Here is a 144179-nt window from a genome sequence, read left to right as displayed (position 1 = left end):
ATTTATGGACCTTGAGGCTCTCCGTGGGGCATACCAGGAGAGGCGGTCCCGTAGGTACGAGGGTCCTAGGCCGTGAAGGGCTTTAAAGGTCAAAAGCAGCATCTTAAACCTGACCCTGTACTCCACCAGGAGCCAGTGCAGCTTCAAATGCACTGGGTGAATATGCTCCCATGGCAGAGACCCCGTGAGGAGCCTCGCTGCAGCATTCTGCACCCGCTGGAGTTTCTGGGACAGCTTCAAGGGCAGCCCCGCGTAGAGCGAATTACAGTAGTCAAGCCTGGAGGTGACCGTCGCATGAATCACTGTGGCCAGGTCGGGGCAGGAAAGGTAAGGGACCAACTTCTCTGTAGTCTCCAGAGAAGGGGTGTGGCCTGGGGAGAGTTTGAGGGCCGCATTCTGCCCCAGTACCTGCGTTTCTCCACTCCTGGGGTGGAAGACAATGTTGAGTGGGGTGACCTGTGATTCTCCCAAATACTATTCCTGCTCAGGGTGGCACTGGGACTCAGATGCAGAGGACATGATGATTTGTTTATTTATTGCATTTCTACCCCACCTTTTTCCTCCAAGGAGCTCAAAGAGCCATACATGGTTCAGCGCCCTCCTCAATTAATCCGCGCAACAACCCTGTGAGGTAGGCTAGGCTGAGGGGCAGCAGTTGCCCCAAAGTCACCCAGTGAGCTTCATGGCTGAGCAGGAATTTGAACCCTGGTCTCTTAGGTTCTAGCCAGACTCTCTTAACAACTACACCCCACTGGAAGTGTTTTTCTTGGTAGTTGTGCAAGCACACAATACAACCAAGCTTTCGGATAAGGTTAAAGGTAAAGGTAAAGGGACCCCTGACCATTAGGTCCAGTCGTGGCCAACTCTGGGGTTGCGGCGCTCATCTCGCTTTATTGGCCGAGGGAGCTGGCGTACAGCTTCCAGGTCATGTGGCCAGCATGACTAAGCCGCTTCTGGTGAACCAGAACAGTGCACGGAAATGCTGTTTACCTTCCCACTGGAGCGGTACCTATTTATCTACTTGCACTTGATGTGCTTTTGAACTGCTAGGTTGGTAGGAGCTGGGACCGAGCAACGGGAGCTCATCCCGTTGTGGGGATTCGAACCGCCGACCTTCTGATCAGCAAGTCCTAGGCTCTGTGGTTTAACCCACAGCGCCACCCGCGTCCCTTCGGATAAGGTTAGTGTTGCTAAATAAACTGGATACGATTACATATATACTGATATGTGCTGTGTTGACGTGGGAGATTTTGCCACTGAACAAAGAGCAACATCCATGAATTTCGCTTGTAGTTTGACGCGTTGGTTGTTTTTTTTTTAATGCTTACAAAGAAGGGAAGTGTCTCGGACTACGTGTAAAAGATGCGGAACCTTTTCTTGGTATTTTAACCGAACACAGAAAGTCCCGTTTAAGGTTAAGACTCCTGAAATCGGATTAAACCTGTTTGATATTTGGACAGGTTTTTGGTGCCCTCTCTCTTCAGGAAAAGGGCAGGTGATGGGTTCAAAGTGAAAGATGACCTCGAAGTTGAGATGCTGATAATTCTGGAGACTCTGGGACCATTAATACTAGGGGGGCGAGGGGGGAGCGAGGCGGGGCTTACCTTTAGGCTACCACCATGCTGGCGTGAGCCCCATCATGATCTAAGCAAGGAGATTGATCCAGGTCGGGTATTAAAGGCTGGAGTGGATTAAACAGAAGAAATTCCCCTTGTAACAAGTGGAGGGGGGGGGGACTTCAAAAGGCGGATTTTGTTCTCACTGAAACAAAGAGAAGTAGATTGCCAGCCCAGCCCGGGGGCAAGCCTCTTGGTGGCTTTCAATTTGCTCAAGTTGGATGAAGAAGCAGGACGCTCGTTTGGGCTTTTGAGCTCCAAAGATCTCCCAGGGGAAAGAACTTTAGGTTTAAAGGCTCAGGCTCTGGGACGACACGGTTTGTCCTCATTAGCTTTTTCGTTTTGTTTTAATGGGAAATGTGTTCAGCAGTCCTCCCAGGCCCACCTCCCTAGAGTTGGCGTTAGCCACAAACTTGATGACAACAAGGAAAAGCGGACCTTGTCAGCTCTGAATTTTGTTGCTGTGCATCAGCTTCTCTGCAGCTGATGTTGTCGGATTGCTGACAACGCCCCCCCAGCCTTGCAGCACTTTGAGGCCACGAGTCCTGTGATGCGAAAGGACCAGGAGCCACATGGACATGGCACCCCCGGCCTCCCAGGAAGAACATTGAGGCCACGGAGAGCCCAATCCATCAGCCAAAGAAAATACAGATATGAGGAGTTCATTTCCTCGCTCCTTGCCTGGCAGAAGACTCTGCTCCAGCCAGGGCCAAATCTGTCCATTTCAATTCCCCTCGGTTTCTCATTTTTAATTTTTAATTCAGTTCCCCACTGGTTTGTGAATATTCTTTTTCCTCAGGGAAATTCATCAGCACTGGAATGCAATTTCCCCCTAATATACATGGTTTTGTATGCATTGGATTCTAGCATCTGATGTTTTGTGCAACGTAATTTTATTGTCTTTTTTTTGTAAGGCGGATATACCGTATTTTTCGCCCCATAGGACGCACCGCCCCATAGGATGCACCTAGTTTTTAAGGGGGGAAATAAAGAAAAAAAATTATCCCCCCCCCCAGCCTGAGCTTCCCCCGACCCCAGCCCCAAGAACAGCCTGCTATCCTCAAGCCTAGGGAGCCCAGCGGAAAGTCGCGCCTGTCTCCCCAGGCTTGCAGAGAGCTGCGCAAAGCCCGGGCGCACTCTTCAGCGCACCCCAGGCTTCAGAATGCAGGCAGCTCTGCGCAACCCTTGGGAGACCGGCGCGACTTCCTTTGCACAGAGCTTCCTGAAGCCTGGAGAGCGAGAGGGGTTGGTGCGCACCGACCCCTCTCGCTCTCCAGGCTTCAGAGAAAGCCTGCCATCGCCCCATAGGATGCACACACATTTCCCCTTCATTTTTGGAGGGGAAAAAGTGCGTCCTATAGGGTGAAAAATACGGTAATACTAAGACTACAGTGGTACCTCAGTTTACGAATTGAAGCCGTTCCTGAAGTCCTTTCTTAAACTGAAACTGTTCTTAAACCGAGATGCGCTTTCCCTAATGAGACCTCTCGCCGCTGGTGCCTTTCCGCCGTTTGGATTCCATTCTTAGACTGAGGTAAAGTTCTCAAACCAGGACACTACTTCTAGTTTTGCGGAGTTCGTAAACCAAATCGTTCATAAACAGGACTGATCTTAAACTGAGGTACCACTGTAATACTAATACTAATACTACCCTATCCATCTGGCTGGGTTGCCCCAGCCGCTCTTACCATACAGTGAGGAAAGAACAGACCCTACTTAGCTTACTTCTCAGTAATACTGCTCCATTTTGATGGCCTTTTTATCTTTAATAACCTCCCTAATTTGTTAAATCAAAATAAAAAAATCCTTCCAGTAGCACCTTTAAGACCAACTAAGTTAGTTCTTGGTATGAGCTTTCGTGTGCAAGCACACTTCTTCAGATACACTGAAACAGAAGTTGCCAGATCCTTCTATATAGTGAGAAGGTGGGGAGGGGTATTACTCAGAAGGGTGGTGGGAATGGGAGATTGGCAGATAGCTGAGATGAGCCTGCTGACGACTCTTAACGACTGTAATAGGTCTTACAGGAAAAGGCAAGGGGTGAGAAGGTGAGAAATGGCTTAGTCATGTATAATGGGATAAGAATCCAATGTCTTTGTTCAAACCAGGTCTCTCCATGGTTTTAAGTTTGGTAATGAGTTGCAATTCAGCAGCTTCTCTTTCCAGTCTATTTCTGAAATTCCTTTGTAGTAAAACAGCTACTTTGAGATCTTGTATAGAATGTCCTGGGAGATTGAAGTGTTCTCCTACTGGTTTCTCTTTTTTGTGATTCTTGATGTCAGATTTATGTCCATTTATTCTTTGGCGTAAGGTTTGGCCTGTTTGTCCAAAATAGAGAGCTGAAGGACACTGTTGGCATTTGATGCCATACACAATGTTAGATGAAGAGCAATTGAATAGTCCCGAGATGGTATGTGTGATGTTGTTGGGGCCAGTAATGGTGTTGTCCGGGTGTATGTGGCAGCAAAGTTGGCATCTGGGTTTATTGCAGGCTCTGGTGCCAGTGTCCGTGTTAAGTCTGGTTGTAGTATTATTGTGGGTTAGGAGTTGTTTAAGATTGGGTGGCTGTCTGTAGGCAATGAAAGGTCTTCCTCCCAGAGCTTGAGAAAGAGAACTGTCATTGTCCAGGAGAGGTTGTAGATCTCTGATGATGCGTTGTACTGTTTTAACTTGGGAGCTGTATGTGATGACTAGAGGTGTTCTGTTATTTTCTTTTTTGGGTCTGTCTTGCAGCAAGTTCTCTCTGGGTATAAGTCTGGCTCTGTTGATCTGTTGTCTAACTTCATCTGCTGGGTATTTTAGTTCTGAGAAGGTTAACTTTGTTAAATCAAAGTTATTCATGCCCCGCCTATTATTTGATCCATGTGCTGGGCCCAGGGGTTAATCTGAGCAATGCGGTCCAGGTCTGGTCCTGAATCCAAGGATTCCACGAGGAGTCAGTCCAACAGGGCCAAGGCAGGAAACCAGGCAAGGTCAGGCACAGGGTAACAGGCAGGTTCCAGCAAGCAGCAATGTTGCTCCCTCAACCTGGGACGGGGTCTGGCAGCCTTTTATCTCTGATGGGGTAACAGCTGGTCCTGACCCCCTGGCGACTCACCTTCCTGTTTCGCCCAAAGGCGAGCACTCCTCCTGCGAGTACTCAGGTCTCTCCTTCTCTCAGACCTCAGTCTCTGCAGCTCAGGAGATGTCGGTGGGTTACTACACCCAGAGGCCGCCTCAGCCTCTCCTCACCCAAGTGGTAGTGGAGCAGCTGTAAGTGATGGCCCAGCAGAGGGCAACGAGGTCATCCTCGCATCTGCAGCCAGGGCAGGCTCAGGCCCCTGACTTGGCTCAACTGGTGCTTGTTGCAGGGGCACCTGCAACTCTTCAGAATTAGGCCCCAGACTCGGTTCAGATGCCGCCTGAGGCAGAGGATCCAGTGCAGACTGAGACTCCTCTGGTTCCGAGTCCGAGCCCGAGTCCCAGGCCATCACACCCCATTAAACAGCCTCAAACATCTTATTTGACTCACTTGTGTGTTTTTGCCGCTTCACATTGACTGATGATGCATCCCCACCCTCACCTATCATGGCCCCCACCCCGTGGGTGAGGGTGGGGATGCATCTGGCTTGTCCCATGTTCCACACCCTCACTTATCTTGGCAAGAAAATTGCAGTAGCCCATACAATTGGTAAAGGTAAAGGACCCCTGGATGGTTAAGTCCAATCAAAGGCGATTCTGGGGTTGCGGCACTCATCTCGCTTCAGGCCAAGGGATCTGGTGTTTGTCCACAGACAGCTTTCCAGGTCATGTGGCCAGCATGACTAAACTGCTTTTGGTGCACAGGACACCATGACGAGTGCCAGAGCGCACGGAAACACCATTTACCTTCCCGCCGCAGCAGTACCTATTTATCTACTTGCACTGGTGTGCTTTCAAACTGCTAGGTTGGCAGGAGCTAGGACAGAGCAATAGGCGCTCACTCCATTGCAGGGATTCGAACTGCTGACCTTCTGATCAGCAAGCCCTAGGCTCAGTGGTTTAGACCACAGTGGCACCCGCATCCCTTGCAAGTGGTAATAGGAAGTGGTAGCGGTAAAAGCCATAGCACAGTGATGGAGCATGTGCTTTGAATGAAGAAGGTCCCAGGTTCAAATTCTGGCATCTCCAGGAATGGCAGGAAATGTCCCTTGCCCGAAACACTGGAGAGCCTCTGCCAGTCAGTGCAGACAATACTGAGATAGGTGGACCAATGGTCTCATGTGGTATAAGGCAAAATGCTCATTATTCCCTAGGTCTCTAGGAAGCTGGCAGCACAGTAAAATCTGAGCTTTATCACCCTTGTTCCAAAGAGGTTTGGCAGGCTTGCCAACAGGTGACTAGTGTTTTACTGAAGGAGTGTCCACCCCCACCGTTCAGCTCTGACGGCCTTCTGGCAGTTGCCTCCTCACAAGAAGTGAGGTTACAGGGAACCAGGCAGAGGCCTTCTCGGTAGTGGCACCCTCCCTATGGAACGCTCTCCCATCAGATGTTAAGGAAATAAACATCTATCTGACTTTCAGAAGACATCTGAAGACAGCCCTGTATTGGGGAGTTTTTTAACGTCTGATGTTTTATTATGCTTTTATATTAGTTGGAAGCCGCCCAGAGTGGCTGGGGCAACCCAGTCAGATAGGAAGGGTACAAATAATAAAAAATATTATTATTACTGCCCTGGACCAGATAACAGTTTTGTAAGGAATCTAGTGTTGCCATCTGTAAAGGTAAAGGGACCCCTGACCATTAGGTCCAGTCGTGGCCGACTCTGGGGTTGCGGCGCTCATCTCGCTTTATTGGCCGAGGGAGCCGGCATACAGCTTCCAGGTCATGTGGCCAGCATGACGAAGCCGCTTCTGGCGAACCAGAGCAGCGCATGAAAACGCCGTTTACCTTCCCGCCGGAGCGGTACCTATTTATCTACTTGCACTTAGACGTGCTTTTGAACTGCTAGGTTGGCAGGAGCAGGGACCGAGCAACGGGAGCTCACCCCATCGTGGGAATTCGAACCACCGACCTTCTGATCGGCAAGTCAGTGGTTTAGACCACAGCGCCACCCGCGTCCCTGTTGCCATCTGAAGAGCCAGCAAATACCAGATTCTGCTCCAGCTCTGTGTGGGCTCCCCACTTCCCAGCTCTGCCCGCAAAGTGCTTGCTAGAGCTTGCTAATGTCACCACAAGAAGTGAGCAGGCAGCCATTATTCTTGAAGCCAGCAGCTCTAGCTTTTGAGCCTTCTGCCTTCTGTTTCTCCCTCTTTTGCTCGAAGGAAATGGCTCTTACTTGGGCTGGTTAATGGAGCCCCCTTGCTGAGAAGCAGTGTTTCTGTGAATATCACTTGCTAACAGCAAGGAAGGCCTTTCCCTTCATGCTCTGGGGGTTAACTTTATGGCAGCACACAGACGTGTGATGTTTGAAACAGAATTACGGGTTAGGAGGAATCTTATTTTATTTATTTATTTTATTTAAAATAGTAACAAGACATATTATCCAAAAACATATCATCCTTGTCCCCACCCCCATTTTTCCTCCCTCCCCCCTCCCACACAAAACCCATCCACCCCCACCCCAACTTCCCTCAGTTCCATTCTTTGGTTTCTCTAAGAATGCTGTTTTCTGCATGTTACATAGTTATATAGATCCTCAAACTATTTAGCTGATTATTATCAATAAAAGGTTTGTGAATGTTTATTCAAAACCTGCCAAGGAGTCCAGTTTGCTTCGATGCGTCTTCAGACACTTTGTAAAGGGTTCCCATTCATTCTTAAAGTCACAGTTATCCTTGTCCCGTAGCTTATATGTCAATTTTGCCAGTTCTGCATAGTCCGTCAATTTTTGTTGCCATGATTCTTTAGTTGGGGTTTCTTCAGTCTTCCATCCTTGTGCTACCAGAACTCTCGCGGCAGTTGTCGCATACATGAAGATGTTTTTTCAACTTTTTTGGCAGGTCTTTCTCTACAATCCCCAACAAAAATGCCTTGGGTTTTTTAACAAATGTTAAATGGAACATTTTCTTCAATTCGTTGTAAATCATTTCCCAATTTTTTTTAAATTACCTTACAATCCCACCACATATGATAAAATGTCCAGGAGGAATCTTGTCCTGTTGATTCTTGCTCCTCCATGAATTTGTCCAATTCTTTTTAAAAGCCATCCATGTTGGTGGCCATTACTGCCTGCTGCAGGAAGGAGCTCCACAATTTAACTTTGCATGGAGTATTTTCTCTTGTCCACCCTGAATCTTCCAACATTCAGCTGCCCTGACTCGTAGCGTTACGAGAGAGGGAGAAAAGCTTTTCTCTAGCCACTTCCCTCACGCCATGCATGGGCACCACAGTTTAAGAAGGATCTTGACAAGCTGGAACATGTGCAGAGGAGGGCGACCAAGACAATCAAGGGTCTAGAAACCAAGCCTGATGAGGAGCGTTTGAAGGAGCTGGGTATGTTTAGCCTGGAAAAAGAGGAGATGTGATAGCCATCTTCACATATCTCAAAGGGCTGTCACATGGAACATGGAACAAGCTGGTTTTCTCCTGCTCTGGAGGGTAGGACTCGAACCCATGGCTTCAAGTTACAAGAAAGGAGATTCCAGCAAAACTTCAGGAAGAACTTTCTGACAGTAAGAGCTGATTGGCAGTGGAACGGTCTCTCTCTCTCTTTTTTGATATACTTTTTATTAGGTTTTCATTTCATATAAACAAAATACACTGATATTTCACATCCTTTTACAACTATCTTTCTTCCCGCTCTACTGAGCACTGACTTCCCTCCCTCCCTCCAGCAGGTTTTCTTACTCCAATCTCCAGCCCACAGTTCGTTGATAATATCTAGTCCACGTCATAAGATTTATTTCAACCCTGCTAACGTCTTCAGAGTTCTACAGTACACACTTATATAGTCCATAAATTTACTCCATTCTCTTTGGAACTTTGTTTCCTCTAGGTTGTGGATCCTCTGGGTCAGTTTTGCTAATTCCGCATAGTCAACCATCTTCGTCTGCCACTCCTCTACAGTTGGTAATTCCTGTACTTTCCATTTTTGGGCTATCAAGATTCTAGCAGCAATCGTGGCATACATGAACAATCTTTGGTCATCCTTCTTAATATCCTCCCCCATCAAACCTAGCAAAAAAACTGTTTTGGGACAGTTTATTTAAGCATCTTTTTTAGTTCGTTGTAGATCAATTCCCTCCCCCCCCCCATTTTTTCACATGTCCACCACACGTGAAAAAAATCTCCATCCTTCTCTTTACATTTCCAACAAATTTTGCTACTCATCCTATACATTTTTGATAGTTTGACAGGTGTTAGGTACCAGCGGTATATCATTTTCATTACATTATCTTTTCAAGTAGTGCATGATGTGAATTTTAAATTCTCGTGCCATAGTTTCACCCACGCATCATACTCGATATTATGCCCCAAATCTATTGCCCATTTTATCATTGCCTCTTTTATCAGTTCATCTTTTGTGTTCCATTCTAGCAAAAAATTGTACATTTTTGATAGTAATTTGGACTGGCTTTCTAATATTTCAATTTGAAATTTCGATATTTTTTGTCGTCAAATCCCACCTTTTTGTCACCCTTAAACACATCGGTGGAACGGTCTCCCTCGAGAGGCGGAGGACTCTCCTTCCTTGGAGGTTTCTAAGCAGAGGTTGGAGGGCCATCTGTCAGGGATGCTTGAATTGAGATAATTTGCACTGCAGGGGGTTGGACTAGATGACCCCCGTGGTCCCTTCCAATTCTAAAATGCTACGATTTTATAATTTTACACAGTTCTATCCTGCCACCTCTTTCTTCCCTCTTCACAGAAATAAAAATACCCCAACCTTGCAAGCTTTCCTTCTGATGCACACATTTAAAAACCATGTCCCAGGCAGGAAATATACATTTATTAAGAAACCAGAAGCGTTTCTGCTGGGCATTGTAGGAGAGGATATAAATAGAAAAGATTGTAAGCTGTTTTTGTGTGCAATGGCGGCAGCAAGAATATTGTTGGCACAAAAATGGAAGCAAGAAGAATTACCGACGAAAGAAGATCGGAGGATGAAATTGATGGACTATGCAGAATTAGACAAACTGACAGGAAGAATTCGAAACCGGCAGGACCAGAGATTCACAGAAGACTGGTGTAAATTTACGGACTATTTGAAAAGTAATTGTGATGATCAGATTACATTTGTAGGTTTGCAAGAAGTTTTGTGAGGTGAATAATTTGAATTATTGCATAATTGGATAAAAAGGAAGATGTTAGTTAAGATAATTAAAGGCAATATGAATTTAAGAAATGCAGAAGAAATTATAAAAACGGGGGATCATCAGAGGTGCTGATGGAAGTCCAAAAAGACTGTATAAGATGTGAAATTTTGTGGTATGTACGATTATTAATATGCTTAAAAATGAATAAAAATTATTTAAAAAATAAAATAAAAACCATGTTCCAGGAAACGTAAGTCTTGGTTGACCCTGCGAGGTGCTTCTTAGATACTGTTTTTAAAAAAACATTCTTAGCAATGTTACTACATGGAGTCTCTGCTGTGGGGGGCGTTGGGGTGTGTTTCTGTATCTCCCTTGCTGCAAAAACGGAGAAGCAAGACTAGTTGTCTCTTGCTAAATTCCTGAAACTTGCAAATGATCCTCTGGGCCAGAAGAGGAGAGCCCAATCTGAGGCAGCCTCTTCAGAGCTGTCATTTCCCAGGATCCCACAGAGTCGAGAGCGACGTTTGCCGGAGAGTCATTTAAATATTACCGGTCACGTTACATTGTGGTTGTTTGGAAATAATTATATCCATATCACAGACAGTAAATAATAGATGTTCTTTCAGTAACATTTGATTCATGTTCTGTTTTAATATGGCAAACTTAGAAGTAATTTAATCTCCCAGTAAATTGAACTGGTAGGGGGTTCTTCACACAGAAGATTGCAAGTTATTAATTCCAGACAGTCTTCGTCTTGTACAATTAGTCACTGTTTGCAGCTGGAAATGTTTTATTAATTTTCCATAGCAGTTGATTTTCCACAGTTTTCTCAGTTTAAATTAAGCAGTAAGAGCTGCTGTTCCTTCTTAAATAAATTTCCTTTCCACAGAAAAGACACATGCCTCTGGCTATGTCAATTTCCCCATTTGATTAAAGTACCAGCAGGCAATTAATAACTTAATGCATTTTAAAGTACTTTTGGAAAAAGTAATTTGAATAGCCAAACTTGTATAGCTTGAATTGATTGTTGCACAAGGTTTAAGACATGCTTTCTTATTTATTTATTTTATTTAAAAGAAGTATGATATCTCGCAAAGGACGAATGAGAAGGGGGGGGGGGGAAGACAATGTCACAGCCTGGGGAGCAGAGTAGGGCCACTTTGACGTGCTCTGTGGTTTATTAAGATCTTACGCTATCTGTAAAGAGTAAATAACAATAGAAGCACAGGGGTGGAATTATAAAGAAAAGCAGAAAGAGGAGGTTGGTCCGATGCGTAGTGCAAAAATACCAGCAAGAAAAAGAGGCTTCTAATTATGAATTGATGTCCCTGTTGTTATTCTCTGGGACCTCTCAGGAATTATCGAAGATTCAACCATCAACATTCGCAACAATTATTGATACTGATGTGTGCATACAGCTAGATAGAGAAAACAGGGAGGATGCGAGTATCATTATAAAAGGGTGACACTTAACACCCATTCCACGTTTTTAAGAAACCAATCTTTTAGTGTGGCAGCTCCCGCACTTTGGAACTCCCTGTCTATTGACATCAGGCTGGCACCTTTACTGTGCATTTTTTTGGTGCCTGATTAAGGCATTTTTGTGTCGACGAACCTATCCTGATGTTGTAGAATGTTGTCACGCGTTTTAATCTGTTTTTAGCTTACAGATGATTTAATGTTTTCTTGGAATGTTTTAAACTATTATCATTTTTATGCCTTATGCAGAGTCTTATTACAGTGGTACCTAGGGTTACAGACACTTCAGGTTACATACGCTTCAGGTTACAGACTCCGCTAACCCAGAAATAGTACCTCGGGTTAAGAACTTTGCTTCAGGATGAGAACAGAAATCGCACGGTGGCGGCGGGAGGCCCCATTAGCTAAAGTGGTACTTCAGATTAAGAATAGTTTCAGGTTAAGAACGGACCTCCAGAATGAATTAAGTTCTTAACCTGAGGTACCACTGTATTATTATTATTATTATTATTATTATTATTATTATTATTCGCTGCCTTTTCCCCTGATGGGACTCAAGGCAGCTTATAAACAAAAATAAGAACCACTAAAAACATAGGGAAAAACCAATCATTACAAATCAATTGAACTATTTAAATATATAAAATCTATTTAAAACATACAAAGTGTAATTACAGTGAAAACAGCACGGCACCAGCCCTTTCATTAAAAGCAGTCAGTTCCCAAAAGCCTGTTGGAACAAGAAGGTATTCACCAGCTGGCAGAAGGACAGCAAGGAGAGAGCGAGTCTGGCTTCTCCAGGGATGGTGTTCCAGTGTCTGGGAACAGCCACCAAGAAGGCCCCGGCGCTCAGTTGCACACAGAAGCTGTGTATTAATCTTCCTATATACATAGAAATGTAAGGCTGTCGTCAGGGAGCCCCCAGTGGAGGATCTGTAGTGCCTCATCACAATCCTGTATTTGCATGAAATCAGAGCGCAGTACTCATTGGATATATTGAACCTGGGTCCTTCTGCTTGCTGAGTGCACTTCCACGGAGCTACGGCTCTTCCCAACATATCCTCCTAGGTGGGGCAGGCTGTTCCGTGAACCCCCAGAGGATTCAGAAAGTCCATGTTAAATAGAGGAGCATGAGATATCCCCCACTCAACTTGGCTTTCCCCATTGAATTTTGGAATGTGCATTAGGAACAACAGAGACTCCATTCCTCAGAGTCTTGCAAAATAATAATAATAATAATAATAATAATAATAATAATAATAATTTATTATTTATACCCCGCCCATCTGGCTGGGCCTCCCCAGCCACTCTGGGCGGCTTCCATAGAAACCAAAAATACACTAAAATATCACACGTTAAAAACTTCCCTGAACAGGGCTGCCTTAAGATGTCTTCTGAATGTCAGGTAGTTGTTTATCGCTTTGACATCTGATGGGAGGGAGTTCCACAGGGCAGGTGCCACTATCGAGAAGGCCCTCTGCCTGGTTCCCTGTAGCTTTGCTTCTCGCAATGAGGGAAATGCCAGAAGGCCCTCGGCGCTGGACCTCAGCGTCCGGGCAGAACGATGGGGGTGGAGACGCTTCTTCAGGTATACTGGACCGAGGCTGTTTAGGGCTTTCAAGGTCAGTACCAACACTTTGAATTGTGCTCGGAAACGTACTGGGAGCCAATGTAGGTCTTTCAAGACCGGTGTTATATGGTCTCGGCGGCCACTCCCAGTCACCAGTCTAGCTGCCGCATTCTGACTTAGTTGTAGTTTCTGAGTCACCTTCAAAGGTAGCCCCACATAGAGTGCATTGCAGTAGTCCAAGCTCTTCCGGAGGCGGCGCCATCGGCAATGGCGGATTCCCTCTAGTATTGAGGGAATAGCTCCTCAGAAATCGGGTCTTGCCGCTACGGCGAAGCGGGGACCCCCTCGAAAACCACAGGCGGGTGAAGCCTGTGACCGTGGGACTCGGCGGGCACCTTCAGCGCTCCCCCAATTTGCAAGGGAACCCTGCGAGGGGCTCCGGAGCAAAATGGGGGTTTGACGCGGTGCTGAGAGTCGATCGCTACTTCCGTGGAGTGAAGCCGCGCAGCTGTTGCCGGAGAGCGCTGACCTCTTTTCCTGTGACAATTCGGCTATTAAACAACAACCCGTGAGTAGGTCAAGCTTTAAGATTGGATGCTAAAGCAAAAAGAAGGTTTAATTTGGTACCGAAGCGGCAAGGTGCAAACAGGAAGTCCACCTTCCGTTTTGTATACAGATCAAAGCAAAGGCTGTTTAAGCTAAGACCGGGAGAGGTGCGTTAAAAGATTCAAACCCAAACATCAAATAAAAAGAACTCCCTCCCTGAATTGAGAGGGGAGGGAAGAAGGGAAAGTATTTTCTGCCTGTTAAAAAATAAAAAGGAGAAGGAAAAGAAGGACAAAAAAGGGATATAAGACCACCACTCAATCCTTGGGAACTGATTGCCAAGACTAATAGAACTGTCGTTTTGAGAGCCGCACTATTTATGGACAATGTAATTCTGTGATTTTCTAACACAGGAATTTGCAGACTTTTGGAAACTGGATGATAAGCAAGACTTTAAGATAGTAAATGCTTTCAGACTTGGAAGAGGAGGGAGAAAGAACAGGGTGAGAGACTGTTTGATCACCCTTCGATCAAAAGAGGAGAGAGATAAAATGTTGAGTCTGCACTACCAGAATACTTTAAAAATACATGAATCAAGAGTGGAGATATTTAAGGATATTCCGAAACATCTTTTGGACCTTAGGTCTAACTACGGAGATTTGGTGGCCCTGTTGAAAGGTAATAGAACCATCTTCAGGTGGGAATTCCCCCAAGGCCTTTCTTTTACCTTTAAAGGTAAAAAGTTTAAAATAAGATCAGTGGAGGATAAAGAAAAATTTATGAGAGATCACTAAGAAGACCTGCAAAAAGGAGTGGAAGAAGAGCCAAGAGCCCTAAGACCAGGAACATTAGACAAAGTATCACCACCTTCGGGATTGGACAAGTTAGAGAAAGTGATACCACCGTCAGAACAAGAGGATTTATTGGGAGCAGTTGGAGGAAAAATAAATTAAATACACCATGTCTCTGCAACTATTAAGCTGGAACATTCACAGACTCAATTCCCCGGAGAAAAGGAAGAAAGTCTTTTATTTATTGAAAAAGGAACAATTGGACTTGATTTGCTTACAGGAAACACATGTGATAAGGCTACACAGGAAAATATTGATTAATAAGAGACTGGGCCAAGAGTTTATTTCATCGGACAAGGTTAAAAAGCGAGGAGTAGTTATTTATGCAAAAGAGAGCCTATCACCGAAATTTGTTTTTAAAGATGACCAAGGAAGATTTGTAGCAATTGAAATTCAAACACAAGGAGAAAAATTTCTGATAGTAGGAGTATATGCACCGAATGAGGGGAAATCTGAATTTTATAAGAAGTTGCATGAGATTTTGCTGGACTATATGGACTACAACATTATTTTGATGGGAGATATGAATGGAGTGGTATCCACAAACATGGATAAGTCGCAGAGACAGGTAGTTACTAAAGATGGTAGACTACCAAAAACTTTTTTTGAATTGACTGACAATATGGATTTGATTGACATTTGGAGAACTAGGAATCCCTTGGGTAGAGAGGGAAACTTCTTTTCTGAAGCCAAAAAGACGTGGACAAGAATTGACCAAATCTGGATAACTAGAGGACTGGCACCTAAGACTTGAAAAGTAGAGATCTGCCCTAAGACGTGCTCCGACCATAATGCCGTGAAAATGGAGATGAAATTAACACCAACCGGTTCCTTCAGATGGAGGATGAATGACACCTTGTTTAGAGATCAAGAGGTTATTAGGAAGGCCCAAAAAACTCTGAGAGACTACTTTGAGATAAATTTGAATACTACCGTGGAAAAAAGAGTAATCTGGGACGCAAGTAAAGCAGTTATGAGGGGGTTTCTGATTCAACAGAATTCATTAAAGAAGAGAGCTCAAAATGAGAAAAAAGAAAATTTTTTGGAAAAAATAAAAGAGGGCGAGAAGAAACTGAGAGTGAAGCCAAATTCACAAGAGATTCTGAGAGAAATAAAGTTACATCAAGTGCAATATATGAAGATGATGAATCAGGAAATCGAATGGAAAATTAAACAAATGAGACAAAGGACTTTTGAATCGGCTAATAAATGTGGGAAACTGCTAGCTTGGCAGATGAAAAAAAGACAAAAGCTTAATACCATTGCTAATTTGGAAGTGGATGGAAAGAACATCCAGAATCCAGTGGAAATTAGAAAATGTTTCCAGAGGTATTTTAAACAGTTATATACACAAGGGCCTCAGAAAGAGTTTGATATAGACCAATTTTTGAAAACAAATGGATTACAAAAAATCTCTCAAGAAAATAAGATAATGCTGAACTATAAAATTACGGAACAGGAGGTAGAAGGTGCCATTCAGAACATGCAGTTGGGAAAATCTCCAGGGCCAGACGGTTTAACCTCAAAATACTATAGAACTTTGAAGCATTGGATAATTCAACCACTAAAGGAGGTTTGCAATGAAATTTTGGAGGGGAAAAAAGCACCAGAGTTGTGGAAAGAAGCATATATCACACTTATACCGAAAACTGAGTCTGAAAAGACACAACTTAAGAACTACCGACCCATATCCCTGTTAAATGTGGATTACAAAATATTTGCTGACATTTTGGCCAAAAGGCTAAAAAAAGTATTAGTGGAAGAGATACACAAGGACCAAGCTGGCTTTCTCCCAGGCAGACATTTGTCTGATAACACGAGGAATATAATTAACATTTTGGAAAAGTTGCAAGTGGACATTAACACCAAAGCAGTTTTAATTTTTGTAGATGCCGAGAAAGCCTTTGATAATATTTCTTGGAGCTTTATGAAGAAAAATCTACAGGGGATGGGGGTCGGTCAAGGGTTTGAAAATGGTATAAGTGCAATTTATTCAGAACAAAAGGCTAAACTAATAGTTAACAATGTGGTGACAGAGGAATTCAAGATAGAGAAAGGGACACGACAAGGCTGCCCAATTTCCCCATTGCTTTTTATTTCGGTCCTGGAGGTCTTGTTAAATATGATTAGAAGGGATCATCTGATCAAGGGTATAAAGGTCGGAGCTAAACAATACAAATTGAAAGCTTTTGCAGATGATTTAGTACTGACTTTACAGGAGCCAGAATCTAGTACTAAAAGAGTATTAGAACTGATCCAAGAATTTGGTTATGTGGCAGGATTTAAGTTGAACAAGTTAAAAACTAAAGTCCTTGAGAAGAACTTAACACCGATTGAGAAAGAGAGGTTTCAGAATGAGACAGGTTTAACAGTGGTTAAGAAGGTGAAATACTTGGGGATTAATATGACAGCTAAAAATGGGAACTTATTTAAAGACAATTATGAAAAATGTTGGTCGGAAGTGAAAAAGGATTTAGAAATATGGTCAAATTTGAAGCTTTCCTTGTTGGGTCGAGTTGCTGCTATAAAGATGAATGTATTGCCAAGAATGCTGTTTTTGTTTCAATCACTACAAATTCTGGACAAAATGGATTGTTTCAAGAGGTGGCAGAGAGATATTTCTAGATTTGTCTGGCAGGGCAAGAAGCCCAGAATAAAACTTAAAATATTAACTGATGCAAAGGAACGAGGAATTTGCCCTGCCAGACTTTAAACTTTATTATGAATCAGCAGCATTCTGCTGGTTGAAAGATTGGCTGCTTCTTGAGAACACAGACATTTTGGATCTAGAAGGTTTCAATAATGTTTTTGGGTGGCATGCATACTTATGGTACGACAAGGTTAAAGCACATAAAGCATTTAAAAACCATATTGTCAGAAAAGCATTGTTTAACGTCTGGACAAGATATAAAGACTTACTTGAAAACAAAACCCCAAGGTGGTTGTCACCGATGGAGGCAAAGGCCCTGAAAAAGCTCAATATGGAGGCCAAGTGACCGAAATATTGGGAAATCTTGGAGCAAGAAGGAGACAAATTGAAATTGCAGAGTTTTGAGAAACTAAAAGATAAAGTGCGAGACTGGCTTCATTATTATCAAATAAGAGAGGCTTATAATTTAGATAAAAAAATTGGCTTCCAGGTGGAAAAATCAAAGTTGGAAACAGAACTGTTAGATCCTAAAACAAAGATACTTTCAAGAATGTATAACTTGCTGTTAAAATGGAACACTCAGGACGGGACGGTTAAATCTGCTATGATTAAATGGGCACAGGACGTTGGACATAACATTATGTTTGCTGACTGGGAACAGTTGTGGACCACAGGTATAAAATTTACGGCATGTAATGCTTTAAGAGAGAATATTATGAAAATGATATACAGGTGGTACATGACCCCAGTCAAGCTTGCAAAAATCTATCACTTGCCCGACAATAAATGTTGGAAATGTAAAGAAACTGAAGGTACATTCTTTCACCTTTGGTGGACGTGCCCAAGGATTAAGGCTTTCTGGGAGATGATTTATAATGAATTAAAAAAGGTATTTAAATACACTTTCTTGAAGAAACCAGAGGCCTTTCTCCTGGGCATAGTCGGCCAATTGGTGGCAAAGAAGGATAGAACTTTCTTTATGTATGCAACAACAGCAGCAAGAATACTTATTGCAAAGTATTGGAAGACACAAGATTTACCCACCCTGGAAGCGTGGCAGATGAAGGTGATGGACTATATGGAATTGGCGGAAATGACTGGCAGAATCCGAGACCAGGGAGAAGAGTCAGTGGAAGAAGATTGGAAGAAATTTAAAGACTATTTGCAGAAATACTGTAAAATTAATGAATGTTAAAATGATGTTGGAATGGAAATAAGTGGTTTTGGTAATAAGGTTAATAAGAATATGCAAATATAGATTGTTATATGGATGAAAATATATAGTTATAATAGGTAAAGATAAATGAAAGAGGGTAAGGATTTGCTGAAAGGATTTTGTAAACGGGAATACAAAAAGGGGAGGTGTGAGGAGATCAAGGAAATAAGTAAATGAGCCTAAAGATATTGAAAAATGGATTTTTTCTCTTTTAAATTTTTTCCCCTCTCTTTTTCTTTTTTAGCCATCTGTTTTTTGTATTTTGTATTTTCCTTTGTATCTTTTAGGTTCTTGTTTTTTTGGTATTATTCTTGTTATCTTTTTTCTTTTTCTGTTTATGTGTAATCTTCGGTTTAATTTTCTTAATTTTTTAAACCTATGTTTATTGTAAAATCCTAATAAATATTTTATAAAAAAAAACAAAAACAAAGGTAGCCCCACGTAGAGCGCATTGCAGTAGTCCAAGCGGGAGATAACCAGAGCATGCACCACTCTGGCGAGACAGTCTGCAGGCATATAGGGTCTCAGCCTACGTACCAGATGGAGCTGGTAAACAGCTGCCCTGGACACAGATTTGACCTGTGCCTCCATGGACAGCTGTGAGTCCAAAATGACTCCCAGGCTGCGCACCTGGTCCTTCAGGGGCACAGTTACCCCATTCAGGACCAGGGAGTCCCCCACACCTGCCCGCATCCTGTCCCCCCAAAACAGTACTTCTGTCTTGTCAGGATTCAACCTCAATCTGTTAGCCGCCATCCATCCTCCAACCGCCTCCAGACACTCACACAGGACCTTCACCGCCTTCACTGCTTCTGATTTGAAAGAGAGGTAGAGCTGGGTATCATCCGCATACTGATGAACACCCAGCCCAAACCTCCTGATGATCTCTCCCAGTGGCTGCATGTAAATGTTGAAAAGCATGGGGGAGAGGACAGAACCCTGAGGCACCCCACAAGTGAGAGCCCAGGGGTCTGAACACTCATCCCCCCCCCCCCACTTTCTGAACACGGCCCAGGAGGAAGGAGCGGAACCACTGTATGACAGTGCCCCCAGCTCTTAGCCCCTCAAGACGGTCCAGAAGGATGTTATGATCAATGATATCAAATGCCGCTGATAGATCCAGCAGAACTAGGAAACAGCTCTCACCTTTGTCCCTAGCCCCCCGGAGATCATCAGCCAGTGCGACCAAGGCAGCTTCAGTCCCATGATGAGGCCTGAATCCCGACTGGAACTGATCCAAATGGTCCGCTTCTTCCAGGCCTGCCTGGAGTTGTTCAACAACCACTCGCTCAGTCACCTTGCCCAAGAATGGAAGATTTGAGACTGGGCGATAGTTGGCCATCGTGGCCGCATCTAAAGATGGTTTTTTAAGAAGCGGTTTAATAACCGCCTCTTTCAGCGGGTCTGGGAAGGCTCCCTCACGGAGGGAAGCATTCACCACCCCACGAAGCCCATCGCCCAGTCCTTCCCGGCTAGCTTTTATAAGCCAGGATGGGCAAGGATCCAGGAGACAGGTGGTTGGTTTCACTCGTCCAAGCAGCCTGTCCACATCCTCGGAGGTAACAGATTGGAATTGATCCCACTCAACTTGACTAGACAAAACTCTAGCACTCTCCCGCCCCGGCCCTGCTCCCATGGTGGAGTCTACTTCTTCCCGAATCTGAGCGATTTTATCTGCAAAAAACTTTGCAAAATCATTGCAGGAGAACATGTGGCCTGTACTGGTCCCCGATGTTGCAGGTGGTTCCACTAAATTGTGAACCACCTGAAAAAGTCTCCTGCTACTGTTTTCTGCAGATGCAATAGAGGTGGTGAAGAAATTCTTCTTCGCTGTCGCTATCGCCACTTGGTAGGCTCGACGTTGAGCTCTAACCTGTGTCCGGTCAGATTCGGAATGAGTTATCTGCCACCGGCGCTCTAGCCATCTCAACAATTGTTTCATTGCCCTCAGATCCGTGGAAAACCACAGGGCTGTCCGGGCTCCATACAATCGGAGAGGACGCTTCGGAGCCAAACAGTCAATAGCCCTGGTTAACTCCACATTCCAGCGGGCCACCAGGGAATCAGCTGAAAGGCCATCAACATGGGATAAAGCATCCCCTACCACTCTCTGGAAACCATTTGGATCCATTAAGTGGTGGGGGCGGACCATCCGAATCGGTCCCACCTCCCTGCAGAGGGGATGGGTCACAGAGAAGTCCAGTTGCACCAGGAAGTGATCTGACCATGGCACTTCTTTTGTTTCGCTTTTACTTAGTGTCAGATCACCAACATCCATAGAGGTAAACACCAGGTCCAAGGCATGTCCGCGGCTATGGGTTGGGCCAGACTTATTCAGGGACAGCCCCATGGAGGCCATGCTTTCCACGAAGTCCTGAGCGGCCCCTTGTAAGTTCATGTCGGCATGGATGTTAAAATCCCCTAGGTAGGACAACCAAATTAGGTGTCTCCAGGAGTACATCCGCCACGACCTGAAGCAGCTCAGGCAGGGAATCCTTGGTGCAGCAGGGAGGTTGGTACACCAAAAGGAATCCTGTACTGCCCCTATTGCCCAACTTCCAGAACATGCACTCGGAAAACCGGGTCTTCCCAATAGGACGCCTGGTGCAAACTAATGACTTCCTAAAAATCACTGCAAGCCCCCTTCCCCGCCCACAAGGCCTGGGTTGCTGTGCGTAAGAGAAACCTGGTGGACAAGCAGCGGCAAGAACAGGCCAATCTGCTTCATCCAACCAAGTCTCTGTTACACATGCCATCAAGTCATGGATGGCAGTGGTCTTATGAATCATTGACCTGGCATTGCACAGCAGCACCTTCAGGTCATGTGGGTATCCCTTGCTGATTCTACTATCCATCCGGTCAGGACCAGACCAGGAGGCAGGGATAGTCCTCAGACAACAACTAAACCTGCCTCCTCTGTAATGACATGGTCTGGTCTTAGTGTAACTCCTCCTCCTACCCGTGATCACTGAGATCGGTTGTCCCAGTGCATCCCCCCCTGTGGAACATGCCCCAGCCATTTTGTTGGCTGGGACCCACTCCCCAGCAGCCCTGACCCCTCCCCTTAAGAACAAAATAACACCTTAAACAAACAAACAAAACCAATAAAACAATACAAACAAAAAACTGTAAAAATTACAAAAACATCAAAATCAAAAAAATTCCCCAAGCCCAACCAAACATCCATCCCACCCCCACCCCCACATACAAAAAATTCCAAAGGAATTTTTAAAAACATTTTAAAAACACTCTGTGCCCCTCCAGCAGTAACAGCAGCTGTCCTAGTGAGGCCTGTCAGGCCCCGCCCCGGGCCAGGTGGTAAGTGGCAAGAGCAGGGCCCTCAGGCACTCACTCAGGGGAGTCCTCCTGGGCAGCAGGCAGCAAGCAGCAAGCAGTCCTTGTGAGGCTTCAGGTCCTGCCCCAGGCCAGATGGTAAGTGGCAGGAAGGAGCAGGGCCCTCAGGCACTCACTCAGGGGAGTAATGTGGTGTAGTGGTTAAGTGCGATAGACTCGTAATCTGGTGAACTGGGTTCGCTTCCCCGCTCCTCCACCTGCAGCTGCTGGGTGACCTTGGGCCAGTCACACTTCTCTGAAGTCTCTCAGCCTCACTCACCTCACAGAGTGTTTGTTGTGGGGAAGGAAGGGAAAGGAGAATGTTACCTGCTTTGGGACTCTTTAGGGTAGTGATAAAGCGGGATATCACATCCAAACTCCTCCTCCTCCTCTTCCTCCTCCTCCTCCTCCTCCTTTTCTTCTTCTTCAACAACTGATGAACTCCTTTTACCATTCCACAACAGAAAGTGTCCTTTCATATTGCATCACAGTGTGGTGTGCTGGCCTGACAGCCACAGACAGAAAGTCTCTACAGAGGGTGGTGAATACAGCACATGATATCATGGGCTGTTGCTTGAGTCCGCTAGATGACATCACAAGGGATCGTTGCCTTAGGAGAGAGAGAAAAATTCTCAGGGATGCCTCACACCCCGGCCACCACCTCTTTAATCTTCTACCCTCGGGCAGGAGATATAGAAGTATAATCAGCCATACCAACAGGCTAAAAAATAGCTTCTGTCCGTGGGCTGTTAGGCTGTTGAACAAAAAATAACATAGCGAAATTGACTTGCGAGGTGGTGTGTTGTTTGATAAGAGATTGAGTGTTTTGGGGGGGAGGCTCGTATAATTTCATTGTACACAGGTTCTACAATGACAATAAAGGTATTCTTATTATTAGGAAAGTGGGAACCTAGGAAACTGCCTTATACTGTAAAGGTAAAGGTAAAGGTAAAGGGACCCCTGACCATTAGGTCCAGTCGTGGCCGACTCTGGGGTTGTGGCGCTCATCTCGCTTTATTGGCCGAGGGAGCCGGCGTACAGCTTCTGGGTCATGTGGCCAGCATGACTAAGCCGCTTCTGGCGAACCAGAGCAGCGCACGGAAACGCCGTTTACCTTCCCGCCGGAGCGGTACCTATTTATCTACTTGCACTTTGACGTGCTTTCGAACTGCTAGGTTGGCAGGAGCAGGGACCGAGCAACAGGAACTCACCCCGTCATGGGGATTCAAACCGCCAACCTTCTGATCGGCAAGTCCTAGGCTCTGTGGTTTAACCCACATTGCCACCCGCGTCCCTATGCCTTATACTGCAGCCATCTTCAAATATCTCAAGGGCTGTCCCGTGGAAGATGGAGCATGCTTGTTTTCTCCTGTTCTGGAGGGTAGGACTCGAACCCATGGCTTCAGGTTGCAAGAAAGGAGATTCCAGCAAAACTTCAGGAAGAACTTTCTGGTGGTGAGAGCTGTTTGACAGTGGAACTGCCTGCATTATAATGTTTCATTGCTGGCCTCGAGGCAGAAGTGATTGGCATCTGACAACCCCTGGAGGGCAGAAAGGCTGCCCATTTCTGTTCTAGAGCCTCCGTCTCTCCTCGCACCTGGACCCCATTAACCCCAAATACAGCCCTCAGCAAAAAAACAAAAACAAAAAGGTATTTTGCTGGAGCATCTCGGGAAAAGCTCCCTCTTCCAAGTGACGAATATAGGATTTATAAAAGGGATGGCAAAGGCGACAAGCTCACATCTCAGAAAAACGGTGCAGGAGATAGTGGTGCCCTGGTCTGACCAGCAGAGGGCGCTGCCGTGCAGCAGGAGGTCCCTGCTGCTCCACCTACCAAATATAGCCCGCAAAGCTCTTAATCAGACTCTCGAGGGAGGCATTCCATTAGGATTACCGGGCTGGAAGTTAAGCACACGTTCTGGGGCTTTGCTGAATCAAGGCCTAAGTGCGCTCAGTCTTCGCCGCACGCCGGCAATCCGGGAATAGGGCAGCATCTGGAAAACAGACCCTATTTTTAACCACAAGCCTTTCTGGTATCAATATTCCAGATTATATATCGCAGAAATATATACCTTTCTTTCGCTTTCAGTAGGCAGCCAACCTGCGTCAGAAGCGCCGGAAGCGGCCGAGGCGACTGGACGCCCCATGGACTGTCCCCCTTGGCCAGGGCACAGATGATGAGAACAGAGGAATTTACCTTCTGCAGAGTGTTGCTCTACCTAGCTCAGTATGTCCTACAGTGTTGCATGAGCCTCTGTGGTGTAGTGGTTAGAGTGTTGGACTAGGACCGGGGAGACCAGGGGTTCGAATCCCCACTTAGCCATGAAGCTCAGCCGGGTGACCCTGGGCCTGTCCTTGCCTCTCCGGCTAACCTGTCTCACCTTTATCTTTGTGAGGATAAAACAGTGGTGTAGCATGGGTCAGTGGCGTAGCGTGGGGGGTGCAGGGGGAGCCGGCCGCACCGGGCGCAACATCTGGGGGGGGGGGCGCTCGCACTCGCAGCTCTCTGCCCCTACCTGGCTCTCTCACTCTCTCTCACTGCAGTGCTGGCTGTGCGAATCCGATCCGAGCCGCTGGGTCGCCGCCCACTGTGGAGGGGGTGGGTGCCAGGCGTGCGGTGCGGAGAGAGAGCGAGGGACTATCTGGGGGAGGGACAGTGCAGCGGCCGCCCAGCGCAGCGCTGAGCGCGGGAGAGAACCACACCAGACCAGACCAGGCAGCAGCAAGAAGAAGCTGGCAGCGGCGGCAGGTTAGGGGTTAGGGGGCGCAAATTACTTGCCTTGCCCCAGGTTAGGGGGCGCAAATTACTTGCCTTGCCCCGGGTTAGGGGGCGCAAATTACTTGCCTTGCCCCGGGTTAGGGGGCGCAAATTACTTGCCTTGCCCCGGGTTAGGGGGCGCAAATTACTTGCCTTGCCCCGGGTTAGGGGGCGCAAATTACTTGCCTTGCCCCGGGTGCTGACAACCCACGCTACGCCGCTGGCATGGGTTGCCAGTTCCCGGGGCCACTCAGAGCAGGGTGGGGAGGGAACGGATGGCGTACGCATGCACATTCAATTGCCTAAATGCATCGGCTTCACCCAGGAGATTGCAGCCGCAGAGATAAGGAAATTTCGTTGTCTGGAGAGGTCACTTCCTGGTTCACATGGAGAAGCCGTTTTCAAGGGAGCCCAGCGACAGAAATGTGCTGCTATTTTGAGGTAGCACTAGGTGTTTTGCACCCAGGTCAGCCCCCACCCCATGCTATGTCACTGGGATAAAATGAGGAGTTGGAGAACCATGTGCACCACCTTGAAGTCCCTTGGAGGAAGAAGTGGTATATACCGTATTTTTCGCTCTATAAGACGCACCAGACCACAAGACGCACCTAGTTTTTGGAGGAGGAAAACAAGAAAAAAAATATTCTGAATCTCAGAAGCCAGAACAGCAAGAGGGAACACTGCGCAGCGAAAGCAGCACTGCATTCACACCATAAGACGCACACACATTTCCCCTTACTTTTTAGGAGGGAAAAAGTGAGTCATATAGAGCAAAAAATACGGTAAATGTAATAAATAAATACACTGACTGGCAGGAGCATTCCAGGGTTTCAGGCAAGGGAGTCTTTTCCTAGCCCTACTGGGAGATTATGCTATAGGGTAACCTGGGACCGTGTGCAGGCAAATCAGGTGTCCACTGCTGAGCTGTAGCCCCTTCCCCATGATTGCAGCCCCCTGCCCACTCTCAAAGCTCAGTACAATGGAATCAGTGTTGGCAGTGCTGGGATGCAACTCGGCTTGTATTAGGGCTGGTGGGTTTGCATGGGGAGAAAGCTGATCGAGAGAGGAACCGCCAAGCTTCCTGAACGGTCTCACTGCCCCTTGATCTCTGTGCAGACCTCTCAGCAATTGCTAGACGGGTATTCTTAATAATAATAATAATAATAATAATAATAATAATAATTTATTATTTATACTCCGCCCATCTGGCTGAGTTTCCCCAGCCACTCTGGGCGGCTTCCAATCAAGTGTTAAAAACAATATAGCATTAAATATTAAAAACTTCCCTAACAGGGCTGCCTTCAGATGTCTTTTAAAAAGAAGATAGCTTATTTCCTTCACATCCGAAGGGAGGGCCTTCCACAGGGCGGGCGCCACTACCGAGAAGGCCCTCTGTCTGGTTCCCTGTAACCCTGTAACCGCATCTTAGAGATGCGGACCTCACTTCCTGTTCCTTTCTCCTTCTAAAGACAGAGGAGACATCCTCCCCTTGTCTCCTTCTCCTGCAGAAATCAAACAGCAAGCAGGGCCCCCAACTTAGTTTAGTTAGAATAGGAATTCTTTACTACCCAACATGTATTTCCTGGGGTAAACAGCAGCGTTCTCATTTTCTTACCTGAAGTCTCAACGTGATCATTTTCAGGTAGAAAGCAGACTGCAAGCAAGGATTCATAACTCGACTCAAGTTCTGATGTTGCATACAGACTCCATATGCCAGCAATTAAAACCACGCCAAGCCCCTTGTAGGAACTCGAAATCACCACTATCTTTAATTTTCAGGGTGGAAATCTAGGAAGCTACCTGATACCAAGGGAGAAAATGAGCGTGAACATTCCCACAGGAACATAGGGAACTACTTTATATAGAGTTAGACCATGGGTAGGCAAACTAAGGTTCGGGGGCCGGATCCGGCCCAATCACCTTCTCAATCCAGCCCACGGACAGTCCGGGAATCAGCATGTTTTTACGTGAGTAGAATGTGTGCTTTTATTTAAAGTGCATCTCTGGGTTATTTGTGGGGCATAGGAATTCGTTTATTTTTTGTTTCAAAATATAGTCTGGCCCCTTGCAAGATCTGAGGGACAGTGGACCGGCCCCCTGCAGAAAAAGTTTGCTGACCCCTGAGTTAGACCATTGGTCCATCTAGTTCACTATGCACCACACTGACTGGCAGCAGCTCTCCTAGGGCCATTCCCAGCGCTTCCTGGAGATAAACCTGAGACTGAACCTCGGTTCTTCTGCATACAATGCACACGCTCTGCTCCTGAGCTGCACTCCTTTTCCTGCTTTTCCAGTTGACCCAAAGGGGTTTGGCAGAGGACTTTCTATCATCTTTTTCCAGTAGGGAGGGATCAGGCTACAAGTTATTTAGGGATGCTTTGGTCCACACTTCATGCAATGCCTAACCTTCTCCACTAGATGGAACCAGATGGTGACATTTGGCTCAGCAGCAAGCGCAGAGTCACAGCGCCAAAAGGAAAAAGAGATTTCTGGGGCAAACGGTTTGTCTGTCTGTCTGTTTGTTCAACTTGTATACAGCTTTGCATTTCAACATAAATCTCTAAGCCGTTTACATATATCAACAAAAATTGTTGTTGTTTAGTTGTTTAGTTGTGTCTGACTCTTCGTGACCCCCTGGATGGACCAGAGCACGCCAGGCACTCCTGTCTTCCACTGCCTCCCGCAGTTTGGGCAAACTCATGCTGGTAGCTTCGAGAACACTGTCCCACCATCTCGTCCTCTGTCGTCCCCTTCTCCTTGTGCCCTCCATCTTTCCCAACATCAGGGTCTTTTCCAGGGAGTCTTCTCTTCTCATGAGGTGGCCAAAGTCTTGGAGCCTCAGCTTCAGGATCTGTCCTTCCAGTGAGCACTCAGGGCTGATTTCCTTCAGAATGGATAGGTTTGATCTTCTGGCAGTCCATGGGACTCTCAAGAGTCTCCTCCAGCACCATAATTCAAAAGCATCCATTCTTTGGCGATCAGCCTTCTTTATGGTCCAGCTCTCACTTCCATACATCACTACTGGGAAAATCAACAAAAATAAAACAATACAAATTCCGCATTCAGTGCTACTACTAACAATGATGATTCTAAAATCATGGAAGGGATCCCAACGATTATCTAGTCCAAACCTTTGCAATGCAGGAATCTCAACAAACGGTTCCCCATCTCATTTGAAACCATACCAGACACTACTTAGTTTTGCAACCGTGCTGTCAATTTTATTGCTGTACCATTGGGGAGGTGGATAATTATTCCCACATTTTAAGTAACATAATTGCACAACAATAAATCTCGAAACAATGTACGGAAGGACATAAATAAATAAAAAGCACAGAGGCAAATAATACACCAAACATCAAAACACAGCAGCAGCGTCAAAATGCAAGGTAATTACAGCATAATCTCATAAATGGTGCCCCCCCCCCCAAAATAGGATAGCATGTAATACAGCCAGGAATTCAGAAACTGTGCTGACACCCACAACTGCTCAACAACCGCATTCTCATTGCAGCCACCATATCACTCCCCGCAATTCTCAGTTCTGCAAAACACAAAACCAATAATCATGTACAGAAAGATTGGCATCTACAGAAACAGTAACTCCAATAACTGTTAGAGGATTCAGGACAGATAATATAACTTCTTTAACCACGGCATGGGCAAACTTTATAACTTGCTCTGTGTGTGTCATGATTGTCACACCCAAAACCAGAGCTTTTCCAAACTTTTCACTATGGTGACACACTTTTTAGTGGTGCATCATTTCGCGACACAGTAATTCAGTTTTACTAGCAAAACAGAGGTTAAACTCTTTTTTTGAAGATAATCTTTATTGATTTTATGATTACATACTATACATATAGACATTACATTTACTCCTAAGAGTTGACTTCCCTCCTTCCTTCTTCCGGCTTTTTTATGTCGTCTCTAAGTTTTTCGCATTGTCTTTATCAATTTTGTATATTGTTGTTCTTCTTTCAACTTTATCCGCACCTTAACCTATGTATAACATAGTTTCCCCATTCTTTTTGAAATGTTTCATCGCCCTGTTGTCAAATTTTCCCCATTAATTTGGCTATTTCCGCATATTCCATGACCTTGTACTGCCACTCTTCTGCTGTTCGCAATTGTTGTTGTTTCCACACCTGAGCCAGCAGCAATCTTGCCGCTGTTGTTGTGTATAGGAACAATTTCTGATCCTTCTTATCAATATCCTCTCCCACCATTCCCAACAAGAATGCCTCTGTTTTTTTCAGAAATGTGTACCTAAAGATCTTATTTAATTCATTGTATATACTTTCCCAAAAAGTTTTTAGCTTATAGCATGACCACCACTTGTGGAAAAAACCACCTTCTTTCACCCCACACTTCCAGCAATTCTTGCTTCCTGCAAAACAGAGGTTAAACTAGCCCCTTTCCAGGAAGAGAGTGGGGAGCGTTTGCACGACACACTGCTGAAGAGATTTCCCCACCCCGGTCCAAAGTTGGAATCTGGCATGCGCATTAGGAATGTGCAAGAGACATAGGAAGCTGGCATATACTGGACTAGGGCTGGGTGATATCTGGTTTTCAATATACAGTGGTGCCTCGCAAGACGAAATTAATTCGTTCCGCGAGTTTTGTCGTCTTGCGATTTTTTTCGTCTTGCGAAGCACGGTGTCGGGAAAGTTTTGGAAAAGCTTCAAAAATCACCAAAGTCTTAAAAAACCTCAAAAAAGGCTACCACACCGCGTTCTATGAGTTGCTCCTCGAAGTCAAGTCGCAACTGTATTAACGGTGTTAAGAAAAAGGAAACAAACTTGCAAGACGTTTCCGTCTTGCGAAGCAAGCCCATAGGGAAAATCGTCTTGCGAAGCAGCTCAAAAAACAAAAAACCCTTTCGTCTAGCGAGTTTTTTTGTCTTGCGAGGCATTTGTCTTGCGAGGTACCACTGTATATCACCAGCTAAAGGAAGGAACTACACAGAGGTGAACAGGACAATGTCCTGGCAACTGCTACTACTTAAAGATCTAAAACTGAAAAATGATATTATCAATCACCTCATGGTTACTTTCAGCAGCAGGCAAGCCAAAATACATCCCAACAGGACTGTGGGTTAAACCACAGAGTCTAGGGCTTGCCAATCAGAAGGTCGGCGGTTCGAATCCCCGCGACGGGGTGAGCTCCCGTTGCTCGGTCCCTGCTCCTGCCAACCTAGCTGTTTGAAAGTACATCAAAGTGCAAGTAGATAAATAGGTACTGCTCCGGCGGGAAGGGAAACGGCGTTTCCGTGCGCTGTTCTGGTTCGCCAGAAGTGGCTTAGTCATGCTGGCCACATGACCCGGAAGCTGTACGCCGGCTCCCTCGGCCAATAAAGCAAGATGAGCGCCTCAACCCCAGAGTTGGTCACGACTGGACCTAATGGTCAGGGGTCCCTTTACCTTTACCTTACGTGTATCTCTTTAAAGGCCAGAGCAAATAACATGACCTAGTTTTACAGCTGTGAAGCAGTAGAGCAGTTGTGTTAATTAAGCTGTGTCAGCAAATGGTATATAAAGAGCAGCGTGTACCTCTCTCAGTACCCTGGTGAATGGATGGGTCATACTTATAGATTTACAGTGGTACCGCGGGTTAAGTACTTAATTCGTTCCGGAGGTCCATACTTAACCTGAAACTGTTCTTAACCTGAAGCACCACTTTAGCTAATAGGGCCTGCTGCTGCTGCTGCGCCGCCGGACCCCGATTTCTGTTCTCATCCTGAAGCAAAGTTCTTAACCTGAAGCACTATTTCTGGGTTAGTGGAGTCTGTAACCTGAAGCGTATGTAACCACTGTACCAAGGTACACTGTACCAAGTGGAACCAAGGTACCACTGTAATGTAAGAGGAGTTTTTGGTTTTGTAATTAGAGCCAAGCAAAAGATACTTTTGCGTTTCTTCATTGTTTCCTGAACGTGTGGTCTCCCCGGCACGCTCTCTGCACCGCAATTAATCTGCTAAATACGCAACAATATCGCCCAGCCCTAGAATATACTGAGTCAGACATCTTACTCAGTATTGTCTACACTGACTGGCAGCAGCCCTCCCAGGAAATACCGGGGATTGAACCCCAAGACCTTCTGAATGCAAGGCAGACGCTCTCTACCACTGTGCCACAGCCCTCCCCAGCTTCCTGCCCCCACCGGCGCAGCTTGAAAAGGCTGCTGTTTCCAGATCAATCTCACAAGTCCAGCCTCAGAGAGAATCCATCTAAATGTAACTGACCAAATCCTCAAATCTCCAAATAACGAAAACAAGGCGATGCAAGTAATGCAATCTGCCGGAAGTTGGCTGCAAAGTGACTTGGATCTCCGCTGGCTTAGGAGAAAGTGTCCATTAACGAGGGATTAACATGAGTGCAAGGGAAGCACATGGGCAGGCCGCTCCAAGTAGGGAAAGAGCTGTTCCGTTTGCCTTTGGGGAGGGTGCAGGGAGGCAACGCTTTAGACGTGCCCCCCCTCAGTGGAAGAGAACCATTTTCTGAATTTTGATGGTAGGAGCAGGGAGGTCCAAACTGATCTCTGCCTCCCCCACTGCCATGAAACCATTCCGAAAAGTTGCCAAAGTTCTGCAGTCAAACAGCAGGCCTCTCTAGATGCCCTTCGCATTGTGCATCCATGGTGATTTGTGCTCCTGAAGCTTTCAGGGTGGTTCTATCTGATCCAGCTTTAAATATTGTTTGCACCCACAAAATGCTCAGAGGAGACAAACATCCTTGTTTCCAAACTGTGCATGTCCCGTAGTTTTTTTCCAAATTGTGAACGTCCTTGAATCCTGCGACTTTCCTTTAAAAAAAAAATTTAAAAAATTATTAGCAGTTTCAAAATAACAGCCAGTCAAAAATACATTCCCCCCATTTTCCCCTCCCCCTCCCCAAAAAGAAGAAAGCCCCCCCCCCCAGACTTCCCTCAGCTCCTCTCTCTGGTTTCTCAGCACATGTTAATCTCTGCATGTTACAAAATTGTAAAGATCCTTAAATTATCTATCTATATATATGTTATCAATAAAAAGTTTGTGTATGTTTATTCAAAACCTGACAAGGAGTCCAGTTCATTTTGTTGTTTCTTAACAAGTACTTTGTGAAAGGTTCCAATTCTTCTTTGAAGTCACAGTCATCCTTGTCATGTAGTTTGTGCATCAATTTCGCCAGTTCTGCGTTACCCATCAATTTCTCTTGCCACAGTTCTTTAGTCGGGATTTCCTCGTTCTTCCATCCTTGTGTTATTAAGACTCTTGCCGCCGTTGTTGCATACAGAAAAATGTTTTTCAATTTCTTTGGCAGGTCTTTCCCTACAATCCCTAACAAAAATGCTTCCTGTTTTTTTTACAAATGTTAATTGGAACATTTTCTTCAATTCATTGTATATCTGTCAGGGAACTGCCATCAGTGCCAGAGGGAGAGAGCAAAATCCAGAGGGATTCCGGAGAGTGTCCCGGGATTGGGAGAGGCAGCCCATCTTCTGGGGAAGAGAATCAGCGTAGCACCAGTGGAGAAGGGGGGCAGATGGGGGAAGCGGCGAGGCAGTCCCATGACTCCTTGCCGGGGACCAGCGGGGAGAGTAGAGCTCCTCCGCTGCCTACGCCCTCCTTGCGCAGAAGGCTTTCGCGCAGAGAAAGTAGGAGGAGACTAGGCGTCAAAGAGCTTCTTTGCTGGAAGAAGTTTAAGAAACGCCCACTGACGGATTCTGCCAGCGATTGAGACAGCCACAGGTGAGTGGCTGTCCGGACAGAAAAGGTTCACTCAGGCAATCCAGCCAGGTGTTTGCACCGGCTTACGCACGAGCAACCCCTAGAACCATTACAATATCATTACCGAATTTTTTTTTATCTTACTACAATCCCACCACATGTGGTAAAAAGTCCCTTCTTTTTCCTTACATTTCCAGCATATATTTGAAGCAGTTTTATACATTCTTCCTATTTGCACTTGGGTTATGTACCATCTAGAATCCTGCCACATTCCAAACCAAAAATGTTCCTAGGTATTTGTGTCGATGTGTGTCGTAGTCCCACTTTTGTTCGTCACCGTGCCTTCCACATGCGCTGCGCCGGGAAGATTTTGGGGTGGTGTCTCAAACACAGGAGTGCTCTCCTGGCTTGGTCACATCCACAGAATGGAAAAGGGCAGGATCCACAAGGATGTGATCTATGGGAACTAGAGTATTATTGGCACAGAAATGGAAGCAGGAAGAATTACCGATGAAAGAGGAATGGCAGATAAAATCGATGGACTATGCAGAATTGGGTAAAATGACATGGAGAATTCAAAACCAGCGGGACCAGAAATTCTTGAAGGATTGGAGTAAATAAGCAAGTTATTTGAAAGACAATTGTAATCAACTGACTACGCTTGTAGGACTACAAGAAGTTTTGTAAGGAGAACTATATGAAGTACTGCAGAAAAGAATTAGGAGAATAGATTTTAAGTTATTGATTATTAAAAGTAATAGTTATGATAACAAATGCAAAATTGAGAGAGGAGGTTGGAAAATCATGGGGCGTGGTCGATGGAAGTCTTAGGCTAAATTAGCCAAAATGATGTATAAGATGAGATGAGATGATTTGTTTTGTTTAGAAAATTTATGTAAAAACATTGTGTGTGTGTGTGATCTATGGGTGGCTGGCTTCAGGCACCAGGCCCCTTGGCAGATCAACTGTGCGTTATAAAGATGTATGCCAATGTGACAGGAAGCCTGGCAACATCAGCCTGGTAGGAATCTCTTGCAGTGATTGGAGACAGCCAGTCAAGTCGTGTATCCCCAGCAGTGATCAGAGGAGGAATGACTGCTGGGAGGAGCGCAGAGAGAAGAAACGCCAGCAGAGCAGCAAAACTGGAGGCCTCCATCTGTCCTGGCTGCAACAAAACATGTCTCTCCCGTGTTGGTCTCTACAGCTACCGCTGGTGCTGTAACTCTGCAACTGTTTGACTTCACCCCTGAAGGCACGCTCTTCCATCTCAAGACAGACGGATGCCAGCCTAGGGCAAGAATGCCCCAGCAGGGAGCACTAATATGGTAACATTGCAGAAGCATCTCAGAACAGCTAATCACAGCAGAATAATATGCCCACCTGAGCAACAGAACTTCCTCCCCCACTCTCCTCCCCCTGCGTGTCCCCTAAATTTGTTCTGATTTCCCCCCAGCCCTCCAGAGCAGATTTGGGGGTGGCATGGAGCACCCAGGGGGTGAGAGGGGGAGAAAGGCCCTACTCTGCAAGCAGAAGTCATGTCTGAGCTTGCAAGCTTCCCCCAGTGGTCCGCCACTGTGAGAAAAAAACTAGATAGGATACTGGCCTGATCCAGAAGAGCGCTTCTTGTGTTCTCTTGCTCTTACAGACACCAGCTGCTCTGCTGTGATTTTTGACCCTGGATGTCAAAGAGGAGCAGCTGTACTGAATGTGGAATTTAAGCAATATCTGTTCATTTTTGTTGAGGTATGCAGCAAAAGGTATAAAGCAGTATACAAGATAGATGATGATAGAGATAGATGAGATAGATGATAGATAGATAGATGATAGATAGATAGATAGATAGATAGATAGATGATAGATAGATAGATAGACAGATGATAGATAGAGATGATTCAGCGGTTCTCAACCTGTAGGTCCCCAGATGTTGTTGGACTACAACTCCCATCATCCCTGAGCTCTGGCCTTGCTAGCTAGGGGTGATGGGAGTTGTAGTCCAACAACATCTGGGGACCCACAGGTTGAGAAATTGATGACAGATAGATAATAGATAGATAGATAGATAGATAGATAGATAGATAGATGATAGAGAAGATGATAGATAATCCATCTGTATGACAAATAAGGAACATGGTGCCATGGACACAGGGTGGGAGGAACCAGCTGGGGAACCCCCAAGGTAAGAAGGCTCAGAGCCTGGGGAATGGTGGTGGGACAACGATGAGTGGTCAGAGGGAGAAGACTGGGAAGAGGAGGTGTTGGCAGCTGACGATGTAACAGGGTTTAGTGAGCAGGAAGAGTCTGTGGCAGAGAGCAGCCCAGAATCCAAAGCTGAAGCAGGCAAGGAGGGAGGCCAAGAGGAAGAGGTGAGTCAGGCTGGTGAAGAGTCTCAGATGTCTCTCCCCCTGCCCCACTTCCCGGTAGCAAGCTCTCCCTCCCCCAGTCTCCCAGGACCAGGAGAGGCATGAAGTGGGATGAGCAAAGGCAGGCATACTGGCATAGTCTCCGATAGCTTGGGAAAGTCCCAGGAGAGGAGGAACCTTCAGCAGCTGTGGGAAGTCAAGGACCTTCAGACTCTGCAGCTGCCTCAGAGGGGCAAGACTAATTGCAGAAGAGTTGCTGTGCTCATTAGGCCTGGCACTAATGAAGAGTTTTCACTTTGTGTGCTTTACTGCTGGCTTGCTTCTGACACATAGGCAGCTGCCTTGTATGGAGCCAGACCATTGATCCAGCAGACTCTGTACGGTATACACTGCCTGGCAGTGACTCTCCAGAGCCCAGGACGTCTCTCCCAGCTCTGCCTGGAGATGGGCATGGAATCTAGGACATTCTGTACGCAGAGCAGATGCTCTCCTACTGAGCTGCGGCCCTTCCACAAATCACAGAAAACTAGTAGAAAGCACCTCCCTGAGATGGAAGGATATTTTGAAAAGGAGAATCCTTTAATTCTGTGTGCTTCCAGGTGCAGTTCAAAGTGCTGCATCCCAGGCACAGGTTTCCCCACCTCAGTGTGAGTGAGGCCCTACAGAGCGTTGCTGACATCATATCTCTCTCTCTCTCTCTCTCTCTCTCTCTCTCTCTCTCTCTCTCCCCCCGCCCCGCCATTGCCCCTGGCTTTGCGGTGCCAAAGACGACTTTTGAAAGAGCCTTGAGTTACAGAGAGAGAAAGAAAATATCTGTGGAAGAAAACTGCCTTGAGCTGTTCTTTAAGTTAATTATCACTTCTTTGGGTACCCTGAATGGCTGTTCAATGACAGTGTCAGCGAGTGGAAAGAAGCAAATTACTTTAATTATGGAGTAATTGCACAGAGTGATGGTAATTAAATCTTGATCAGTTTAAGTGAGCGAATTAATTGCTCCAACTTGGAATGCAAATCACAGCGAGAGGAGTTGTTTTGTAGTTTAATTAACACCAGCCACTAAATTCTTATCATATCTAAAATGCAGCCCATTAATGAGTTTGAATCTGGGCTCACCTTAATAGGAACTAGGACAGAATCCCTGCTGCGGAAGGTAAGGCAGGCTGGGTGAAAAGGGATGGGGAACTTAATATTCTTGTCAGTTGTGCAGATATTAGTTGCCCACTCCACTCTGCCTTCCAGTGTAATGTGCAAATAGAAATATTTCCATATAATTAGCTTTTGGACCCCTTTCTTTTCAAAATTCCCTGATCTGCTAAAGAGTATCCGCTTTCAAATATGACGGGGGGCCCTCCCACCAAGTTGCTTATTTGCAACAAGATCCCTTCTGTCTTCTATCACTCTCCTGTAACCAAACCCACCCACCCATTTCCTGATACCTGTCTCTTCATTCTGGAACTTCATGCCGTTGCAATAAACCTAACAAATTTGATGTTGGCACTGGAAATTCCTGAGATTGAGGGTCTGGTAAGATTGGAGACTCTTGAGAGTCCCAGGGACTGCAAGAAGATCAAACCTCTCCATTCTGAAGGAAATCAGCCCTGAGTGCTCACTGGAAGGACGGATCCTGAAGCTGAGGCTCCAAGACTTTGGCCACCTCATGAGAAGAGAAGACTCCCTGGAAAAGACCCTGATGTTGGGAAAGATGGAGGGTGCAAGGAGAAGGGGACGACAGAGGATGAGATGGTTGGACGGTGTTCTCGAAGCTACCAGCATGAGTTTGACCAAACTGTGGGAGGCAGTGGAAGACAGGAGTGCCTGGTGTGCTCTGGTTCATGGGGTCACGAAGAGTCGGACACGACTAAACGACTAAACAACAACAAAGATTGAGGGTCAAGAGACATAGTGTTGTGGGAAGCTGCCCTATAGTGAGACAGGCCTGGGGAAGTTGGCAGGAAGGAGATTGGCAGAAGCTGGCAGAGGTGGTTGGGTGATGCTGCCAAGTGGTCCTTGTCTCTGGCTCCCCGTACTCTGGATTTCTGAAGTCGGTGAGGCTTTCTGGAGACCATCCCTGAACACAATGAAAAGAACTGCTGTGCTTAAGCAAACCAGCTGATATTTCTAAATAAATGGCTTTCTAAACACATTTAGCAGTAGTGACCATTCTAACTTTTTCTTCAAAGGCAGACAACAGAAGATCAGATACCTGAGTGTTACACTAACACTACTTCTTCTTTTGCGATCCCTTGTAGCCGAGTAAGATTGTCTTCCATGAACAGTCTTAACAGTGAGTCTGTAAGTGACCATAGAGGCCAATTCTGGACCCACACGTCCTTCCACAGTGGGGACATTGGTTTCCAGGCGGGAGTTGATCACGGTGTGGATTTGCCAAATGTGCTTTCCTTTTAACACCTTTCTCCCTTTCGTCCTGAGTTTGTGCTTCTTCAAAGTCCATGACGCCTTTGGTAGAGACTATTTTCCCATTGGAGCTGTTGCATGCCAGTGTTTCCCAATTGCCAGTGTTTATACTACATTCCTTTAAGATTTGCCTGGAGAGAGTCTTTAAACCTCTTTTGTTGACCACCAGCATTATGGTTTCCATTCTTAAGTCTGGAATAGAGTAGTTGCTTTGGAAGACGATAATCAGCTTTGGGTATACATCTGTTCCAGCCCCCAACAAAAAAACAATTATTTAATTTTAAAAAGGTAAGGGAACTTAGTTCCCCCGAGTTCCTGCTCAAAACCCCTCATGGGTATATAGATTTATTATGATTATTATATTTAGTCACTCCTCCATTGACTCCTGAGACAGACGGATGCCGCCGACAACAATTTATATTCCACCTTTTCCCCAGACCGGGACTCAAAGCTGCTTGCAAAAATTAAAGCAACACCGCTAAAATGCAAAAAGCTAAACACTTATAAAAGAGACTCATCAAAAAGTAATTAAACTCTAATAGAATCAAAACAATATAAAAACAAATGTATTGAAATACAGATCAAAAGAAAAGCATGGCACTATTGAAGCATGGCACTTAAGAAAACAGTCAGTTCCCAAAGGCCTGGCAGAATAAAACAGTCTTCACTTGCTGGCGGAAGGACGGAAGTCTAGCTGTAGATTATGCCAGCGGTTCTCCAAGGTTGTTTTTTTCCCCACTGGGCCACACTTTCAGAATAAAAATTTGCTCATGCCACACTGAATTTTTAATTGATAAGAAATACATTTTAAAAAGTAGAGACAGCACCTTGCCAACAAAGGTCCGTATAGTAAAAGCTATGGTTTTCCCTGTAGTGATGTATGGAAGTGAAAGCTGGACCATAAAGAAGGCTGAATGCCAAAGAATTGATGCTTTTGAATTCTGGTGCTGGAGGAGACTCTTGAGAGTCCCATGGACTGCAAGAAGATCAAACCTCTCCATTCTGAAGGAAATCAGCCCTGAGTGCTCACTGGAAGGACAGATCCTGAAGCTGAGGCTCCAGTACTTTGGCCACCTCATGAGAAGAGAAGACTCCCTGGAAAAGACCCTGATGTTGGGAAAGATGGAGGGCACAAGGAGAAGGGGACGACAGAGGACGAGATGGTTGGATAGTGTTCTCGAAGCTACCAGCATGAGTTTGACCAAACTGCGGGAGGCAGTGGAAGACAGGAGTGCCTGGCCTGCTCTGGTCCATGGGGGCACGAAGAATCGGATACGACTAAACAACTAAACAACAACAACAACATACTACAGTGAGTATAGAGTATAGAGCCAGCATGGTGTAGTGGTTAAGAGCGGTAGACTCGTAATCTGGTGAACTGGGTTCGCTTCCCCGCTCCTCCACGTGCAGCTGCTGGGTGACCTTGGGCTAGTCACACTTCTCTGGAGTCTTTCAGCCTTACTCACCTCACAGAGTGTTTGTTGGGGGGGAAGAAGGGAAAGGAGATTGTTAGCCACTTTGAGACTCCTTTGGGTAACGATAAAGCGGGATATCAAATCCAAACTCCTCCTCCTCCTCCTCCTCCTCCTCTTCTTCTTCTAGACTACACTGAAATAATAGAATCATGGAATTGTAGAGTTGGAAGGAACCACGAGAGTTTTCAATGCAGGAATCTTTTGCCCAACTTGGGGCTTGAACCCGGAGATTAAGAGTCTCATGCCTTGTTCAAACGTTTCCTTGATTGTCCACGAATCTTGCCGCCATACCCTTTCAGAACCAGTGGACAAGGCTTTTCCCTACGGACCCAGCTCTGGACAGGTGCCCAGCTGGCCTGGGTCTCCTGGCCCTGCCTCTCACCCCCTAGCTCCTGCTGGTCCAGCCTCCCACTCCATCTGGGCTGTGGCTTCTGGTCATTCTCCCCTCAGGCCTGGCAGAAGAAAACTACAGAGAAGGGTGGAAGCTCAGTGCTCTCCCTTCTGCTTTTTGTGCAGAAGGTCCCAGGTTCAGTCCCCAATGGCAATGTCTCCTGCATGAAACCCCAGAGAGCTGCTGGCAGTCCGTGTAGGCAACACTGAGCTAGATGGAGCAATGGTGCGATTCACTATAAAGCAGTGTCTGATTTTCAGGGACAATGAATGGTTCAGGGACGATGCGCCTGCTCCTGTTCAGAAGTGCTCCAAACTCTCAGGACAAAGGGACCAAGACGTCATCTTGCTCTGGAACCGATCTCATCCTTGGGAAAGTGCCCATGTTTTGGGGGGAGGTGAGTGGGGGGCAAAACATCTGGATCCCCCTCTTCCTTTTATCTGCCCATCTTTGAGAGATTTGGTAGCTTACTTTTTATTTTAGTCTCTTCCAACACATTTCTGCAAAGCTGCTTTGGGCTGAGTGCTTCTTAGTCTCCTTTTCTGTTTCTATTTAAACATATAAAAATGTTTTTAAAAGCACATTTGGGGGGGTGGAGGAGGGGGGTGGGCTGCCTAAGAGCGAACTGGAGACGTGCCCCATTTGAGTCTTGTTTACAACGCAGCTCAGCGGCACAATAAATTGCAATAGATTAAGATTTCCACTAAACTGCATATGTGTGCGTATATGTGTTGGGGTTATGTTTTTGTTTTTTGTTTTAACTCTTCTCAAAGTGCAGAATCTATTAGTTCACAACCTTATGTTTCAGTCGGAAGAAAGTAGCTTTGCACTCCATGAAATGTGTTAATGCACGGATAGAACCCCTCTTATCCTGTCGCTTTCGCCAGTTCCAATCAGCAGAATGGATTATGTTTTTAATAATCTGACATTAGTATTAAAAGTGATATTTAAGGCATTAGTCCCTGTAACTGGCACAGAGCGTGAGAGGGCCGCAGCGTCCCCCCTTCTCTCTTTGGCGACAAAACATATGTTTACGAAACAATGCATTAGCGAAAGGGGACCAGCCAAATACATGGAGATCAACGGAGGAGACTAGATTACGCTCCGAACATCACTTCCCTTCTGCTCCCTCCCCCCCCCTCCAATTAGTGGAAAAAGAAAGATTTGAGAGACATTATGAAACTGATTGTGGAGAAACGGATTACAGAGCCAGTTCATGACTGGTGGGCAGGGAGGCCGTGGCTACGACTGGAGGACCAAAATTTGGCTCGGGGTGGGGAAACCCAACCGCGGCTCTTTGGGGATCTCCGTTTGGCCCTTGACCAAACCACATCTCCCTTACAGCCAGTTTCTCCCCACTTACCTGTCCTGCTCCTCACCCTCCTTAAGTACCAGGCTAGAATGTATCCTTGAACTCTGATCATACCTCTTGCCTTCCTGGGTAGAGGATAGAGAGGTAGAAGGAGAGTTTGGATTTGATATCCCGCTTTATCACTACCTGAAGGAGTCTCAAAGCGGCTAACATTCTCCTTTCCCTTCCTCCCCCACAACAAACACTCTGTGAGGTGAGTGAGGCTGAGAGACTTCAAAGAAGTGTGACTAGCCCAAGGTCACCCAGCAGCTGCATGTGGAGGAGCGGGGAAGCGAACCCGGTTCACCAGATTACGAGTCTACTGCTCTTAACCACTACACTACATTGGCTACATACACACTGGTGCATATGTAGAAACGAACCTGCTTTAGAAAGGTAAAATTAGCACACGTTGCTTTGTCCACCTTTGCCTCTAGCCATTTCCATCACTGGCACGTGGTCCCCAAAATGTTGCCCAAAAAGGAATGGTCAGGGGCAGGTGCCAGGAGAGGATCAGTAATAACTCACATGGCGTCCGTGAAGTTAACTTGTTATTCAAAGAAACAAGACAGCTCAGGAGGTCAGGCCTAGTGAGCACAGCAACTCTTCCCAGATCTTGCCCCAGTGAGGCAGTTGTGGAGGCTGAAGGTCCCCACTTTCCCACAGCTTCCTATGTCTCCTCCTCTCCCAGGTGCTTTCGAAACAAACTGAGATTCTGCCTCTGCCTCTGCTCTGCCCTCTTCATACCTCTTCTGGTCCTGGGAGACCAGGGGGCAAGGGAGCTGGTCGCAGCAGGAAGGGGAGAGAACCTGGCTTCCTCACTAGCCTGCTTCATCTCTGCTTCTTGGCCCCCCTCTTCTCCAGCCTCTGCTTCTTCCTCTGAGTCTGGACTGCTCTCTGTCACAGACTCTCCATGCTCACTACAACCTGTTGCCACTTCAGCTTCTGACAACTCCTCCTTCCAGTCTTCTCTCACTGAGCCCAGCTAGTGCCTGCCTCCATTCCTCTTCATCCAGCCAGTGCATGATAGGAATGTGGACCTTTGGGAATCTTTCCAGCTGCAAACTTCAGCATTGCCCAGTTACTTCTGGCATTTTAGCAGAGATAGCCTTACGAGATGTTGTTGTCAGATGGGAAGAAGATGGGCCTAGGAGCTGACAATGTCACAACCACTCAGGCCATCTTCTCAATTGGAGAGCAAGGTACGTGTGCACCTTCAACTGAGACCAGTGGTTAGTTGGCAGCTAGTGCAAATTTTTTCAGCAGCAGCATAACATGACAACGATATTCTGCCCTGCTGAGCGATTGATTTTATATCCCTTTTTCTGTCCTGGCGTCCTCTAAAGAATCCTGGGAATTGTCATTTGACAAAGTACTAAACATTCTCCTAGAACTTGAGACGCTGGGGATTTCAAGCTGAGACCTCGTGAAGGGGGAAAAGAGACTCCACCAGTGAACCCTACATTCAATAGCTGTGTAAATAGAGGCACTGCTCAGTCCCTGTAATGTCAGAGGACAACTTGTGTCACTGAGCAAGCTATCAGAGATTAGAAACCCACAATCTCTCCTGATCAAGCTTGTAATTGACAGTATGGTTCATGGAGAAGGGCGTTATGGGAAGATGGCGGCATAGAGCACGTCGGAAGATGAGGGAGAGCTCTGTCAGTAGAGCATGAAACTCTTAATCTCAGGGTTGCAGGTTTGAGCCCCACGTTGGGCAAAAAGATTCTTGCAATGCAAGATTTCTGCATTGTAGAGGGTTGCATTAGAGGACCAGATGGGCCTTGGCCTGATCCAGTGGGTCTCTTCATATGTACTTATCTCTCCAAATAGAGGACTGCCCTCTGCAGAGTGCGGAACATGGCCACCCTAACTCTTAAACCAGTTTAAGTGTGTGAATACTGTTTTGTCTTATGATCAGCCTGTTAGTTCTTTTTAATGACTCCCCTGTCTCCTGCCCCCACCCCCACCCCAAAAAGTGCCTCTGAGTGTTTTCCTATTAACCTTATCACCTGATGGGCGAAAGAAAAGGTTTAACGGAAGCTTAGGCCTAATTGGATGGCATTTCTGTATTTTCTTATGTAAAACTGGTTCTGGTCCATTGTTTTTATTTATTTGCAATAACTGTGCTCATTGGAGTTTGTAATGACAATGCCATGGGTGAAGAGAATTTGCTCTAAGTATTATTCTCTCTCCCTTCCGTTATCTCCTGCCTCTCCTCTAAACTAGGCCTCTCAGGAGAAAAGCTGCAACAGACCCCGGCAGGAGAGGCACCTCGCTGAGTACACACAGCTTCGTTTAGTTTTGGAGATGCCTGCTCCAGCTGCGTTTGAGATTGCTTTACAAATATCTTGTTTATTTTCTCCCCCTGCTCTCTTTCCACCTTGTGTACTTGCTAATACAGAACAGGAAGGGGAAAAGAGGCAAAAGAGCAAGAAAGAGTTGGGCATCGTACAGAGAGAGAGGCGGTGCCATAAAGTAGGAAGTCCCGGATTCAAATTTTGCCCGTGTGCAAACTTTCTAAGGGTTAAGCTAGTCTTCATATCCAGAACCGACATTCCCATACTGTAGATAAACTCATCCCCGGTGCCCCCTACCAGTGCCGGATTTATGTATAAGCTAAACAAGCTATAGCTTAGGGCCCCACTCTCTTGGGGCCCCCCAAGAAATGTAAAGGAAAAACAAAAACTGGATGTACATTTCCAAAATATAAGATAAACAAACAAATAAAATAAAACCTACATACAGCAGCAGTGTTTTGTGTTGTGTAGGCTCCTCTGATGTAAGTCATGGGCCCCGCCTGCTAGCCTCCTCCCTCAAATATCACTGGTTTGCTCATTTTTATATAAAGGGTGCCTACATTCTGCATGGACTGGTCACATGGCAACATGTGCAAATGGCTTGAGATACCTATTAGGTCCATCAATTACCATACAGCATATATTCAGCACACAAAAAACAGCGACAATTTGTTGTTGACAAAGGACAGCTGGACATATCAAGGGCCCCATTACCTTCAGTAGCTGAGGACCTCATCAAACCTAAATCCGGCCCTGCCTCCTACACCCTTCAAGTGTCCTTATTTTCCAGGGACAGTCCTGGATTTGCAGAAAGCATCCCTGTTTCTGATTTGATCCCGAATGTCCTACTTTTCCTTAGGACGTCCCTATTTTCATAGGAGAGATGTTGGAGTTATGCAACCCGTGATCCAAGGAGATAAGCAACTATACAGCCTTAAGAAGACATCTGAAGGAAGCCCTGTATAGGGAAGTTTGCTGAAAGTTTAATGTTTCATTATGTTTTTATATATGTTGGAAGCTGCCCAGAGTGGCTGGGGCAACCCAATCAGATGGGCGGCTGTAAGAAGAAGAAGGAGGAGGAGGAGGAGGAGGAGGAGGAGGAGGAGGATGTCCCTATTTTCATCAGAGAAATGTTGGAGGGTATGCTACTCTATGAAAGCGTTATTCAAAACAGCGGTTTGCATGGCCTGTTAAGGAGCAAAATAACACCATAAAGTTCAAAACAGTAACAATGAATTGCACGTTTAACCAAAAACCAGTTAAAACTATTTGGTTTAATTAACCCAGCAAAGCTGATGAACCTGATTCAGTGATGACAGCTTTTCAAAGACTTTTTTTTACACCTCCAGGTCCCCCCTTTGCTGCCCCCTTGCCTCTAACATCCTCCCCAGGTAATCCCCCCCCCTCAAGGGGCTGTACCACCCTCTTTGGGAACCAATGTTGCAGATTAATGGTAACAGCAGATGTTGCTTTAGAACCAGACCTCCTGGAAGCAGAACTCTGCTAATGGGATGCTTCAGATGAAGGAAGTGGGGGGAGAGAGACGCAGCCCTACCACTCGTCCTACACCTAGTGAAAGTTCCCATTTCCCCCAGTTTCTCATTTCCCTTTGTTCTCCACATTTAAAGCTGCAGGCCACGGTCAAGCCAAAGGTAATTGTGACTAAGGCTGCATGCACGCTAACCCGTTTGCAGCACAGGAATGTATTTTTTTCTCAATCCAGGGTCATTCCAGTCCATCTTCAACCTGCTGGTTTCAATCTAGATCGATTCTAGACCCTGCCGTCCGTAAGGTTGGGTGAAATTATTTGATACATGCTGGAAAAAACCCCACCCCCTTGAGAAGGCTATCCACACCTTTTCCTCCTTGCAGGCCCCCCCCCCAGCTGAACGAAGAAGGATGCAGGGATGGAATTCTTGGTACTGAGGTGGAATAAGTGTTAGAATCGTTATTATTAACGACGCCCCGTGTCACATGCACAAATAACGCAACCTGATCACACGCAAGACTGGTGAGAAGCAGTTAAGGAGGAACCTAATGGCTGACTGTTAAGTGAAAACCAACTCCACATAAGGTGCAAGGAGGGTTCTGCAGTGGCAGAATGTGTTTGAATAAATCAGGGGCGCCCAAACTTTTTTCAGAGAGGGCCAGATTTGTAATATATATATATACATCTTTATTGTTTTAAAATAGATACATTTATGCCAGGAAAGCAAACAAACCAACATACAATCAAATAAGCAAACTATAAATTCACAGACAATAGCAATATGTGAAACAACACAATTCTTACATAGAATCATAGACTCATAGAATCATAGAGTTGGAAGAGACCACAAGGGCCATCGAGTCCAACCCCCTGCCAAGCAGGAAACACCATCAGAGCACTCCTGACATATGGTTGTCAAGCCTCTGCTTAAAGACCTCCAAAGAAGGAGACTCCACCACACTCCTTGGCAGCCAATTCCACTGTCGAACAGCTCTTACTGTCAGGAAGTTCTTCCTAATGTTTAGGTGGAATCTTCTTTCTTGTAGTTTGGATCCATTGCTCCGTGTCCGCTTCTCTGGAGCAGCAGAAAACAACCTTTCTCCCTCCTCTATGTGACATCCTTTTATATATTTGAACATGGCTATCATATCACCCCTTAACCTCCTCTTCTCCAGGCTAAACATGCCCAGCTCCCTTAGCCGTTCCTCATAAGGCCTCGTTTCCAGGCCTTTGACCATTTTGGTTGCCCTTCTCTGGACACGTTCCAGTTTGTCAGTGTCCTTCTTGAACTGTGGTGCCCAGAACTGGACACAGTACTCCAGGTGAGGTCTGACCAGAGCAGAATACAGTGGCACTATTACTTCCCTTGATCTAGATGCTATACTCCTATTGATGCAGCCCAGAATTGCATTGGCTTTTTTAGCTGCCGCGTCACACTGTTGGCTCATGTCAAGTTTGTGGTCAACCAAGACTCCTAGATCCTTTTCACATGTACTGCTCTCAAGCCAGGTGTCACCCATCTTGTATTTGTGCCTCTCCTTTTTTTTGCCCAAGTGCAATACTTTACATTTCTTCCTGTTAAAATTCATCTGGTTTGTTTTGGCCCAGTTCTCTAATCTGTCAAGGTCGTTTTGAAGTGTGATCCTGTCCTCTGGGGTGTTAGCCACCCCTCCCAGTTTGGTGTCATCTGCAAATTTGATCAGGATGCCCTTGAGTCCATCATCCAAGTCGTTGATAAAGATGTTGAATAAGACCGGGCCCAAGACAGAACCCTGTGGCACCCCACTAGTCGCTCTTCTCCAGGATGAAGAGGAACCATTGATGAGCACCCTTTGGGTTCGGTCAGTCAGCCAGTTACAAATCCACTGAGTGGTAGCATAGTCAAGACCGCATTTTACCAGCTTCTTTACAAGAATATCATGGGGCACCTTGTCAAATGCCTTGCTGAAATCAAGGTAGGCTACATCCACTGCGTTCCCTTCATCTACCAGGCTTGTAATTCTGTCAAAAAACGAGATCAGGTTAGTCTGACATGACTTATTTTTCAGAAATCCATGCTGACTATTGGTGATCACAGCATTCCTTTCTAGGTGCTCACAGACTGTTTGCTTAATGATCTGCTCCAGAATCTTCCCTGGTATTGATGTCAGACTGACTGGGCGGTAATTATTTGGGTCCTCTCTTTCCCCCTTTTTGAAAATAGGGACAACATTTGCCCTCCTCCAGTCTGCCGGGACTTCACCTGTTCTCCAGGAATTCTCAAAGATGACTGCCAGTGGTTCTGAGATCACATCTGCCAGTTCTTTTAATACTCTTGGATGCAGTTCATCTGGCCCTGGAGACTTGAATACATCTAAACTAGCCAAGTATTCTTGTACTATCTCCTTAGTTATTCTGGGCTGTGTTTCCTTTGCTGAATCATTTGCTCCAAATTCTTCAGGTCGGGCATTGTTTTCTTTATCGGAGAAGACTGAGGCAAAGAAGGCATTGAGGAGTTCAGCCCTTTCTGTGTCCCCTGTTTGCATTTCACCATCTTCTCCTCTGAGTGACCCCACTGTTTCTTTGTTCTTCCTTTTGCTACGAACATATCCATAAAAGCCTTTTTTGTTGCTTTTAACCTCTCTAGCAAGCCTGAGTTCATTCTGTGCTTTAGCTTTTCTGACTTTGTGTCTACACGTGCTGGCTATTTGTTTGAATTCCTCTTTGGTGGTTTCCCCCCTTTTCCATTTTTTGTGCACATCCTTTTTTAATCTTAACTCAGTTAAAAGTTCTTTAGATAGCCACCCTGGCTTCTTTAGGCACCTTCCATGTGGTATTGCCTGACGTTGTGCTTTTACTATCTCCCTCTTAACAAACTCCCAGCCATCATGAACTCCCTTTCCTTTTAGTATTACTGTCCATGGGATCTCACCCAGCACTTCCCTAAGTTTTATGAAGTCGGCTTTCTTAAAGTCAAGAAATTCAGTCCTAGTATGCTTGGCTGCTCCTTTCCGCTGTATAGTAAACTTCAGAAGAGCATGATCACTCGCGCCTAATGATCCTTCCACTTCTACCCCACTAACCAGGTCATCAACATTGGTTAGGACCAGATCTAAAATGGCTGTTCCTCTTGTTGCTTCTCCCACTTTCTGGACAATGAAGTTGTCAACTAACATCATTTGTACTCCCAATGATGTGAACGATTGTAAAACTTATAGAACAAGAAATTAAAAATGACTTCCAATTAGTCTCGCTGTACTTTATCTGTTGATTATCTTATACTGCACAGTTACACATTTCTTGTATAGTTTTTGTTAACTTTCCTACAAACTTATATTTATACAATGCAAGGTTCAGTCTAATTCTGCCAAAAAGAGGGACAGATTTAATGAAGTGAACATGCATGAAGGCCAACCACAGTTTTTTTGAAGTGGTTGAGCTTTTTTTTTTTTTACAATTTCCCCCTAAAGTTGTTGAACTTTATCGCAGATTCTTTGGACTCTGGCCTGTAATGCATTGTTGTTGTTGTTTAGTCGTTTAGTCGTGTCTGACTCTTCGTGACCCCATGGATCAGAGCACGCCAGGCACTCCTGTCCTCCACTGCCTCCCGCAGTTTAGTCAAACTCATGCTGGTAGCTTCGAGAACACTGTCCAACCATCTCGTCCTCTGTCGTCCCCTTCTCCTTGTGCCCTCCATCTTTCCCAACATCAGGGTCTTTTCCAGGGAGTCTTCTCTTCTCATGAGGTGGCCAAAGTATTGGAGCCTCAGCTTCAGGATCTGTCCTTCCAGTGAGCACTCAGGGCTGATTTCCTTCAGAATGGTTTGATCTTCTTGCAGTCCATGGGACTCTCCAGAGTCTCCTCCAGCACCATAATTCAAAAGCATCCATTCTTCGGCGATCAGCCTTCTTGATGTTCCAGCTCTCACTTCCATACATCACTACTGGGAAAACCATAGCTTTAACTATACGGACCTTTGTGAGCCTCTGTACTTGGGCCCCCAATGGCAACTTCCTCCCCAGTATAAACCAACCCACAAGGTCATTGGGCAAATGTGGATGCAACCCCTGCCCCCGCAAAAAAGTAGGACCACCTACATCTGTTTTCAGTGCTTTTCAAATGGGCACACTGAACGCTAATGCGGAATCCATCTGCGATGGGCTTTCCTTTTTGGAACGAAACCAGTTTCTCTGGAAGTGCTTTTCAGGGGCAAGATAATACTCAACAGGTCTAGATTGTGTGCGGACTACATGGAACAGAGTCATAGAATGACAGAATTGTAGAGTTGGAAGATTCATTGAGTCCAGCTCCCTGCGATGCAGGAATATGCAGCCATCCCCTACGGGCATTGAACCTTCAACCTTGCTGTTATCAGCACCAAACTCTAACCAAGTGAACTATCCAGTCTTGTGCCATCTTATGGCCTATGCACGTGGTCTCAAAGACCACCTTTCGTTTGCCTGTGCCAGGATTTTGGGGGGTATGAATGAACCACATGGCTTTTTCACTGTCCGGCTGATATCTCAGTTTCCCCAGAGCTAGAAAACGCTTTCCGGCATGGAACTGGCGAAATTGACGCACAAACTCCGTGATAAGAACAACTGTGACTTTAAAGAAGTATGGGAACCTTTTACAAAGTACTTAAAGAAACAACAAAACGAACTGGACTCCTTGGCAGGTTTTGAATAAACAAACACAAATTTATTATTGGTAACATATAGACAGATAATTTAAGAATCTTTACAATTTTGTAATATGCAGAGAATAAGCATGTGCTGAAAAACCAGAGAGAGGAGCTGAGGGAAGTCCGGGCGGGGGTGGGAGGGTGGGTTTCTTTTGGGGAGGGGTGAGGGGAAATTAGGGGGAGAAGATGATATGTTTTTGATAAATTGTTATGTTGAAATTCTTAATAAAAATTATTCCAAAAAAAACAACACAAAACGCTTTCTGGCTAACTGATAGCGGCGAGGAAAGGTTTCCTAAATCTATTACACTCCGCTGTGCAATGCAACGTACATTTGGCATATCACGATTTTGAGGCTATACTGGGCTTCCTTGCTTTCAGACCCACCTCTTCACCCCTCGCCACCTCATTTTCTTCCTGCGGTTGCCTTCCTCCATTTCCGATGCTCTCAAGTCCCTCCTTGCATCTCTGGCTGATTTTATTAAAGATACTTGACTTTTTCTTGACTCGTTCAGGGTCGTAGCTTTGGCCGTTCCTTAAACTGATCCTTTCCCCCCAGATTCCTTCAGTTCTGTTTCGCTGACTCTCCACTAGAGTATGCTCAAGTGCCACAAGTTTTAGAGTTACAGCGCAAGGTGAAGTGTTAGAAACTTAAAGCTTAATCTCAGGACTAGCTCTATACCTGGAAGGGGAAAGTATTTTCCTGTTTTTTCTTCAGCTTTTTTTTTTTAAACCAAAAACACCTTAATTATAGAAAACTACAGAAAACAGCAATCCACACCTACAGCAAAATATATTAATTGAATCAAATAAGGTTAACAAAAAAAAAAGCACACCGCTAAAAATGTCATGTCCATCTCATTTTCCAAAAACCCGCTAAATGCAGATTTAGGCTTCACTGACTTGGTGTCCTTCAGATCCTTTGGACTACAAGTCCCATCATCCAGTGCAACACTGTGATGTTGGGGCTGATGGGAATTGTAGTCCAAAATCTCCTGGAGGGCACCAGTTTCACAGGCGCTGATTTGTGAGACAATAAATTTGGTATAATAAATCATAGAATAGAGCAGCATGCTAGTGGATGTAGCCAGATCGCTTCTGTTTCACTCCTCCCCAGTGGTGTCTGTGCACATGAGCGTCTTAAATTTCCCAGAATGAAAGATTTCCCTGAAAAACTTGTAGTGCTTATTTTTCCACATAAAAATGTCCCTTTCGTAAGACTGTTAGTAACAATGAATGGATGCAGGTTGCAAATACAACACCAGGCAAGCTTGACATTTTCAAAGTTTCTAACTTTGTTTATCCTTTCATAACGTTTTCTGATGATAACCCTGAAGATTGTCACAAAAGACTCTTGCAAAATTTATTAATCTGATCTGCTAAATGGCTGGCTGGGTGGGGGAGAAGGAATTACTGTAAACGTATCTGTTTCCATGTTAGATACTGAAAGTCAATAAACATTTGTTACCCCCCCCCCCAAAAAGTTTCTACCATCGTTTCCTAAATGCAAGGAAAACACGGTAAATTAGATCACTCTCTACGGCATCAGAATTCCTTTTGCAAACTGTCGATTACCCCATGCAAATGACCTGACTTGCACTGAAAATTGTTCAAGTCCAACATTTCCTGGAAAACACAAATCACTGACCATCCAGCCAGTGGCATAGCGTGGGTTGTCAGCACCCGGGGCAAGGCAAGTAATTTGCGCCCCCTAACCCTAACCCCCAGATGTTGCGCCTGGTGCGGCCGGCCCCCCCTGCACCCCCCACGCTACGCCACTGCATTCAGCTTGAATCTGATCCCCCCCCTGCCAGCACTTCCATTCATTTCAATGGAGGGAGCTACATTATGTGCATTGAAAAGGTGTGGGGGGACGACACACACGCCGCACATGAGCACCTGAGCACACCCAGACCTCTGAATCGGGGTGGCTACCTTAGATGGTTCACGATCGCTCACCTGCTCAGAATTTGATACGCAACATTTCAATCAAGCCATCCCTTAATCTCCTCTCTTTTTCCACTCCCCCCTTTCCTTAAAAAAAAAATAATTAAATGAAATGCAAACCTAATTTCCCAAACGTCTCTGCTTAGATTTAATCCACATGACTGTTTTATCATCCCGGTTATGTGCTCCGCTATATCTCTCAAGCCCCCCCTCTCCATTTGTATTCAAAACCCTTTCTTTAATCTCCTCCAGTACTCCAGGTACAGCTTCTCTAGTCTTTTGTTACAATCCCATAATGATTTCTGTGAATGTGTGTTTTATTCTTCTATCAATACTTCCCTGTACTCTATTTGCTTTCTAAACTACTGCCACGCGTTGAACTACTGGTTTTTTTTAATAAAAAAATATCCTTTACTACAATCCTCAGCCAGATTTGCGTCTCTCTCTCTCTGTGTGTGTGTTTTCTTGGGATATCCTTCTGTTTCACATACAAACATCCTCCATACGATGCACTAAGTCCAGTGTCTGAAAATGGGAATTTAGGTGAGAGAAACACACACACACACACACACACCCAACAGTTTTTACATATTAATCACATGCATATGTTGTCCTTGCTGCAAGGGGGGAGCAGGGGCTGCAGGACAATTCTGCAATAATTTTACAGAAAATGAAGCAGTGTCTTCATTTTACAGAAAATGAAGCAGTGTCTCACTATAGTCCAAAGAACCTAAGGACTATTGGCAAAACCTATTGGTGTTTCGCAACTTTCTGACTAGTTGCAGGACCTTAGCCAGACCTAGCAGAGAAAACGCAGAGTTCACGGCAGCAATTGGCAACTTGGCTGCAGACCGGATGGATGAAGCAGGAACCAGGAACTTGTAGTTAGGTGTTTATTATATTGTTGTTGTTTAGTCGTTTAGTTGTGTCCGACTCTTCGTGACCCCATGGATCAGAGCATGCCAGGCACTCCTGTCTTCCACTGCCTCCCGCAGTTTGGTCAAACTCATGCTGGTAGCTTTGAGAACACTGTCCCACCATCTCGTCCTCTGTCGTCCCCTTCTCCTTGTGCCCTCCATCTTTCCCAGCATTAGGGTCTTTTCCAGGGAGTCTTCTCTTCTCATGAGGTGGCCAACGTATTGGAGCCTCAGCTTCACGATCTGTCCTTCCAGTGAGCTTATTATATTCCAGTGAGTTTATTATATACAGTGGACTATTTACAGGAACAGAACAGAACACGGATCTTTGACTCTCTCTCACACACAACTCACAACTCCTACACTGAACTGATACTCAAATTTGTACATTCCAGTTAGTAGGCCATTAATCATTATTCCTGTGAGAGAGCTTGACCAATCATGGAGCTGTCTCCATGTCTCTGTATCACCAGGCAGACTTACTCCTTCACATTGCCTTGGCTGTCGGCCAAACCCTAATTGACTCTGTGTGGGTAGCTGCACGTATTCAGATTCCCAACAGCCTGTTGGATGAGGCCAATGGCTCATCTAAGTCTAGCATCCTGTTCTCACTGGGGCCAACCAGATGTTCCATGGGGAAGCTTGAAGAGAAGACCCAAACACAAGAGCCAACGCTCTTCCTGTGGTTTCCGCTGACTGGTTTTCAGAAACATCCGTGGAGGCAGAGCACAGCCACCATGGCTAGCATGTCAGGAGTTCAGCCTACACTCGAGTAGGACCCTGGCAGAGATACACACGCCCAACTGGCATGTTCCCTCCCTCCTGGTCGATCGTTCGGGAGCTTCAAAAGCTTTCTTCTGCCCGAACATCACAGCGACCGATGCCAACAGACACCGGCACACTTAGGGGTCCGCAGAGTTTGCACAGTTCATGTAACAGACCTCAGTAACTCAGCATTTTGGCTAATCTACTTTATTTACCTATAAACACACATGGAGCACTGCAACATGGCTCCCTCTCTCTCTAGCATCAGACAGCAAACAGAAAAAGAACAAAGGACAATAGTCCCACTTCACGGAACACAGTAACACAAACATCCTGTCTCCGTCACTTCCCGCTCTGTGGAGTTGAAACATACCACGTCATGTGAAAGACAACAATCCCATGACTGCAATCATTGAGCAGGAATTCTAACAGCCATTGACAGCCCTCTCTCTCCTCCATGAATTTGTCTAATCATCTTCTAAGCCATCTCTGTTAATGGCCATCACTGCCTCCAACGGGAGTGAATTTGGATATTGGACATTTCACTCTAGCCCTTTACTTCCTGCTCTTTCTCTCTGTCTCCCCAGCCTCCCACCCCACAATTTGTCTGAATTTACTTCCTGCTGAATTTATGTTTTTAGCATTATTCTGTATCGTGACAGCTATTTCAGCTATGTAACAAAACTGGTTGACAAAGGGAAGGGGTGGGTGGGGGACTGTGCACTTTCAAGGATTGTTAATTCTCCCGGAAGAAGTCATAACTGTATTATTATTATTTTTTTAATGTTCCCTTCCAAGCAATCCTTCACAAATTCCAGCTTGTTTGCACTGAGAAGTCACATTAGATCTGTTCTTGGGTGCTTAGCGCAAGTCTTGTGTTTCGAATCTCATCTGTGCTATGAGCTCAAAAGGGGGCCTTAGGCAAGTCAGTCTCTCAGCCTCAGTCCTCCCATCTGCCAAATGGGTATAATACCATATTGTCTTTTACAGTGATGAGGGAAGTTGTAGTTCAGCAAACCCTGGAGATCATCACATTGAATTAGACAACACACGTGAACTGTTTTGAGATACCTGAAATGCTCATTAATAGTACTTGGGGAGTATTACCTGGGATTCCCCCCCCCTCCATCCCTGATGCAACTCAGGTAAATACAGAAAGCTGATTTTCAGTAGATTGGGCACAAGAAGAGAAAATTGTGCATGTGGAATAAGTGGCTGGAGAGACGTTTTTTCTCCCTCTCTCATAAATAGGAGAACTCGGGCCTATTCAATGAAGATGAATGTCTGAACACAAAAAGAGGTGCGCTGGATCAGGCCAGTGGCCTGTCTAGTCCAGCATCCTGTTCTCACTGTGGCCACTCAGAGATCTATGGGAAGCTGGCAAAGGGCCTGAGCACAAGCACAATCTCCCCTACCATAAAAGAGAATTGGTGCAGATGCGTGTACACACATGCATTCTCTTCCCACGTTACGTGCGCGCTGCATGAATTCACGGCGATAATACAGGCCGGTTGCGGACCTGAAATCAGGGTGTGGTGGTATAAACCATTGCTAGAAATGCGCAACATCAAAAAACTAAGATCATGGCCACTGGTCCCATCACCTCCTGGCAAATAGAAGGGGAAGAAATGGAGGCAGTGAGAGATTTTACTTTCTTGGGCTCCATGATCACTGCAGATGGTGACAGCAGTCACAAAATTAAAAGACGCCTGCTTCTTGGGAGAAAAGCAATGACAAACCGAGACAGCATCATAAAAAGCAGAGACATCACCTTGCCAACAAAGGTCCGTATAGTTAAAGCCATGGTTTTCCCAGTAGTGATGTATGGAAGTGAGAGCTGGACCATAAAGAAGGCTGATCGCCGAAGAATTGATGCTTTTGAATTATGGTGCTGGAGGAGACTCTTGAGAGTCCCATGGACTGCAAGAAGATCCAACCTATCCATTCTGAAGGAAATCAGCCCTGAGTGCTCACTGGAAGGACAGATCGTGAAGCTGAGGCTCCAATACTTTGGCCACCTCATGAGAAGAGAAGACTCCCTGGAAAAGACCCTGATGTTGGGAAAGATGGAGGGCACAAGGAGAAGGGGACGACAGAGGACGAGATGGTTGGACAGTGTTCTCGAAGCTACCAGCATGAGTTTGATCAAACTGCAGGAGGCAGTGGAAGCAGGAGTGCCTGGCGTGCTCTTGTCCAGGGGGTCACGAAGAGTCGGACACGACTAAACGACTAAACAACAACAGAATGTGACTTGACTGTCCTGCCATTAGTGTATTGCTTGCATCCCTCTGGAGGCAGGAATGGCCACCAATTTTGATGGCTCCAAATAATGGAGGATAAGGCTGCCAATGTCTACTTAACCATGATGTCTGTGCTGTGCCTCCACATTTGCTTCTGAATACTAGTGGCTGGAAATTTTAGGAAGGGAAAGGGCTCTTGTGCTCATGTCTGAGCTTGCAAGCTTCCCCCAGTGGTCAGCCACTGTGAGAAAAGAACTAGATAGGATACTGGCCTGATCCAGAAGAGTGCTTCTTGTGTTCTCTTGCTCTTACAGACACCGGCTGCTCTGCTGTGGTTTTTGACCCTGGATGTCAAAGAGGAGCAGCTGTACTGAATGTGGAATTTAAGCAATATCTGTTGATTTTTGTTGAGGCATGCAGCAAAAGGTATAAAGCAGGATACAAGATGGAGAGATGATGATATAGATAGATAGATGATAGATAGATAGATAGATAGATACTGTAGATAGATAGATAGATAGATAATAGATCAGTGTTTCCCAAACTTGGGTCTCCAACTGTTTTCGGACTACAATTCCCATCATCCCTGAGCACTGGTCTTGCTAGCTAGGGATGATGGGAGTTGTAGTCCAAAAACAGCTGGAGACCCACGTTTGGGAAACACGGTGATAGATGATTCAGCAGTTCTCAACCTGTGGGTCCCCAGATGTTGTTGGACTACAACTCCCATCATCCCTGAGCTCTGGCCTTGCTAGCTAGGGGTGATGGGAGTTGTAATCCAACAACATCTGGGGACCCACAGGTTGAGAAATAGATGATAGATAGATAGATGATAGAAAAGATGATAGATAATCCATCTGTATGACAAATAAGGAACATGGTGCCATGGACGCAGAGGGATGGTGGGAGGAACCAGCTGGGGAAGCCCCAAGGTAAGAAGGTTCAGATCCTGGGCAGTGGTGGTGGGACAACGATGAGTGGTCAGAGGCAGAAGAAAGGAACTACAACAACAGCACCAGAACTGCGCACCAGGCGCAATTGGGAGCTTCATTTGCGCGTTCTCAGTAGCAAAGTGAGGCTTCCCCCAGCGTGGTACGCGGGAAGGAGGTGCAAAGAAGGAGGTCTGCCCTCGATGCGGCGATCTGGGGCCTCAAGGAACCCCTCCAGGAACTACACGCCTCCGCAAAGTCTCCCCATCTTAGCGACCCCGTTTCCCCGCAATCTGCCGGGTCCTCTCGTGCCTGCAGTACCGCTGCCCGCCGTCGGGGGAGCGCGTCGCCGCAACCAGGCCAGGCAAGCGGAGAGCGCTCCGGCGTGGGCGCAACCACCGCGCAGGGGGTGCAGGAAGCTTCCCTCCTCCGCGCCCTCGGGGAATGGAACAGGCCGGCGTTGGCCGCGCCCACAACCCGGAAGCTAGCGGGCGAGCGGGCGGCGAGACGGGCTGGGCCTGCGCATGCGCGGCTCCGATCCATGGGGCCGCTGAGTGGGGCCGGCGCGGTGGGCGCGGGGGTGGCGGCCTTGTACGTGGCGGCCCTGCCCCTCTCCGTGCCCGGGGGAGACTCTGGTAACGTACCCGTCCCCCTCCTCCTACCCCCATGATGCACCGCGGGGCGAGGGGCGGGACCCTCTCGGCAAAATCTGCATATATTTGCATATTCTTATTTATGTTAATATGGAGCCTCCTTGGTTTGTGCGGGTTGTTTTCCCCCCCTTTCTCCTTCTCCCTCTATTTATTATGTATTACATATTTTATCATATATTTATTGGTTTCATAAAATTTATGCATCTCAACTTTGGAACTCCCTGCCTATTGAAGGCGCCAGCTAAAAATATTCCTCTTCAGACAAGCCTTGCTTACCCAGGTTCTTAGGAAGCGGAGGTGACCTTAATCTGTTTCAGTACTTTAGGTTTAAAAATAGGTTTAAAAGTAGGGTTGTGATTTTCCCCACCCCACACTCAGTTATTGCTGCTTTACCTTTTAGTAACCCCCCCATTTTTAAATAAAAAAAAGCAGCGTATAAATTGTTTGCAATAAAAATGTGAAAATTGTAGATGGGGGGAAATACGCACCTCAGAGTGGTTTTACAAAAATATAAAGCAATAAAAGTATCACAAAAAACCCAACAAATTAAATTCAATTAAAACATAGAAAGTTAAAACTGCAATAGAATAGACTAAAAACTCATATACCTGGCATCGCTTAAGTGGAGCTTTGCTTTTGCTGGGCAATGGTGGATGCTCTCTCTTTCTATATATAATTGCATGGTTATTATTATTGTTTTTAAAAGAAGAAACTTTTGGGTTATTTCTTGCAACGGTCCCTTCCCATTCTACAATTCTATGATTCCGAGGTTCAAAAGAGCAACGATGGCACTGTTGCTCAAGCATTGGATATGGACTGGAGTTGACCCTGCCAGTTCAAAAACCCACCAAAAACATTTTTTTGAAAAATATTTTTACCTCGCCCTCCCCAGCCAAGACTGGGCTCAGGGGAACTAACACCAGATATAAAACAATTGATTTAAATACAACTTAAAAAACAAGATTAAAATACAACATTAAAATGCACCCTCATTTCAGCAGAAACTCAAAAGCTTTTTGGGGGGTGAAAACTATCCAGACTGGTCCTACATGGGCCAGAAAAATCCAGGGAAGTCCCCAAGTAGGAGTTCTCAGAGATGCATTTTAAATAAAAGGACACATTCTACTCATGTAAAAACACACTGATTCCCGGACTGTCCGCGGGCAGGATTGAGAAGGCGATTGGGCCAGATTTGGCCCCCGGGCCTTAGTTTGCCTACCCATGGCATGGATCATAGAATCATAGAATCCTAGAGTTGGAAGAGACCACAAGGGCCATCGAGTCCAACCCCCTGCCAAGCAGGAAACACCATCAGAGCACTCCTGACATATGGTTGTCAAGCCTCTGCTTAAAGACCTCCAAAGAAGGAGACTCCACCACACTCCTTGGCAACCAATTCCACTGTCGAACAGCTCTTACTGTCAGGAAGTTCTTCCTAATGTTTAGGTGGAATCTTCTTTCTTGTAGTTTGGATCCATTGCTCTGTGTCCGCTTCTCTGGAGCAGCAGAAAACAACCTTTCTCCCTCCTCTATGTGACATCCTTTTATATAATTGAACATGGCTATCATATCACCCCTTAACCTCCTCTTCTCCAGGCTAAACATGCCCAGCTCCCTTAACCATTCCTCATAAGGCATCGTTTCCAGGCCTTGGACCATTTTGGTTGCCCTCCTCTGGACACGTTCCAGTTTGTCAGTGTCCTTCTTGAACTGTGGTGCCCAGAACTGGACACAGTACTCCAGGTGAGGTCTGACCAGAGCAGAATACAGTGGCACTATTACTTCCCTTGATCTAGATGCTATACTCCTATTGATGCAGCCCAGAATTGCATTGGCTTTTTTAGCTGCCGCGTCACACTGTTGGCTCATGTCAAGTTTGTGGTCAACCAAGACTCCTAGATCCTTTTCACATGTACTGCTCTCAAGCCAGGTGTCCCCCATCTTGTATTTGTGCCTCTCATTTTTTTTGCCCAAGTGCAATACTTTACATTTCTCCCTGTTAAAATTCATCTGGTTTGTTTTGGCCCAGTTCTCTAATCTGTCAAGGTCGTTTTGAAGTGTGATCCTGTCCTCTGGGGTGTTAGCCACCCCTCCCAGTTTGGTGTCATCTGCAAATTTGATCAGGATGCCCTTGAGTCCATCATCCAAGTCGTTGATAAAGATGTTGAATAAGACCAGGCCCAAGACAGAACCCTGTGGCACCCCACTAGTCACTCTTCTCCAGGATGAAGAGGAACCATTGATGAGCACCCTTTGGGTTCGGTCAGTCAGCCAGTTACAAATCCACTGAGTGGTAGCATAGTCAAGACCACATTTTACCAGCTTCTTTACAAGAATATCATGGGGCACCTTGTCAAATGCCTTGCTGAAATCAAGGTAGGCTACATCCACTGCGTTCCCTTCATCTACCAGGCTTGTAATTCTGTAAAAAAACGAGATCAGGTTAGTCTGACATGACTTATTTTAAGGTCTAAGGATGATTAGACCTTTAGGGAGGAAAGAGCTTTCCACGATTCCTAGCCATGATGACTATGCTCTGCCTTCACTGCTGGAGACAGCAATGCTTCTTGAATACCAGTCGCTGGAAACCACAGGAGGGGAGAGGGCTCCTGTGTTCAAATCCTGCTTTCGGTGGTCGGCCACTGTAAGCCTGCTGGAGTAGATGGGCCACTGGCCTGATTCAGCAGGTTCTTTCTTACGCCTTTATGGCTGCTTCTCATTGGGCTGTTGGGGGAGTTCCTCGCGAAGGTATTTTGTGCTTCTGTACAAACGCGGGTGGCGCTGTGGTCTAAACCACAGAGCCTAGGACTTGCCGATCAGAAGGTCGGCGGTTCGAATCCCCGCGACGGGGTGAGCTCCCGTTGTTTGGTCCCAGCTCCTGCCAGCCTAGCAGTTCAAAAGCACGTCAAAGCTTGCCATTTGGCCTTCGTTGGTCAGGGCCCATGGTGCTCACACTTAGGGACTCCCTGTGGGTGTTATGAAGCTAGGCTAAGCTAGCTTGGCAGCTGAAGGAAATCTGTTCTGAAAGACAGTTCAGTGTGCACCATCCCTGGGAGCCAAAGATGCCCATCCGGCCTCAGGCTAAGGAGTAAAAACCACATGGAGAAACACAGGGAGCTGCCTCATAGCAAGCTAGACTCTTAGTAGGTCTAGCTCAATATAGTCTACATTGACAGACTGCCATTGACACCGGCAGTGGGTTTCCAGGACAGGGGTCTTCCCCATCCCTTCCTGGGCATGTTGGGGATTGAACCCGTGACCTTCTGCATGCAGAGCAGGTGCTCTGTCACTAAGCTCTATCACCAGATCCCTAGGGATCTTCTGCTACCACTCTCAGGACTCATCTTCACTTCTGCTTGTCCATTCTTTGTAGGCACAGATGAGAGCGGTTTTCTGTTTGCCCCACTGTTTCCCCTGGGAAAACTCATTCTTTAGTGCTGAATCGGAGCAAACGTCTATCTGTGGAAAACCTGGTTGATGTTTGTGCCAATTCAGCGGATTGGGTTTTCTGGGGGTGGGGAAGCAGTGGGACAATCAGAAGTCTGCATGAGCCCTTGGTGTTTGCCCCTGCAGCCTCTTATCCCTCACCAGGCCCACTTCAATGTAACAGGATGACATCCTCTTATATGGAGGAGCTCTGTGGGTTAAACCACAGAGCCTAGGACTTGCCCATCAGATTCGCGGATCCCCGCGATGGGGTGAGCTCCCGTTGCTCGGTCCCTGCTCCTGCCAACCTAGCAGTTCGAAAGCACGTCAAAGTGCAAGTAGATAAATAGGTAACACTCCAGCAGAAAGGTAAACAGCGTTTCCGTGCGCTGCTCTGGTTCTCCAGAAGCGGCTTAGTCATGCTGGCCACATGACCCGGAAGCTGTCTGCGGACAAACGCCGGCTCCCTTGGCCTATAGAGCGAGATGAGCACGCAACCCCAGAGTCATCCGTGACTAGACCTAATGGTCAGGGGTCCCTTTACCTTTACCTTAAATCTGACCTTGGGATTCAACTAAGCCGTCTGATACCCACTCCTTTGCAGCAATACTGATCTTGCATGCCATGGGATGGGAGAAGTGGGTCTTGGAGAGGCGCTCTCTGTTTTGTGCATTCTGCACATCACTGTGGCATTGCCAAGTATGGATTTCCTGGAAAAGTTTGAATCAGATTCTCTCTCTCCCCCGCCCCCCGTACATCAGAAATTTTTCAGTTTGCACCAGGAAAATTTCCCGCTGCATCGGAGAGTGGTAATAGTTTAGCATGTTTGCTTCGCTCATGCTTACTAAACAAAGACATTTTGAAACTGCTCAGATTGACTAATGCTATATTTGCAAGTGCCAGCCATTCATCTGTCAGGGTCGTTACTGGGACTGTGCAAACGTCAGTCTCCCTTAGCAGAACTTTGCTCCTCCCTGGTCCTTTCCACTGCCATGCCGTGCTAAGATAAACCAAGGTTTGTCTCAGAGTGTCATCCGAACCAGGATTTATGGTTTGGCTCTCTCCTCCCTAACCAGATAACAAGCTTATAGGTTCAGTGGTGCTTACTGTCTTTATAGGACTGCAGTTTAGGCTGCTGAGATACTTTAGCGTTACGTTGCTGTTGCAGAGTGTGGATTCCACAAATACCAAAAATATAATTTGCAATTGTTTTTCTCAGTTCAGTCCCACCCTGAAAATGCAGTTGCACTCTACAGTAGCAACGTTTTGTGATTTGCATGTACAGTACAACCAAGATGGAGCGGTATTTTAAGCAAATTGTCCCCCAAGTATAGAAATTTATGATAGACTGTATGACAAACGAACAGTCTCTCAGGTAGTCTTGCCTGGAATATATTGGGAAGCCAATAGGATCAGAAAGTAGTCCTAGGAGATTGTTGCTCGGCCCCATGGCGTTTGAGTTGTGGGGTCCTGAAAATAAGTCCATTCTGCCCCCTATGCTGTTCAACATCTATAGGAACCCCTTGGGAGCTGTCCTTTGGGGATTTGGAGCATGGCATCATCTGTATGCTGTGGACAAGCAGCTGTTATCTCTCCATTCCTTCTGAATCAGGAGAGGCTGTGAAGGTGTTTGACCAGTCCCTGGAAGCAGTGGGGAGCTGTGGGTGGCTGATTCCTGGAAATAAAGTATTAGGTGTGTTCTGGGAGGGGCTGCACAGATCCAGTATTCCTGGATTCTAGATTGTGCACCAGACACTCTCTTATCTCGCCAGAGTAGTTCATGCTCTGGTTATCTCCCGCTTGGACTACTGCAATGAGCTCTATGTGGGGCTACCTTTGAAGGTAACCCGGAAACTACAACTAATCCAGAATGCGGCAGCTAGACTGGTGACTGGGAGTGGCCGCTGAGATCACATAACACCGGTCCTGAAAGACCTATTTTGGCTCCCAGTACGTTTCCAAGCACAATTCAAGGTGTTGGTGCTGACCTTTAAAGCCCTAAATGGCCTTGGCCCAGTATACCTGAAGGAGCATCTCCACCCCCATCGTTCTGCCCGGACACTGAGGTCCAGCTCCGAGGGCCTTCTGGCGGTTCTTTCCCTGCGAGAAGTGAGGTTACAGGGAACCAGGCAGAGGGCCTTCTTGGTAGTGGCACCTGCCCTGTGGAACGCCCTCCCACCAGATGTCAAGCAAATACTGTAAACAACTATCTGACTTTTAGAAGATATCTGAAGGCAGCCCTCTTTTAGGAAGTTTGTAATGTTTGATGCTTTATTGTATTTTTAGTATTTTGTTGGAAGCCGCCCAGAGTGACTGGGGAAACCCAGCCAGATGGGTGGGAGATTAATAATAATAATAATAATAATAATATATTTGTTTGATTGTTTGTTTGTTTATTTATTTATTATTATTTGGTGTCTGTGGCCAGGAGTATTTGTGCCCAGCTTAGGCCGGTTTGCCAGCTGTGGATGCCCCGGGACTGGGATAGCGTGACCTCAGTTGCCCATGCCGTAGTGACCTCCCACCTAGACTACTGCAGTGTGCTCTTTATGGGGCTGCCCTTGAAGCTGGTCCAGACGCTGCAGCTCTGCACTGGCTACCAGTGAGCTGCTGAGCCCAAGGTGTCAGTGCTAGAGTAAAAAGCCCTAAATAGTGAGAGACCCAAGTACCTAAAATAGCAACTTTCCCAGTAACAACCATCTTGGGCCCTACAGTTGGCCAGGGGAGACCCAGTGGTGGTGCTGCCTCCTGGTGCTGCCCAGTTGGCCTTGACCCATGACAGGGCCTTCTTGGTGGTGGCTCCATGTTTGTTCCCTGCCCTCCCCAGTGAGCTGCATCTGTCTCCCTCATTATTGGCTCCTAGCGGAAATTTATAAAGGCATCCTTGCTTCCCCAGGCATTTGATGGCTGGTAGATACTGGCCCTGGCAAGTTTGAAACTCGCCACTGCTTTTAATGTTCTTGGTGCTTTTTAAGTGCCTTTAAACCTTTCAAGTTTGCTTTTATTTTATTTTAAACTGTATGGTTTTATAAATAGCTGGCTTGATTCCCTCCAGATACTTTTGGACTCCAGGGGTTTCATTCAACGTAGCACGAAGCAAAAATGCCATCATTGCTAGGATTGGTATCCATTTCACAGCCAGTTAGCTCGATAAGTAAATAATCTGATTTCTTGCCGTTCTTCCCAGTAAGGTCCCAGGGCGGTTTGCAACAATTTTTTTTAAAGTTAAGATTGGTTTACAACAAATGACAATCGAGAGAGACCAGGGTGGGTCCTAAAACGTATCTCATGTTTCAGAAGCCATGGTATAGGTGTGTCTTCAGGCATATGGTGAAAACCACCTAAATAATATGTCAGGTGCACCTCCAAATATTTATTGGTGCTGGGCGCTGGAGCTGATGGGAGTGCCTTGCTTTGGACGCTCGTGTTTAATTCAGACCTGTCCAAAAGTACTATCCTTCTTACAGTAATGTGAAACAGATTTGGCTAATGCCATCTGGCATATCTTACAGTGCGTCTGATCCCATGTACAGTGTTTTGAAGATGCAACCGGCCGAAGGAAGTGCTCACAAGAACATCATTGACACCACTCTTCTCTTTCATTTTTTAAAAAGAAATTGCAAAAAAAGGTGGAAAAATAATTCGGAACAGGGCTTTTCGTACACGATAAACTAAGGCCAAATATAATGGCAACGCAGCAGAGAATTCACAAGTCCCTTGGGAATACACTGCCACAGGTATATGGCCATGTTAGGGCAGTCCCCCTGCTTCAAAATGCGAAGCTGCAGATATTTTGGGAGACAAGGAACGATATCGGTAAATCGGTATTGAGCCGAGCTGCTGTGGAAATGCAGTTTGCATGGTTATTTCACATCCCCTCCTGCAATACTGTTTGCGTAACCCGAATAGTTCTATTATTATTATTATTATTATTATTATTATTATTACTACTACAATGCACCTTCATTTATCTGCTGATAGAAGTGCCGAGAAAAAAACACGCAACAAAAGATATTTTGTGCAACGACATCAGTGGGGGAAGAAAATATTCTTGGAAAAATTTCATGCTGTTAAATCTCTACAGATTTACACTTTTATCCAGTCAAATTAATGCAAAACCCCCAACGCAAGGGTTTGGATTTTCAAAACTTGGGAGGAGTGTCGTTCCCTAATAGTAATTATTGGTTTTACATTATTTTTTCACAGGGGAGCTGATCACAGCCGCCTATGAGCTTGGAGTAAGTATTAGTTTTATTGTTTAATCAATGCTCTCATTAACAGTTTTAGGAATTAAGGAAGTTTAATTAAGCATGGAGTTAAAGTAGATTAATTTATTTTCAAACCACAGTTTTTGCTAACTTATAAGTACAGCACGCGACAATTTACTCCCAAGTTTTAAATCCAATTAAACTAAATTATAAAGCAAAGGCTTTACTGTATATACAGTAGTTGGCTTATTATCAACCCAAATTTTGTATAAGCTGGGGAGAATAAAATAAATCGGGTTAACAATTTTAATAAGTTTTGTTATTTAATAAACTTTTATTACGGCGTGTGATCCCCTTTAGGCGAGACCTTAGGACTGTCATCGCGGTGGTAATCCGATAGCAGTGTGGTCTTTCAGCTTGCTAACCAATAAAATAGTTCAGAATCTGTTCTTTCTCTCTATTTTGGTCGAATTGTATATGTATATATATTTGGAACCCCAGCCTTTTGACTGACTGTAATATACTATGAACCCAAACTTCAAGCCGTTTAAAGGACAATGGTGATGAGTCCCACCGCATCTCTTAAGTGGTGCATTCATCTCCTTGATGAGTGTAGCAAATCCACTAAGGCAAATATTTCTGCAAAGTTTAGAATTGGCACTTCAGAGAGACAAGATGAGATGAGAAGGCGTGGGGGAGAAAATCTGCTTTTTTAAAAAAGGGACTGTGCTCTGACTTGTGTGTTTATTATGAGGCTGATAAGGCACTTATTTCTCCATCAGACAGCCCTTGTGTGACATCTTCACAGCAAAGCCTTCTCTGTTTGTTTTTCCCTCCTAGGTTGCTCACCCCCCAGGCTATCCTCTTTTCACTCTTTTGGCTAAACTGGCAATTGAGCTGCTCCCTTTCGGCTCGGTCGCTTTCCGCGTGAACCTGCTCTGCGCTGTGCTCGGAGCCGCCGCAGCGCCGTTTTTCTTTTACACCGTGGCCAGGTAAAGTAGATGCTGCTGGTATATATTTCCCCCCTGCTTTTCCGGGATCTGCAGTTACTGGGTAGGATCTTTAATTGTGGAGATGAACTTCTCCCCGACACAAAAGCAGCGGCGGCGGCGGCAGTGGCTGCTGTCCGTGACAGGCTGTGCATGCGGAACCGAACAAAATGCATAATTTTCTGGGTGAAGGCCGGGCTTGACAGGACATGACGCTAGCTCTGTGTGAGTCCAAGGGAGGACTCCTCACCCCCCCCCCCATCTCCTTGCTTTCCTGGAGCGGCAAATGGCTTCTGAAACACCGAAGGAGTTTCAAGAACTGTTTGTAACATGGGTGTTTTGGGGATTCAGTTTTGGGAAAGCGGCGGGGACAGGGGACGTCGAAAATTGTGCAGGGCTAGCGCAGATCCCTTGCATGAGTCTAAGCTGGCCTTTGGATCCCAAGCTCAGTCGATTGTGGAAAAAACTGCAGAGCACCAGAGAAGTAACTTCGCTCTGCCCTGATGCATCTCGGCTCCATTCCAGAAGTGGAAGCTGGCGGATGCTCCCTCGTGGAAGCTGCCCGCTTGGGGTTACGGAACAAACCAGACACTTTGGGAAATGGAAATCCACCGTATCAGTAAGGCTGGGCAATCTATTGACACAGAGCTTTCCAAATGATGCGTCACGACACGTTGGTGTGTCGGCTGCAGTGTGTAGCTATGTCGTGCAAACGCTCCCTGTGCTCCCCCGGGGCTTGAAAGGGCACGAGCGGCCCGGCGGTTTGCTAGCCAAACTGAATTGCTGTGCCGCGAAAGGATGCGTGTCTAAAAAGTGCGTCACCAGCACGCAAGGTTCGGGAAGCTCTGTATTGATATATCGTCCCCAAACCGGTTTTTAAAGTCCATATCGTGATAGAGGTTTCATCGTTCTGGACCCGGCAAGATATCGCGAATCGTGATGGGTGTTCATTTTTTACCTGGCAGTATATTGTGAACCGTGGTGTGTGGGTGTGTCTGCCACGCAGAAATCACAATGTAGGAAAAACCTGACGCCAGCCTCTGCCTCTGCGTAGCTCCATCCTTATTTTAGACACTGTGATATATCGCGGTGTTTAGCTGGTGATATATCGCGATGTTGGAAACTGGATGTCGCCCAGCCCATGTATCAGCAGGGCAAAGTGTGCCATGCAGATTGTACAGCTTTTGCACTCATCCTGGTTGCCGCTCTCACCTGTGGGGAAATGGGCAGAGGCCCCATTGCCTGAATTTGGAGTCCCTGCACTCGGACTGCTTCTCCGTGGCATGTTCCATTTGCCTAAGCAGAGCTGGCACTGCCTGCCTATGAAGGAGGGGAGCCTTTGGGGGCCGGCAGAGCTCAGCATGCGCCCTGGATGTGCATTTCGCCAAGGCATGTGCATGTGCTGGCCTCGCAAATCCCCAAGCATAAAGCATTTCGTTTTCAAACATCCCTGCAAGAGCATACCCTGGGGGCATTGGGGCATGATCTTAGGAACATAGGCTGTTGCCTTCTGCTGAGTCCATCTAGCTTAGTATTGTCAACACTGGCTGGCAGCAGCTCTCCAGCATTTCAGGCATGGAGTCTCTGCCAGTCCTACCTGTAGAAGCCTGGGAATGAACCTGGGACCTTCTGAATGCAAAGCGGATGTTTTGCCTCTGAGCTACGGCCCTTCCCCCTGATTTTAGAAGTAAGCAGCTGATCTAGTTATTAATCTTGTATCCCCTTCCTTTCCCCTCTCAATTTCCTGCTTGTTTCTGCCTCCCTCCCTTCTATACCCACTTCCTCTTTCTCTCTTTCTCTTAACCTTATTGTACTTTGTAGTCATATCCTTAGTGGGAAAACGTCATTCATAAATTGCCTTCTAAAACAATAATAATCTCTGCAATCAATCTAAATTAATTGGGATACATTCTGTGAACTGTTTTGCTTTAAACAAATGGCACACACAAGGAAATATCTGCTATATGCTAAAAGCCCTTCCCTTCTTTGGTTTAGCAGTACAACTCTACATTAAAGTCAAAAACAACATTCAGCTGAATCGTCACGGCTGCTGAATTTTCAGTTTCCACCCCAGCGCTTGCTGCAAACTGCTAATTGATTCATCTGGCTACAGTTTATATAATTTAAATTTTGTATCGGGCCTTGGAGTCTTCACAAAAGTTAAAAACACACGCACAGGCAACATTTCCCCCCCACCCCGGCCCGGAAAAACCCCCAACTAATTTATTTCAAAAGAGTGGCAACATTGTTCAGTCTTGTTGATGCTGATCAGGTTTATCTAACCAGAAGTAACAATGTTTGTCATTACAAAAAGACACAGATGTCTTTTTTTTAATAAGTTGACAATACATGCATCAACTGTACTGGCAAACTTTTAATTGCTAGCGTTACGAAGGGGAGGCAGCTGCCTGCTGATGGCTTCATTTGCGTTATTCCACCTGTGTGTACAGTACAGTGACTTGGAATACTCTACTGACCAAATAATATTGAGATGCAGCTTGGATTGGCAGGGGCCGCAGTGGAAATGGGAGATCATCAGTTGGAAGTGTGTGTGTGTCGGGAAATTTTCAGGTTATACCAACTTGCAAGAAAATATGAACAATCTTTCCCTTTTTTTGCATTGCAGGATTCTCTGCTTCTAACCATGTGCAAAAGAGAAAGCATTTTGGGGTGGCCTGGCTTGGTTATTTGTTAAATTTATACCCCTGTCCTTCCTTCCAAAGGAGCCCAGGGTGGTAGCTGCTACAGTAATTCAAAAATACATTTAAATAATGGTACTACATTAGCTCCCCCCGCATCTTTCTGTATCCTAACTCATAGGTGAGAAATGGTATTTTGGACGGTTCAAACCATCTTTTTGGGCCGGCTTTGGCCAGCCCAGTGGCCTCCAGAGAGTTCGGACTGCGCTGGCTGTGCTGTCAGGGGCTCACAGGAGTTCATATTAATTGTTTCAGTCTCAGGGTGACTCAAGAAGATAACATACAACCCGATAAAATCGTCGAGAAGCCAGAAATGTAACCAATGACGTACAACGCACATTTCCCCAAATCCTCAGCCAACAACACAGTAAGGACAAGCCTTACCTGACTCTGCTCAAAGATGACCACAGCTGTAGAGGCTAGCTCAAGGGTAGGCAACCTAAGGCCCGGGGGCTGGATGCGGCCCAATCACCTTCTATATCCGGCCTGTGGATGGTCCAGGAATCAGCATGTTTTTCCATGAGGAGAATGTGTCCTTTTATTTAAAATGCATCTCTGGGTTATTTGTGGGGCATAGGAATTTGTTCATTCCCCCCTCCCCACCAAAAAAATATAGTCCGGCCCCCCACAAGGTCTGAGGGACGGTGGACTGGCCAACAGCTGAAAATGGTTGCTGACCCCTGGGCTAACTTAACCACAGAAGGCCTGGGTGGATGGAAGTGTTTTTGCCTGGCATCTAAAAGCTGTCACTGGAGATGCCAGCTGTGTTCCCCTGGAGAGGATTCCAGAATCTGGTGGATACCTGAATTGGTGCCAGCTACCTGAGGCCCTCTTCACCCTCGCTTCCAGCAGGGTGGGAGACTGCCCCCTTCTCCCTCCCTACTGTGATCCCAGGCAACTGTGATATATTTAGGGAGGGCAGCCATGTGGGTCTTTCCCAAATGTCCGGCGTAAGACTGCGAGTGGCCCCTGTTACGTACGCTGATAACAAATTGGCGCTGCAGCAAAATGTTGCAGCGTGGTGGTGTTCCTATTCAGGATGCTTATACAGTCATACCTCGGGATAAATATGCTTCGGGTTGAGCGCTTTCGGGTTGCGCTCCGCGGCGACCCGGAAGTAACGGAGCGCATTACTTCAAGGTCAAAATGACGTCATGCGCGGAAGTGGCGAAACACGACCCGCGCACACACAGACGCGCTGTCGCGTCTTAGGTTCTGTTCGGGATGCGAACGAGGCTCCGGAATGGATCCCGTTCGCATCCCGAGGTACCACTGTATCTCCTGCCTTACTTGGTTTCCCTTTCTAATCTTATTATCATCTTGTTATTACAATTAATACCATTTTTTCAAGTGCTCAAAGCGCTTTGAGAGCACTATCTACTTGTAAGTCTTCCAGCAACCCTGTAAGATAAGTCAACATCACCCATGCTACAGGTGGAAGGACTGAGGGGTATCTGTCTATTTTACTATCTAAGGGCATGCTTGTCTAAGGCCACCTGTTGAGTTAATGAGAGGATTCGAACTGGTGACTTCCCGATTTGTAGCTGCAATATGCAACCACACTGACCACAGTGTTAGGGCCCAAGGCCTGTCATAACAGTCTTTCCTCTCACCCATTCTCTCAGTTGGGCATCAGCCGGGTGGGGAAAACCCAAATGATAGGCCTCACCCACCTGGGCAGTCACATGCATAAAGTAGACAGAGGAGAAGCAGCATCCACACCTCTGTGGCTTCTTGTGGAAGGATTGTTATGTGTGACAAGGGTCAGAGAAATAGGGCTTGTTTAATGACTTGGGGATAACAGTATAAGGGAGATAAATACTGCAAAGGAGAGCATTTCAACAAACAATATACAGGCCAGTGATATACTGGCACACTGCAAAGTCATACCAAACTAGATCACCAAAGCAACTACTCCAGAGTAAGGAGTGTGGACAAGCAAACAAATAAATTGCAGAAATAAATGTGATTTATTTGTTTGCTTGTCCACAGTCCTTACTCTGGAGTAGTTGCTTTGGTGATCTATTTTTGTATGACTTTGCAGAGGAGAGCAGCCTGTTTTGCACATGCCTAGCATTTTGTATTAATCCTGCCTAGCCACTTAACAATAGTTTGTTTCCTGCCAACAAACCACGGCCTGAAACCATGGTTTGTTGTTGGCACAGTGATTTTTTGGTGCCAGTGAACTTTGGTTTGTTCTAACCGTGGCTTGGCCACTGTGTGGAATCCTCACTGATGCAAGAGCAGCTGGGAAACAAACCAGATTTTTGGAGACACCAGCGTTCGTTTGTTTGATCATCTGTGGGATGTGATTTCTTAAACAAACCATGGCTTAGTGTTACATGCGAACAAGACCAGCGTCAAGGCAATTTTGAAGAAACCCTGTCATGGGACTGTGCCAAATCGGCAAAGGCTGTCTCACCCACATCAAAACGCAGTTTTTGTTTTGGCTATAACCGATAGCACTCTGCCAAGAGAGGTTTCTTGGACTGGGGGAGCTGGTACGGGTGTGCAGGTAAACCAATCATTTTCCCAACTGAAACTGAAGGGTTATGAGTATTTCTGTGCAGGGGCTATTTCAAAGATACTTCAAATAAAGCATAACATTCTCTCCCTGCTCCCCAACCCTATCATGCTAACAAATTATTTAGTTCAATGGCAATGCGTTGGCCTTACCCAACTGCCCATGGGCAGGCTTTTTCAAAGGTGGCTCCTCTTATTTCGAACCCCAGTTATTCATTATTAACCATTCCTATATTGCTTTCGAAGCTCAGGAGTGCTTTGACAATCCTTATTCCATTCATTTTTCGGGGGCGGAAACCACCCACCCTTAATAATCCCGTTTAATGGGCGTGGAACTGAGGCCAACCGATACCAAGTTGCCCCGGGATATTCAATGAAAAATTTCACGGCTGGGTGATGCGCTGAACCCAAGCCGCCCACATCCAAATGCCAGCAGTGTAGCCATGCTCGTTTTTTATGGCTTTGGGGCTTTCCTAGGGAAATGCCAAACGCCGCTTTCTGCAGACGACTTGTTTCGGAGGCAGACCGGGCACCTTAGATCAGCCACCATTTAATTCCTTACGAGTGAAATTTCAAGGGAAAGGGAACTTTGCGGGGCTTGTGCGTGAACAGCCTCCTGCAAGCAGAGAGGGGAGCAGCCAGCTTCTTTTGAAGATCCTCATTACACATTTTCTTTTCTACCAAATAAGAATTAACATTGCTTGAAACCCAGACCTGCTCCACCAAGCACTCCTGCCAGGCTTCCTTGAAAGAGATGCAAGGCTGTTCAGGGAAAAACGCCTGGTGGACTCAACACTCTCGCTGGCTGGCTGGCTGCTCCTAGACTGCGATAAATGTTTTACATACTGTGTGCCTTCTGGCAGAGCCGCCTTCAGTGCCTTATTTGCTTAAGTACACCTCTCTAATATTTCATGAATAGGGGCTTCCCCTATCAGATAATTCATCCTTAACTAATTTTCAGCGTCGTTAAAGGAGTAGGGTTAATAGCAATAATATGGGGAAAGGGCCCCAAAGCTTTTCGGAGGGAAATATATAAAGCGCGAATTCTCAAGGCAAAGAGTGCTTTTGTCATATCGGCTGGGAGCAGCGTTGAGCCTAATGTTGGAGAAGAATAAATAATAATACTCCCAAGTTCCATTAGTGGTGGCGCAGGGGGGTGAGGGGGCAGAAATCCCCTCGTCTATACATTTTATTTTATATTAATCTCTAATGCATTCCTAGTAATGCCTCTCTTTGTAAGGATACGTCCTCATCCTCTGTTTATTTTAAACATCACAGGATGAAGCCTTACGAAGGAATTACATTTGCGTGCGGGTTTTTTGTTGTTGTTGTTGTTGTCCTACAGCAGAAAGAGAAAAATAATAAACAGGTAAATTGAAAATAAAATCGCAATGGCAAGCTAATTTGGGGAGGTTTTTTTAAAAAACACATCTTTTTTAGGGCATTCACAATTCATGCCTCAGACGGCAGGCATTTGAAACTCTGTATAATATTAGGGGATGTATTTACTGGAAAAGAGTGGCCAAATGTGTCATTCAAACATCTTGAAGATCGTTTTTTTGTTTTACACACCACATCCACAAACCCAGTCTTATAGGAACATTTCAATAAGGCTCTTTTAACTGTCCTTTTTAGTGTGCATTCATGATGATTTCTGCTTATGACAGTATTTGGGGCAATCACTGTTTCGTTAAAACATTTTGGGGCAGACCAAGTGTTTAGTTTCCTTTTTTAAAAATACAATTTTTATTAATTTCTTTTTAACCCAATATTTCAACATACCGATAACAAAGCAAATAAATTCTTTGCTCTACTGAGCTCGTGACTTCCCTCCACACCTTCAACGGGTTTTTTTTATTTTCAAGTCTTTGTATCACATTTTATATCCTCCACTTCTGACCTTTATATCCTTATAGTCAACTCTGTCTCTTTGGTCAAAAAGTTTTAGAATTTACGATTTTTCTTCGCAGAGTTAATATCAGTCCTGCGAGTGTCTTCACATTTTTACAATAATTATTCATATACCCAATAAATCCAAGTGTTTCGTTTCCAATCCGTGTGCGTCCTGTAGTTTCCTGCAGAATGAACCACGAATGTTCCAGGTTTTTAATTTGGTGGTTTTTTTGGCCCACCTTCTTTGCGCTCCAGTGCAAGGGTGCCGCTCTAGACGTCAATCGTGCTGTGACATTGGAAAGCATTAAAGGTAAAGGTAAAGGGACCCCTGACCATTAGGTCCAGTTGTGACCGACTCTGGGGTTGCGGCGCTCATCTCGCTTTATTGGCCGAGGGAGCCGGCGTACAGCTTCTGGGTCATGTGGCCAGCATGACTAAGCCACTTCTGGCGAACCTTCCCGCAGGAGCGGTACCTATTTATCTACTTGCACTTTGACGTGCTTTCATACTGCTAGGTTGGCAGGAACAGGGACTGAGCAACGGGAGCTCACCCCGTCGTGGGGATTCGAGCCGCCGACCTTCTGATTGGCAAGTCCTAGGCTCTGTGGTTTAACCCACAGTGCCACCCACGTCCCTTGGGAAGCATTACAGAACAACTATTAACTCAGAAGGGTGCTTGGACTGTCCACTATAAAACCCACCTGTAATGCACTTTTATTGCATTAGCGATAACGTTGCAGAATACACCCACGGAACAGTAGTGGAGGGGTGCAGTCGCAACTTCTTATACATCACCTACTCTGTCCCAGCTCGCTGCAGCTAGTAGGCCTTCTCTGGAGTTTTGCAATTTGAGGACGGCGCTTTCCTGCCACGTTAATGGGCCTTGCACACCAAAGGCAGACATAGATCGCAACCTCCAGCGCAGAACATTTGTACAGCCAGCTCTGACAATATGCCACAGAAGTGTTCCACCCCAGCAATGTTTGCGGGATGAGGTATGCTGTGATGTTGCGCTGTCACGATTGGTTGCAAACCACACATACCTCAGCTGTCGCTTACATGCATTTCCCCACCCGTGATAAACTCTTCTTTTTTTTTAAAAAAAAAAGTGAAATTAAGTCTGAAGGACACTCTGTAGAACAGTCACAGGAATGCTTGAAGTCCCTTTGGGACATTCTTGCTTTTTAAATTTATTTTAAGAGCCTAAAGAGTTTGCCTTGTGCTCCTCTACCCAAAGAGATTCAGGAAATAGTTACGGCAGCTTTTCCTGACCTGGTACCTTGCAGGTGTTTTGGAATGCAACTCCCATTAGTCCAAAACATCTGGCCGTGCACCAGATTGCAGAATTCCAAGGTACGTCATTTCAGGGTAGTGGGTGCAACTGAGTTCTAGACGCCCCCGAGGCGTCTCCAAATACGATACCAACCCCCTATATTTGCATAGGGCAGAGTGACCTTTAAAAAAGTCTTCTGGGATTTCTTTTGGGTGGTGGGGCTCAGAAACAAGAAAAATATATATCTCAAATTCCTTCTGTAATCCAATAGGTGCTTGCAAATATACGAAAAGTCTGTCGCTTTTCTTTTTCCTTTTTTTTTAAGGCAGCAAATAATTAATGAAGTGCAGATCCTCGGGGGGAACAACGGCAGTTCAAGTGGCAAATCTGTTTTCCCCCTCAGACAATAGGCACCCTTCAGAAAGGAGCAGACCATCTCTATGGTAATCTGGAGCCGAGAGCGGCCTATTGATTTGGCAGAAGAAGACATTATACAGTGTCAGTTGGGGTTGTTAACAATTTCATTTGTTGCCTGACCTGAACTTAACCTTCTGGAAACCTTTTTTTCCTTCCGTGTGCATATAAGCGCACGGAGGCTGTTTGCAGCGCTGACAGTTGAGTACAGTAAAGAATCGTTGCTTGGCTTCTCGCTGGCATTTTTTTTGTTTGTTTTTTGTGTGTTATATTAATTTGGTTCTGTTGTTTTATAACCAACCAACGAACCATCTCTCCCCCCCAGCCATCACTTTCCACAATTTCCTCTCTGTATATGCTATGTAAATCAGTTCTTTTAACAGATTCTGGTCCTTTGTCCAGCGTTGTGTTTTGAGGCATCTTCCCCAAGTTTTCCTCTTCGTTTTCGGGTCAAGATAGTTTCATTTTAATTCTTAATTGAAGGAGGCTTTTTGATGCGTACAATAGTTTCATTCATTCCCACTTAAGAGGACATTGTTCTACACGCGGGATTAGTGTTAACTGTATTCTGACACTTTGTTCTTCTAATCATGGTTTGAATTCTGCCAGGTATTTAGGACTCCCTCCCCCCCACTTTTTATGTGAACGAAAAAAACAACCGTCTTCCAGTTTCCATCTACACTTCTTGCCTGAAATAGGAATTCCCTCCCAGAAAAATCTCTTTTAGTTATCTCCTTAATTTTTATCACTTCAATTTCTGCGTGAGCAGATTTGATATGAAAACCACTGTTTTTAACAGCTGTTACTGATTAGGTTTAAAACGACTCAGCTCCTGAATTTTCCATCTTTTATCTTTTTGGTGTTTTTTTAATGCCAGTTTAATTTTTTAAGATTGCCTTTTGACAGAGTTGTTTTGCGTGGGTGTGCTGGTTCCCCACCCCCTTTTCCTTTTGAGGAGGGGGCACCTTTTTATGTTTTGTATGCTAACGTTTCAGCCCTTTCAAAACAAATGTTGCAACGGTTGCTCAATAGAATCCATATGGATTCATTCTCTCACTTATTTTATTTATTTATTTTTTAAAAAATTATTTATTTGTCAGGAAGTGCAAACAACGAATATAAAGTAGGCGAAGAATCAGAAATGTAAAGCATAAAGTGGAAGGGGAAAAGTACAAAGATAATAGCACAGCTCCAAAAGAATAAGTAAAGTATTGACTCATAAAAGGGTTCCCTTTGCAAATAATGAAGAAGTGGAAAAACAAAAGTGTTAATCTACCTGTGAGTTCCGACATCATTGAAAGCAAAAGTTCTATAGAATCTTAGATGAGGCATAATATTTGCTTATTCTTTCTCCTAAGTGAAATTCTTGCATTCTTTCCATTAAGCAGGGATGGAGTTATAGGGTGTTTAGCAATACACATTCTAGCAGTTGTGAAACATGTGCTGCTTTGCACATGGAGGAAGAAAGGGAAAGAAAGCAGAAATCTGCAGACCTGGGATGTAATTCTTTTACAAAATGCCTCTTCCTAAGGTTTTGCAACTGTACTGGAGAATGTGGCGTTCTCTCAAGACTGCCGAAAAGAAATAAATTCACATTAACCAGCATTCCCAAAGTGGAAAGTTATAATTCATTCCATCCGGGTTTGAAACTGCAAGATGGGTGTTAGGCTATAAGGCCACCCTCATGTTTGTTTTGCCTGTCTGTGTATTCAGAGAAACACAGGAGAGGACAAGAGCATAAATTAAAAGCAAATGTTAACTTTTTGCTTGTGTGTGTGAAGGGGGAAATCACTACAGAATTCTCTCTTGTTTATATTATGGCAGGAGACGTTTACATTTTTCCCTAGGTAGAAATACATAACGAGAAAAAGCTTTGCCCCCTTTCCCTTAATTTTTAGCTTTCATTCTTGGCGTGTGGAAACTCTTGAAGCGGAAGCCACGACATATTGGCTCATCTAAAATAAAAGCAAGGCGTCCACAGGGCAGCTGACGAGCCACATCGATGCACCTGCCTGTTTGCACCCGCAGCCGAAAGTCACAGAACAGCACTGACATTTCCCCCCCCCCTTACCCTGAAGTGAAAGGAATCTTAAATATGCCGTGGAGGGGGCAAGGGGGGGTGGGAAAGAAGGCAGCTTCTCCAAAGTTAAGCCGGAACTGTAGAAATCAGAAGGTAAATTTGGTTGCAAGGCACAGTCTGCTAAAGCGAAAGGCTAGCTCTTTGCTGCGAGTTTGCGATGCACCCATTTTGCAGCTCTCGGATCCTCAGTTTAAACGGGACGAGTTGACTCCCAGTTTGGATTTATATTCCCTTTCCCACCCGCCTCTCGATCTTTTATAAACTTGGGGCTCGTTTGAGGAATTGTTCGGCTTTCTTCGCAGAATATGAGGGTGCTTGCCTTTGTTTGACCATGCAGTTTTGACTCCTTCCTTCTATGGGCTGGTGAGGCTGTTGTATCAATTCTCCCCCCCCCCAATCCCGAAAGAATCCTTACCTGCCTACTGTCAGGCAAATTAATTGATCAGATTTTCCACCTGCCCGGGTGTCTCCCTTGCTTTCATATGCCATCCTGGAGCAAATGGAGACTTTACTCTTTAAGCCCAGAGCTTATTCTCTTCAAACATTGTATCTCTGACCATCATCCCATTCAGCGACGAGCAGAAAATTAAAACGCCGCGCTTTGAAAAGCGAGTGCGGAATCTTCCGATTTAAGGTATATTTGGGTACATTTCTCCCAGATTAGACTATTCCCCTTTGTCTGCGGTTCTTGCAAGGCTCTTTATAATTTCGGGAGCAGCTAATACTTAAGTAACAAGTAGCTTCTAAGTTTTAGCAAAGTGGGGGTGTGGAATAATAGGCTGTAGAAAGCTCTTGTATTAATTTCCCTTTTAGGAGACTATCTACCATGACCCCTTGGCTAATTGATCTCTCTCTCTCTCTCTCTCTCTCTCTCACACACACACACACACACACAGAGAGAGATATTTTTTCCCTCTCTCTCTCTCACTTGCAGCAGAGTTGCATTGAATTAGACTTTATAGGGACCTTAACCGATTTCCCTCATTTGCATTTGCTTTAAAAAAAAAAAAAATAGCAGATGCTGGGGTTGTTGTTTTTTTTGTTAGACTCAAGGATCCATGCTTCATTTTTGGGAGCCGGGAGGGGGGTGTTGGAGAGAAAAAAGCAGGCCAGTGCACCCCCTCCCACCCTTAATTTTCTCCCCCCCCCCCAAAAAGGGAGTCTTTCGTGACAGCTAGTCAGAGTTAGAATTAGTTCAAGGAAATGTTAATAAAGCGCTGCCTGGCCTAATCCTCTTGATATCGCCAGGTATCCTCCTGTTCACGGGTTAATTGCTTTAAAAGCGGAGGCAGTATTCTGAACGGTGGGCTGCTTCACCTTTTCACAGCTGTTCCCATTGAGTGACAACTAAATCCCATGTGTAAGATGGGGAAGAGCTCAATCTCCAATTGGGAGAAAATTTATGTAAACCGCAATCCCTTCAGAATGTGCGGAAGTCATAGACTTTCTTGATTTACTCTGCTTTTCCAAGAAAGCTCCATTGTCCCCGTCCCTAAGTCCCATCAACCCTTTGTAGCCGAATATCACAGCCGAGGCAGATAGCTTGAAATATATAAATGCTATCATAGCTCTGATTAATAGCACCGCTTATGAGTCAGGTCTGATAACGCGGCTGCTCTCCACTCAATTTCAGATACCGCTAATGGAATCTGTCTTCTGCAATTGTAATGTTAGAAGGTCTAATTTGCTATGGAGCTTGGATCTGTCACCAGTAGGGGATTGCGGGGTCAGAAGGGAGCTGGCAGGTTTTTGCCCTGAAGCTTGTATCTCTCACTTTGAAAGGCGCAGCCCCCCGCCTGTTAGTGAGCTGATAGGCCCCTCTGTGGGGTTTATGCCACTTCACACAATAGAGGAGGGCTTCCTAGCCTGCCTTCATAATTGTGAAGCGAGCTCATATTTCCACAGCCCTCTCTGCTGCATAATTTCTAATAAGTGGGCTCTTTTTTTTTTTTTAACAAATGTCAGATTATGAAAAGTTTCCTCAATTACAAAAAAAACTTATAAAACATTTAAATTGCTTAAATCTGTTTCCTGCAGAGTTTCCTCTTTTCTTTTCCTTCCTTCCCCCCCTCCAACCTCCCCCCTTCCTACCCCATACCCCTAACTTTCCGTTCCACCACTTGGCATCCGGGCATCTCTGCTTAAACTACACCAGTTGAAGCTGTAATAAAGTGCAGGTTGGTTTTCTTTTTAAAAAAGTATGTCTATAGAGAGAATTTTTGGAAAAAAGCGTGACTCGGAACGATAGATTGGGTCGCAACGTCAGCCCTGGCTGCCTTAAGGAGATAGCCGCCCACCGTAGAGTTAGGAGCAACTTCTGATGACACCATTTTTGCAACTTCTGAGGGAAAGTGCCCTTTGGAGTGTGTTTGCACTGTGCGGCTGCTTTCACGTAATACTTCTCGCGTGAGAGAAATTGTAGGAGCTCCATCTTCTTCAAACATTCCGCAGAACCGTCACTCCAAAGTAAGTGTTTTCTAGTCCCTGGACCTGCTGAACTTCCGCCAGGTTTCATTGGTAGAACTGGAAAAGAGGGAGAGACTTGACCTGTTCTAAATAGGATCGGGCCTTTGATTGGGGCACCAGAAATTCTCCTTTGTAACCCACCCAAACCTAGACAGCATTTTAAAAAGCAGAGACATCACCTTGCCAACAAAGGTCCGTATAGTTAAAGCTATGGTTTTCCCAGTAGTGATGTATGGAAGTGAGAGCTGGACCATAAAGAAGGCTGATCGCCGAAGAATTGAGGCTTTTGAATGGTGGTGCTGGAGGAGACTCTGGAGAGTCCCATGGACCGCAAGAAGATCAAACCTATCCATTCTGAAGGAAATCAGCCCTGAGTGCTCACTGGAAGGACAGATCCTGAAGCTGAGGCTCCAAGACTTTGGCCACCTCATGAGAAGAGAAGACTCCCTGGGAAAGACCTGATGTTGGGAAAGATGGAGGGCACAAGGCGAAGGGGACAACAGAGGACGAGATGGTTGGATAGTGTTCTCGAAACTACCAGCATGAGTTTGACCAAGCTGCGGGAGGCAGTGGAAGACAGGAGTGCCTGGCATGCTGTGGTTCAGGGGGTCACGAAGAGTCGGACACGACTAAACGACTAAACAACAACAACAACAACCCGCCCATTACTTCCCCATGTAAATGGGTGAGGCCGTGGTGATGGCAACTGCCCACAATTCTCAGCCAGGTTTTCATAGTTAGCACAAGAGGTTGGATGGTCATCTATCATGGATGCTTTAGTTGAAATTCCTGCATTCCAGGGAGTTGGACTGCAGGACCCTCAGGGTCCCTTCCAGCTCTACAACACTGCGATTCTGTAAGCTTCTGGATCGTGTCCTCGTTCCATTAGCCTTTGTCAGATAATTCATTAATTAAGTTAGTATTGCAGTGCGCCCACACACACACACACACACACACACGGGGCTGCCTCTGAATATGGTTCGGAAACTTCAACTGGTGCAGAATTTAATGGCTGTGATGCTCACCAACACAAGATGGCTTGAGCACTGAACCTGGCCCGACTGCACTAGTTGCTAGTTAGTTTCTGGGCCCAATACAAACTGCTGTATTTGACCTATAAAGCCTTAAACAGCTTAGAACTCCAGGGACCACCTCTCCCCATATGAACATACCCAGATTCTTCAGTCATCACCTGAGGCCCTTCTTTGTGTGCCGCCTCCGTGAGAGGCCTGGAGGGTGGCAGCACGAGAACGGGGCCTTTTCTGCAGTGGCTCCCCGTTTGTGGAACACTCCCCCAGGGAGGCTCACCTGGTGCTTTCATTACATATCTTTAGGTGCCAGGCAAAAACATCCCTCTCTAACCAAGCCTTTGGCCTTTAACTATCTGTGGCCTTTTAGAAGTGGGTGGGATATTTAGACCTCTTGGTCTAATGCAGGGTTCCCCAAACTCCAGCTGTTTTTGGACTACAGTTCCCATCATCCCTGACCACTGCTTCTGCTAGCTAGGCATCTTAAAGGGTCTAGATCCCAAGGTCTGACCTAAAGTTTCAGGATTTCAGTTGCCTGCAGGCAGCCTTTCTCAACCTGTGGGTCCCCAGATGTTGTTGAACTACAACTCCCATCACCCCAAGCTAGCAAGGCCAGAGCTCAGGGATGATGGGAGTTGTAGTCCAACAACATCTGGGGACCCACAGGTTGAGAACCGCTGCCTTAGGGTCTCCAAAGGGAGGAGTCGAAAACCCAGGTGAGGAATCACTAATGGGAGGGAAGGCTGCTTTCTCTCAGGGATAATTCCCAGACTTATTTCTTATTCTCAAATGTAAATTGCCCTCTGACATGCTGTCATCAGTGAACGATCAGTGCCTGGGTGACCAGTTCACCAGCCGCCTTCTCCTCCTGCCCCCGGTGCCCCAATCCAAAAGGGTTCTAAGCTGGTCCTGCGTAAAGTGGACAGGAGGCACATTTTGGCCTGTCACACACCGTGCATTTAAAATGCATTTAAAGCACATTGCTTCCCTCCACCCCCCAAGAATCCTGGGAACTGTAGTTCATTACAGCTGCTGGGGATTGTAGTGCTGTGAGGAGCAAACAACAGTTCCCAGCAATCTCCGGGGCGAGGAAAGGTGCTTTTAAGTGTATGGTGTGTTCAAGGCTTTTTGAGAAAGCAAAATCTGGCAGGGAAAATTTCGCAGAGGAGTGTTTCATCATTGCCCTGTCATCCCAGTCGCCCCTTCTGGGAAAGGTCAAAGTTCAGTGGGTGAAGTGCTCCTCCTCTTCCTCCTCCAGCTTCCTGTCTGGCTCGCCATCACCAAGGCAGCATCAGGTGTCTGTTTTGTACCTTTCTGACACCAGTCGTCAGTACACTCATAGCTCGGGTTACAGCTGCTTCGGGTTGCGTTTTTTCAGGTTACGGACTGCCGAAACCCGGAAGTACCGGAACTGGTTACTTTCGGGTTTCGGCGGTCGTGCATACGCAGAATAATAATAATAATAATTTATTATTTATACCCTGCCTATCTGGCTGGGCTTCCCCAGCCACTCTGGGCAGCTTCCAACAGAATATTAAAATACCGTAATACATCAAACATGCGCAGATGCGCCGAATCGCAACCCGCGCATGCACAGACACGCCGCTGCGGGTTGCGAACGCTGCGGGTTGTGAACGTTCATCCCGCACGGATCATGTTCGCAACCCGAGCGTCCACTGTATACCATGGAAGGACTGTAGTGTAGCGGCAGAGGACACACGCCTGGCATTCAGAAGGCCCCCGGCATTTCCAGGTGAAAGTCTCCAGTAGCACACCTCGGGCTGAAACCCTGGAGAGCTGCTGCCTGCCAGTGCAGGCACTACTGAGCTAGACAGTCTGACTCAGTGTGCATCAGCATCCTATGGTCCTTCTCAGCCCCACAAACAATAAAACAATAAAGGTTTTGCTCATTTGCCTTCAGGCCACACCCTGGGATTTACCCTGGGATCTGTTTGAGAATCGTAGAATTGTAGCGTTGGAAGGGACCTCCTGCAAAGTGGGAATCGCAGCTGAAGAAGCCCTGAGAGATGGCCATTCAACCACTGCTTAGAAACCTCCAAGGAAGGAAAGTCCACCACCTTCCACTGTTGGACAGCTCTCTCCGTCAGAAAGTTCTTCCTGATGTTGAGTCAGCATCTCCTTGTTGGGATGCTGCCGGGAGACGGGGGCAATTGGCAGGCCCCCAGCTGGCTCCAGCCACTGGCCGGCAGCCGGTTCTCCGGTTCTCAAAACAGCATCAATCAGCGACACGAGCCTCAGAGACCTTTGGAGACTTGGCGCGCTCTAATCAGCAGAGTGAGTAACTTCTCACAACGGAAGTGGCGGACAGAGACATGTGTAAGCATTATTTACAGGCATTTATTCAGTATAGTTCAGGAACAAAGGAAAAAACATGTCTGCTTCCCTTTGTGTCCAAGCATGCAGCCGCATAGCAAAAGCAATATAGAAACGGAAGTTCCCAGCAAGCCTGTGCTGGAAGTAAACAGGCATGTGACACACAACAGTCATGCCTGCTCCTTTTAAGGTGGAACGGAACCATATCCTAACATCCTCCCCCTTTCCGTGTAACCTGTAGCACCTGTGGTTCAACCCAATTGCAACCTCTGTATATAAACCTTAAGTTGTTCTCTGTTAACTATATCCTAACACTCCTTCCTTGTCATTTGAATCCATTGGCTTGGGTCCTACATTCTTCCGGAGCAGGAAAAAACACCTTCCATGTGGCGTCGTTGTTTTCGTCCATCTGTCTCAAGAGACAGCAGAGTTCACCTCCGGGGCTGAAGTCACACTGCTGGAGAATCCAGTACCTGCTGTGGTTGAAGTAACTCATAACTGCTTGCTCCTGCATTGTTTCTGCTGCGTTAGCAGCGCTGAAGTGACCTCCCCATGGCGCAAGCCTAGGCAATGTGTATGGAGGTCCTGGGCTGCCCCCAGGCGACAAGACACCCCCCCCCCCACGAGCAAGATGCTTGGCAACAGCTTGCCTGCAGGAGTTGCTGGAAGGAGACATACTAAGTGCCACATCCAACTGCCTTAGGGATTCCTCTCCAGATTTGTGTAGGGTTTACTTTACAAGGTTGTAAAGACTGCAGAGAGAATAATTGGGTGCACTCTTCCCACCTTGGATCAAATTTAGGCTTCCAGGTGCCATAAGAAAGCTGCAGAGATAGTGCATGACAGTGCACACCCCGGAAATGATCTCTTTCAGCTTCTGCCTTCTGGAAGAAGGTACAGGGTTATAAAGACTAGGACTAGCCACCTGAGAAATAGTTTCTATCCAAATGCGATTTTGGTTTTAAACACAGTGTAAGGTAGTCTCTATGGGAGTATATTACATTTAATTATGGGGTATCAGAGTTTTTAGGGGGTTAACCAGGCTGGGATAGCAGGCTTGCTAGTTTTTGAATGTCTGGTGTAATTTTTTCAATTTTGTTGTTCTGTATGGGACAATGACAATAAAGATTATCGTATCGTATCCTTAGCCCATGGGTAGGCAAACTAAGGCCTGGGCGCTGGATCCGGCCCAATCGCCTTCTAAATCCGGCCTGCGGATGGTCCAGGGATCTGCGTGTTTTTATATGAGTAGAATGTGTGCTTTTATTTAAAATGCATCTCTGGGTTATTTGTGGGGCATAGGAATTTGTTCACCCCCCCATATAGTCCAGCCTCCGACAAGGTCTGGGGGACAGTGGACCGGCCCCCAGAGGGCCCGTAACTTTACAGTAGAGCACGTGTTGTGAATGCATGTTTCAGTCCACACAGCACCTCCATTTTTAAAGGGATCTCAGATGACAGGTGACTGGGGAGACTTTTCTGTGTCACGAGACCCTGGGGAGTTGTCGCCTGTCAGAGTGGGTGACATTGGCCGATGTTGACCAGTGGTCCAACACAGTATGACGTAGCTTCCTGTCCTCACTGCGCAGATGCAACAGCCTCCAAGGGAATTTTATCTGATAGCCCCACCAAATTTTTAAGGTTGGGGCCCAATTCAAGAAGTGAGAAAATGCAACATGCAAAGGGGAGACTTCGGCTCGAATCTTTGCTTGGCTATGAAGCTTACTGGGTCAATCATACTTACCCTAACTCACCTCTCATGGTAGTTGTGAGTTCTCCTGAAAACTTTTGTTATTGGGCAGGATATAAATATATAGAATGAATAAATTAGTAATACATTAAATCGATGGTTCCCAGTTGCTGGTCAGCAGAGGAGGTCCGTGGCACCGTTCACATAACAAAAACAACCAAACAGATATCAAAATTTTCAAAAGTCCATGGCTTGGATTTTGAAAAACAGTACTTAGTTAATGGGGAACCGCTGTATTAAATAAATGGTGTCAGCTTTGCAAATAGCGATAAACATTTTATTTCAGCAAGCTTGCCCGGGTGTGCAATTTTAGGCACCCATATTTTTTAAAACCAATTTCTACCAATTTTTACCTGTGTCTTTTCACGGTAATTCTTTTTGCAGGTAGGTTTCGCCTGTGTTTGATGTGCAGTTTTGTTCTCTGTGTGGCTACTTCGAAAGTTTTTTGACTGAGTGGTTGAATAAATCTTCCAAAACAAAACGAATAAATAAATGTGATTCTGGAGCCATCTTACACATTGGCCCACAGCGCTTCGTAGCTCTTGAGAAATGTTTCCTGGCTGACTTTTCCAGCTACTGCTCATTTTAGACTTCTGAAAGAATTTCTTTTAAATAGCGGGAGAGCCCCCAATTCTTATTGGTTTGGTTTTTTTATTCGTACAGCTGCTACTAATGGTTCACTTCAGGTGAGAAGGAAGGAGACCCTCTCTTTCAGGACAGATAAAAAAAGGACTTCATCGCACAGCACCTGGTTAAACTGTGGAATGAACTCCCTCCCTCCCTCCAACCTAGATGGCTTTAAAGGAGGATTAGACAAATTCATGGAGAAGGAGAAGCCATCGATGGCTTTTTCCCAGGATGGCTACGCTCTGTCCTCCGCAGTTGGAGTCAGCAGTGCTTTCCAATACCAGTTGCTGGAAACTTCAGGAGGGGAGAAGGCTCTTGTGTTCAAATCCTGATTGTGGGTTTGCCACACAACATCTGGTTTCCCACTGCGAGAGCAGGAGGCTGGACCAGAGGGACCATTAGCCTGAGGCAGCAGCGTGTCTTCATCATCATCATCATTTCTTATTTGTATACCCTCTTTCTATCTTACAATACTCAAGGCGGTTTACAAGCTGAAGAAACAGAAAATGTACACCTTTTAACAATCTAATGCAATACAAAAATGTGATAATAAAACAAAACTTTAAAATAAGCAACCTACATCAAATAAAGTAACATTCAACAATTAGTAAAGGTAAAGGGACCCCTGACCATTAGGTCCAGTCATGACCGACTCTGGGATTGTGGCGCTCATCTCGCTTTATTGGCCGAGGGAGCCGGCGTACAGCTTCCGGGTCATGTGGCCAGCATGACTAAGCCACTTCTGGCGAACCAGAGCAGCACACGGAAACGCCGTTTACCTTCCCGCCAGAGAGGTACCTATTTATCTACTTGCACTTTGATGTGCTTTCAAACTGCTAGGTTGGCAGTAGCCGGGACCGGACAACGGGAGCTCACCCCGTCATGGGGATTCGAACCGCCGACCTTCTGATCAGCAAGCCCTAGGCTCTGTGGTTTAACCCACAGCACCACCCGCGTCCCTCTAATTATTAGAACAATTATTAGAATAGTACAAAATAATAATATCAACATATAAAAGTTAAAGAGAAATCCACTCAACAGTTACAATAAATAATTTCTAAACTATAATCGATAAAACAACGGCAAGCCACAGTACATAAAATAATACAATACAAATTGAGAAGCAAAGACTAGAGGGTGGAGCAAGGCAGGTGGAAGAAGGCCTTGCCTGATGGAGTCTCTCTCCTCACAGTGTCCTTATTGGTAGCTGATTGTAAGACTTTCCTGGATCAGGCTAGAATTGGTGACTGATCTAGAGGGATGTTGTGTTTTTTTAGGGCATTTGTGTTTTTTAGGGATCGGGGCAGAAGGCGCCACTGGCGTGTTGTAGTGGCTATAATGTTAGAACGTGATTTTTAATTTTTTCAACGTGTGCTTATTCCATATAGACATTGTTGTAAACCCCTTTGATATATTTTATGACATAGCGATGTGCAAATATTTTTATAAATAAGACCTTGAGCTGGCTCCCTGGGAAGAGCACAGAAAAATTACAACATATTACATTGCTTTATCGCATATTTCAATCAATGGCTGTTGCTGTATTACTGTGTATTTTTAATTGCATATTTTGATTACAGGTCTTTTATATTTTAATGCCTGTGTTTGCATACTTTTATACTGCTTAGAAGTCCTTTTTTGCCATGAAGTGGTATATAAATTAGGTAGTTGACTCAACAAAGCGAAATGAAGCAAGCATTGCCACTACCCTTCCTTATTTTCCCCCATCCCAGATGTGGAGACGGACTGACTGGACTTAACCGTCCAGAGGTCCTTTACCTTTCCTTACTTACCTGCACCAAAGCCCATTAAACTGAGCCTCCCGGTCAAATATCTGTGATTGCTGTTGTGTGTACTGTTGTGTAGTCCAGGCCTTAAAAAGGTGGGGGCAACACAGTCTCATAGCTGACCCCCCATTTTTTTTGTCCATGCTTGTGTGAGCAGCAGCATTAATGTGTGCCTGGGTCAAAAGTTTTGGGGTTGCTTTTTAAAAAAAGCAAAACCTTTGGCTGATATTTGAGGGGAGGAAGTCCGGTGCAAGGACCCAAACTCCTTACTTTACGCCTTTTTTTGTGCAGGGAGGGGGCAGAGAGCAACAATCACCAACTTTTCAGCGAGTGGCTGTCATTCTGGAATGCTCCAGAAGGAAGCCACATGTGGACACGCTATCAACTGGGTCCCTGTTGGTGTGGCGGTCCGCCATTTTGTTTCTCTCAAAATATCCCTCGGGAGGAAGCTGCGTTAGCGTAGCCGGGAGGGGTCAGCGAATTTCGTCCTTGGAAAACACCGAAACACTACACCTGACAGCCTGCGAACAGGACCACAGGGCTAGGGCGCTGGTTTTTGGCGCAGAGCCAGCCAGCCCATGGCGGAAAAACAACCCCAATACCCTGTTCTCTCATATAAAAATACCAATAAACTATCATTAACATTTTGTGCAGGCCTGTCAAGTCATGTCTGAATGCAACCTTAAGGCGTAAGGGTTTTTTGATTTTTTGTTTTGAAAAATAAAAATAAGACCTTGCATTGGGAGGGCCTGAGATGGACCAAGATCGTGGTGAGAGCACTTTAAACCTTTTTTAATTCCCCCCCCCCAAAGATCTTTATTGAAACTTAACATACATACATAATAACCAAAATTCCCAATGATTCCCTCACATAAAATATAATGTCTAAATTACAACAGCTGCATAATTATACACTTAATTATAAAACCCACCACCCTCTACTTCCCTTCCACGCATAAAGTATAAACTATTAACAGATAACAGGGAGAGAGGAGGACTGGCATTACCAAGTCTAAAATTATACTATGAAGCAGAATTTCTGGCATGGCTAAAAGACTGGATTACATTGGAAAAAGCTAGTATTTTAAATCTAGAAAGTTTTGACAATAGGTATGGATGGCACGCCTACCTAGCGTACGAGAAGGTTAAGGTACATAATGGCTTCAAAAATCATATACTCTGAGAGCACTTTAAACCTTTGTCCGCTCAGCAGTCCTGGTGGAAATTGAGGCCCCTGTGCTTATGGTATTCAGCCGTGCCAATGGGAGATCCCCCCCCCCCCCGCATCACCACCACCACAGTTTGTATCTGAAGAAGGGTGCATGCAGAACAAACTTAGTTGGTCTCTACAGTGCTACTGGACATTTTTTAAATTTTTTAATTTATTTTGACTGCATCAGACCAACATGGCTACCTACCTGAATCTAGAACCGCAGTCCAGTTTCATCCTCAGTCCCCTCAAGCACACTTTTGCTGAACCCGGGGCTGCTGCAGGATGCTTGGAAACTGATGTGAAAGCTGTTGCAACGGGTGTTTTTTTGTGTGTGTGCGCGCATGCGTGAGAGAGAGCACTCCTGTGCACATACAGAGTCTCCAGCCCTCACTTGCTGTCTCTAAACTCTCAACCAATGCGTCCTGCTTCCCCCAAACCTTTCAGAGCTGAACGCTTGTAATCAAGAACTGATCCAGAAGCCCAGATTAAGGCATGTTTTTAAAAAGACCCCAAACCCAAAACAAGAAAAGCCTTTCAGTGGGTGCGACCCCCCAGAAAGGTGTATTTTGCTGCTGCTGCTGCTGTTGTGGGTTTCAAGATGGGTGGGGGCGGCAGCCCAGAAGGACAACGAAGGCTTCTTCAATTTTGTTTTTCCGTGTGAGGGGTGGGGTGTGTACGAAGAGTTGTTGGATGAGACGGTACATTTTCTTGTTATCTGTGTTTGCAGGCTTTCTGGCAAGCATGCTGCAGGAATCTTTGCTGTGGGGATGTTTTCGTTTTCTCGCCTCACATGGCAGTGGTCCATCACGGCAGAGGTTTTCAGCTTAAACAATCTGTTTGTGGGGCTGCTGATGGCTCTCTGCGTGCGCTTCCGGGAGGCTGCGACCGCCAAGGAGAGATCAAAGGTAGACTGCTCACGATCAAAAGACATCACAATAGATTATTTCCCTCCCCACCTACACCACTAATGGAAGCAACCCGAGCCTACAATTAATAATAATAATAATAATAATAATAATAATAATTTATTATTTATACCCCGCCCATCTGGCTGGGCTTCCCCAGCCACTCTGGGCGGCTTCCAAAAAAATATTAAAATACTGTAATACATCAAACATTAAAAGCTTCCCTAAACAGGGCTGCCTTCAGATGTCTTCTAAAAGTCTGGTAGTTGTTGTCCTCTTTGACATCTGTTGGGAGGGCGTTCCATAGGGCGGGTGCCACTACCGAGAAGGCCCTCTGCCTGGTTCCCTGTAACCTCACTTCTCGCAGTGAGGGAACCGCCAGAAGGCCCTCGGAGCTGGATCTCAGTGTCCGGGCTGAACGATGGGGGTGGAGACGCTCCTTCAGATATACTGGACTGAGGCCGTTTAGGGCTTTTAAGGTCAGCACCAATACTTTGAATTGTGCTCGGAAACGTACTGGGAGCCAGTGTAGGTCTTTCAAGACCGGTGTTATATGGTCTCGGCGGCCGCTCCCAATCACCAGTCTGGCTGCCGCGTTCTGGATTTCAGCCTTCCCAGATGTTTTGGACTACAGACCCCATCAGCGCATGGCCGTGATGGCTGGGGATGATGGGAGTTGTAGTCCGAAACATCTGGAAGAAGCTGAGTCTGGGAAGGTTTATCTCGGGCCGAACTGCACGTGATGGTTTAAGACACCTGGAACAGACGAAACTGTCTGCTACTGAGTCAGACCATTGGACATCTAGTTCAGTATTGCCCACCCTGACTGGCAGCAGCACTCCTGAGGTTCAGATCGGCCTACCTGGAGGTGCTGCCAAGTTTTGAACCTTGCCCCTTCTGCATTTAAAACCGATGCTCTTCCACTAAACCTGGATTTGTTCCTGTAGGAACGCGGAAAACTTCTTCCTACCGCATAAGACTGCTTTTCCATCTAGCCCAGTATAGTCTGCTCGGACAGGCAGCAACTCCTATGAACATGAGAAGAGCTCGGCTGCCGGATCAGGCCAAAAGTCCATCTATCCCATCATCCCTGCTCTTATTCCCAGAGACTTCCGCAACACCTTCTACCAGAGCCTCTTTCTAAACCCAGAGCTGCTACAGTCATACCTCGGGTTAAATACGCTTCGAGTTGAGCGAGTTCAAGTTGCGCTCCTCGGCAACCCGGAAGTAACGGAGCGCGTTACTTCCGGGTTTTGCCGCTTGCGCATGCGCAGACACTCAAAATGACGTCACGCGCATGCGCAGAAGCGGTGAAAAGCGACGCACGCGTGCGCAGACGTGCCATCACTAGTTACGTTTACCTCTAGATGCGAACGGGGCTCCGGAACGGATCCCGTTCGTATCTAGAGGTACCACTGTACTAATAAGAATACAACAATTTATTTATAGCCCATCCATCTGACTATTGTATTTCTAAATAAAATAGTCCCACAAGCATCTGGTTGGTCACTGTGGGAGCAGGAAATCGGACTAGCCAGATCCAGCATGTTCTTACTTTCTGAAAAACCAATTCAAAAAGCCACGATTAGATGCTCCTTTTGTTTCCTTTTTGCAGATCTGCAAAGCGGGCGCCTTCTGCTGCGGCCTCAGCTTGAGCAACCAGCACACCATCGTCATCTATGTGATTTGTGTCGCTCTGTGGGTTTTCTCCTGCTTGCTCAGGGAGAGGGTGAGTACCCACTAGTGCACTTTGGAAAGAAGACTTGGGTGGCCGAGAGAGTCCAGGGATGAGCATGGCCAGACACTCTTCGCAGCCTTCTCTCTGTGGCGCTGTGGTCTAAACCACTGAGCCTCTTGGGCTTCCCGATCGGAAGGTCGGTGGTTCGAATCCCCGCGATGGAGTGAGCTCCTGTTGCTCTGACCCAGCTCTTGCCAACCTAGCAATTTGAAAGTATGCCAGTGCAAGTAGATAAATAGGTACCACTCCAGTGGGAAAGTAAACAGCATTTCCATGCACTCTGGTTTCCGTCACAGTGTTTCATTGTGCCAGAAGTGGTTTAGTCCTACTGGCCACATGGCCTGAAAAGCTGTCTGTGGACAAACGTGGGCTCCCTTGGCCTGGAAGCGAAATGAGCACCACAACCCCAGAGTCGCCTTTGACTGGACTTAACTGTCCCGGGGTCCTCTGCCTTTTACCTGGGCATGCAGCAAGGGGCAGAGCTTGCCACCCAAAGTTGCAGGAGGGAGATTCTAATAGCTTGGAGGAGGTAATTTGGAACTGGTCCCGTGCAGTGCAACTGACCGAGTGCAAAATGGAAGACATCTCTGGGTGGTTTGAGGAAGTGCTATTCCCCTTGGGACCTGCCCATAAAAGCAAGCCTACAGTGAAGGGTTAGGGGGTTTGCCACTTGGTTCCAGGAACCCCCATTATTGTGAGGAGGGGGTGGTTTTGTGATTTTTTTTTTCTGTTCTGGGAGAGAGCCAAAGTAGATGCGTGGAGTTTGGGTGAGAGCCAGGAAGCTGGCAGGTGTCTCAGAAGGAGAAAGAACTGGGAATAGTCCGTATTTGTTAGTATTAATGGTTTTATTATTGCAACTCGCTCTACGCGGGGCTGCCCTTGAAGCTGACCCAGAAACTCCAGCGGGTGCAGAATGCCGCGGAGAGGCTCCTTACGGGGTCCCTGCTGCGGGATCACATTCACCCAGTGCTATACCAGCTGCACTGGCTCCTGGTGGAGTATAGGGTCAGGTTTAAGGTGCTGGCTTTGACCTTTAAAGCCCTATGCAGCTTAGGACCCTCGTACCTACGGGACCGCCTCTCCTGGTATGCCCCGTGGAGGACCTTAAGGTCCACAAATGACAACATTTTGGATGTCCCAAGTCGCAAGGTGGTTAGATTGGTCTCAACTACGGCCAGGGCCTTTTCAGCAGTGGCCCCGACTTGGTGGAACGCTCTGTCACAAGAGACTAGGGCTGTGCAGGACTTGACATCTTTCCGCAGGGCCTGCAAGACAGAGCTGTTCCGCCTGACCTTTGGTTTGGACTCAGTCTGACCCTTATGTTTCCCTCCCCTTATGGTTTTGACTTTTAAAATGAGGCTGCATTTTAAATTGCATTTTAACCTGTATTTTAAATTGTTTTTTTTTTCTTTTTCTTTTTTCTTATTATGTTTTTACTGTGATTTTATTGGTGTTAGCCGCCCTGAGCCTGGCTCTGCCTGGGGAGGGCGGGGTATAAATAAAATTTATTGTTATTATTATTATTATTTTATTCTGTGTTTTTGTAACATTATTTGTTGTTTTAGTTTTCTATACACTGCTTGGAAAGGTTTTTTTAACATATTAAAACCATGTATAAAAATACAGCCCTTATGTTTTTATATCTGTTGGAAGCTGTCCAGAGTGGCTGGGACAACCCAATCAGATGGACAGGGGACAAATAATAAAATCATCATCATCATCATCCCCATTATCATTTCAGACAGCAAAAAATAGCTCTCTGTTCCCAAGGACCTTACAATCTAGAATGGGTTGCTTGTTATGTATTAAAGTGCAGTTTTTTAAAAAAACAAACAAAACAACAACAACCATGCAACCAGTCTTCAGAGGTCCGTTGCCCCTGAACATGGAGATTCTGCATTGCTAATAGTTATTGATAAACATCTTCCTTCAAGAGCTTGTCTAACTTTAGCCTCAGAAAGAATGCAATAATCCTTTCAGTTGCCCTGTTAGCTGAGTTTTTCCTGTCACAGTAAGCTGTGGTTTGCCAATGTTAGGCTTAGTGGGATGTCTGATCCAGGGATTGTGGGTTCCTCTGCTCCCCAAAAAGCCGTAATGTGAAGCCAAGATTTGTTCTTTGCTTACTAATTATGGTGTGAGCAAAAGAAATGATAGTCAGTGCTTCAGACTAAACGCTAAGCCGCAGGCCATGGTTTGTGGTTCCTCTCACCCAGTGGAGAGGACAATCTGTAAACCGTTAACCATGGTTTACTGTGACATGCAAACAGAACCGTTGTTTTTTACAGTTAGACATACACCCATTCTCTTCTGAATCCTTCTGTGCGGCTGTGTCCTGGCACTCCAGAGCTAGAAAAATAAATGGGATCAAGCTATTGACGTAGAGCATGTTGTGTGGGGTGGGGTGGGGTGGGGACAAGCCTTAGTTATTTAATTTAATTATGGGCGAAGGGGGTTGCAGGTGGAAAACCAGCCAACTCTGATCATCGCAAAGTGGTTTATCTCCGCATTGCAGCGTTTCCCACCACCCATGGCACAGTTTCAGTGGTGAAACGCGCCACAAACATGATCTTTCGGGGAGCCTCTAATATTATTCGCTTCACTTTAAAAATTCATCCTGCCAAGCAGAAGAGATCAGAGCGATGTCATTTCCCCCGAGTAATCCACGGAGATGGTGCCGTTTTCAACATCGCCTTTTCACAGGGACTTAACGTGCAAATTGAGAGATCAGTTCTGTGTGTGTCAATATATATATCTCCACATATTTCCTTTGCCTTGCCTTTCCTCCCCAACCCTTGATGTTTGATGGCAAAGTTCCGGCACGACCCCACCGAAATAATCACCGTGGTGCAATTTGGCATTTTATTTTATTTTATTTTATTGGTGCAGGAATTGACCCTAGGCCACATGCTAAAGTTGACTTTCTGCTTCCTGGCTGGCTGCCTGCCGTATCTCTACCTGCCTGCCTCTTCCTACCTCAACAAAGCGCGCTGGACCTGGGGAGACCAGACGACCCTTAAGGGATTTACGACCCATCTTCTCAGGGAAGAATACGGAACCTTCAATTTGGTAAACCGGGGGTTGCGGGGGTGGAGAGGGGCTCCCTTCCGAAGAACAAGATTTCTCTTATGTATCTGGAGTCCGCGTGGCTCCGAATATTTTAGACGCACAGCCTGGGATCCTAGTGGCAGAAGAGCTTTAAAAATTGTTATTTTTCAAATAGCGGTTTCGTAGCCCCTGTGCTTCTTCTTTGGGGTGGCTAAACCGCTTGGTAGCTAGAGAAATAAATGCAATCTCCCTCGTGCCGCTTAATCGTAGTTATTTTGTTCCGAAGGGAAAATGAGAGGCCGGTGAGGCCGTCACAGCTGCGGTGTGACACTCTGCTTTGCTTGTGTCAATGGAAGGGGAAGGCTGAACATATGCAATGAATTGGAGGCATAGCTGTCAACCATCCCTTATTTGGCGGGAAAGTCCCTTATCCCAGCGCCGTGTCCCGCTGCTGTCCCTTATTGATGCTGTCCCTTAAATTTCCCGGGTTTCAAAGGAAGCAGCTCCTCTCCCTCCCTCCTTGCCGGCCAGGGAGGAGGGAGGCTCCAACTGTATTGCTTGGCTGCGTTGCTCACCCAATAAGGAGTCTAAGAACGACTGGGGGGTGGAGCTTGCATGCCTTGTGCCAATCAAATCGGCCGTGTTGCCTGGGGACTCGCCTTTGCTCAGCGCTTCCCAGCGGAGAGGTGACGGTGGTTTTCCTTGCTGCATCCCCTTTGCCGGGTTGCTGCGCTGTGGGAACCACCGCTTGAAGCTTCGTTTGGCTGCTGGCTGGGCTTTCTGCCTTTGGCTTGGAGGGGCTCAGAAGTTGAACATACCTGTGCTCACAAAATCCCTTATTTTGGCTGCTGATCCCTTATTTTCGAGGCTGCTGGTCCCTTATTTTCAAATCTGTAAGTTGACAGCTATGATTGGAGGTGCCCTGGGCAAGGGGCGTCCAACTGATATCCAGCTGCTAGCAGTTTCCGAAAAGGTAGTGGATTCGGTTCAGAAAATGAGGATAAATCTATCAAGGGCTATGAGCCAAGATGGCTCGGCTCTGCCTCCACGGTTGAAGGCAGCAGTGCTTCTGAGCATTGTCTGGAAACAGCAGGAGGGGAGAGGGCTGCTGTGTTCGAATCCTGCTCCCTGGTTTCCCACAGGCATCTGGTTGGCCACTGTGAGAACAGGATGCTGGACTAGATGGGCCGTTGGCCTGATCCTGTAGGCTCTCCTTACGTTACTGGGGCCAGCACCAAGTGACTCTGAGGAAAGTCCGTGATAAGGGAGGACATGGCAGTGGCGCAAAAATTTATGTGTGGAGAAAGTGCATGGGGATTTTTTTCCCTCTCTCCTTTTCTAGAACTTGGGACCCTCCGACAAAGCTGAATGTTGGCAAATTCAGGACAGGGAAAATAAAGTGTACTTCTGCCCATGGAGTTGGCTCTGACAATATGTAAAAATCCTGGGGTTAACCTCTGGAAAAAGAGGGCAGGAACCTATTGCAGCATTTGTCGAGTGTTTTTCTTTCCTGTGTAGGCAAAATTAGAGAATGGATCGAGTCTGGCTGATATATTGCTGTAAGTGAATCATTTAATTTCTTTCTTGGTCTGGGAGGGCTCATAACAAAATCGTATACTGGTGACCTCTTCTTCTTCTTCTTTGTCAAAGAGAAAAACGACTACCAGACTTTTAGAAGACATCTGAAGGCAGCCCTGTTTGGGGAAGCTTTTAATGTTTAATAGATTATTGTATTTTAATATTCTGTTGGAAGCTGCCCAGAGTGGCTGGGGAAACCGAGCCTGATGGGCGGGGTATAAATAAATTATTATTATTATTATTGTTGTTGTTGTTGTTGTTATTGTTGTTGTTTTGTTGTTATTATTATTCTGTGTATTATATCCTTCCTTTTTCACTGCTAGGGACTCAAGGCAATTGATAAAAATAGGAGCTGCTAAAAACATAGGGAAAATCATTTAAAATCCAATTAAACATTGATAAAATTATATATACACACACATCATACAAATAATTTTAATAAAAGCAGCACGGCACACCAACCCTTTTATGAAAAATGGTCCGTTCCCCAAAGCACATTGGAATAAAAAGGTCTCCATCTGCCGGCAGAAGGATAACAAGGAGGGAGCCAGGCTGGCTTCTCTAGGGATAGAGTTCCACATTTTTGGAGCAGCCACACAGAAGGCCCTGGGGATTATTCGGCTGCATCAGGCAGTAGCATTTTGACTTCCCACAATACCAATGATGTAATAACATTGTTCCAGGGCAGGGATGCTCGGGGGGTTGATCTCCGTGAATTCTCACACAGCTGACCACCTTCATACCTCCTGGAACCAATGTGCAGATTGGAACTTCATTGTCCACGGGTCTCTTGCACTTCCCAAACATTTTGACATGTCAGAATGTACAGTCATACCTAGGGTTACAGACACTTCAGGTTGCGTTTTTTCAGGTTACGGACCCACCAAAACCCACAAGTACTGGAATGGGTTACTTCCGGGTTCCGGCGGTCATGCATGTGCAGAAGTGCTAAATCGCGCTTTGTGCATGCGCAGAAGCGCTGAATCGCAACCCTCACGTGCGCAGATGCGCCTCTGCGGGTTGCGAACATGCATCCCGTACGGATCGTGTTGGCAACCCGAGCGTCCATTGTATTTAAAAGTGAAAATACTGATGTAACGTTGGACATGCATGTTTTGAAAGAAGATGCTTTTCAAAAAAATGAGTTTAACAATCTTTAAACACATTTTTGAGAGGATTAATGTACAGATGGGGATGCGGGTGGCGCTGTGGGTTAAACCACAGAGCCTAGGACTTAACGATCAGAAGGTCGGCAGTTCGAATCCCCGCGACGGGGTGAGCTCCCGTTGCTCAGTCCTTGCTCCTGCCAACCTAGCATTTCAAAAGCACATGAAAGTGCAAGTAGATAAATAGGTACCGTTCCGGCGGGAAGGTAAACGGCGTTTCCGTGCGCTGCTCTGGTTTGCCAGAAGCAGCTTAGTCATGCTGGCCACATGACCTGGAAGCTGTACGCCGGCTCCCTCAGCCAATAAAGCGAGATGAGCGCCGCAACCTCAGAGTCGTCCGCGACTGGACCTAATGGTCAGGGGTCCCTTTACCTTTACCTTTAATGTGCAGATGAATATGGCAATTGGACGGTGTAGACGTCTGGGAAACCACAGTTGAATTTGACGCAGGCTGCGTCATTTCACCCTGAAACACCATGGGAGCCAGCGGCCAAATATTCATTGCAACCTCGGGCAAAATACGTCTTTAAAGGGTGGCCCAGGGCAGGTGTCAACTGTGGGCTATGCAGGGCCCCAGCTTAGTCTTCCCAGTTGTCAGAATAGGACATCATGACTTCCACTCCATGGCTTCTGAGACCCCGTGATTTTTCTGCCAGCGGTTGTACTGCTGTGATTTGTGGATGCATTGATCTGACGGCTGCTGCAACACCTGCTTTTAGCTATTGCACTACCAATATTTTGACTTTTGATGCCTTTGCAGTTTCCAAGTGACTGACATGAGGACGGAGCTCTCCGCCATCACCCAAGCCCTTGCTATCATCGCGTGTTTGTGTGCAGCAGTGAGGTAGCGCCCGGTTTTTGTTCATGGGTTTACTCTTCAAAAAGTTGTTCTCGTATCCTCCTCCGTTGTGCATTGCTAAAACCCAGGCCTTTGTGGGGCTTTTGGACCGCTCCCTTATTGTACCGATTAGTGATTTTATGGCTGTGTAGCTGATTTATTTCATTTCACTGCAGTCTTTGTATTCCACCCTGGGAACCTTGTTTGAAGCGTAATTTTAACGATCACATTAAAAATAATGATTTAAGCCAACAGCAACCACCTTTCGCCCGGCTTTCTTTAGAATCACATCTCTGATGTACCTTTCGTGATGTTAGTTGTGTGTGCTGCATCTTCTGCCGTTCTTCAATTAAAACACAGCTTTGTCATTTGCATTTTTCCACCTTAATCACTCTCTTAATCGCAGTCTCTCTCCCCTCTCCTCCTCTTCTAGGCCCAAGATGGAGAAGCCAAATTTAGTCTGGCTGTTCACTTCAATGCTCCTTGCCTATTCATTATTCTTTGCTTGGAGAGCAAATCTGGATATTTCAAAGCCGCTGTTTAAAGGAGTGGTATGTTTGCTTTCAAGGTTGCTATTTATGTTGTTGTTTTTTAAAAAACAAAATGCATGGTTTTAATTTAATTTAAAGCTTATTTCAGGATATAGAAATTGCTCTGCGATGTCTGAGCAGAGAGATGAATGTCTGGGGGAGGGAGAGAAAAGTTAAGGGCGAAAAAAGTATTTTTCCATTTCCCTCACAAAGCCCATTTCTTGGGTGGGTGGGGGGCGGTTCTGGAAAAAAATGAAAAAGAAAAAGCACTGTGACATGTGAAAGGCTGTAGAAGTTTGTTTCAATCTGGGCAAACTTTCAGCTTTTAGAAAGTCTATGATAGGGTGACAAATAAGAAGAAGCAAAAAGAGAAACTGATAGTGATATCTCAGATAATGAGACTGATTAAATTTATAGTATTCATCAACTCTTGGTTCCTTCCCTTTTTCGCAGAAAACATGTTATGGACATGAGTGCTGTATCTCTGCTTGACTTTGTTGAGGACTGGAGAAAACCTAATTATTTTCAGCATACCTTATACTTTTCTCTTTTTTCTATAATGTTGATGTGTTCCCTAGTTTCTGTTGTTTTATACCTGCTCCTTATAAACTGGCAAAATGAAAGAAGATGCCAGGTTGTAACTAAAATTACATGCAACTAAAATTTAAACCTGAAAATTCCACCTGTCCCAGGCAGAGATTACCTTCTTTGCCGGTGATGCTAGGGATTTAACCTAGGGCTTTCTGCACATGCTCTGCCAGTGAGCTGTGGCCCTTCCTCTAGATTTTGGAAAATCGAAAGACAATCTCCCAGGTCTATATTCACTAAAGCTGAACTCCATGCAGCGTTTTGCAAACATGCATTGTGTGGGAGATTTGCAGTCAAACCTAACAGTGCTAGTTAGTATGTGAAGGGGTTAAGGACCACAGAGTTCTCAATTACTAGAGTAGCCTCTGTGATGTCACATCCTTTCTCTGTCTCTCTATCACGCTACAAGCAAGGAAGCAGAAATACATCAACTTTGTTCTCTGCCTCTCATATGTATCTGAGGCTGCTTTGCTGTATATATTTCATCTAAGCACATTTACCTGCATTTTATTGTTGCTACTAAGGAAAATTCAACTCTGAGACCTAGTGACTGTAAGTAAAACATTTTAAACTTACCTTGCAGTCTGTGGTCTTAAGGCCAGGTGCCTTAAGAGCTGGGATGTATTAAAAAGGTTTAAAAACCTATTCTTAGGCGTCAGTAAATCTGCCTAACAGTGAGATTTAAACTCCAGTACTGGGTCTCTTTAGGTGCAAGCCCTGCATTTTAAAAGCAGGCACAAGCCATTTTGTGTTAATCCAAACACACGGGTCTCTAGAGAATCAGTTATAATTAATATATCCTTACTATGATACCTAGGATAGCTCAGTTGGTGGAGCATGAGCCCCACGTTGGGCAAAAGATTCCTGCATTTCAGGGGGTTGGACTAGATGACCCCCGTAGTCCCCTTCCAACTCTGCATTTCTATGAGTCTAATACCCATCACATTTCTACGCAGTTGGGGAAACACTGTCTGTCTGTCCTTCCGCAGGTCGAGCGATTCTGGATGCAGAGCAATGCGGTGGTTGCTGTTCTAGCCGGCCTCGGTTTCTCTTCGTTTTTCGCTTTTGCAGAGGGGGTAGCTGGAAACAGGCGAGTGCTTCGCTGCCTGGAATGGCTTCTTGCTGCCGTTCTGGTTACTGGGCAGATCTGCTCTAATTACAGGTAACTGCAAGAAAGAGCACAGTGGGTCCAGCTTTGCAGAGTGGGCTTAAAAGTCCAATTAGCGTCGTGTTCATTTCCCACTGTTCCCTCAAGTGGTTCAGGGCAGCCACACCTGCTTCTCGCTTCCTTATTTAGCCACGCAACTCGTGTTGTAAGGAGGCACCGTCTTCTGTTCTGCCTTGTATCCATCGCATGCAGCGCCGCTTCCGTTCCACTGCAGTTCGCCTTTCGCCAAATGCTACGTTATTCATCTCGCTGCCTCGCTGCTACATCCCATTCCACCCTGGGCAAAGGAAAGGGAATGCAAACAGGGAGGGGGACATAATCAGTTACATATCAGAAGGAGCAGGAACAACAACAAATCCCGAACTGGTTTGATTTCCATTCTGGACATGGGACATGTAAGCAACATCAGCCATTTCCCCTTCCGTTTCCATTTCCATTGAAATTGTCTGATGTCCCTACTCACAACACCCTTGCCAGATAGGTAAGCTGAAAGATAGCAATTGGCCTATTTATTACTATTACTATTACTATTACTACTACTACAGGTTTTTTTTTATTCTTTTATTCGTACCCGGCCACTCTAGGCAGCTCCCAACAAAATACAGTGGTACCTCGGGTTAAGTACTTAATTTGTTCCGGAGGTCCGTTCTTAACCTGAAACGGTTCTTAACCAGAAGCACCACTTTAGCTAATGGGGCCTCCCACTGCCACCGCGCCACCGGAGCATGATTTCTGTTCTCATCCTGAAGCAAGGTTCTTAACCCGACGTACTATTTCTGGGTTAGCGGAGTCTGTAACCTGAAGCGTATGTAACCTGAAGCGAATGTAACCCGAGGTACCACCGTATTCACAATGAAACATCAACCATTAAAAACTTCCCTGTACTGTACAGAGAGCTGCCTTCAGATGTCTTCTAAAAGTCATATTGTTGTTTATCTGTTTGACATCCGACGGGAGGGCGTTCCACAGGGTGGGCGCCACTACTGAGAAGGCCCTCTGCCTGGTTCCCAGTAGCTTCACGTCTCGCAGTGAGGGAACCACCAGAAGGCCCTTGGAGCTGGACCTCAGTGTCCAGGCTGAACAATGAATGTGGAGACGCTCCTTCAGGTATACAGGGCCTAGCGTGGATCTGAACCCTGGTCTTCCTTCTTGTAGTCCAATCATCTTGCTACGCTAGCTCTTGCTTAGAACCCTTTAAGACTTCGCACTGCTTGGGCAGGATGGCAGCGTCTTCTAAAAACGTGCCACCTGGGATCTTAGCAAAAACGCTGCATCAGGGCAGTGCTGGATTTACTTATACGCTAAACAAGCTTTAGCTTAGGGCCCCACTCTCTTGGCCCCCCCCCCCCAAAATTATGAGTCTTTGTAAATTTTGTTTCTAAAGGAACTTTTGTTATTGCCAAATGCCAATGTGTTTGCATTATTAAGTTTGCTATGAATAAAAAATCATTTAAAGTTAGAGCTTAATAATTATTTTACTACAGTGGTGCCTCACAAGACGAAATTAATCCGTTCCGCGAGTGTCTTCGTCTAGCGTTTTTTCGTCTTGTGAAGCAACCCTATTAGCGGCTTAGCGCTATTAGCGGTTTAGCGGCTATTAAAGGCTTAGCAGCTTAGCTGCTAAAATGCTATTAGCGGCTTAGCGGCTTAGAAAAAGGGGGGGGGGAAGCGAAAAAAAAATCTCAAGACTCGCAAGACATTTTCGTCTTGCGAAGCAAGCCCATAGGGAAATTCGTCCTGCGAAGCAACTCAAAAACGGAAAACCCTTTCGTCTAGCGGGTTTTCCGTCTTGCGAGGCATTCGTCTTGCGGGGCACCACTGTATTAATATACAGGGTGAGGCCCCATGGATACAGAGTACACATGTTCCACTGGGCCTCTTTTAAAAGACTCACCTTGTACTTCTTCTTAATTGTATTTCACGATTAATATAGAAAGGTAAAGGGACCCCTGACCATTAGGTCCAGTCGCGGAGGACTCTGGGGTTGCGGCGCTCATTTTGCTTTATTGGCCGAGGGAGCTGGCGTACAGCTTCTGGGTCATGTGGCCAGCATGACTAAGCCGCTTCTGGCGAACCAGAGCAGCATACGGAAACGCCGTTTACCTTCCCGTCGGAGCGGTACCTATTTATCTACTTGCACTTTGATGTGCTTTCGAACTGCTAGGTTGGCAGGAGCAGGGACCGAGCAATGGGAGCTCACCCCGTCGCGGGTATTCAAACCGCCAACCTTCTGATCAGCAAGTCCTAGGCTCTGTGGTTTAACCCACAGCGCCACCCACATCCGTCCACTATTAATATACTTCTTCTTAATTGTATTTCAGTTCAACAATTACTTTGATAAAATACATATTTTGTTATGTGCAAATGGTTTGAGATACCCATTAGGTCCATAAATTACCATGTATCAAATATTCAACACAAAAAAAACAGCAACAATTTGTTGTTGACAAAGGACAGCTGGACATATAGCCGGCCCCATTACCTTCAGTAGCTTAGGGCCTCATCAAACCTAAATCCAGCCTTGCATCAGGGCATCAAAACTAGTTCCGCCATTGACCATCCAAAGCTGCCGTCTGCTGAATGAGATGATTGGCTCTATTTAGGCCAGGGAATCTTTGCCCCTCCCTATGTTTTAAATGCAACTCCCAAAATCAGATGCTGGCTGGACCTGCTGCGAGATTGACTCCAACAAGTCCTCCATCTCTGGTCGAGTTCATCTCTGTCTGCTGAAGGGATGTGGAGCCTTGTTCCTTTGCAAACTCCTTTGCCAGAGGAAATAATAATAATAATAATAATAATAATAATAATAATAATAATAAATAATTTTATTTATATCCCGCCCTCCCCGGCCAAAGCCGCGCTCAGAGCGGCTAACATCATACAAGTAAGACAAGCAATCAATAAATTAAGATACAGCCCACAATTAATTCAGTAGTGATGCCCACCAATTTGCTTGGCTTTTATCATAATAATAATAAAAAAATTATTTATACCCGCCCTTCCCTGTTCAGAAAACCAGGCTCAGGGCAGCTAACAACAAATTTAAAACACTTAATTGATGCAAGAAAATACAGTATAAAACGTCAATAACAATAAATTCAGGATTCAAAAATCAATTTAGGGGGGAAATCCATCCAATAAACATTAGATGATCACCAGGGCTAGACAAATTCATGGAGTACAGGCCATTGATGGATACCAGCCATGATGGCTATGCTTTGCCCTCCACTGCTGGAGGCAGCAATTATTCTGAATACCAGTTTCTGGAAACCATGGGAGGGGAGAGTGCTGTTCTTGAGTTCGAATTCTGCCTCCTGGTTTCCCACAGGCAACCGTTCAGCCATTGTGGGAACAGGATGCTGGACTAGATGGGCCATTGACCTGATCAAGCAGACTCTATATATATTCTTATGGAAATTAATGTCAGGGAAGTTTTGTAAATTTCTCTTCCTCTGCCCTCCACATTCCTTTTTCCTTGCCTCTTACGGATAATATGCCTGAGGGCGGGCCTGTGTCATTTTTCTACGGGACCGCCTCTCCTGGTATGCCCTGCAGAGGAACTTAAGGTCCATGAATAACCATAGTTTAGAGGTCCCGGGCCCTAAGGAAGTCAGACTATCCTCCACCAGGGCCAGGGCCTTGTCAGTGATGGCTCCGACCTGGTGGAATGCTCTGTCCCATGAGACTAGGGGCCCTGCAGGATTTAACCTCCTTCTGCCGGGCCTGTAAGACAGAGCTATTCCGCCTGGCCTTTAATTTGAATTCAGCCTGGTCTTTTATTTCCCTTCTCTTCCCTCCCCCTCCCCCTTTTATGAAGATCACCCGCTCTGAGACCCCGCAGCTAATTCTCCCCTGGCCTCCTCGCTGGCCCAAGTAGGACCAGTTCAGCCAGCTAGCCCTGGGGATTATCTAACTGATTTTTGATTTTTATTGTTATTCATGTTTTTATACTGTATTTTACGCTGCTTTTATAATTAAGTGTTTTAAATTTGTTGTTAGCCGCTCTGAGCTCGGTTTTTGAACCGGGAAGGGGCGGAGTATAAATAAATTATTATCATTATTATTATTATTATTATTATTATTATTGCATTGCATGTAGAGAATGTCAGGTCCTTAATAAATAAACACTAAGCTGCCCGGTGGCCTGTCATTGCTCTTGAAAGGGTTTGCAAATGCTAAAAATCCTGGGATTCAAAGCCACGCTGTGTCTGCCACTCCTGTTTATCTAGCTGAGCTACTTGGGGATGGACTAAAAGCAACACAAAACAGCTTTCCCTTTTCTTTCCCATTATCTCTTTCCGCCCAGCGTCTGCGACCAAAGCCGCAACTACGTCGTCGACCGCTTTGCGAGGAACCTTTTGTCCTCCATGCCTCCAGATGCCATCGTCCTGCTGAGAGGGGACTTGCCCGGCAATTCTCTCCGTTACCTCCATTATTGTGAGGGAGTGAGACCTGACGTTACCTTGGTGGACCAAGAAGTAGGTGGAAAGCGAGGTTTGCATGCTTTACAGAGTGTGAGATGACAGTTCCTTGCAAGGCATGGGAACACGAGAAGCTGCTGTGCTGGCCAGACGTTGGTACATGTAGCTCAGTCTTGCTGGTGCCGAGAGCAGTTTAAACCAGAGTTTCAGGTCAGGCAGGTGACACTCCTGGCCAGGGCCGGATTTAGGTTTGATGAGGTCCTCAGCTACTGTAGGTAATAGGGCCCTTTATATGTCCAGCTGTCCTTTGTCAACAACAAATTGCCACTGGTTTTTGTGTTGAATATATGCTATATGGTAATAAATGCTATATATTTTGTGTTGAATATATGCTATATGGTAATTCGTGGACCTAATAGGTATCTAAAGCCATTTGGACATAACAAAAAAGTGTATATTGTTGAACTGAAATACAATTAAGAAGAAGTATATTAATAGTGAAATACAATGTTCTAGGGGTTGTTTTTAGAAGTCTGCAACGGATTAATCCATTTTGCATTACTTTCTATGGGAAAGCACTCCTTGGTTTTGGAACGCTTTGGTTTTGGAACGGACTTCTGGAACGGATTAAGTTTGAGAACCAAGGTACTTCTGTATATAGAAATGAGCAAACCAGTGATATTTGAGGGAGCAGGCCAGCAGGCGGGGCCCATGACTTACATCATAGGAGCCTACACAACACAAAACACTGTTCCTGTATGTAGGTTTTATTTTATTGGGTTTTTTATCTTATATTTTGGAAATGTACATCCAGTTTTTTCTCCTTTAAATTCCCCCCCCCCCAAGAGAGTGGGGCCCTAAGCTATAGCTTGTTTAGCTTATACGTAAATCTGGCACTGCCCCCAGCCCTGCCAGTTTGCATTTCTTAGTGCAGAAAGTATTGATCTGATGTGTAGAGATCTTTCCTAATCTACTTAATTCAAGAGGTTTCTGGAAGGACAGGGTCCAGGCAGGAACTACAACCAACAATGTTGCTCCCGCAACTTGGTACTGGGACTGGCCGGCTTTTTTTTTTTTTTTTTAATAATTTTTATTAAAGTTTTGAACAACAAAAAAAGAAAAGAAAAACATACACAATACATAACAAAAACACACACAAAAAACAGAACAAAATTCAACAATAAAAAACAAAAAAGATAACAATTAAAAACAATATCTCTTTTCCATTTCCGTTTTTTAGTTACTTATTTTCTGGACTTCCTCATACCTCCCTCTTTTGTATTCCAATCCAAATTGTTTGTCCAGCAATTTCTTTTCCACTTTTTTAATCCCAATCTTTAGCTTTAATAAAATATTAAAATATATAACTTCAACTTCTTTAAACCTGATCTTTTCCCCTCCATTATTTCGTTACAGACCTCTTTCAAAGGTTGAATTAACCATTCTTTTAAAGATCTGTAGTATCTAGAAGTCAAGCCGTCTGGTCCTGGAGATTTACCCAATTGCATGTTTTGAATGGCACCTTCTATTTCCTGTTCAGTTATTCTATGATTCAAAATTAATTTATTTTCTTGAGATATTTTTTGTAATCCATTTGTTTTCAAAAATTGGTCTAGGTCTGTTTCTTTCATTGGCCCTTGAGTATATAATCGTTTAAAGTACCTCTGGAAACAACTTCTGATCTCTGCAGGGTTCTGTATATGTCTTCCTTCCACTTCTAAGTTCGTAATCGTATTTAGTTTTTGTCTCTTTTTCATTTGCCATGCCAACAATTTGCCACATTTATTGGCCGACTCAAAAGTCTTTTGTCTCATTTGTTTAATTTTCCATTCTATTTCCTGATTCATCATTTTCATATATTGTACTTGATATAGCTTTAACTCTCTCAAAATCTCTTGAGATTTGGGATTTACTCTCAGTCTTTTTTCACATTGATTTATTTTGTCCATTATTTTATCCTTCTTCTCATTTTGAGTTCTTTTCTTTATCGCATTCTGTTGTATTAAGAACCCTCTCATAACCGCTTTACTTGCGTCCCAGATTACTCTTTTCTCCACGTTGGAACTGAGGTTTATCTCGAAGTAATCTCTCAGAGTTTTTTGGGCCTTCTTGAGAAATTCTTCATCTCTAAATAAGGTGTCATTCATCTTCCATCTGAAGGAGTGGGACTGGCCGGCTTTTATCTGCGGCCCCGATCCTCTGGTGACTCGCCTCTCCTGGCCTGGAGGCAAGCACTCCTCCTGCGGGAACTTAGTTCCCTCCGCCTCTCTGCCATGAGCCTCTGGAGCTCAGGAGAAGCTGGAGGGTTACTGGAGCCAGAGGCAACCTCCTCTTCCCCTGACGGGGCTGAGAGTGGAGCACCTGCAGGCAATGGGTCCTCCATCACCTCCGGAGCCAGAGCAGACTCAGCTGGTGCCTGCACCTGAGGACCCAGCACAGGTGAGGACCCTTCAGGCTCAAGCCCCAGCCCCGGCTCAGCTGGTTCTGGAGGCGGGGAATCCTGTGCAGGCTGGGATCCCTCAGGTTCAGCATCTGAGTCCGAATCCCAGGCCATCACAGCAGCCTTAGTGTCAGTTTTTAGGTATGTTTATTTACATCGATGGTGCTTCGGGTCGGAGAAGCCCACAGGCCTCGTCTTTAATTTCATCTCGTCTTGCCTGCACTAGATGATGACTTACCACTGGTACTTACTGAAGATGTCAAAACATTTGCCTGGCGTCATTTTTCCTGGGAACCGGTGGAATCCTCTGGAAGGGACGCTGCCCGATGGGACGACCACATTTAACCTCCATCACTTTCTCAAAGTAAATAAACAGTAAGCATTCCTGTTCACATAATAGCATTCCTTTTCCCCATAAAAATTGCATCAGTTGCATTCTCAAATTGCTCTGTGTTAGGGGAGGCTAATCTCCCACCTGGGGCCCTTATTGGGACCACCTAAGCGTTTTTCTGTGTCCCCAAAAACTACTCACCCGCCCCAAGTTTGATAGCAGCAGCAAAAAATTTTTTTTAATACAAAGTAGACTTCTGGTGTCACCACACATAAAGCTCTGATTCTTCCTGGGCTCATTAAAAAATAAAGTTAACCACCCTTGCTTTCTATAGCGTCTGAACCTGCAATCCAAAGTACAGCTTTCCTCCTGAACAGTCATATTTACATCAAGAATGGGTATAGGTGTGTGTTGTGTGTATGTATATATGTTGAGCACACACACATTTTTGTTGTGATTATAATTCGTTACCTACCTTCACCCGAATGATGTCCCAGGGTGGGTTACAGCAAAACTATTGACATAATAATAATAATAATAATAATAATAATAATAATAATAATATATTTCTACTCCGCCCATCCATCTGGGTCTCCCCAGCCACTCTGGGCGGCTTCCAGCAGAAGGTTAAAAATACATTAAAACATCAGTTATTAAAAACTTCCCTAAACAGGGCTGCCTTCAGATGTCTTCTAAATGTCAGATAGCTGCTTATTTCCTTGACATCTGATGGTAGGGTGTTCCACAGGGAGGGTGCCATTACCAGGAAGGCCCTCTGCCTAGTTCCCTGTAACTTCGCTTCTCACAATGAGGGAACCGCCAGAAGGCCCTCGGCGCTGGACCTCAGTGTCCGGGCAGAGTGTGAGGGTGGAGACACTCCTTCAGGTATACAGGACCGAGGCAGTTTAGGGCTTTAAAGGTCAGCACCAACACTTTGAATTGTGCTCGGAAACGTACTGCGAGTATTGAAAACAGTTTAAAACAACTTAATATTTCAGAAATAAGGTGGGTCCTTAAAAATAATGAGTTGTGGGTACTTCGTACAAATTCTTTTGTTGGTGTAATGTATTTCTGGCCATGTTTTCTAAGTGTGTTGTCAGTTGCTTGGAGACATTTGCATAACAAAGAACTAAGAAGTCTTAACATGGTCAGAGTGCTGGAAGGGGCCCCCAAATGTCATCCAGACCAACCCACTGCAATGTAGGAATCTCAGCTAAAGCATCCATGGCAGATGGCCGTCCAACCTCTGCTTAAAAACCTCCAAGGACAGAGAGTCCACAACTTCCACTGTCAAACAGCTCTTACTGTCAGAAAGTTATTCCGTATGTTTAGTCTGTTAATAAGAATAGCTATATCCTTGCAATTATTGGTTTTCTGTGGAGGGCTGTGTACATATTGGTTACCAGTCTTTTTCTGAGCTCAGTTCAAAGTGTTGAGTTTTGGCCGTTAAAGCCAGGATGTGACCAGAGTACCTTGCAAATCGTCTCGCTACCCTCTCCTCATTCCCCAATGATCCTGAGATGGTACACCTTTTTATTGCACAGCAGAAGGCAAAATATATGTTCTGTGTTGCTCCAGAGTGACCGTGAGTTACAGGAAGGTGGGTGTCAGTTGTGTACAGTGCTGGAACACATGACCTGCAAGGTCCTCTTGAGTCTTTAATTTTATGGTGAGAGCAGACTAAAGGTTTCTCTAGTCCAGCAACATCTCCACAGATTCTATATTGCTGTGGGAAGTCTAGCCTAATTAATCGCTCTCTTAACAGTAAACTCTGCCTTCTGCATGTGGTGGTTTCCTTGTTACCCAGAACCAAGCTACATTGTTGACATACGAGAGGCCTCCATCAGTATTGGCATTCTGACGGTTCTTAAAGGACCCATGTTTAGATGAGCGTTCCGCCCGTTTTCTTAACTTTAACTCCCTGTTGTGAATGTTTAAATTGCTGCTTTAACAGAGTGCATTGCAGTAAATCCAATCTTGAATGTAAATTAAATAATAATAATAATAATAATTTATTATTTATACCCCGCCCATCTGGCTGAGTTTCCCCAGCCACTCTGGGCAGCTCCCAATCAAATGTTAAAAACAGTACAGCATTAAATATTAAAAACTTCCCTGAACAGGGCTGCCTTCAAATGTCTTTTAAAGATAGGATAGCTGCGTATTTCCTTCACATCTGAAAGGAGGGTGTTCCACAGGGTGGGCGCCACTACCGAGAAGGCCCTCTGTCTGGTTCCCTGTAATCTCACTTCTCACAATGAGGGAACCGCCAGAAGGCCCTCGGCGCTGGATCTCAGTGTCCGGGCTGAACGATGGGGGTGGAGACGCTCCTTCAGGTATACAGGACCGAGGCCGTTTAGGGCTTTAAAGGTCAGCACCAACACTTTGAATTGTGCTCAGAAACGTACTGGGAACCAGTGTAGGTCTTTCAAGACCGGTGTTATGCGGTCTCGGCAGCCACTCCCAGTCACCAGTCTAGCTGCCGCATTCTGGATTAATTGCAGCTTCCGGGTCACCTTCAAAGGTAGCCCCATGTAGAGTGCATTGCAGTAGTCCAAGTGGAAGATAACTAGAGCATGCACCACTCTGGCGAGACAGTCCGCAGGCAGGTAGGGTCTTAGCCTGCGTACCAGGTGGAGCTGGTAGACAGCCGCCCTGGACACAGAATTAACCTGTGCCTCCATGGACAGCTGTGAGTCCAAAATGACTCTGAGGCTGCGCACCTGGCCCTTCAGGGGCACAGTTACCCTATTCAGGACCAGGGAATCCCCCACACCAGCCTGCCCCCTGTCCCCCCAAAACAGTACTTCTGTCTTGTCAGGATTCAACCTCAATCCGTTAGCCGCCATCCATTCTCCAACCGCCTCCAGACACTCACACAGGACCTTCACCGCCTTCACTGGTTCTGATTTAAAGGAGAGGTAGAGCTGGGTGTCATCTGCATACTGATGATATTGATAATATTGGCAGTGGTGATTTTTTTGCAGCTCCAGTTTCCTATTTATATTTTGCTTTTGCTTTTTTTGTGTGTGTGGCTTGTTTGCAACAGCAAAGAAACCTTTGTCTGCATTGGGCTCCACGAAGGTGACCCCACCTGGAAGAAAAGCCACTCCCTTTGGCCGTGGGGCTCTTGTGAGAAGCTGGTGCCTTCAGAAACTCCCTTCGACCCCGGAGAGTGGATTGAGAGAACCAGAAACCTCTATAACTGGAGTGAGGAATATGGGAGGTGAGAACAGCAGAACTGGTGGCTGGGTTTGAAAGTTCGCAAACCTGGATGAGGAACTTGGGTGCAGTTACATCTGGCCTAGTTGCCCCCAATCTTCCTTGGCAACCTTAGCTCTTGAGCCATGGTGTTGGCCTCAGAAATGGGGGGTGGGGTGGCTTATGTTTGGTTTGCAAGCACCCTCCACAGAGGCTGGCCCCTCTCACTGTCCTCGGAGCTTGCATACCGGTAACCTCCTCTGGCTGACTTCCCAGACAGACCAGGGAGATTTTGATAGGCGACATTTCCCCAAGCGTGGGTAAAATGCACAACCCCTCCCTCCTGCTTCCGCAGGGGAAAGAAAATAAGTCAGAAATCTATTTACATGATGTTTATTTCTGACATTACAGCACTAGAGAAAAACACGTCCTTTCAGTTCAGTTCTTCTAGCACGTCTGACAAACTTCCTGAGCATGCGCAGTCGGAAGGTTTCAAGTTACACTCTTCACAAAGACTTATCCTGCCTGTGAACGTCCTGGGAAATTCTTCTTTCCCACAGATAGGCACATCATGTGATGTCAACAATCTGGGTGTCTGCAGCTGTGATATTTCCATATACTGACATCCTCCCCCATATGAATCATCGTTAGCTGCGGACAAAGCTTGATCCAGAGAAGAAAACAAACAGTTGTTATACATGTAACAATCCCCTGTTGTTTCAGTTCCACCCTTGGAACTACCCGCCACTGGTTTCACCAATGTAACTCTCTGGTTATCTGTTTTCCAAGGAACGAGTGCTTCTGCATTACCTTGGTTAGGGAATGTTGTGTTACGTTTAGCAACTCCCTGTTGTGTCTTTGTCTCTGACTTAGACATACCCGTAACCTGGCTTGAGTTGTCAACAATAGCAATACATGCAACAGCTGAACTAGCAAACTCTTGAGAATATCTCTTTGGTGGTACGCCCTTTGTGATTCTCTCAGACCTGCGTATGAGGTGCTGATCCTCCTTGTTGACTGGTTCAGTCTCAGGACTTTTCGGAGAACCAGTTCCAATAGTAAACAATGGTTCATCCTTAACCTGTGAAGATCTAGTCATCGTGTGTGAACCTTTCTCAATGACTGTGTCAACAGAACTCTCTGAGCTTTATAGTGTCACTTTCAGTACCACTATAATCAGAATAATCAAAGTCATCATCTGAATTGTCATCAGAAGTGGGAAATGTGTGAAAAATTACTCTCTCCTGTCCAGGAGCACTCTCTAGAAATTTTGTGAGAATCACCTGACCAGATTCAGACAAAATTACTCTGTAGAGACCCTTTTCATAACCCACAAAAATGCCTCTTGCATTCTTAACTCCATCTGGAGCTTCAGTCCTGATTTGAGATCCAAAAACCTTAAAATGTGCTAGAGAAGGTTTTCTGTGGAACAGCCTCTCAAAAGGAGAACATTCCATACCTTTTGAAACCTTTCTCACCCAAGTGTAACAAAAACATGATAAAGATTCAGCCCAAAACTCATGTGGCAAGTGTGAACTCAGCAATTGTGCCTTCATGCCATTCTGCAATTCTTTGTTCACTTTTACACAAACAGTTTTGTTCCATGCAGCTTCAGAAACAGCAACCTTGTGCTCTATCCCTTGCTTCTCAAGGAAATCCTGAAAATCCTGTGAAAGAAAAATTGGCTTCTCATCTGTGAAAAGAAAATCAATTTTAGCATCATGAATATTCTTAACCTTATCACAAAACTCCTTAAACCTTTCTAAGGTTTCTCTGGGACTCTGCAAAATGTAAATCCATACATATTGAGAAAAATGATCAACACATATAAGATAGTATTTTGCATTGCCTCTAGAAGGTGCTAGAGGACCAATTACATCAGCATACACTCGCTGAAAAACACTGTTAATCTTTGTTGCCTTTCCTCTCGTGTCTTCTTTCGAGATACCTGCAAGAGAAAGCATTTTAGATTCAGATGCATTACAGTTTATGCAATCACTTTGATCAAAAGTCAACAAATACAGTCCATCTTTCTCTCTGGCAGAAAGATACAGCTCTCCATCTTTGAAGATTTTGCAGCTTTCTCTATCATAGGACAAAATCAGTCCTTTCTTTGTGATCTGCGAAACACTCAGCAGATTGAACTTTAAATCAGGAACCAAGTACACATTGTTAATAGTCAAGTTCAGACTTTCAAGATACACAGTTCCAAACCCGGTCGCTTTCAGCTCCTGGCCATTGGCCTGTTTCACAGTGAAGCGCTGCTTCTTAAACATAGAAAACAGTTCTTGGCACGACGTCATGTGTTGCGTGCAGCCCGTGTCCAAAACAAAAGCGTTTTCCACTTCTGGTGTGGCTTTTAGTGACATCAAAGCCATAGCTGGTTCCACCTGGGACTTAGTATGAATCTTGCCTGATGCCTCAGGCTTTGCAGAGCTCCCCTTAGCTCCTTTCTGCTGACGTGGCCTCTTACAGTCCCTCTGTAGATGCCCAGGCTGGCCACAAGTGCAACAACAAACAACGTTCAGAGCTTCAGCTTGCTCTTCTCTTGCAATAGCAGTGGGGGTGCTACAACTCCAAGCCGCACTCCCCCTGTCAGCAACATCCGTTGCAGCAAGAACAGGAACATCTACAGCAACAGCAGCAACAGTTCCTTCACTCCCCCTTTTGGGGTGAAAGCTCTCTTCAGCTTTCAATGAGCTTCCAAGAATCTGGCTATTGCTTTCTTGGCTCTCTCTCTCTGGTGGTGCAGTCAACTCTTGGCCCTTGCTTCCCATCCCAGCTACACAAGCTTCCCGGAGGGATTGCCAAGCGATTTGTGGCTCTTCAGCACCCAACAGAATTGGCTCAAGATAAGCTTCCACATTCTCCGCCAGAATTCTGATCAAACGCTGCTTAAGCTCATTTTGAACTTCAGCCTTTCTCCCCTGTGCATGTACAGCAACAGGCTGTGGGGTTTGTACTAAGTCCCATAATTGCTCTCCCACCAGCAAGAATTCCATTGCAAATGACCATTCTAGCCAGTTTTGGCTATTCAGTTTCTGAGAGAACAGAGCCATCTTTAATCCCAAGCTGCAGCTTCAGCTACAAGCTGGAAAATCCAAAAGTATGTCCTGTTTAATAATAATAATAATAATAATAATAATAATAATAATAACAACAACAATAATTATTTTTATTTATACCCCGCCCTCCCCAGCCTCAGAGCGGCTTACAAGCAATAATAAAAACAAGTTAAATGATTACAACTTAAAAACAAAATTAAAAATACAACATTAAAATATTGAAACATTAAAATATTAAAATGTAGCCTCATCGCAGGAGGAGAAGGAAAAGAAAAAAGAAAGAGGGAGGGAATCAAATTGGCTCCAAGCCAAAGGCCAGGCGGAACAACTCTGTCTTACAGGCCCTGCGGAAAGAAATCAGATCCTGCAGGGCCCTGGTCTCATGAGGCAGAGCGTTCCACCAGACCGGAGCCAGAGTTGAAAAGGCCCTGGCTCTGGTTGAAGCCAATCTAACTTCCTTAGGGCCTGGGACCACTAGGGTGTTGCTATTATGGACCTTGAGGCTCTCCATGGGGCATACCGGGAGAGGCGGTCCTGTAGGTACGAGGGTCCTAGGCCGTGAAGGGCTTTAAAGGTCAAAGGCAGCACCTTAAATCTGATCCTGTACTCCACCGGGAGCCAGTGCAGCTTGAAAACCACTGGGTGAATATGCTCCCATGGCAGAGACCCCGTGAGGAGCCTTGCTGCAGCATTCTGCACCCGCTGGAGTTTCTGGGACAGCTTCAAGGGCAGCCCTGCGTAGAGCGAATTACAGTAGTCAAGCCTGGAGATGACTGTCGCATGGATCACTGTGGCCAGGTCGGGGCGGGAAAGGTAAGGGACCAACTGCTTGATGCGGCAAAGGTGGAAAAATGTCGCCTTGGCTGTTGCTGTAACTTGCGCCTCCGTGGAAAGGGAGGCGTCAAGGATTACACCCAAACTCTTAACGAAAGGCAATGGCACTAATTGGGCCCCCGCAAGAGAAGGGAGTTGGTCCCTCATCCCCATGCCATCCTCACCTAGCCATAGGACCTCTGTCTTTGAAGGATTTAGTTTCAATCGGCTCCCACGAAACCATCCAGCTACAGCTTCCAAGCATCTGGTCAGTGTGTTCGGGGCCGAGTCGGTGTGGCCATCCATCAGCAGATAGAGCTGAGTGTCATCAGCATATTGGTGACAACCCAGCCCAAAGCTCCGGATAATCTGGGCAAGGGGGCGCATAAAGATGTTAAAAAGCATTGGGGAGAGGATTGCGCCCTGCGGCACTCCACACACCAAGGAGTGGCACGACAACATTTCCCTCCCTAGTGCCACCCTCTGTCCCCGACCAGAGATAAAAGAGCACAGCCAGTTACGGGCTATGGCCTGTATCCCCACGTCTGCGAGGCGGTGGTCCAGAAGATCATGATCGACCATGTCAAAGGCTGCTGACAAATCTAAAAGGATCACCAGTCCTGACCCGCCTCGATCCAGCTGTCTACGGAGATCGTCTGTTAGGGCAACCAGAGCCGTCTCGGTCCCAAAACCAGGACGGAAACCGGACTGAAATGGATCTAAAGCCGATGTTTCCTCCAGAAACCTACCAAGCTAGCAACCGCTCTCTCAATTACCTTACCCAGATATGGAAGATTTGAAACTGGGCGGTAATTGGATAGGTCTAAGGGATCTAATGAAGTTTTCTTTAAGAGTGGACATATCACTGCTTCCTTCAGTTCCCCTGGGAATGTCCCCGTGTCAAGGGACAAATTGATAATTTCAACCAGGGGGGTCCGCGCAACATCTGGACACTCCCTAATCAGCCAAGACGGGCACGGATCAAGGAGGCAGGTGGTGGGCCTACCAACTTGGAGGAATCTATCCACATCAGCAGGGAGTATTCGATCGAAATGGTCCAACACTGGACCTGAAGTCAGTCAAGGGGCCTCCAGTTCAGTCACTGTATCTAAATTGGCAGGGAGGTCATGGCGGAGCAACAGGACTTTCTCCGCAAAAAAGCTCGCGAATGCCTCACAGCTGTGGGTCGAATTTGTGCTTAAATTTGGTTGTCCTCCTAAGGACGTTATTGATCTAATTATTCTAAAAAGTTGTGCCGGGCGACAGCTAGCGGATGCAATGGAAGCTGCAAAGTAAGATTTCTTAGCAGCTTTCATAGCCATCTCATAGGCTTTCATAAGCGTCCTATAAGATGTTCTTGAGGCTCCATCACGAGTCCATCGCCATACTCGCTCTAGCCGTCTGAGATCCCGCTTCATTTTCCAGAGCAACTAAATAAGAATTAGAGGGAGGGGTGTTTTTTTGTCCCGTGTTGCTCTTTGCTCTTCCATCATAACCAGAATGCTTTGCAGAATGAGACATGGTGTGCAAATGCACTCGACATCCCACAGTTCAGGCGCCCCACAGAATTTTGCTGTCCCCGACGCAGAATGTCTTTGAGCGCCAAATTCCAGTGTTTGTACAGCGTAACCCTGTTTAATATTCTCAGTCTCTCTGTGACCTTTTCATGTCTGATGATCCAGTTAATCAGCTCCTGTTGTTCACTTCTTAAAGGTTCGATTCATCTTCATGGGAGTTGGTGGCAAACGAAGAGATGTGGCAAGCCAGGTGAGGGCCCCCAATCCACCCACCCCCCACATTTCCCCTTCTGAATGGGTTCTAAAAGGAAGGGAGACACCATGGTGTCCACACGGGCCTTCATTTGGGAAACGACTACAGTGGTGCCTCGCAAGACGAAATTAATCCGTTCCGCAAGTCTCTTCGTCTTGCGGTTTTTTCGTCTTGCGAAGCACGGCTATTAGCGGCTTAGTGGCTATTAACGGCTTAGCGGCTATTAACGGCTTAGCGGCTTTAAGAAAAAGGTAACAAACTCGCAAGAACTCGCAAGACGTTTCGTCTTGCGAAGCAAGCCCATAGGGAAATTCGTCTTGCGGAACGACTCAAAAAACGCAAAACCCTTTCATCTAGCGAGTTTTTCGTCTTGCGAGGCATTCGTCTTGCGGGGCACCACTGTATCTTCTTCTTCTTCTTCTTTGGCGATCCCTCATAGCCGAGTAAGATTGTCTTCCAAAACAGAGTTTTAGCATTGAGTCCGTAAGTGACCGTGGAGGCCAATTCTGGATCCACACGTCCTTCCACAGTGGGGACATGGGTTTCCAGGTGGGAGTTGATCACGGTGTGGATTTGCCAAGCGTATCTTCCTCCTAGCATGTTTCTCCCTTGCGTCCTGAGTTCGAGCGTCTTCAAAGTCCATGACACCTTTGGCGAAGGCTGTTCTCCAGCTGGAGCGCTCGCAGGCCAGTGTTTCCCAGTTGTCAGTGCTTATACTACATTTTTTTTAGAGTTTTAAACCTCTTTTGTTGACCACCAGCATTACGCTTTCCATTTTTAAGTAGTTTTTAAGTAGTCCATTTTTAAGTAGAGTACAGTGGATGCTCGGGTTGCGAACGTGATCCGTGCTGGATGCACGTTCGCAACCTGCAGCAGCGTGTCTGCGCGCGGGCGGGTTGTGATTTAGCGCTTCTGTGCGTGCGTGACCCCTGAAACCCAGAAGTAACCCGTTCTGGTATTTCCGGGTTTCAGTGGGTCCGTAACTTGAAAAAATGCATCCTGAAGTGTCTGTAACCCGAGGTATGACTGTAGTTGCTTTGGAAGACGATAATCAGGCATCCGAACAACATGACCAGTCCAATGAAGTTGATGTTGAAGAATCGCTATAGCTCAGTGGCAGAGCCCCTGCTTTGAATGCAGAAGGTCTTTGATTCAGTCCCTGATAGCATCTCTAGGTAGGACTGAGAGTGCTCCTTCCTGAAACCCCCCAAGAACCACCACGAATCTGTGACCCTGAGCTAGATTGACCAATGGCCCAACACAATGTAAGGTTGCTTCCTTTAAGGAGAGGGCCATGGCTCAGTGGTGGAGCACACAGAAGGTTCCAGCTTCGATCCTCTGCATCTCCAGATCCCCTGTCCTGAAACTCTGGAGAGCTGCTGCCGTTCAGTGTGGACCATACTGAGCTAGATGGGCCAATGGTCCAGCCATAAGGCAGCTTCCTACCTTCCTGTGATAATTGTGCCAGAAGCTGCAGCAGTAAAACTGCTTTCGTGTTTGCAAAGCTAAGCAGTGTCCCGTATGGTTTCAAATTGGGTGGGGGAACTCAGTGATGAGATTCCAGCAATGCAGGGGTTGGACTAGATGACCCTGGGGGTCCCCTCCAACTCCGCAGTTCTGTAATTAATAAGCAGGTGACACAATGAAGGCATTGGAGAAATATAGGAAGCAGCATTTGGTGACCTGCAGTCAGATGCAAATAGTGTCTGCGTGAACCTTTGTGAATGCAAATAATTTCAAGCAGTGTTTCTCAACCTTGGGTCTCCAGCTGTTTTTGGACTACAACTCCCATCATCCCTGACCACTGGTCCTGCTAGCTAGGGATGATGGGAGTTGTAGTCCAACACCGTCAAGTAGAGGAAGGCTGCTTGGAAGCCTCATTTGCTTAGCCCCAACCCAGCAATAATACAGCAATACAACTGCTAGCTTGTTTGCAAAGCTAAGCAGGGTCCTGTACGGTTTCAAATTGGATGGGGCCCCCTGCATGTTGAGGTTCCAGCATTGCAGTGGGTTGGACTAGATGACCCTGGAGTTCCCTTCCAACTCTAGAATTTTATTATTCTATACTGCCACCATCTTGGGCACCACACCTCTGGCATAGTTTCTCTGGCTCCATGTCCTCAGCCCACCCTGGTTCAGGGGCACCAGCTGGTATTTAAAGAACCCTTAACCCTGACAGTAATGTGCTTCGGTTAGAATTCCTGCTCTGTGATTGCCGTCATGGGATTATTGTCTATCACATGGCGGTTTATGTTTTGACTCCACAGAGTGGGAAGTGACGGAGACAGGATGTTTGTGTTACTGTGTTCCATGTAGTGGGACTATTGTCCTTTGTTCTTTTTCTCTTTGCTGTGTGATGCTAGAGAGAGAGGGAGCCATGTTGCAGTGCTCCGTGTGTGTTTATAGGTAAATAAAGTAGATTAGCCAAAATGCTGAGTTGCTGAGGTCTGTTACGCATGATGCGCAAACTCTGCGGATCCCTGAGTGTGCCAGTGTCAGTTGGCATCGGTCGCTGTGACGTTCGGGCTGAAGAAAGCTTTTGAAGCTCCCGAACGATCAACCAGGAGGGAGAGAACGTGCCAGTCGGGCATGTGTCTCTGCCAGGGTCCTACTCGAGTGTAGGCTGAGCTCCTAACAGCTTCCACTTTTTTGCAGGATGAAGACAGCCTTCTTCATTTTTGACCTAGCGGAAACGGCTCGTGTGTCTACGGATGTGAAAGCCCAGCTTTATACATACTCTTACAAGGTAGGTACCTTGTATTCTTTAACTTAAAGAAGCAGAGAGGAAGGCTTAGTGTGTATGATGGAGTGCTGTCCTGCTTTCTGACCTGGATCCCCAAGGAAACTTCCATTCTTCGCTCCCTTCCCTACCATCTTCCTTTCCAAAGCTCTCTCATTTCCCTTCCTTTTCGCTCTGCTGGACCAGTCTTCCTGTGGCATCACAGCAGCACAGCCAATTACTGCCTGAGGCTTTGTCAGCTGCAGGCACAAAACCTCAAAGGTTTCAATCCTGTGCACACTTACCTGGGAGTAAGTCCTGTTGAATTCAGCGGGACTTCCCTCTTCATAGATATGCATCAGATTGGGCTGTGTCTTACGATGTGTTTTTGTTGAACATTGTCAGGGAACTGCCATCGGAAGGAAGGGAAGTGAAAGGGCTCACACAGGTTGGGAGAGACTCAGCAGCTGAAGAGGGAACCAGTAGGGGGAGAGGAGCTGAGCTGAGGGAAAGTGAGCTGGAGGGATGGCTCAGAGACACTTCCAGCGAAAACAGTGGGGAGGTTTCAGGACCTCCTGTAGGGACACCCACTCCTCGCCGGAAACTGTCACGCAGAGAGTCCAGAAGACGTGTTTCCGTTAAGGAGCTTTTATGTTGGAAGCGATTCCGAAAGCAACCGCTGTCGGAATCTGCCAGCGACTGACGGAGCCATGTTTAAGGGGCTCCGTTACAGACAGAGGTTTGCAAACTTGACCAAACTCTGAGGGACTAGGATTTTACACACAAGCAGCTCATCGTCCCATCACAGCATTCCGACAGTCTCTGTGAGCTGTTTGTGCAGGAGAAGGCATCATGAGCAACCCAGCCGGAACCGGAGAAGCAGGAGCTGGAGCGGGTCCAAGCCTGGAAGAAAGGTACCGGGTGTTGGAGGTCCAGCTAGCGCTGCAGACGGCGAGGCTTGAGGAGAGGAGGGCTCAGGATGCAGACAAAAAGGGGAAAGACACCCAGCTCGTCAGAAAGGTACCAGGATTGGTGCAGAAGTTTGGGGGGGAGCCCAAAGACTATCATGGCTTTCGGACAGAAATGCAATATGCCCTCAATCTGCAGTTTGATGAATTCCCTGACGAGGAATCACGAGTGGCTTTCGTGATTGGGCATCTTGAAAAGGGGGCGAGAGACTGGGTTAGACCCCTGATGGCAGCGAATAGTGACGTCCTAAAGGACACGATGAAGTTCTTTCGCGCCATGGATCTGATGTTTTCCAGCGATATTGAACAGGGAGTGGTGCGCAGACAGTTAATGGCTTGCAAATAGGGGAGCCGATCTGTCCGTGAGTACTGGACTGAGTTCACCATGTTGATCCATAAATTGGGGTGGGATCTATCGGCGGAACCCATTCAAATGCTCTTTGAAGAAGGGCTTTCTTCGGCTGTGAAAGACGAACTTTCCCGGGCGCCCAGGGCGGAGTCTATGGACCAGCTGACCAAATCAGCGCTGACCATAGGAGCGCGCCAGGAGGCGAGAGCATTGGAGAGGCGGGAAGGGAAGGGGGAACGTTGGAAGGAGTTCCGCATTCCAGACATTCCAGAGCCAACTTTCCCGCCGGCAGAGCCGATGGAAATCGGAACAGCGCGCGCGCGCGCAGTTTCAAAGCCCAGTGAGGGGGGAAAGAAGGAGGGAAAAGGCGCCCGGAAATGCTATCTCTGCCAACAGCCAGGTCACTTTGCCAGAGTCTGCCCCCAGAGGAAGGAATGGCAAGGGATGGTAGGAGCTGTGGAGGGAAGAGAGGAAGAAATACCGGAGCAAGTAAAAGCCAACGCCTGGCTGCCACCGTCGGGGCACAGCAGCCAGGCCAAAGAGCAGTGAAAGTGCCCACGCCAGAACCTCCTAAACCCGCCCTAGTGATAGAAGTGGTGCTAGAGCTGCCAAACGGACACCCTCTAAAGATAAAGGCGCTGTTGGACTCAGGCAGCTCCTGCAATTTCATGAGCAAAGAGTTTGCAGCTGAACACCAGATACAGACGATCCCTTTAAGCAACCCCCTGCAGGTGACCACGATCGATGGCAGGGAGCTGTTGGGAGGAGAAGTCAGCTTGCAGACCGTCCCAATGATAATGAAGGTGGCAAGGCACACCGAACTGATAGCGTTTAATGTGGCCACCTTGGGAGGAGCTCCCATTATATTGGGGATGAGCTGGCTAGCGTTACATGATCCGCTGGTGGGCTGGCATCAGAGAGTGGTTTCTTTTGGTTCAGCACATTGCTTAGAACACTGCAAAGAGGGAAAGGGTTTGGCAGGGGCCCAAGCCACCCTAGCAGGGACTGAAGTAACGGAGAACGTGAAGGTACCACGACAATACGCAGATCTCCGCGACGTCTTCAGCGAAAGGGAAGCTGACCAACTACCTCCGCATAGACCCTTTGACTGTCAAATCAATTTACTCCCTGGGGCACAGCTCCCTGTAGGCAAGCTGTACGCCATGTCAGACAGAGAGATGCAGGAGCTAAGAGAGTTCATTGACAAGAACCTGAAGAGAGGGTTCATCAGAGAGTCCAGGGCGGTGGGGGGCAGCCCAGTGTTTTTTGTGGATAAAAAAAACACGAACAAGCCGAGGCTGGTGTGTGACTTCAGGGCCTTAAATGCAGTGTCAGAACCAGTGGCTTTCCCTATGCCCAGGATTGACGACATTTTGACAAGGGTGCGGAAGGGAAAGATTTTCACAAAGCTGGACCTAAGGGGGGCGTACAACCTGATACGAATAAGGAAGGGGGATGAATGGAAAACCACCATGTTCACCCCTTTAGGGGCATTTGAATATTTAGTTATGCCCTTCGGCCTACAAGCAGGCTCCGCATGCTTTCAATCGTTTATGAACCACGTCCTGGGGCCTTTGCTTTACAAGAATTGTGTGGCCTTCTTAGACGACGTGTTGGTGTATTCTGAGAATGAGGAGCAGCATGTGAGAGACGTCAGAGAAGTGTTGAGCAGGCTGCAAGCCAACCAGCTGTGGGTGAAACTGGAGAAGTGTCAGTTTCATACCAAGGAGGTGGAATTCCTGGGGTATCGCCTGTCAGACAAGGGATTGGCCATGGATCCCGGCAAGGTCCAGGCGGTGCTGGAATGGAAAACACCCAAAACAAGGAAGGATGTGCAGAGGTTCCTAGGATTTGGGAACTTCTATCGTAAGTTCATCCGAAACTTTGCCCACCTGACGGCGCCCATTACGGACTGTCTCAGCAGTAAGAAGAAGTTCGTTTGGACTGAGGAGGCGGAGCGAGCATTTGAGGAACTAAAAAGGGCCTTCGCCTCGGAACAACAACTCCTGCATGTGGATTTACAAAAACCGATGAGAGTGGAAACTGACGCATCAGACAGAGCGATTGGGGCGGTGCTTCTGCAGCCAGGGGAGGAGGAGTCAGAGTGGAGACCGTGTGCCTTTTTTTCGCGAAAGCTGAACAAATCCGAGAGGAACTACACGGTGTATGACCGAGAACTACTAGCCATTCATGAGGCGTTCCGGAGATGGAGGCACCTGCTAATTGGCGCACAACATAAGGTGCAAGTGTGCACTGACCACAAGAACCTAGAGTATTGGAGGACGGCACGAGTGCTCAACCAACGGCAAGTGAGATGGGCCCAGGAGTTCTCCAAATTTAACTTTGAGATTTGTTACGTGCCAGGCCCAGAGAACATTAGGGCGGACGCTCTCTCACGCAAACCTGAATATTTGGAGGGGGAGGGAGCACCCGAAGAGAGACATGTCATTCCAGAGGACCGCTGGGTGTGTGGGGCGGCATTGGTGGGACAAAGAGAACTGGTAGAGGAAACAGAGAATGATGAATACGCCCAGAATAAGCTCAGAGGTCTTAGGGGTGAGGGAGAGGAACCAGGGGGTTTCGAGGAAAGAAATGGAGCTTTGTATTACAAAGGGGCACTGTATATCCCTGAAGGAGACTTAAGGGGGAGGGTACTCAAGCAGTTGCACGACAGCCCCACGGCGGGGCATTTTGGACAACACAAAACCATGTGGTTGGTCACCAGGGAATTTTGGTGGCCTAAGGTGAGGGAAGATGTACGGGAGTATGTAAGAGGGTGTGAGCAATGCCAGCGAGCCAAAGGGGAGAGGCGGGCACTGGCGGGGCTATTAGAACCCTTACCAACCCCAGAACGACCTTGGGAGGCAGTGTCGATAGATTTTATGACTGATCTGCCGAAGTCCAAGGGGAAAACAGCCATCATGGTGGTGGTAGACCTACTAACAAAGATGTGCCACTTTGTAGCCTGCTCGCATGCAGTCACGGCGGAAGAAACAGCGAAGTTATTTGTAGAACACATTTTTAGGTTGCACGGGGTGCCATTGAGGGTGGTCTCAGACCGAGGAAAACAATTTACTTCCAGGTTCTGGAGGAAGCTCATGAGCTTACTGCAGGTGGAGGTCAACTTTTCGACTGCCCGGCACCCTGAAACCAACGGGTAGGCGGAAAGAGCAAACGGTGTCCTCCAGCAATACCTGAGGTGTTATGTCAATGACAGAGAGAATGACTGGGTAGAAAAGTTGGCGCTGGCGGAATTTGCCTACAACAATGCCGAGAATGTGTCCACAGGGATGAGCCCCTTCTTGGCTAATTATGGGTGTCATCCCAGGGGTTTCCCAGGGGGAGAAGGGGAGAGATGGAGCGTCCCGGCAGCCGAGCATTTTGTAGAAGAAATGGAAGCAATCCATCGTCAGCTCCAACTCAACTTAGAAAGGGCGAAGGAAGAATACAAGAGGCAGGCAGACAAGAACCGAAGGGAAGGTGAAACCATAAGGGTGGGAGATAGGGTGTGGCTGTCAACCCAAGGGTTGCCGTTCAAAGGAGGTTGTAAGAAATTAAGACCCAGGAGATTGGGTCCCTTTGAGGTCATTCAACAGGTCAACCCAGTGGCTTTCAGGCTCCGGTTACCCAACCACATGAAACTGCACCCAGTATTTCACAGGTCGTTACTGTCACCGTATGAGGGGGGACGAGAAGGGATGGCCACTCGGGGACCGGTCATAGAAGAAAGGGAATGCAGCAGCCATGTGGCAGAAATCCTCGACGCCAGGTGGAAGGGGGATCAGGTGGAGTATTTGGTAGCGTGGGAAGGAGAACCGGAGTCAGAAAACACTTGGGTAATGGCAGAAGATATCAATGACGAGGTATTGATAGAAACGTTCCATCAAAGGTTCCCAAGGAAACCTCAGCCTGTGGAGAGGTTCCGGAGGGAATACTTTGGGACCACCGATGAGGAGGAGGAGTTGGAAGGATTCTTGGACTCGGAAGGGGAAGGGGAGATGGACTCTGAGGAGGAGGAGTACTTCGAGACCAGGAACCGCAACAGGTGGAGAGAAGTGTTCGAGACATCGGAAGATGAAGGAAGTTCATTCCGGGGTTTTGCCTCCTCACCGCCCGTAGAGGAGGGGGCGAGAGGGGATGAAGGGGGCCCTGGAGGGGAGGTGGATGTCAGGGAACTGCCATCGGAAGGAAGGGAAGTGAAAGGGCCCACACAGGTTGGGAGAGACTCAGCAGCTGAAGAGGGAACCAGTAGGGGGAGAGGAGCTGAGCTGAGGGAAAGTGAGCTGGAGGGATGGCTCAGAGACACTTCCAGCGAAAACAGTGGGGAGGTTTCAGGACCTCCTGTAGGGACACCCACTCCTCGCCGGAAACTGTCACGCAGAGAGTCCAGAAGACGTGTTTCCGTTAAGGAGCTTTTATGTTGGAAGCGATTCCGAAAGCAACCACTGTCGGAATCTGCCAGCGACTGACGGAGCCATGTTTAAGGGGCTCCGTTACAGACAGAGGTTTGCAAACTTGACCAAACTCTGAGGGACTTGGATTTTACACACAAGCAGCTCATCGTCCCATCACAAACATGTACTACTTTTCTGCAGTTTTGAACGAATACATAACTTATTTTTTATGGATATTTGGTGCATCAAGCGTGACCTTTAAAAAAATAACCTGAGTGTTAGTTTAAAATTTGAGAAAAATGAGGGCATGGTACGAACACGCGGCATTTCTGCAGGTTTTCTGCAAATGTTTGGGAAGCAGGGTGGATATAAATCAATTTTTTTAAAAAAAATATTTTTTAAAAAAGTTTTTTTATTTAAATCAGATTTTTTCCTATTTAAATCAATTTTTTTTTAATTTAAATCGGATTTTTAAAATAAAATGCTTTTGGAGGAAAAATATTTCTGCGGATAGTTTTCTATTTAAGTTACATTTTTGTCCAAAGGCTATTCATCAGGAAATAAGAATTTGTTTTAAGTTTTTCATGTGTGCTAAAACTCAGTCTAAGTTTATTTTATAAAAAAAAGTTTGACCACATTAGTCAACAAACATGCATACATATGCTATAATGTTATTGTTTTAGTTAAATAGATTGTTTAAATTGTTATTAAGGAAATTATTATTTTTCTCCTTCTAATAAAGTGCAGTGGAAAAGTTGTCCAAATATAAACAGTTACTGTGTATACTCGAGTATAAGCTGACCTGAATATAAGCAGAGGCATCTCATTTTAGCACAAAAAAACTGGGAAAACTTATTGACTCGAGTATAAGCCGGTTCACCATACCACAAACTTGGTGGTGGCATAGGTGTCAACTTTTCCCTTTTCTTGCGAGGAATCCTATTCGGAATAAGGGAATTTCCCTTCAAAAAAGGGAAACGTTGACAGCTATGGATGGTGGCGACAGCAGCGGAGGAAGAACAAGCAGCCCAAAAGGGCTGCTTTCGGGCTGCTCGTTCCTCCGCCGCCGCCAACGGCATAGGCAGAGAAGGAGGAAGGAGCAGGGGCTCCTTTCGGGCCAGTCGTCCCTCCGCCGCTGCCTCTGCCGCTCACAAGAGCAGGCATGGGAGCCGCGGTTGGGAGGGGCACAGCGCAGCCGCCGCCGCCCGCCACACTTGAGTATAAGCCGAAGGGGGCTTTTTCAGCATAAAAAATGTGCTGAAAAAGTCGGCTTATACTCGGATATACAGTGGTACCTCGGGTTAAATACTTAATTCGTTCCGGAGGTCCGTTCTTAACCTGAAACTGTTCTTAACCTGAAGCACCACTTTAGCTAATGGGGCCTCCCGCTGCTGCCACCGCCGCACAATTTCTGTTCTCATCCTGAAGCAAAGTTCTTAACCTGAAGCACTATTTCTGGGTTAGCGGAGTGTGTAACCTGAAGCGTATGTAACCTGAAGCGTAAGTAACCCGAGGTACCACTGTATACGGTAACTTACTAAACCTCACAATAATTTCATAATGATCGGTCTATGTATTTCTAACAGTATAACCAAATCAGTAATTTTTGATATACAGTGGTACCTCGGGTTACAGACGCTTCAGGTTACAGACTCCGCTAACCCAGAAATAGTACCTCGGGTTAAGAACTTTGCTTCAGGATGAGAAGAGAAATTGCACGGCGGTGGCGGCGGCAGCAGGAGGCCCCATTAGCTAAAGTGATACCTCAGGTTAAGAACAGTTTCAGGTTAAGAACGGACCTCTGGAACGAATTAAGTACGTAACCAGAGGTACCACTGTAACTGTAAAAACTACTCTGAAAATTTATTATTCCCAAAATGAAACCTTCATCTGGTTGTAAATATTTGACTAGTGATTTAAATCAGATCCATCCTGTTTGGAAGAGTCTTCAAAACTGAGTTCTCCCCCCATTGTCCCTAGCTGTACAGGGAGATCGTCAGCACCCACAAAGTGCACCCGGTCAACTGGCACAAGAACTACGCGATTGCCTGCGAGAGGATGTTGCACCTTCAGCCGGAAAGGGAAGACCCGGAACTGCTCTTGTCAGAAGTCATCAAGCACTTCCTCCTCTACACGGAGAAAGCAGCAGACGAGCCCCAGCAAGGCAGTATCTTGCAAGCCGTGAAACACCTGAAGAAGGAACTTCGGGGGTTGAGACAAATGAAAAAGGGCGGGGAGACTTTTCAGCAAAGCACAAAGTGAAGGAGCTGTGGACAACACATAGAAAAGAACTCTTGGGGAAATAATGAAAAGCTAAGTTGAGCGGTCTATGGGTGGAAGCGAAGCCAAGCTGTTGGTTGCTTACTTTGTTAAAAAAATGGGGGGAGGGCAGGGCCAGATTTAGGTTTGATGAGGCCCTCAGCTACTGAAGGTAATGGGGCCCTTTATACGTCCAGCTGTCCTTTGTCAACAACAAATGGTCGCTGTTTTTTTCTGTTGAATATATGCTATATGGTAATTGATGGACCTAGTAGGTATCTAAAGCCATTTGCACATAACAAAATATGTGTTTTATCAAAGTAATTGATACAGAAATGAGCAAACCAGTGATATTTTAGGGAGCAGGCTAGCAGGCGGGGCCCATGACTTACATCATAGGAGCCTACACAACACAAAGTACTGTTGCTGTATGTAGGTTTTATTTTATTGGTTTTTTATCTTATATTTTGGAAATGTACATCCAGTTTTTTCCCCTTTAAATTTTTTTGGGGGCCCCCAAGAGAGTGGGGCCCTAAGCTATAGCTTGTTTAAAGGTAAAGGGACCCCTGACCATTAGGTCCAGTTGCGGATGACTCTGGGGTTGTGGCGCTCATCCTGCTTTATTGGCCAAGGGAGCTGGCGTACAGCTTCCAGGTCATGTGGAACCAGAGCAGCGCACGGAAACGCCGTTTACCTTCCCGCTGGAGCAGTACCGATTTATCTGCTTGCACTTTGACGTGCTTTCGAACTGCTAGCTTATCCATAAATCTGGCACTGGGGGAGGGTCTAAGAAAGGGGTGAAATGATAGAGGCTTTATGAAATGGCATCAAACAAACAAACTAAAACAATGTGCAAGCTGGGAAAGTAGACAGAGAAGCATTTCTCTTTTTGCCAATAGTACTGGTGGCGCTGTGGGTTAAACCACAGAGCCTAGGACTTGCCGATCAGAAGGTCGGCTGTTTGAATCCCCGTGACAGGGTGAGCTCCCGTAGCTCGGTCCCTGCTCCTGCCAACCTAGCAGTTCGAAAGCACGTCAAAGTGCAAGTAGATAAATAGGTACCGCTCCGGCGGGAAGGTAAACGGTGTTTCCGTACACTGCTCTGGTTCGCCAGAAGCGGCTTAGTCATGCTGGCCACATGATCCAGAAGCTGTACGCCGGCTCCCTTGGCCAATAAAGCGAGATGAGCGCTGCAACCACAGAGTCGGCCAGGACTGGACCTAATGGTCAGGGGTCCCTTTACCTTTACCTTACTGAAACCTTTAGTCATCCAATGCTCTCAGTAGTTTGTGCACAAATTGAAGGGCATGTGTTTAAAACGGATGGAAGTGTTCTGCGGCCCAAGTGCAACAAATCCACTTTCAGAAAGGAACAGCCTTTTTGCAGTCAGAAAAGCAACAGGGAAATGCATCGAGAATTGAAGTGAAGGAAAGACTTGACGGGAAGATGTGCCAACACCCCTCAGCCAGATTGGGAGCAATCGGAGGGGCCGTTCTCATTGCCAAATAAGTCCCCTGCAAATGAGCCGATGGGAACTTTCAATGGAGTCTCTTGAGGGCTACTAAATCCAGCCCGTTATTTGGAGAGCCAAGCAGCCTCATCGGCACAGCGCTCCTTTCCGTGCTCCATTTGCAGCCTCCGAACAAAAGTTACAAATTTTCTGGTGGCATCCCAGGATTTTTGTAATTATCTAAAGGGGTGGGACCATAAATCTAGCGGTTGAGCGCCCACTTTGCATGCTAAAGGTCCTGGGTTTAATCCCCAGCATCTGTCGGTTGGGCTGGGAATGCCCCCTGCCTGAAACCCTGGACAGCTGCTGCCAGTCAGTGCAGACAATACTGAACTATATGGACCATTGGCCTGGCATGGTATAAAGCAGCTTATATCTTCCTGTGAATTTTGGCCTTTGGTCTTCAATCAGGATTACTCACCATCAATACAAAATTCATTATCCTTATGGTGATGGCTACTGCCAGCCAGAGAAGGCAATACTGGGCTAGATGAACAAATAATCTAACTCTGTATAAGGCAGCTTCATATGCTCATAATGCACTGAATGTGGAGCTGTCGTTGAGTTTGGAAACTGTGGTTAGTACAAAACGCACCCGCTAGGTTGCTAACTGGGACTGGGTGCGTTTCAGCTGTTTTAGGATAGCTGTACTAGCTCCCCATCTCTTTTGGGTTGGTGGGTAAGTGGGCTAATTCAGGGTGCTGTTTTTGACTCTTAAACATCCCCAACCTGCCTGACTTGTCCCTTACATCCATCTCCAGTGCCTGTTAGCTTCCTCCTCCTTAATCTCAGAGTTGCCCTTGTAGAACTCAGCAGGGAGGAGGATGGAGACAAAAACTAGAATTAGTTGAACCCGGTGCTATTTTTCCAGAAAAAGAGGTGCTGGATCTCACTGTGAACACCTCCCTCATTCTTTTGGAAGGGCAATTTTCTAATGCTCCTCTACATTTCCTTTTTTTATGTGTATATTGCCATTTTGTTTTCGTTTTTCATTGTGTTAGCTGCTCTGGGAGGTGTTTTTCTTAACCTGTGGGTGCACGATCATTCATCGAATAAACAGATAAATTACCCTGTTTTCCTGCCTGTTTTGTAGCATCCTCTTGCCGCTGCAAAATCGCTTAGAGTGAATAGACAGTTGCAGTGCCTGCATACAGTCAGGTTGTTTATCCATAGCATCGACCAGAGGAGGAATGACCACCATCTTTGTCCCTGCCTGTTGCCCATGCATGCTGGAGCTGATGCGAGTTGGGAGTCCAGGGACAATTTGGTGCAAGGACAAAAGGCCCACCTTTTGAGCCCCTCGCCCTCTTACCCACACCTGGAAACTCCATGCTTGGGGCAAAGTGTCCTGCTCCCAAAACAAAGGGCCAGAGTCTCTTGAAACAGGGTTAATAATAATAATATGCCCCCCCGCCTTATGACTGGGTTGCCCCAGCCACTCTGGGCAGCTCCCAACAAAATCTTAAAACCACATTAAAACACCAGCCATTAAAAACTTCCTTGAACAGGGCTGCCTTCAGATGTCTCCTAAAAGTCAAATACAGTGGACGCTCAGGTTGCAAACATGATCTGTGTGGTTTATGCACTTTCGCAACCCGCAGCAATGCGTCTGCACACGCACAGGTTGCGATTCGGCGTGTATGCGCAAAGCACGATTTAGCGCTTCTGTGTATGCGCGGCTGCTGAAACCCGGAAGTAACCCATTCTGGGTTTCGGCAGTCCGTAACCCGAAAAAATGCAGCCTGAAGCATTTGTAACCCGAGGTATGACTGTAGTTGTTTATCTGTTTGACATCTGACAGAAGGGTGTTCTGCAAGGCAGGTGCCACTACCGAGAAGACCCTCTGTCTGGTTCCCTGTAGAATGTCACCAGGTGCCTGAGTCTCCCAGTAACCCCAACCCTTATTTCGTTACCGAACTGATTGCCCGACCCTGGTTGCCCTCTGGAAAGCAAAGCTCTGCTTGCCACCAAACATCCACCCAGCGTGTCCAGAGTGAGGCCTCCTCATTCCTTGCAGCGGCCGCGGTGCTCGAAGGAAGCCAATGGGCAGAAGTTTAATTCCGGCGGTCCTCCTGGGGCCACCGGCCTCCCCGAATTTCTCAAACAACCAGGGGCCGTCCTTGTTCCCTTCGTCTCAGTTGCACAAACCGGTTGCCAAGTAAACACATTTCTGCATTTTCCTAATTACTTTCCTATTTGCGTTTTGCCTCCCCTGTTTGTTCCTTTTGCAGATCTGGTCCTTGTAATTAGCTGCCGGTCCTGCTGCTCACATGTTGAAAAGGAGAATTTGTGGAAAGCGAATAGGGGGAGAGTGTTTTTCTTTTCACCCTCTTTTTCTCTCTCTCTCTCTTGTGTGCGTGTGCTGGGTTTTTCTTAAACCTTCCCCCCCTAATTTTATTTATTTTTTGTTAAAAGAATCTCCCCCCACTCCACGCACCGCCTCCTCGCTTGCGGACTAAAAGGGAACGGCGTTAAGAAATGCAAATAATGGCTCTTTATTTGATTATGACAGTTAATTAATAGCAACCTGTTTTAATGAATTAAGTCACTCAGGGCCCTTCAGCACTTGGGTAAGTAGTAGCCAGAATCTGTAGGGATTCTCGGCCCCCCTGCACCCTGCTCCAATTGTGTAGCCGCTAGACTCCAGAGCACTTACGCAGGCCCCTGTATAGAAATGTCCGCTTAATGAAGAGGGAAGGTTTTAGGAGCTTGCTTGGCATTCAAAGATCACTGGCGAGCTATTCAGGGGCGGAGGGGGGAGAGAGCCCCCGCACCCCCACCCCACCCCGACTATTCCTCCGTACGAGGAATACTCACAGTTCCGCACCATTGTTCTAGCCAAGGTCCTTGATCAAAAAGGCCTCCTGGTGAACTCCACTGGGCTCCCTTTCAGACGACGGCCATAATTAAAACCACTAATTCTCTTTTAAAAGTGCTACAGGCCCCTGTTTTGGAGTGTCCTTTGTGATGTCATAAGCCGTTGAGGGCAGGGAGTTGGGTTTGTATGATGGGATGGGGAGCTCTTTTTTTCTTGAGACCAAGAGGCGCCCGTCACCAAGTTTGCCCTGCAACAAGGGTTCCTGTGACAGCCGTTGACGAGGTCTTGACTACTGCACAATCCCCAAACCCTCCATCTGCCTCCTTGTCCGCTGCAGCCAGGAAATAAATCTCAAAGGGGGATGGATGAGAGGGGAGGGGGGCGGGCTGGGAGAGGGTGGTGGCAGTGGGGCTAATGGTGGGGGCTGGAGTTTCGTTGACTGATCGGCCAGGGCTTTATTGGTCTTGGCGTGACACCAAGGGAGACACTCCTTCGCTCCCTTTCTCCGGCAGTTTGAAGATGCCCACTGGAGCCTGCCGGGCTCAGAGCACGGCCTTTTGAACAGCATCAATGGATGCAACAGTTCAGCTGTTAGGGGGACAAATAAACGAAGGAGGGCTCATTAAGACCTTTTTTTGGCTGTCTCGGTGCCTTTTGCCCTTTTATCACACGGCCTTATTAGTCTCCTACTCATCTTGAACCGGGAGGGGATGAATAGGAGTTGTCGAGCGCTAATTGGCAAAGACTTTTAATCATAGGCTAAGGACTTTCGCTGACTTGAAAGTAACTTCTCCATGGGAAGGGGCCAAGAAGAAATCACAAGTCATTCCTCTTCCCCACCCCTTCGCTCTTGTCTACAAAAGCATTATCGGAGGGGGAGAGAGAGAGAAAGAGAGAGAAAGAGAGAAAGAGAGAGACAGAGAGAGAGAGAGCGCTTGCTTAGTACTTGGTAATAAAAAAATTGAAAAAAATGTGAAGTTAAGCAACCGTTTGTTCGCCTTTAAAGGCACCTACTTTTAAAAGGCAGCGGTGCTGCTCCACAGTCTTCACAGTTGCTCAGTCCCAAGGAGTTTGGGCAGACATACTCGTGAGTAAGCATGCTGGGGTGGCCATTTTAGCACCCAATATTGCTTCAGAAGATAAAAACGGGTGCCCTTCTTTTATGGAAATGGAACAAAAATAAATCTGGCACCAATAGAAGTATGTTCATCTCCCTCCTGCCAAAATGCCTTGCGCTTTTCTCGAGTACAATTAAGAACCACCAATCTCTGTGATTTTTCAGGATGCTGTGAAAATCTGCTCTATGTAAAAGTACTGTTGTCACATTTTTCAATATTCAGCATATAAGCTCACCGCTGGGCAAGCTGTTAGATTATTTTGCTCATTTTTCTTTGTAATAGAATACTATTCTAAAACATGTTATAGTATATAATGTAAACATCTATGTAAAAAAGTCTCATCAACTTTATTATCTTGTTAAACTAATTAGACAATATAAGGGGCCTGCCATATAAAACACTATTTTCAAATGTTTAAAAACTATTTTACATTGAGAGTATAAATATATAATATAATTCACACAACGTCTTAATAGTTGATCCTTAGCGTACATAATTATGACAGTACAGTCACAATTCTGGCATCTAGATCGTAAGTGTGTGTGTGTGTGTGTGTGTGTGTGTGTGTGTGTAAAAAAAGTATTTGCACTTAAATTCTCACTGATCTTTCTATTTAAGATATTTCTCAACTGCTTATCTAGCCAAAGTAAAATCTCCAGCGACAGCATTTGAAAAGCAGACTGCTTGATAGATTAAAGGATGCCTTAGGAGAAAGGTTTGCACCTGCCACCTGCTAAATCAACGCAATGTGACAGAGGTGTGTAAAATTATTCATTGTATGTAGGAAAAGTGAACAGAGAAAAGTTGTTCTTCCTGTCTCTAATATCAGAGCTTAGGGGGAAACCAAGGAAGCTGAACGTTGGAAGACTCAGGGCAAGAAAGGAAGGACTTCTTCACCATGACTATGGAATGGTCACCAACTTGGATGACTTTAGAAGAGGAGGAGATCCTTGGAGGAGAATGAGGCCAGCACTGGCTGGCAGCCACAATGTATATGTTCTGCCAGCACTATCTGAGACTGGACAAGACTGAATACCAGTTGCTGGAAATAGGAGGGAGGGGAGAGGGCTGTTGCGTTCAGCTCCAACTTAAGAGCTTCCCATGAGCACCTGGTTGGCATCTGATGGGCAGCAGGTTCTTCTTATGTACTTGGTTGGGCAATGTCTAAAAGGAAAAGGGCCAACTCTTATAAGGCAGCTTCCTTTATCCAGTGGGTAGAGATCCTTCATTAGCAAATCAGGATCTGCACAGGAGTGTCAGGCCTAATCAACGCTGCAACTCAGGTCTTGACCCTATGAAGCAGTTGCCAAGACTAAAGGTCCACTGCCTAAGCCTCCTGCTCCACCTGGTCCTTCCCAAGCAATCTGAGACTCCTCCGACGTTTCTCTGCTCTCTTCATGCCTCTTCTGGTCCTGGGGAGACCGGGGACGGGGAGCCTGTCGCAGCAGGAGGGGGAGACACCTGTGCCTCTTCACCAGCCTGACTCATCTCTGCCTCTTGGCCTCCCTCCTCTCCTGCTTCAGCCTCTGCCTCTGATTCTGAACTTCTCTCTGCCATGGATTCTCCTTGCTCACTAAGCCCTGTTACATCTTCTGCTTCTGACTCCTCCTCTTCCCAGTATTCTCCTTCTGACCGTTCATCATTGTCCCACCACCACGCTGAGCCATCTTTCCTTTTGGGTTCTCTAGCTGGTTCCTCCCACCATTCCTCTACACCCAACCAGTCCATGACACGGATGGGGACAAAGCTAGAAATAGCTGACTCAGCCTGCCATTGGCTCTGGCGCCCCCTGCTGTTGGGCTCCCTGCCTACTGCCCTACCAGTTCCCCTGGGTACCAGCCAACATGGAGGAGATCACTGGTTTGTTCCCCAGTGTCTCCAGGTGGAAAGATCTTGAATAGCAGGACCTGGAAATAATATCTGCTTGGAGAAATTTATGCAACATCAAAGTAGACTGACTGGCAGCTACAGTCTTTTCCCACAGGGCTCTTTAGACTGTAGCATTTTTCCATTTGCCATGAGCTAGACCCAAACTTTATTGAACTACGGACTTTTTACAACAATGGGACAAGTCAGTCGTGAATCAACCTCAGTCCCCATTGATTTCAGTGGGACCTCAGTGGAAGCAACGTACAGTGCGATTCTACTCAGAAGTAAGCTTTATTCAATTCAATAGGGCTTCCTCCACAGTAAGTGGGGCTAGGATTGCAGCCTTTGTCTGGATCCTACCCAATATCTTCCCCATGGCTCAAAGCAGTGAGCAACCACGTGCTCAAAGAACAACCAGGCAAATGCTCAATAGCTGGAGACCATCAGATGTGGGTTGAACACAATGTGAAAAAGGATATAGGAGGGTGTCTTAGCAGATCACAAGCTTAACTTGAGTCAACAGTGTGATGCAGCAGCAAAAGACAGCTAATGCTCTTCTAGGCAGCATCAACAGAAGTATAGTGTCCCCATCAAGGGAAGTAATAGTACCACTCTATTCCGCCACGTGGGTGGCGCTGTGGTCTAAACCACAGAGCCTAGGGCTTGCCGCTCAGAAGGTCGGCGGTTCGAATCCCCACAACGGAGTGAGCTCCCGTTGCTTGGTCCCTGCTCCTGCCCACCTTGCAGTTCGAAAGCACGTCAAAGTAGATAAATAGGTACTGCTCCGGCAGGAAGGTAAACGGTGTTTCCATGCGCTGCTCTGGTTTGCCAGAAGCGGCTTAGTCATGCTGGCCACATGACCCAGAAGCTGTACGCCGGCTCCCTTGGCCAATAAAGCGAGATGAGCGCGCAACCTCAGAGTCGTCCATGACTGGACCTAATGGTCAGGGGTACCTTTACCTTTTTATTCTGCCTTGGTCAGACCACACCTGGAATGCTGTGTCCAGTTCTGGGTGCGACAATTTAAGAAGGATGTTGACAAGCTGGAACATGTGCAGAGGAGGGCAACCAGGATGATCAAGGGTCTGGAAACCAAGCCATATGAGGAACGGTTGAAGGAGCTGGGTATGTTTAGCCTGGAAAAAAGGAGCTGTGATAGCTGTCTTCAAATATCTGAAGGACACGGGTGATGGAGCATGCTTGTTTTCAACTGCTGCAGAAAGTAGGACCTGAATCAAAGGATTCAAATGACAAGAAAAGAGATTAGGAAGATCTTTCTGACAGCAAGAGCAGTTTGACAGTGGAACGGATCACCTCGGAAGGTGGTGGACTCTCCTCCGCTGGAGTTTCCTAAACAGAAACTGGATGGCCATCTAGCTGTGATTCCTGCACTGCAGAGGGTTGGACTAAATGGCCTTTGGGGGTCCCTTCCAACTATCTACAATTCTATGACTCCATGGATGTTTTGGTCAAACCTGGGCCACCGTGCTAGCTGCATATTACCTGGTGTCCGCTGTCAGGTTGACCCTCGCTGTAGGAGATCAGTGCAAACCTCACCCCCCCCCCTGCCAAGATACCATAATTATTTCTCAAGTTATATATTTTTTGTTTCTTTTCTCTCTTTTTTTTCTAATGTGCCATCAGCGGTTTCCTGATAAGAGCCCACATTTTAAGTGGTATTATGCTAAGTAATTATTTGTACCGGATGGGAAATTAAACAAATTTTTGCACAGCCATGAAATTATGCCTGCCACGTATTTACTTTGGTGACAGATTTTTTTTTGAGTTTGGACAGGCTGGGCGGCAAGGGAACAAAAAAGCAAAAAACAAAAAAACCGCAGAGAACCAAGAATAATAACTCCCCCCCTCGCCCCCCCACAAAAAAACCCCTACCATAGGTAAGTCCTTGTAGCAAAATTTATTTGGCTGGATCAAATATTAAACCTGCTACTCCAAATTTCACGCTTTGGATTCCTAAAGCAGATGCGAGCGGAAGCTGCCAAATTTTAATTGGAGGCAGCGTGGCCTGCGCTTGCGGCTTCTCTCCAGCAGAGGGCAGGCCAGAGAAGACCTGGGGAGCATCTCTCTCCGTTTGCAAAAAAAAAAGGGGGGGGGGCATCTTTGACAGAGGCAGACTTGCAATTGTTTCCTTCAAAATATGTAGCCGCATGCTTGCGTGTGCGTATTTACATTTTGGAATGTGTTTCAGAATGCGGGCGTCAGATTTAAAACTTCCCTTCTCCTCGCCAGCAGGCTGGAGACGCCTTTTGAGGCGCGCTCTCCTCTGTTTACAGATGCAAGTTGCTAAATGGTTGGATTTAATTGTCACACTAGAACGAGCCCTTGCATCTCCTTCCTCTTCTTCTTCGCCTCTCCCAGGGAGGAGAGGGGAAGCAGAAATGTCAATCCACACACACAGACACGCCGGTAGTTCCTTTGTTGTTGTTTAGTCGTTTAGTCGTGTCCGACTCTTTGTGACCCCCTGGACCAGAGCACGCCAGGCACTCCTGTCTTCCACTGCCTCCTGCAGTTTGGTCAAACTCATGCTGGTAGCTTCAAGAACACTGTCCAACCATCTCGTCCTCTGTCATCCCCTTCTCCTTGTGCCCTCCATATTTCCCAACATCAGGTCTTTTCCAGGGAGTCTTCTCTTCTCATGAGGTGACCAAAGTCTTGGAGCCTCAGCTTCAGGATCTGTCCTTCCAGTGAGCACTCAGGGCTGATTTCCTGAAGAATGGACAGGTTTGTTCTTCTTGCAGTCCATGGGACTCTCAAAGGTCGTTCCTTGGTTTTTATCAAATAGCCAACTCAGTGCTGGATTTACGTATAAGCTAAAACAAGCTAAAGCTTAAGGCCCCACTCTCTTAGGGGCTCCCAAAAAAACTAAAGGTGAAAAAACTGGGTGTACATTTCCAAAATATAAGATGAAAAAAACAAATAAAATAAAACCTACATACAGCAACAGTGTTTTTGGTGTTGTGTAGGCTCCGATGGAGGGATGTGGGTGGTGCTGTGGGTTAAACCACAAAGCCTAGGGTTTGCTGATCAGAAGGTCAGCGGTTCGAATCCCCGCTACGGGGTGAGCTCCCATTGCTTGGTCCCTGCTCCTGCCAACCTAGCAGTTTATAGGGAAAAATTAAGATTTTCAGAGGTGAATATGCTCTTGAACTATATACCCATTGTATGGAAATTGACAGCAGGGCAGTGAAAATGGATTCTGTGTGCTGAGGCTGAAACTGACAAATTGGAAGAATAGAGAGATGATTCCCCTTCATTGATGGCTTGACATCATGACAACGTTGGCAACAGCTTATAGACACAAACTTTCTTTGGATAAATGCAATGATATTTGGAATGAGTTTACACATTAGGTTATTGGCAATTATATGTGTATTATTAGGGTAATCAGAATATACACATGTATGGTAAGGGGGGCAGTCCCCCCCCCTTTTTGTCATTCTCACTCACTTTTTTTTCTTTCGTTCTCTCTCTCCCACCCCCTCTTTTTATGAATGGAATTCTCTTAATGAAATATTAATACTTAATTCAGCGCTGATGAACCTCATTCCTAGCAGCTGAATTCAGCCTCCTGGGCCTCTCAGCCTGGACCCTGGGACTCTCCCCAGCCAAACCCCTTCTCCACAGGCCACAACACCCCTGTGAGGTAGTGGCCATTGTTGGTCCTTTCTGGTCTTTCAACAGCTTTAGATACCATTGGCAATTGTATCCTCCTGGAGTGGCTCTGTGGACTGGGAATTCGAAGCAAATAATTTGATTGAATGTCTCATGGTTTATTCATCATCATCATCAAACCTTTTATTGGCATCACATACAAACATCCATAGCAAATCAGTACAGAATTCCCGCCTTCTCAGTGACACAAAACATTTGTGAAATGAAAGAGGCAAAGCAGTCTAACATGAACTCATGGTTTATTGGCTGCTGACTATGGTTAAGCTGTGGTCCGAAGCCGTGGTTTGTGGCTGGCTGAGGAACCTTTGGTTTGTTCCCACAATGGCTTGGCATTCTGGGCAAGCCCAGGGTCCTTTGTGAATGATCCCCAACTCAAATCTCACTTCCGTCACAAACTCGGCAGATAACCATCGGTAGGCCTATGTTATCTCTCAGCCTCAGTCGTCCCCACACCATCTGTAACATGGGGATAATAAGAAACACGTAATTTCTTTCAAAAGAATTGAAAGTGGTACTTTGCATGAATGTACACTGCAGTCTTGCTGTGACTTTCAGGAAAGTAGAAATCTCTGGTTTTTGAATTGCACAAAACTTTGACTAAATAGAGGCAAAAGTAGAATGAGTCCACACACTGCAAGCAAGAACATTTCTTTCAAAATGCCTTCAGCTCTAAAAGGGAGAAGCAATCTCCAGGCTAATGCGGACTGACCTTACAGGGCTATTGTGTCATTCTTGTCTCAGTCTTCAGGCAATGCGGATGAACAAACTAAACGCCTGTATTCTAAAGAGAGAGTGAGGTGCAGTGGTTAGGGTGTCAGGTTAGGCCTAGGACCCTCGTACCTATGGGACCACCTCTCCTGGTATGTCCCACGGAGGACCTTACGGTCTGCAAATAAAAACATCTTGGAGATCCCGGGCCACAGGGACGTTAGGCTGGCCTCAACCAGAGCCAGGGCCTTTTTGGTCGTGGCCCCGATCTGGTGGAACACTCTATCACAAGAGACTAGGGCCCTGCGCGACTTGACATCTTTCCACAGGGCCTGCAAGACATAGCTGTTCCACTAGGCGTTTGGCCAAGGCACAGTCTGACCCCCTCCTTCGGTAATCCTCACAGAACTCTAGCCCAATGGTTGCCATTAATTTGATTCTGAACTGATTTTAGAATGTATTTCAATTAATTGACTGTGATTTTATGTAAATTGTGCTATTTTCACTGTTGTTACCCGCTTTGGCTGGGGAGGGTGGGATATAAATAAAATTTTATTATTAAAAAAGGTTCAGATTCACACTCAGCCCTGTTGCTCGTTATGATGAGCTTGGGCCAGTCACAACACCCCACCCTAACCCACCTCACAGGGTTCTTGTGAGGATAAAATGGGGAGTGGAAGAACCATGTACACGCCACCATCTGCCTCCTTGGACCTGGGAGACCAGGGTTCGAAACCCTACTCAGCCACAAAGGACTGACCATGGCCAGTTGCGCTCACTCAGCCCAACCTATCCCACACAATCATTGTGTGGATCAGATGAAGAGGGGAAGACCCATGTATTTCACCTTGGAGGAGGAGGAGGAGGAGGAGGAGGAGGAGGAAGAAGAAGAAGAAGAAGAAGAAGGAGAAGAAGAAGAAGAAGAGGAGTTTGGATTTGATATCCCGCTTTATCACTACCCGAAGAAGTCTCAAAGCAGCTAACATTCTCCTTTCCCTTCCTCCCCCACAACAAACACTCTGTGAGGTGAGTGAGGCTGAGAGACTTCAAAGAAGTGTGACTAGCCCAAGGTCACCCAGCAGCTGCATGTGGAGGAGCGGGGAAGCGAACCCGGTTCACCAGATTGCAAGACTACCGCTCTTACACCACACTGGCGAAAGGAGGAGAAAGGTGGCATATCATATCACAGAATCCTAGTTGGAAGGGACCCCAAGGGTCATCAAGTCCAACCCCCAACAATGCAGGAATCCTGCCCACAGCCGTCTCTGGGTGGGCTTGAACCACCAACCTTCTGCTTAATAGCCAGATGCACCGACCCACTGAGCAGAAAAACGTTCTGACAGTAAGAGTTGGAGGGTAGGACTCGAACCCATGGCTTCAAGTTACAGGAAAGGAGATTCCAGCAAAACTTCAGGAAGAACTTTCTGACAGTAAGAGCTGTTTGACAGTGGAAGAGTCTCCCATGAGAGGTGGTAGACTCTCCTTCCTTGGAGGTTTCTAAGCAGAGGTTGGAGGGCCGTCTGTCATGGATGATCTAGTTGAGATTCCTGCATTGCAGGGGGTTGGACTAGATGACCCCTGGGATTCTTTGCAACTCTACGATTCTATGAACCATGATGGGCTGGAGGACAGCAACCATTAAATAGAATAGCAACAATTAAAATAAAAGAAATAATAACTTGGGGAAAAGCAGGGGGAATAACTGCAGTCATAAATATATGCATAAAATCTAAATGCCAAGTTTCATTACGCATATATCTAGTTGGGTCAGGGCTGGATTTCGGTTGGATGAGGCCCTAAGCTACTGAAGGTATTGGGGCCATTTATATGTCCAGCTGTCCTTTGTCAACAACAAATCATCGCTTTTTTGTGTTGAATATATGCTATATGGTAATTGATGGACCTAATACAGTGATGGCCAAACTTGGCCCTCCAGCTCCTTTTGGGACTACAACTCCCATCATCCCTAGCTAACAGGACCAGTGGTCAGGGATGATGGGAATTGTAGTCCCAAAATAGCTGGAGGGCCAAGTTTGGCCATCACTGACCTAATAGGTATGTACCTAAAGCCATTTGCACTTGTTGCCGTGCAGCCAGTCCATGCAGACTGTAGGCACCCTTTATATAAAAATGAGCAAACCAGTGATATTTTAGGGAGAAAGCTAGCAGGCGGGGCCCATGACTTACATCATAGGAGCCTAGGTAAAGGTAAAGGGATCCCTGACCATTAGGTCCAGTCATGGCCGACTCTGGGGCTGCGGCACTCATCTCGCTTTATTGGCCGAGGGAGCCGGCGTACAGCTTCCGGGTCATGTGGCCAGCAGGACTAAGCCGCTTCTGGCAAACCAGAGCAGCGCACGGAAATGCCATTTACCTTCCCGCCAGAGTGGTACCTATTGGTCTACTTGCACTTTGACGTGCTTTCAAACTGCTAGGTTGGCAGGAGCAGGGACCGAGCAACGGGAGCTCACCCCGTCGTGGGGATTCGAACCGCTGACCTTCCGATCTGCAAGTCCTAGGCTCTGTGGTTTAACCCACAGCACCACCCGTGTCCCCCTTTACCTTTTTAAGGGAGTCCAATAGATTCTAAATAGCAGTTTCTGTTGTATAAGTCTTGGTGTAAGATCTTAAACTTAAACCCCTGCATTAAGCAGAGCGAGGCAGCTGGGGTGGCACTGGGGTAATGGCAACAGCCTCTGCTGCCTCTGCAATGATCCTCCTGAGAAGCAGAGCTTTGTGTGTCCTCTCCCTGCTGCCCTCAGTTGTGCTGGTGGGGATGCTGTCCTATCCAGCAGTGCTGAAGTCAACTTGGACTGCCAGAGCAGTCAGTTTTCTCTTACCTGTGATGGTTCCTTTTGGGCAGGGCTACCAATAGCTACAAGCCACCATGGCTATGACCAGTGCCGGATTTACATATAAGCTAAACAAGCTATAGCTCAGGGCCCCACTCTCTTGGGGCCCCCCAAAAAATCTAAAGGGGAAAAAACTGGATGTACATTTCCAAAATATAAGATAAAAAACAAATAAAATAAAACCTACATACAGCAACAGTGCTTTGTGTTGTGTAGGCTCCTATGATGTAATAATAATAATAATAATAATAATAATAATAATAATAATAATATATTTGGTTTTCCCAGCCACTCTGGGTGGTTTCCAACAAAGATTAAAAATACATCAAAATGTCACACATTAAAAACTTCCCTGAACAGGGCTGCCTTCAGATGTCTTCTAAATGTCAGGAGTTGTTTACCTCTTTGACATCTGATGGGAGGGCATTCCACAGGGCAGGCGCCACTACCAATATGGCCCTCTGCCTGGTTCCCTGTAGCTTTGCTTCTTGCAGTGAGGGAACTGCCAGAAGGCCCTCGGAGCTGGACCTCAGTGTCCGGGCAGAACGATGGGGGTGGAGACACTCCTTCAGGTATACTGGACCGAGGCCGTTTAGGGCTTTAAAGGTCAGCACCAACACTTTGAATTGTGCTCGGAAATGTACTGGGAGCCAACATAGGTCTTTCAAGACCGGTGTTATGTGGTATGGATAGTAATAGAGGGGTAATAACTCGACCTTCTGATCGGCAAGTCCTAGTCTCTGTGGTTTAACCCACAGTGCCACCCGCATTCCTTTCTCTTTTAGTTATATTTTATTAAATTTCAGAAGTTTCACATATACACTCCAATCCACAATATTTTTTTCTTTCATTTTTCATGGTATTTTTTCATTTCTCCCCCTTTGCTGCACCCTATCTTCTGTCTCTTAAAGGTAAAGGTAAAGGGACCCCTGACCATTAGGTCCAGTCATGGCCGACTCGGGTTGCAGCGCTCATCTCGCTTTATTGGCCGAGGGAGCCGGCGTACAGCTTCTGGGTCATGTGGCCACATGACTAAGCCGCTTCTGGCGAACCAGAGCAGCGCACGGAAATGCCGTTTACCTTCCCGCCGGAGCGGTACCTATTTCTCTGCTTGCACTTTGACATACTTTCGAACTGCTAGGTTGGCAGGAGCTGGGACAGAGCAGCGGGAGCTCACCCCGTCGTGGGAATTCGAACCGCCGACCTCCTGAATCGCAAGCCCAAGAGGCTCAGCGGTTTACACCACAGTGCAGTGCCACCCGCGTCCCTCTGTCTCTTACACCATTCCTTCTGTTGCTCATAGTTCAAATCCTGCTTGCAAATTCATCATACTGTAGTTATTTCTTTAAGTCGTCTGAACGAGTCCTTTTGTCTTCCTCAAGCTCAGTGAGTCAACCAAGTGGAAATACTCCTTCCATCCTTAATCGACAGATGAAATTAAAGTTGTTGAAAGATGCCTGTGAAACCAGGATCCTTCCACCCTTCCACAAAACTATCATCATTTAGGTTCTCTAACTTTGCCAATTCTGCACAGCCCATCACCTTGTTTATCCATTCTTCTTTGGCGAAAACTTCTTCTTCCTTCCATTTTTGTGCATAAAGAATCCTTGCTGTTGTTGTTATCAGAATCTGCTTCCCCCTTTTCGTCTCAGTCCTCTGTCCCACCTGCCCCAAACCAGCTCGGTCCCAGTTTCTCATGAGAACAAGCCAGTGCTCTGAAGATTCACTGCTTAAGAGATAAACTTTGCCACGTGGGACATTACATCCCACGTGGCTGCTGGGACCACATAACACCGGTCCTGAGAGATCTGCATTGGCTCCCAGTACGTTTCCGAGCACAATTCAAAGTGTTGGTGCTGACCTTGAAAGCCCTAAACGGCCTCGGTCCTGTATACCTGAAGGAGCGTCACCACCCCCATCGTTCAGCCCGGACACTGAGATCCAGCGCTGAGGGCCTTCTGGCAGTTCCCTCATTGCGAGAAATGAGGTTACAGGGAACCAGACAGAGGGCCTTCTTGGTAGTGGCGCCCGCCTTGTGGAACGCCCTCCCTTCAGATGTGAAGGAAATAAGCAGCTATCTTCTCTTTAAAAGATATCCGAAGGCAGTCCTGTTTACGGAAGTTTCTAATATTTAATGCTGTATTGTTTTAACACTCGATTGGGAGCTGCCCAGAGTGGCTGGGGAAACTCAGCCAGATGGGCGGGGTATAAATGATAAATTTATTATTATTATTATTATTATTATTATTATTATTATTAATTCCCCTCTTCTAGATTGAAAGGAGATTGCAGGCAGACTTTGGTGGCAAATATAGCTAAAGGGCCTCTTGCTTGCCTGGTGTATATGTGACTCCCTCCTGCTGCAGACTGCAATGTCCCTTCCAGTTCTGTCATCTCTTTCCGCTGCTGGGGACCTGGGATCTCCTCCTCTAACCGCATGGAAACGCCGCTCTGACTTCCTTGGCTCTGCACAAACGTCATGGATTGTCAAGCCTCCTTCATTAACACTCCTTTTTCTTTTCCTTTTTTTTCTTTTTGCGCCGAAGAAACCTTTAAACCTCTAAATCTCCCTCCTGCAAGCCAACCTGCGCGTCTCATGCTCGTGGTGCGTCTGCAAGCATGCGCTTAGCAACGATCCCAGATATAATTGGAAATTTAATAAAGCTGCTAAAATATTTGGTGGGTTTAAGCTTTTCTTCTGCTCTCAGCAAGAAGCAAGGCCTTCCTGGTTTCGCAGGCATCTTTCAACAACTTTAATTTCATTTGTCGATTAAGGATGGAAGTAGCATTTCCACTCGGTTGACTTAACTGGGCTTGAGGAAGACAAAAGGACTCATTGTTTGCAATGTTCGGGAGTGGTTTGATAGTCTCTCCCCCCCATCCCCGCTCTGACTCTCTCTCTCTCTCTCTCTCTCTCTCTCTCTCTCTCTCTCTCTCTCTCTCAGTTGTATTTTCTAAAGCCAGACATTAAGCCGTAGGTGGCATTCTTTACATCTGACGTCGAAGTGCTTTTGTCAGGTGTTGAGTTGACAGGATTTACCACAAGCTCATTTGAGATGCGAGGAGCACTGAAAGAGAAGAGGAGGAGGAGGAGGAAGAGAGAAAATGCTCCTCTCATAGACTGGGATGTGCCAGTATGGTTGAACATCCCTAGCTGGCTAACTGTTGCTTACCACACAGAGCATTGGCAGATGTTCATGGGAAATTACTTGGCAAATTATAGCCCCAGGGCGCAGCGGGCAACCAAAATGGCAAAGGCCATTTCCTCATTCTTGATGGATGGACTTTCTCGACTCACTTATCAAGGAACTGATAAAAGGTAAAGGGACCCCTGACCATTAGGTCCAGTCGTGGCCGACTCTGGGGTTGCGGCACTCATTTTGCTTTATTGGCCGAGGGAGCCAGCGTACAGCTTCCGGGTCATGTGGCCAGCATGACTAAGCCGCTTCTGGCAAACCAGAGCAGCACACGGAAACACCATTTACCTTCCCACCAGAGTGGTACCTATTTATCTACTTGCACTTTGATGTGCTTTCGAACTGCTAGGTTGGCAGGAGCAGGGACCGAGCAACGGGAGCTCACCCCGTCACGGGGATTCGAACCCCCAACCTTCTGATTGGCAAGTCCTAGGCTCTGTGGTTTACCTCACAGCGCCATCCGCTTCCCAAGGAACTGATGCCGATGTCCATATACTGGCCGGCCTTGTGCATGTGACGTCACTCCTGCGATTTCTGTAGTTTAGCCACCAGAACTTTTCCTCAATATTCAGAGACCAACTGAAGGGAACGCAGTGGATGTAGCCTACCTTGATTTCAGCAAGGCATTTGACAAGGTGCCCCATGATATTCTTGTAAAGAAGCTAGTAAAATGCGGTCTTGACTATGCTACCACTCAGTGGATTTGTAACTGGCTGACTGACCGAACCCAAAGGGTGCTCATCAATGGTTCCTCTTCATCCTGGAGAAGAGTGACTAGTGGGGTGTCACAGGGTTCTGTCTTGGGCCCAGTCTTATTCAACATCTTTATCAACGACTTGGATGATGGACTCAAGGGCATCCTGATCAAATTTGCAGATGACACCAAACAGGGAGGGGTGGCTAACACCACAGAGGACAGGATCACACTTCAAAACGACCTTGACAGATTAGAGAACTGGGCCAAAACAAACCAGATGAATTTTAACAGGGAGAAATGTAAAGTATTGCACGTGGGCAAAAAAAAATGAGAGGCACAAATACAAGATGGGTGACACCTGGCTTGAGAGCAGTACATGTGAAAAGGATCTAGGAGTCTTGGTTGACCACAAACTTGACATGAGCCAACAGTGTGACGCGGTAGCTAAAAAAGCCAATGCAATTCTGGGCTGCATCAATAGGAGTATAGCATCTAGATCAAGGGAAGTAATAGTGCCACTGTATTCTGCTCTGGTCAGACCTCACCTGGAGTACTGTGTCCAGTTCTGGGCACCACAGTTCAAGAAGGACACTGACAAACTGGAACGTGTCCAGAGGAGGGCAACCAAAATGGTCAAAGGCCTGGAAACGATGCCTTATGAGGAACGGCTAAGGGAGCTGGGCATGTTTAGCCTGGAGAAGAGGAGGTTAAGGGGTGATATGATAGCCATGTTCAAATATATAAAAGGATGTCACATAGAGGAGGGAGAAAGGTTGTTTTCTGCTGCTCCAGAGAAGCGGACACGGAGCAATGGATCCAAACTACAAAAAAGAAGATTCCACCTAAACATTAGGAAGAACTTCCTGACAGTAAGAGCTGTTTGA

At 46.3% G+C, this 144179-nt stretch overlaps 1 protein-coding gene across 1 annotated transcript; it reads left to right on the top strand.

The window, feature by feature from the left end:
* Positions 1-55689: 55689 nt before the first annotated feature.
* On the top strand, positions 55690-124939 carry TMEM260 (transmembrane protein 260). Its single transcript, XM_080974563.1, has 16 exons — positions 55690-55820; positions 63471-63502; positions 64313-64464; positions 87276-87453; positions 89069-89182; positions 92078-92257; positions 93755-93795; positions 95741-95824; positions 96252-96369; positions 97926-98098; positions 102411-102582; positions 105192-105340; positions 108346-108522; positions 114089-114142; positions 116801-116891; positions 124556-124939. The coding sequence occupies exons 1-16, from the start codon at positions 55727-55729 to the stop codon at positions 124835-124837; spliced, it is 2091 nt and encodes a 696-aa protein (XP_080830689.1). The 5' UTR covers positions 55690-55726; the 3' UTR covers positions 124838-124939.
* The last annotated feature ends 19240 nt before the right edge of the window (positions 124940-144179 follow it).

Source organism: Podarcis pityusensis, assembly GCF_964106645.2.
Source record: "Podarcis pityusensis genome assembly, chromosome: 1".
Lineage (NCBI taxonomy): Eukaryota > Metazoa > Chordata > Lepidosauria > Squamata > Lacertidae > Podarcis > Podarcis pityusensis.
Note: the sequence above shows the minus strand (reverse complement) of the source record. Positions and strands in the feature narration are given on the sequence as shown.

Excerpts from the sequence above, each read along its gene's own strand:
- TMEM260 (XM_080974563.1), top strand. The coding sequence starts at position 55,727 with ATGGGGCCGCTGAGTGGGGCCGGCGCGGTGGGCGCGGGGGTGGCGGCC. Across the intron at positions 96,370-97,925 it reads AGCCGCTGTTTAAAGGAGTG|GTCGAGCGATTCTGGATGCA; the intron begins GTATGTTTGCTT and ends GTCCTTCCGCAG. Across the intron at positions 102,583-105,191 it reads TTACCTTGGTGGACCAAGAA|ATGATGACTTACCACTGGTA; the intron begins GTAGGTGGAAAG and ends TGCCTGCACTAG.